At 38.7% G+C, this 116,605-nt stretch overlaps 6 protein-coding genes and 1 non-coding gene across 23 annotated transcripts; 5 read left to right on the top strand and 2 right to left on the bottom strand.

The window, feature by feature from the left end:
• The first annotated feature begins 12,526 nt into the window (after window positions 1-12,526).
• LOC148853410 (uncharacterized) lies at window positions 12,527-19,767 on the top strand. 5 transcript variants are annotated; one of them, XM_088983050.1, is made up of 5 exons: window positions 12,663-13,821; window positions 13,954-14,004; window positions 14,160-14,232; window positions 18,726-18,867; window positions 19,548-19,767. In XM_088983050.1, the coding sequence occupies exons 1-5, from the start codon at window positions 13,040-13,042 to the stop codon at window positions 19,637-19,639; spliced, it is 1,140 nt and encodes a 379-aa protein (XP_088839176.1). In that variant the 5' UTR covers window positions 12,663-13,039; the 3' UTR covers window positions 19,640-19,767. The 5 variants fall into 5 exon arrangements, with proteins under 5 accessions (XP_088839180.1, XP_088839176.1, XP_088839175.1 ...); XM_088983049.1 differs by having other exon boundaries at window positions 18,723-18,867; XM_088983052.1 differs by having other exon boundaries at window positions 18,723-18,867; window positions 19,541-19,767.
• A 6,556-nt stretch (window positions 19,768-26,323) lies between these two features.
• On the bottom strand, window positions 26,324-59,492 carry LOC148853408 (Sterile alpha motif (SAM) domain-containing protein). 3 transcript variants are annotated; one of them, XR_016094854.1, is made up of 3 exons: window positions 58,035-59,491; window positions 47,859-48,159; window positions 26,342-26,838 (listed from the first exon to the last, which is right to left on the bottom strand). XR_016094854.1 is itself a non-coding variant. In XM_088941116.1 (2 exons), exon 1 carries the CDS (start codon window positions 59,085-59,087, stop codon window positions 58,068-58,070), a length of 1,020 nt encoding a protein of 339 aa, XP_088797242.1. In that variant the 5' UTR covers window positions 59,088-59,492; the 3' UTR covers window positions 26,324-26,838; window positions 58,035-58,067. The 3 variants fall into 3 exon arrangements, 1 of the variants encoding a protein (XP_088797242.1); XR_016094853.1 differs by lacking the exon at window positions 47,859-48,159 and having other exon boundaries at window positions 26,324-26,838; window positions 57,979-59,484; XM_088941116.1 differs by lacking the exon at window positions 47,859-48,159 and having other exon boundaries at window positions 26,324-26,838; window positions 58,035-59,492.
• LOC148853409 (uncharacterized) lies at window positions 48,857-51,334 on the top strand. The gene is made up of 3 exons (XM_088983239.1): window positions 48,857-49,885; window positions 50,397-50,510; window positions 50,600-51,334. Exons 1-3 carry the CDS (start codon window positions 48,857-48,859, stop codon window positions 51,332-51,334), a joined length of 1,878 nt encoding a protein of 625 aa, XP_088839365.1.
• A 12,766-nt stretch (window positions 59,493-72,258) lies between the features above and the next one.
• On the top strand, window positions 72,259-80,144 carry LOC148853407 (B3 domain-containing transcription factor FUS3-like). Of its 10 annotated transcripts, none has more exons than XM_088941590.1 (6): window positions 72,259-73,504; window positions 78,468-78,557; window positions 78,843-78,943; window positions 79,354-79,400; window positions 79,508-79,584; window positions 79,700-80,144. In XM_088941590.1, exons 1-6 carry the CDS (start codon window positions 73,220-73,222, stop codon window positions 80,000-80,002), a joined length of 903 nt encoding a protein of 300 aa, XP_088797716.1. In that variant the 5' UTR covers window positions 72,259-73,219; the 3' UTR covers window positions 80,003-80,144. The 10 variants fall into 10 exon arrangements, with proteins under 10 accessions (XP_088797716.1, XP_088797714.1, XP_088797713.1 ...); XM_088941588.1 differs by having other exon boundaries at window positions 72,425-73,504; window positions 78,468-78,524; XM_088941587.1 differs by having other exon boundaries at window positions 72,425-73,504; window positions 78,468-78,524; window positions 78,819-78,943.
• A 1,647-nt stretch (window positions 80,145-81,791) lies between these two features.
• On the bottom strand, window positions 81,792-89,275 carry LOC148853406 (Glycosyltransferase family 29 (sialyltransferase) family protein). 2 transcript variants are annotated; one of them, XM_088941584.1, is made up of 12 exons: window positions 88,676-89,275; window positions 88,462-88,535; window positions 87,477-87,566; window positions 87,101-87,178; window positions 86,331-86,431; window positions 85,519-85,711; window positions 85,331-85,421; window positions 85,193-85,257; window positions 84,403-84,557; window positions 84,203-84,284; window positions 83,652-83,761; window positions 81,792-82,637 (listed from the first exon to the last, which is right to left on the bottom strand). In XM_088941584.1, the coding sequence occupies exons 1-12, from the start codon at window positions 88,761-88,763 to the stop codon at window positions 82,442-82,444; spliced, it is 1,323 nt and encodes a 440-aa protein (XP_088797710.1). In that variant the 5' UTR covers window positions 88,764-89,275; the 3' UTR covers window positions 81,792-82,441. The 2 variants fall into 2 exon arrangements, with proteins under 2 accessions (XP_088797710.1, XP_088797711.1); XM_088941585.1 differs by lacking the exon at window positions 83,652-83,761.
• Window positions 89,276-92,954: 3,679 nt separating this feature from the next.
• On the top strand, window positions 92,955-93,027 carry TRNAK-CUU (transfer RNA lysine (anticodon CUU)). Its single transcript has one exon. It is a non-coding gene; the product is annotated as a tRNA-Lys (tRNA).
• Window positions 92,977-108,339, top strand: LOC148853404 (V-type proton ATPase subunit C-like). The gene is made up of 11 exons (XM_088941583.1): window positions 92,977-93,341; window positions 93,456-93,524; window positions 93,621-93,748; window positions 93,901-94,000; window positions 101,575-101,642; window positions 101,822-101,963; window positions 102,148-102,264; window positions 102,498-102,623; window positions 105,102-105,185; window positions 105,278-105,357; window positions 107,966-108,339. The coding sequence occupies exons 1-11, from the start codon at window positions 93,222-93,224 to the stop codon at window positions 108,057-108,059; spliced, it is 1,128 nt and encodes a 375-aa protein (XP_088797709.1). The 5' UTR covers window positions 92,977-93,221; the 3' UTR covers window positions 108,060-108,339.
• Window positions 108,340-116,605: the final 8,266 nt, after the last annotated feature.

Below are 116,605 nucleotides of genomic sequence, written 5' to 3'. Positions count from 1 at the left end.
GGTGTCTTTGTCGGCCCAGCATGACATTTGGTCTCTTTGCTAAATAGGCCCGGTTTCTTCCTCTGCAACTGGAACTGGAACCAGACCGTTTGTATTCTTTTTGCTTTTCCTTATAAAAATAATAGTACATTATCATTTTCGAAAAAGAAAGACTTGGTCGGTTCAAACTGACATATGAATCGTTAAACCGTTTAACATCTGGGTCAGTGATTTCTTGACCGAGTCAACTGCAACTGGTATTTCATATTTACTGGGTTTGGGGTAAGTGGACAGGACACATCATTGTTTCCAGGAAATGGGTCAAGGGGTTGCAATTTGCAAATATTAAATGCATGTAATATAATTTATGAGTTTGATTATGATACCGGAAAATTTTACAGTCAATTAACTGGTATACAGATGACCAATCAGGTGATACTCATAAATTTTTATGGGGTACTTTGATTGGTCAAAATTCTTTGGGTATCATGTATTTCTGGTATCATAGATTTTTCCATAACTAATAAATGGCATATGTGTTAACTTTTATATTATGCAATACATAATATAAAATCTGAACTATAAGTGGATGGTGCCAACTGGCTGAGGCCCCGGTTATACTGGAGACTTGAAATCAAATCCCGTTGTCTCCAGGGTTGGTGGAGTTATGGATTGGGAGTGGGATCAACCCCAACCGAGTGTACTTAATTGACTGAAACTAGTTCTAAGAACTAAAGATCCCTTCCTTGTTACTTTTGGGATGATATGGAGATTAGTGTTAGTAATGTTGTGATGACAATGTGAACCAAGATATCTATCAATATGATAATCACTTATTTAGGCTGCATTTGTTTGGTAGGGTGTTTCCATTCAAAAAAGTTTTTATATTGATCTGCAATGTACACTCTCAATAAACTATCCTCACTCTAATCCATCGGTGTAAAAATATATTTATATACCAACCAAACACAGCCTTAGGTGTTGTTCTCCAACTCTAATCCCCAACAAAGTTATGAAAAAAAAAGGTCTTTCATGTGCGTTTTATCAAAGGTTAAAAAAATTGACATTACATAGATATGCGTGACCCACCAACGAATGGAGGAGCTTAATTACTCAACTGGTTCGGAGGAGGGACCTAATTAAGCAAAAGATGGCCAAGAAGATCGATGTGACTCAACGATACGTTAAAAGCCTGATGTTTTGATGATGAACAAGCACCCAACAAACTAAATCAAAATATAGAGAATAGTTATATTAGAAAAGCGAAGAAGAAGAAAAATAAGAAAAAAAAAAGAACAGAAGAGAAAACTGTGCCTAAGGGAGAACAAGATCAACAGAATAGAAACTAAAACGACATTATTCCAGTCGGTTACAGAAGTAGGGAGACTGAGACTGGGAGAGGGTCATATTTCTTGTTGTTGAGAAATGAGAAATGAGAACGCATATCTTTTTTCTGCTACCAAAATTATTAGATTTCTACTCATGTTTTTGTTTTCGGTAAAAAAAAAAAAAAACTATTCATGTTTAAAAATTAAAACAAAAGCAAAAGGAAAAAAATGTTAAATATATAGTATTTATTTATATTATTATAGAATAAGAAAGAAACTAAAAAGAAAGGATGGGAGGGGGGTGGAGGAGAATAATGATGGTGGCAATAGAAAACAGTGGAAATTACGTGTGAAGTGAAGAGAAAGGAGGGAGGGGTGGGGGAGGTAGGGTCCACCATAGAAAACCCCCCATGAACCCCGGCTTTGCACGCGCAGTCAGGGAGGTGGGCCCCACCAAAAAATTTCCACGAATGCCCATGCAAGCGTGGAATTTCATGGTCAGGTTTGTCGGAAAATTTACGGCCGTACGCCGTTATCGTGAACGGACCCCCCCCCCCCCCTGTTTTCTATCCTACGCGTGGGGAGCGCTGCCTGTTGCTGTTTCCAGTTTTCCACTCAAAATTATCCTCCTCCTCCACCACTGTCCGATGTCCCGTCCCATATTCTATTTTCCGGAGACTCTCTCTCTCTCCCCCCAATTTGGAGCGCTTTTGGGTCCTAGGAAAAAGTGTAATTCATTTTAGTTTGGAATCAAGTAAACATAACACAACATTCTCAGTCCCAGATCAAGTAATTTTTAGCATTTATATTACAACAAAGTACTTTTGTATTCTCTCCGGGGGCTCTGAAAATCATAAAAGGACGTGAATGATTAATCCAAAAGTATAATTAATTCTAAACCATCATGGTTTTATCATGAAATCCTCAAGGTTAATTGTACTATAATCCCAATGTATTCCATCTAAATCATCATCATACATGCATGCCTCTCATTTAATGGGGCCCTACAGCCTGTTTAACTGTTCAACTGGTAATCAACACCAAGGGAATACCACATGATCAATGGTTGCAGTTTTATCCGAGTTCGGATCAGCTACCAACACTCAGCCCCATAAATGTCCCAACCAATATGTGTTGAGAGCGTTTCGTTGGTAGCAAATCCCTAACCTTCTTATATTAGAGCATCTCGTAGATTAGCTTTACTAGGACCATCCAACGGTGGAAAACATAGCCACACCACTTATGTTATCATCTACAATTATGATATTGGGCGACTCCTCCTTGTACCCTACCCATGCATATAGTCTTTACACTACAACTACAGCTCAAGTTATCATTTATCACCTTAAGAACCCGTTTGGTAGGGTTTTGCGCTTCAGAGAAGTGGAGATGGTTGAGTGTCGTAGTATTCAGAATAACTTATTTATTCAACAATCTTGAAAATGGTTTATTGAAATGAAATGTTTACTTGGAGCATTGTAAGCTTAAGTGGAAGATAGCTTTATGGGGTGTTACTTGAAACGCCCAACCAAACAACAAAAAACATTAAACATTTAAAGTAGCATTTTTCAATTAAACATTTATCTAAGAAAGACATAGACGCCCATAAAACCAAACAAGACAACTAAATAAAGATGAAGAAAAGGTGATTTGGGAGACAATTTGAGTGTAATTGCAAGTATCCTTGAGATTAAAAATCAAATAATTAAAATGTGAATGATGATACGGGTAGAAAAGCAAAGGAAGATGGTGTACAAAAGAAGCATTTCTTAGAAGCCAACGAGACAGCCAAAAAGAAAACCCTAGTAAAAAACAAAATTAAATGTAAAGTTAGAAATGAGCAAGTTGGGTTGATGGGGTTGGGGAGGTAGCTAGAGGACAGTTCCAAAAAGAATAAAAGAGGAGAATGGAACACAGATACTTATTAGGGGCAAGGACATTAGTTTAAGGCTTGTGATTATTGTTTCTAAATTCATTTTCCTTTATATTGTTTTTGTTGTCTTTATTTATTTATTTTAATATGATATTCAATGTTTTAAGTTTTAACCTTTTATCCTTTTAGCTTTACCTCATTACCTGGCAGCTAATCTACACTTTTACCTTGACTTACTTTTGGAATGTTTGTCTTAATTTGAAATTTCGCCTTTCCCTCCAAAACTGCTTTTTGTTTCCAACTTTTTAACCCTTTTCTCTTTGTGGGGTTGAACTACATAAGGATTAAGGAGGTTAGGGGTTTGATAAAAAGATAAAGTCATAAAGGTTTTAGGTATATATACATCAAGGCTGGATTTGGGGTCTCTTTTCACACACCCGTACCAAGTCAAGGTGCAGCATGACATGGCCCAAGGCAGGGGCCATGTCATCACCTCATATATATATATATATATATATATATATATATATATATATATTTCTCAGCATGACTCCTCAGCCTATTTGATACATTGACATATGTGCTGTTCATTTGTCTTCCTCCACAGATCAGAAACTGGTTGTTCTCATCATTATCTCCTTTCAAAGTGGTATAGTGGTTATGCTTTGGGCGCCATTGGTTAGCAGAGAAAGTTTTGTGAGTCGTTAGGCACGCCTTGATATATGCTAGTTTATATGGAGAGTTGTACGACTACTGAAATTTCAATTCTGCCCACCCGAACCTTTGTTGTAATGGTTGTGTATCATAGAGGGAGAGATCCAATTTAACAATAGTTTGGTCTGGTTTTACACTGCTCTTCAGCCGAGTGGAAAATTGACACTTTTCTTGTTCATTAGTCTTCCTCCACCAGTCAGAAACCGATTATTCTCAATTCTCATTACAGAAGTCGACACAAGAAGTTGGTTTAAATTCTTCTGAATTATAACATTATTTGTTAGTAGGAGGAAAGACATGATACTGTAAGAGAGGAGAGGTTAATGTTTCTGTATGGTTCCTCCTTCTCTGTGTTCTCTTTGCATGTAGGAGGAGAGAGAGAGAGAGAGAGAGAGAGAGAGAGAGAGAGAGAGAGAGAGAGAGATGGGGCGTAATGGAGGTGATATCATCATCAAAGTAGCTAGAGAGGCCTTTTGTGAATCACGGAACATGCAATGCAAAGCCGAAAGGGAGAGATGGAGCGTAATGGAAAAGTAGGATCCCTTTTCACTTTGGAATGATCACAACATCCCCACACCCCACACCCCACTAAGCCCAAAGCCATTCCAAAACTATACAACAAACCTACAAAACGAATCTCTTCCTACTTTTAATTATCCACTATCCTCTTACATTAAAGTTGAGGGAACCTACCTTTCTCTCAAAGACTAGTCTCTATCAAAAAGATTTCAAAGCAAACACCATGTTCTGTTTGTGTATATATATTTCAAATGTGTTAACGTGTGTGAGACAGACAGTCAGACAGAGAGAGAGAGAGAGAAGATTGAAAATTTAAAGCCATTCCACATTTTTCCCTTATCGTATTAAAGCCTACGTTAGCAAGATTGAATGGGTAAAATGAAGGGCTGATGCGTTATGTCGTAATCCTGAGGTCATGACTCTAGAATTTCTTTCAAAAGTATTTCTTAGCTAGTTGTATCTTGTCCTTAAATTTTCGCTTCTATCCTTCCAATACCATCAATCAAACTAGAGAGAAAAGTATGGAATATGAAAAGGAGAAGAAGATAGAAGGAGAAAGAAGAATAGAGAGAAGAGGTAAGTAAATAACAACAACAACAACTCCGATCCTACAACTAGTTTCAAAATATTTATGGAATTTGGTAACTGAATATCATTAATTAATTTTCAAACTCTACCTGAGATATTCCGAGAGTAGCTCTTACTTCTTACTTCACTTGTAAAGCAAGATCAATGATTGAAAGTTGAAACTACTCCACATGATCATCTAAATAAAACTATTGAATGTTGAACTATCATGCATGCTAATTACCTTCAAGATTAATGGTTCTAAATCGCAACCAACGACAATTTGAAGCAATTAATCAAAGCTTACCCTCGATCACTATGTTTTAATTTTCCCATCCATTCATTACTTAATTAGCTACTTGTGGCCTTTGATTTATTGGGTAGTATTTCAGATGAGCAAAATCAAATCTGAACCAGTTTTTGCTTACAAAGATCAAAGCTAGCTAAGAGGGAAAAGAGACACTAATGGACCATGTGTGATTACAATAATAATATGTTATTCTTATATATATAGTAATAGTACTTTTCAAGGAATTAAGAGTACTCATAATATTTTTAAATATGTTCCATAAATTATCTTCTCTAAGTCCAATCTTACAGTTTAATTAGGAATACTATATTGACCCAATTACTCTTAATATATCTCTGGGACCTGGGCTGCTACTACTCTTAAAAGGACAAATCAACTATATTATTTTAAGTGGTGAAGCCCAAAGTCCTGAGTACTCCTTACTGATCATATTTCCAACACATGTTCTTCCCTTTAGCTTTTCCATTTTGTACCCTTAAATTAACAATTTCCGGTTTATGCACTTCTATATAGGAAGGCAGCTTAGGCAGGAAATTGAATGGAAACACCCTCTCCCCCTTGTATGTAGGATGGGAATTGAACTGACACCGACCAGCAGGTTGTATTATCTTCACTTAATGAGCATCAGGACTGATTTGATGAGGAAGAACACAGCGAGTTCACAGTTGTTTTCATGCATGCCAAGGAGCATTGAAAAGATTTTGCCTGCTTAAAAAAGTGTATGAACATGATTAATTGCTCAAAGCAACCAAGTTAATAACGACAAAGGCAAGGCAGTTAACTTTTTTGCTTATATTAGGGTTTGGGATTTTTTGCTTTTCGCTTTCTCAAGCTAGCTACATGCATGGACTGGACTGATAGGACAAGATACAAGCAGGAGAGTCAATTCTTCACTGGATCTTAGCAAAGCTTTTCCCCTTCTTTTTTTTTCCTTCTTTGGGGTGGCCTTCATATACGGCTTTTGAGTTGCAGTTGGATTGCTTTCTTCTCCCATATCCAAAATCTATTTTTGGTAGGTTACTACTTTCTGAGGTTCTCAGTATCAAAGATACAACCAACCAAGGAAATCAATTCAAAGGATCGGAAAAAAAATTAAGGGGTGAGAAAGTGAGAGTACTGAGTATTAATCTTTGAATGAATTCAGTTTCCCTGAGCTTCACCCGATCGTTTCGCTGCTTTGTGTTATTCAAAAATAGAGAGTACTGATGAGGGCTAGCTCCTTGTCTAGCTAGATACTATATATGCTAGTCATAGAGTAGATTTCCATTTAAGTTAATATCTTTACAACCATATAACTACCTGTTCTGATCCCTTTGAATCATTCGTTCGACCATTGCTCGAATATATATGGTCTTTGTTTAACTGGAAGAAATGGACTTGTGTATGGAATAATTAAATAACTACAACAACGAAAACGAAAGCGGAAACATGGTATATAAATTAAATCAAAAACAAAACACACAGACAGACACAAGCTGATGTTTCTATTTTCCTGTGCTATACTATGCGTTACCCATTTAGGGGGTGTTAATGTAGATTGCTTTCCTTGTTTTTATGAGTTCCAAAAACAAACTAAAGCCATCCAGTTCCAAAAACAAACTAAAACAACTTGTTACTTAAACAAAAAGTTGGGAAACATGTTCTTAATTGTAATTCTGTTTTTTTTTTTTCAAAAAGTGAAACCATAAATATAATAGACACACAATCCTTTGGCTTTCTTGAACTTCTAATTTGAAAAACATGTTTTCTTGTTTTAAATCTTAATTTATTCCACCATTTGTTTTTTTTTTTTGCTTGTTTAAAAAACCATCGTTTTGATTATTTCAAAAACATGAATCGGTTTAATTTAAAGCAAACAAAAGCACAGTTCTGTTTTCATTGTTTTTTTTTTCTTGATATGACAACTTGAAGATAAATGAAAACATGAGCATTCAAATTGTAGACCACCTCAAATCTCAATAATAATAATAATTAAATATTTAAAATGGTGGGTGAGATGTGATAGTAGTAACCAGGTGTGTCAAACAGGCCGGCCCTAATTAAACATGTAATCGTTTAGCTTTGGATTTTTGTACAAAATCAATGTAAAAGAGTTCTGTTGCTGTGGCAGATGTTCATGCTCTTGTATAGCTACTCCCCATGAAATTAACACAGTTTTCAGGTGGAACTGATCGACATTAATTCCGGCTAATGAAATTAATGCTTATATATCATTCATATCATCTCGATCGATCTGCAGTGTAGCATAAAATTTGCAGAGTATGGCTGCAAATTATTGCAAAATGTAGCGTAGCAAACGGACTCAGCTATGTTGTACTTTGCTGCACCTAAATCCAAACCTAGCAAACGGACCTAATGAAGGTGAGTGTTGAGGAATGTGCTGCGCAATCAACCTGTATTAGGTTGTAGGATAGATCATAGATGGGCATACATGCATGCGTCCAGGTGCCAATAGCACAAATATCAGAACGATCACCATCATGTCTATCAGCTTTTTCTTTTCTTGTCTTTCCCTTTTATTTACTAATTACTTGTATCGTTCATTTACTTCAAATTAGCTTATTTGATAACTATGAATGAAAAAGAAGGGGGGGGGGGATTGGTTACATCCTTAGAGAAGATAGTACGTCCATCAGATATGACTGATCACGTCTTATCAACGTATTGCGATAGGTCCAAGTATATTACGACAAGTAGAACTGTTGGTGATTGGGATTCCCAACCCTATACCACCAGCCTTTGTACCGCAACCCTTCCCAGTCGCAGGATAATCTGCAGCCACGAATTTTATTGAATTTTGATAAATCAAATAGAAAACTGGATTAGCTTAGAATCACAAAAGAAACAATTAATAAATTCATCAATAGAAAAATTAGAAAAAAAAAAAAAGAATGGTCAGTGGAGACTGTCTCACTCGCAACTAGCTGCTTTTTGAAGTCAAGGAGACTCACTCACAGTGGTAAGAATCGTTGAAGGAAGGGTCCATGCATGCATGGAATTGCAAGTTAAATTATTAAATTAAGCATATTATAGTATTAGTGGCCGACTCTGCAGATCAAATACAAATATAAGGTTTTGCACTGTGCAAAACCCTGTATTTTGCACAGTACATATCTGGATTTGATCTGTTGTGCAATATAAGGTTTTGCATTCTACAAATACATTATATTTAGGGAAAGAGTACAAATGCAAATATATACCGTACAACATACAAAATAAAGGTTTTGCACTTTTATAAATTTGTATTTATATTCCTTCTAAACTGAGTGTTAAATACACATATGGAAAATGTAAAACCTTATATTTTGTATTATTTTATATATATTTATATTGTTAATATTTGTATATTTGTACTCTTTCCAAAACTGAACCTTAATAATTTAAATGTGCCTCCACTTTTTGTATATATTCATCAAAGTATGGAGTGTGGACGATGATCTTCATGTCTCGCATTCGCATTTGTAATCCGATCTTTGAAGTTGAATGAATTTAGCCTAGCCTACCTAATTAAGGGCTTTTCTTCTAACATATAAAATTATAAATCAACTCAGCAGGAACACTTCAGCCGTTTAATCCCTAAATAAATCCAAATTGTTCTTGTAGAAGACCCTCTCTGGATTGGCTACATGTTCACTGTTAATACCCCTCCCCCTTCGCATTAGTTTTTTTTTTTTTTTTTTTTTTTTTCTGTGATCATAATAGCCGTTCTGACCTTCAGAATTTTAATATAGATAGGAAAAGAGAAGTCATAAAGGAGGAGGGGTGTTAACGAGGGAAAAGTTGTTGAGACTGAAATTTAGGAAACATTTGTTTTGATGAAAGGTGGAGTGAGCATTAGGACACCAAAAGAAGTGTGTTGCCTCCTGGAACTAAAAGATTCAGATTTGGTTTAAAAGTAGTATTTATGGAATCCGTGTTTGTATTGTATTTGTATACTCAAATAAATATTAGCAGAGCAGAGAGAGAGAGATTGAAAGGGTGGAAGTGGAAGGGGAAGGGGAAGTACAAAAATGCATTCAAAACTCAAGTAGCGTGCATATAAACCTGACACATTCCTTCACACGCACCATGCATGCATTCAACACAAAAACCCCACACTCACATGCATGGACTGACACATCCACTCATTAGATCACATGCTCATGCAAATACACTACGGTATAGCCAGTACCCCCCTCCACTACTACGTCTCTCTCTCTCTCTCTAGTAGTCTACAGACTCTACACTCCACACCAGGAGGAGGAAGAGGAGTGAAGAGAGGGGCGAATGGAGTTAAATGTTTGATCACACAACAGTGTTATTTATGGAGGGTGATGATGATGTAATTGATGATGGGATGATGACGACCCAGTTTGAGAGGACAACTTCTTTATATATCCTCTACTTAGTTGTTGCTTTCGGTGTAATAGCATATATATGGTGGGTGGGGACTGGGAGAGGGAGAGGCCAACACCACACTAAAACCAAAACCATTTTTGTGTGTAATGGGGAGTGGGGACATGACATTAGAAATTTAAAGCACAGACACATATATATAAATGGGTCCCCTTTAATCTGTACGGTCCTATTTATATTGCGTGGACTGTGATACATCCAATCAATGCCCCCCTCTCTCTCTCCCTTATTTGACCCATGCCATGCATTACGTGTGTACATGCTCCCATCTTCTTCCTTCCTTTTTTCCAGGGTGACTGGTTGTTGGCTTTTACTCGCTATTGCAGTGCCATTGACAAGTGACCTCCCAATAAGTAGTATTACCTTTAAATAATTATCACCGATCGGCTAGGCTTAATTAGCTGCTTCCCCTTTTTCTACTCCAAAATGGCAAAATCAAAGGGGTATTGTCATCTGGGCGGATACAGGATAGAAGAGTAGTTATTTCAGCAAATCCAAGGCACCCCGCCCGCCCTCGGCTATCTGTGGAGTGTGCGATCGACTGTGCACAGAATTAAACGATATACTCGTAGATGCAGTAGACCTCACCTAGCTGCTAGCACGCATAGTCTACATACATAAAAGGCCCATCCATCTCAATTTAAATGGGTTATTTCCTGTCAGATCACACGTACTGGGTCTGGACTCATCAATTTAGATGTTGATTGTTTCATATAAATTAATTTGCCTATAGTTATTAATTTGTAAATTAAATAACAAAAGTGAAAATTAAAAAAGGGGAAACTGTTGAAGAATTAAATAAACCAGTCCCTCTCCTTGTGTGCAAACAGGACACATGCATATAACATGGATGATGGGTCCATTTTTAGTTAGTGAAGTTGTGTCCTAGCTAGTTACCCTACAAGTTTTTTATTGCCCTCCAGCGTTTTCTCTGCTTTCTGAAGATTTGAATGAATGCGCAGATCAATAGGCGTACGTCCGATACAATTTTTTTTTTCTTTTCAGCCAAAAAGCTAAATTCTGCACCGCAGCTGGTACAATACAACCACGAAACAACATCCCGCCTTGCGCGGCCACTCTCTTTATTATATACCCAGCTGAGATGCCAGTTGGGGTTTGTTGGAATGCTTACATTAACAATTACAATTACAGAGTTAAGGACTTAAGAGGGAGGGAAGAGATATCTACAACTACAATCTTGAGCTTGATATATCCTTCCTTCGGGGTTCGGGGTGACTTTTTCTTTTGTTTTAAACCGGCGGCCTTTTTGATTTCCTTTATTTGTTTATTTCTTCGGCCGGGAGGGGGCGGGCAGCAAACATATCTCCGTCAAACCTCGCTTCTTCCTTCCTCCCATGCCCATGCAGAGACCTCTCCACGACGCTCTGCAGTCTGCACCGCCAATGTCTGTGGCTCTGTGCTCCTTCCTTTTAATTATTTTTCTCTCTTCGACACTCAACTGAAAAGGAAGAGGGGGACGAGGAAGGATGAATTTTTTTAATTAAACTATCATTTTCATTCATTCCAAAGTTTCCAGTTAAAGCATGATCGACGATAGACGAATTAATAAATGGATAAAGACCCCTCGTTTCTTGAAAAACTACGCATTGCAGAGAGAGAGAGAGAGAGAGAGAGCAACTAGCAAGCACGTTTGATGGGCTGGAAAGAAGGCAATCAGCTTTTCAGGGAGAAGATGCAGCGCTTCGCCATTAAATATGATTCCTTTGAACACTGTTATACAATAGTCCCTTTCTTGTTTACAATAACAATTTTATAAAATTAATTAAAAAGCTCAGTCACGGCACGACTGCTCGAAAACTCAACAGAGAAACAGAGCGAGAGAGTTTTGACAATTCCGAAGCCGTACAGTTTTTCAGGAATGGGTGGGAGAGAGCACATGCCTTACAAAACACGGCCACGTCGGTGTGTTTCGATTCCCCGGTCTGGGCTTAGAAGCTAGAACTAACACCCATCATAGCATATTCCTAATCCTAACTGTAATTTATTTGTTTATAACTACCAAAGGCGGATATGTGTGTTAGTTGTTTAAAATTTTGAATTGGTGTAGGTCTACAATTGAATTCAGAATTCTGATGGAGTGCAATCTATTTATCCCTATATATTATTACTATTTCGCTCGCTTCCTATGATATCCTACGTATTTTTAGACGATTCCAATACGACTGAATTCAATTCATTCAAGAGTTGAAGTCTGATTTGTACCCAAAAATAGAGTATTAGCACGGTAGGAGGAGTGGAGGACGGAACAAAGATGCTTTGTAGTTAGTTATAGCCAAGCCATGAATGAAGCCAACCTGTGTTGCGTTGTGCATCGAATTCTAGCTTGTATATCTGAGAAAAGCAGAAAACAAGCACTCCAAATATATGCGGTATTTGATTGATTCTGATCAAACACAAATAGTTCCCACTTCCTACTGTCCACAAAACGGCAGACTTTGACTTTCTTCCATCTTTATTAATTGATGGGACCTTATGGTCATTACCACGCCTAGCCAGTTACGTTGAAATTCCAAAATTAAAAGAAAACGGGATCCCTACTCTCCCCCAAAGGCCAAAACCAGACAGACACGCACAGAGAGAGAGAGCTCAGACGTGCTTCTGCTCTAACTTCTAAGCGTTTGCTTCGTTTTTCTGCCTTTACATAATCGAGCTTTATTCTGTCTTTCCGGGTTTATATAAGTTGTTCGTCCAGCTTCAGCCCTTTTCAACTTTTAAAAGGACCTTTTGGTGAAATTCTTAAAAGTAAGAGCTTTTACAGTAATTTTGTCCTTGACACCTGGACCTGGTTATATATATGCCTCGTTTTCTTTAACAACAAGTGTATTTTCTTTTGTATATTCCTATTTACTATTTTATTAATTAAATAAAAAGGAACAAAATAGCAGGCAGTAGGAGTACTATTGAACAGAACACCCTTAGTAATATTAATAATTAATTGTATTAAAATGAACATAGCAGATGACCACTCTCTCTCTCTCTCTCTCTGTGAATACTGAATAGAACTATTTCATCTCTCCTACAGAGTTTCCAAACAAACAGAATTAATTGAAAGCTGAGAATTGCACGGTTTTTTCTTCTTCTCGTCTGTTATCTTCATCAGATAAATGAGAGATGAAATAACGATGCCCGATGCATGTTTCGTTCATGGATACCTACTTCTCTGTAGCCCTTGTTCCCAGTTCAAATTATTCGCGACGTGATAATCACCATGGCAACGAGAAATCCCCTTTCCTCGTCTGAAAAATCCTTCCTGAAAGTTCCCATCGATGGGATTGAAGACAAAACACAAGAGAGAAATCGACGCCGGCTATTTTGTTTGCTCGGTACTCCGAAATGACCATGATTCCTTCTCAAACCCTTTTTAATCATCAACACTACGACGGTTATGGTGGTGGGGGTGGTTGCAGGGAAAATTGTTATACGGGGAGTTGCGTTGGTCTTATGAGCCGAATATCAGGGTATGACACTTGTAACCAAGCGTGCTTAGGATCCGAATCCGATCTGGTGGTCGGTCAAATGGCCGAAGACGACTCCAGAACCAGTAGCCTCAACGAAGCCGGCTCCAGCTCCAAGGATTTCCAACAAGATCAGAGAGACGAAGGTTGGCTTCAGCTGGGAATCGGTGATTACGTGACGGGACGAACCGAGTTTAAGCATAATCAGATGGAACCAACCACTCCAACAGTCAGATTGGTGGAGCTCGATCTATTACCACCCAGCGGCAGCGGCGGCGGCAGTAGTATTAGCAGCAGCACACAACAAGTTAAACCATTATTAAATCCTTTCTTCCATATGAACGAGTTTAGAGGTCATTGTCCAAGCAGTTCTAGTGGTGGTACCAGTATCATCGGTACGCCTTTGTTCTTGCCGCACCCGAGGACCAGTTTGAGTTTTCCTCAACCTGAGGTCCCATGGGGATATAGGCCTAACCGATGGAATCCAACAGCTTCATCCTCTTCTTGTTCTCCGATGCTGTTGCCTGCAACTTATTACGCCCGACAGCTTCAACAACCGGCTTTAGACGTTGCCGGTCCGAGCTCAGATGTTAGAGTCGTCGAGGCTCCTCCGAGAACGCAATCCGGTGTTTGGTTTATTCTCCAAGCATCACAAAATCAGTAAGTACTAAGTAGATGGAAGAATCAGATCATGAAGAAATAATGGAAGAAACCCAAGACCCTATTCTCTCTTTCGTTTTTTTATTTAGTGTTGTTTCTAATTAATCTATTGCACCTTGCTACTCAATGCAGAGCAAGAGAACCCTTCTTGCCTCAAATACCCAAGAGCTACCTAAGAATCAAGTAAGTCTGTTACTTTTTCTTTCTTTTCCCTCCTTTCTGTATGTCTGTGCTTTATGTTAATTTCCTGAAAGGAAAACCGTGGTTATTGGTTAAAACAACTCCTCGTCTAATCAACAGCATTTATCCTTCCCCCCCCTAAATCTTGTCTTCTACAGAGATGGGAGAATGACAGTTCGGTTGTTGATGAAATATCTGGTTAACAAGCTCAAACTAGAAAACGAATCAGAGGTACTTAAAACCTTCTTTGCATCTGTTTTACTTCTAAATGCCTATAGAATTAATGGTTGGTTTGGTACCATGTCGCCATATTTTTTTATTTACTTCTAGCTATTTGCATATTAAAATCACAACTCACGAATGCAAAATTGACAAAACATTAGTTACCCTTACAGGAGAGGAGAGCACAAAAGTAGTGACAAAACAAACCATCACTTCAACTAATAGTTACATGTTCCTTGCATATTGAATTAATCTAACATGGTGGCCGGACATGAAAGAAACTTCATAACTAAAAGGAGGTTTTCTCCGGTGGCAATATTACTGATTATTTGTTCCGAAAACATCAATTTTAGGTGGCATGTAAATTTCTAAGTGAGCTTCAGTCTGTTTTATTCGGCCTTGAAGTAGGTGATGATTGAGTAATGAAATGAAGAAAACTGATTTTCCTTCGATATACCGATATTGTTTAGGTATAAGGGGTTCAGTGGGAGAAGTAGTGTGAGCTTTTACTGTTTTCATCAGTCCACTATATACAGGAAAGTAATTTTTTTCTTATTAACTGGAAGAAGAGCGAGGACTAAGGAGGAATTAATACTACAGAATTATTTTTATCAACAATGTTTCGTTGATTAGTAGACAGAATACATCAAAGAACACTTCCACAATATATTTGGAAATTGAATACACAAAGAAAGTAGATAAAGCAAAAAGTAGGGAAAACAAAGAACACAATTAATTAAGCATTGGGTATCTAGTAGTAGAGCTCCTAAGAAATCCAGTTAAATCATGGCACTTACGTACATTGGCAGGCCATAGCCATATTTATGGCTAATAAGTAACCCCCAGACCAACACCAACCTCATAAATAGAAGTTTAAAATTCATGAGAATATTAAAAAAAAAAATCGTTTACCTGTGAATTCTTGGAAATTACAAAACCTGTATTACATGACAAGCCTCATATCAAGATGGCTGTTGGTTGAAAGATAAGAAGATTTAACTCAACTGTGCTGTGATATATAGGATTGGGGTTTCTTTTACCTAGTGGCAACTTTACAGTTTTAGGGGTATATGGACACTGTGAATCAATTAGTTTGTGTAGTTCATCACAGCCAGGTACGTACTACATGTTCTAGCTCTACACTGCGACCACATTAAGGAGCTTAACTTTTCCTTCTTACTATTTAGTAGAAATTCTACTACATTTCTATGTCCTTAGCTTAGCCTACCCCTCTTCTTTTATTTTCCTACTATTGGTATCATTTCTCTAACAGTCCAGATGGGAAAAGATCAACCTTAGCAAGTCCTGTATTATTTGTTGGTTTATGAGTACTCTTCAGCAGTTCACGCTCAGTGGAAACTGCACAAATGCAACATTTAAGTGAAGATTGATGCATGTTCGGATAAGGAAATTAGAAGAGAAGAAAAAAAAAATGAGAAGAAGTTAAAAGCCGAATCTAAGAATGGATATATGATGTGAAATCTCCATTCATTCAAATGTATCTAGAGTTTTTTTTTTTTTTTGATATACAAACGTATTTAGAGTAGAGTATTTAAACAATAGTAATCAAGCAGTAAAACCTAAAACATGTAAACAAGGTTTAGATGATTAGTTACAATCTTGTGTAGAATTTCTTTATTTTTTTATTTCTGGCTTCACCAAACCACCCCTTACAAGGAGAAATTTGAATAGAAGGTAGCATCCATCCGTGTACTAGTTACATATTGAAGGGAATTGAAATGAGTTAGAAAGAGTTTGATTGGCCCTTTAGGAATCTTCTTGCTGTTAGGTATTGTTTCCATCACAAACACGTGAGCCAGGACTCACGTTAACTTCCTTTTCCTCAACACAAGGAACTTTCCTTGTGAAACAGATAGATAAACATCTCTCTCTCTCTCAGAGCTACATATCCAACCCCATAAGTTACATTAATATACCTAGGAATAAGCAAGGGAAATTAAAGAATAGAATGAAAATGGGCATATTCAGGAAGCATTCCTCTCGCACCTAAATTATTATAAATGTATATTTTATTTACGAGTGATAGGGTTGCAATTTTTCAATAGTTGATGAGAATAAAAGTTGTTTAACTGCAGGTTAGGATGTAATGTTGTGCACATACACTCAACATTCCAGTTTTGTCTTTCTGTTTATTTTATTACATATAATATCATCTTAAAGCATGAATTTGATACAATTTGTTATTAAGGTCAACTCTTCCTTAAGCAATGAATATGGTGATCTCTTCTCTCTCCCTCTCCCTCCCCTTCTCTCGACATGAATCATGACTCATGAATGCATGGGGACATGAATTTTGAACATAGTAGGTTGTATATGTTGCCATGTTTGTAGGGCCGCTAAAAAATAAATAAGTTTGTACCTTTCACATCTGGCATGCAACTAAGTGCCCGATCATTAGATTTATAAGTGCATTTCAAACATGACATCCATCCATGAAACCAACCAATTTTAGTCTCCTAATTTGCTTGTCCATCTCCCCCTCTCTCTTTCTATGATCTCTTCTAGTTGTAGTTGGGACAATCTTTGTGGCTAATTTCTGTCATTCTAGTTTTACAACTTCAGGGTTTAGTAAATGAAATTTGATCATTCATAGTAGCTAGTCATTAGTCTCCCAAAAAACAATCTTCTATGGACATTAAGAGCAGTACATATGAAAATAAATCAATACTAATTAACCCAAAATAAACAAAGGGATTAGTGTTCAATACATTAATTTGGTTGTGAATTATTTTTCCCGACTATGAAATCATTCTTTATTTTTATAATTTATTTATTGGTATTTTATATATATACATATACATGGAATGCATTGACTTTGGGCTCTAGAAAACACAGACACGCAGTGCCTTTGATTAGGGTGGCCCAGTTGTGAGTTGACAACACATTAACGTTCATATAGAAGAAAGCAAAAGTTTGGTATTATTGACAAACACTTTTTTTTTTTGTTTTATTTTTACGGAAATGTGATTATCCTACGGACAAGAATGTCACACGTGGAGCTTGTATTCTTGTTAACATACCATCTGCTTGCCTTAATACTTACAGCACCTTCCTTCCGTCACGCTTGCGCCCAATTCAACTTTAGCTACCTTTCGGGACAGCCAACGTTGTCCCTAGCTACTACCAACCCTCCCAAAGACCAAGAAGATATTGTGCTTCTTAAAATACAAGGCCCCATCCAAACCCTAAGTGCTGCACTTTGTTCGAATATTAATTAAAGACCCCCATCATCTCATCCCCACCACTCACAACTCAACACCCCCGCCCAAGAATAATTAATTAAAGAGGAAATTAAATATGTACATATATATAAAACAAGTGAAAATTTTACGTTGGAAGAAAGCAATGCATGAATGAAGGATACAACACATCAGAATCATTCCAAGTTGGTAAGGAAGATGACTGGAGATGGAGGAGACATATGGTGTTTGTTCTTTAGTGTGAAAAATAAAACAACCGATAAAGCAAAGTTGTTTTCCCAAGCTTCTATCTTTCTTCTGGGGGGTGTTTTTATAGTTGAAAATATAAGAAAAGACAGGTTGATTCAAGCAGGATTATTGACCTCCTTTCTATCTTCATTAACAAATTTAGAAAAAAAAAAAGAATACACCAGACGCGTCTCTCTCTCTCTTTCTCCGAGAGAGCAACGTGAAGGAGACGTGCATGAGAGAGGTGTATGAAATGAAAACACATCACAACAAGATAAACCGTGCCGATTCCACGCCGTGCTTTTTGGATCCGTCATTTATTTTTTTTATTTTAATTTTAGAACCGCTAGATTAAGCACAATAAAAAATAAGAAAAGAAGGCATGGGCATTATTATTATTATATAATATTAAAAAAGAAAAGTGTAGGGGAGGGGGGCGTTGTTCATAAATCATAATTCTGGCTTACGAGCAAAGTCTGGGTGGGTCCTATAATGATTACACCCGGGCAGTTTGAGATCGTGGAACGGGCAGGCCTCGAATGGTCGGTTTCCATCCATCGCTGACCGCCTGACCAAAAGATTACGACTGGGGAAAGAATCTCCTTGGATTGGAGTAAACACAGATATAAAAAGTTGGAGAGAGAGAGATGAGTCCCATTTGTCCATTTCCATTTTGATAACGGGGTAAAGCACACGCCACGTACCAAACTGGACTACGTAAGATTGTCACAACCCATGACCTCATTAATATTTTTAGGTTAAGGCAAAATTTGTGTTTAATTATTTCGACGACACTGACACTCCACGCTGCTGACTTTATCCCTACACCTCCATCTTCTCCGTGATGTATGTCTTCTGTATCTAAAGCTCTCAAATCGTTGTTTGATCACTTAGGCTTTCGCTACCGTCCGATTTATTTATGATGAAAATGGCTATTAATTAAATTTTCCTTTCTTTCTTGATACATCATAATTGTATGTTGCTTTAAGTTAATTCTTTATGTGGCCTTATTTATTTATTTATTTGATAATTCTGAAATATGAACTGAAGCAGGTAGAGATAACATGTAGAGGGCAACAGCTTCTACCTTCCTTGACATTGCAACATGTACGAGATAACATATGGAGTTCCAGGGATGCCTTCACTTTGCTTTCAGATTCCTCAACTACAGATCATGTCATGATCCTACACTACGGTAGGACTAGCAGTGCTTAAATTCCTATATTTTATTTCTTTTTTATCCCAACTGCTCCCCAACACATGTTGTATTAAAAAAAAAAAAAAATTGTAGAGCCCTCTTCTTCTCTATTTATTTTCTTTCTTTTTTTTCTCTCTTTTTTTTTTGGTGTTTTCGTTTGTATTTTATTTTTTTTTCATTGGCTTCTCTAATTTATTGAGGAGGAATTTGCTTGGAAATACACCAAGATTATATCAGGGAGGGTCTTAGCTAGACGTAAATTAATTTATAAGACAAAACCACCTCAAAATGTATTTCCAAGTCATCACGGCTTGATATTTCGTTTATTTTTTATCTACTAATTCCAATTTCGGTTACTGTGCTCATACTACGTATTCTGTTCTCTCTTTTTCAGTGTTATTTATCATGAAAACAGGATCTGCTATTAAATAGAAATATGCCAAAAAATAAGGAAGGAAACACGATGATCTGTATAAAGAAATTGATGAAACGAAAATATATCATGTAAAAGTAGTGTTCTGAGTTCTCAGCGATAACTCGTATCAATAGAGTTAGAATCTACAATTTTTGCCTTTGCTATTTCATAATTTTCTATGTTGTATTTAAAAGGACTTTTGCTTTCATTAATTACTTTAAAGGCTCGATTTGGATCAGTTTATACATGCCGTAGATTGCAGGTTTAGAGGATGATCAATGGACATTTTCATCCACAGTAACGGGCACACGTGGATTGGGATTTGGATTTGGATTTGGATTTTGGACCAGGTAATTTTTTTATATTATATGCGATATGATTCATGGCAGAATATGGATAATAACCATATGGGATCCTAGTGCCTTTTATCTGTAAACTAGATTGTCTCAATGAGTTAAAATGATGAAATGCTTGCAGTTGTGCTCATCAGATATCAATATATACCACCAAATTAAATGGAAAATCAGTGCTATTGACCTAAATGGCAATTTGACCAGGGACAAGTCGGGAGTATGTATGTATGTATGACAGAGCGGGGCAAGGCAAAGTTGAGGATCCCCATTCCTTGCGGGGACGGTGATGGGTTAAGATTTTTAGCCCCACCGGGGTTTTGGGCAAGAGTCGAGGTGAGAAATTTTAATTTGGGTCGGGTACGGGACAGGAAAAATCCGGCCCTACCCCACTCTATTGCCATTCGTAATTTGCAAGTAGGAATGAATGATCAAGGTAGAGTGGGAGAAATTCAGAAATCCCATTTCCTTGCAGGAAAAAGGATGGGGTTGGGATTTGTAGCCCCAGTGAAATTCGAGACAAGAATGAGATGGGGTATTTAAGTTCGGGGTCAGGGATGGATCATGCAAAACCTAATCCCACCCTGCTTCGTTTCCTGATGACCTACACTTAACTGCTCATCTGAAGATCAATCCCCATTTCTTTACACTTTTCATGGGAATCACAGAAATCCTAAAGCAATTCTAAGAAAATTGTTCTCTTGTTTGCTTTACAAATGCACCCATTGTATCACTCAAGTGGCTCCTACACACTATCATTCATGGTGTGCAGTACTGTAGAATGGTGGCTTAACATTGATTATTACAATAATTTTATTTCTAGTATTAATTGAAAGCATTTCGAATTTTTACCTTGGCACATCATCCTACTTTGACAATCTTCAGATGCTCATTGGAAAAATTAGCCCAATGAATTAAATCAAGAAAAGGGTTATGAAAAATAAGCAACTAACAATTAGCAACACGCTCGATTTTCAGAATTAATATCTATGGAATTCTCAAGTCTGAACCCGTTTTCACCCTTAGGCCCCGTTCATTTTTTGGTAAGTTATTTATCTGGGTAAATATAGTCACCTGGGTAAGTCTTTCCTGGGAAACATTTACCCGGATAAGTGCATTTACCCATGTTCTTTTATTTCTCATGTAAATAAGGCAATGACCATTTTAGCCATAAAAAACCATTGGGCATTTTTGTCCCATTCAAGTGTTGACAACTTTCCCCCTAGGTGGGAAAGTTATTTACCCACCTAAGAGATGGGTATCACTTACCCGGGTAAGTAATACCCAAGAAAATAAACTTTTCCTGATCCCTACATATTTGAAAAAGAACATGGGATTCTTGTCATGGGAACCAAAATCCCATTGACCAACTTTCCCCCCTCTCAGAATCCCAAAAAAGAACGCCCCCCTTAAGTTTAACTACCTATTTTATAATAATCTTAATTAAAAAACAAGCATGGGATAATTAGTTGGGTCTGGATGTAGTAGGCACGTTAGGAAAGAACATTAAGTAAATAAAAAAGAAAAACCTATCTTAGTTAATGCGCCTTTCTCTCCATCTCCAACCTTCTACTGTTTAGGACTCTCCCACCTTGGGACCTTCAGCCGTTGCAACTAGTTGGTTGGGGCACCAGTTCTTGAAGCCCCCACTTGCAATTTCATCTCAAGAAATCCATTCATCCAATCTCTAGTCATCACATTCCTCATTCGCAGGTTCTGAACTTCTACTACAAGCATTGCTTTTTTAGGGTGCAAAAGGGCAAGAGAACTACACGATTATCATAAATTTTTATTTTTGGTGAATGCTCTAAAATAAATAACCGATGCCCCAACCAACCAGTTACAACGACTGAAGGTCCAAAGGTGGGAGAAGTTCAGAACCCGCAAATGAGGAATACAATGGCTAGAGATTGAATGAATGGGTTTCTTGAGATGAAATCACAGGTGAGAGCTTCAAGAACTGTTGCCCCAACCAATCAGTTGCAACGGTTGAAGATCCAGAGGTGGAAGAACCCTAAACGACAGAAGGTTGGAAATGGAGAGAAATACGCATTAACTGGGATAGGTTTTCTTTTTTATTTTATTTTTATATAAATAATAAAATAATAGATAAACACCTAACGGAACAAAACGTTTAGACGTAAAACACCTAATAGCTGGAACAAGTGTCACACAGCTATTAGGTGCTTACTTTATGTGCTTTCCTAACGTGCCTACTACATCTGGACCCTAATTAGTTGTGTCCTAGACCTCCTGGTTTCTCAAGGGACAGTTTCTCCTATTCAATTCAAGAGTAGTCTAATTTTATCATTCCAACTAAATAGAACCCCATCTTATTTATCTTATTAGTATAACAAATAAAAGTTGAATATTGTTTTTCATAACTAATTTTATGAAATAGATCCCCAAACCTCATCTTTAAAAAATAAAAATAAAAAAAATAAAAAAAAAAACGTATTCTTAAAACAAAATCATGTAAGACTTGCTTGGGCAGTGTATTTCTTGTTTTTCAAAGTGAAATCAGCTGTGACACACAATCACGAGTGGTTGTATATGTTATAATAATACAACCTTATGCTTGAGAAAAACGGAATAAATTTACCTGAAACCAGAGACCTTGAAGAAGCCATAACAAGTTGTTGTTCTGGGAGATCTCTTCAACCCCGTTTCTCCCTATCTGCTGGATGGGAGAGCCTGAGCTTCTCTGCCAATTAGGAAAGATAGCATGGGATTAAGAACCCTCCCTTTTATAGTCATCTTAAAGAACAGTTACCTTCCCATCAAGATGGCTTTGATTGATCGGTGAATGGAGCTAGCCGTTACTAAACAGTCCTTTGCAAGGCCATTAAAACAAAAAGAAACGTTCTGAGCGTTTCTTCTTTCTTTCTTTAATTCTAACGGTATATGGGCGCAGGAATGTTACTAATTAAGTCGTAATGCCTATGCAACTACAAGCATGAGTGGTTGAAAGATGTCAGAATACTTGAGAGAGAGAGAGTTAACAATTTAACAAAAGTGAAAAGGTATTCATGGAAATGATTGGCACGTGTGAATTGGATCTGAAATCATGTAATTAAATGGCCTTGTCCTTGTTATGGGTGGTTGTTTTGTTAGGACTTAGGAAGAGGTCATAGATAGGATCTAGGAGTGTAATTAAGTCGAGCCAAGTCAAATATCAAGCTGCTCGAGCAGTTTGAGCCTTAGACAGCGCTAGCTCGAATTTCAATTTGACTTAATTATAGTCGAGAGTTTTTCGAACTCGATCAGCTCGATTCGAGCCTATTATACCTAAATTAGTACGAAGCTGTATTTGACATCTTATGAACATCAAATTTTTAAAGAAATTAGTTTTTAATGCAGCCTTAGACACAGGCGGCGACATGGTGGAAATGGTAACAAGGGTCCAAAGTGAAAGAACATTTATGGGAAAACCACGCGCGCGGAGTGCTGGAGCGCTCATAATCCTGATCATAAATTCTATCCACCCATGCATCCTCCATGTTTCAGACATATTGAGTAAATTGAATTTTAACAGATCGAGTGCTCTTTGTAGTTGCTGTACAAACAACTTTAATTTTGTATTTTTAAATTTTAATACTGGAAAGGGGTAGTGTGCAAATCTGCAATCTAAATCTAAATCTAATTCAGTAGCTGGTCAAGATTTCCAAATGCCTGGGCCTGACTGCCTGCAAATCTGTTGGACGGGTCACAGGTGTCACTTGTCAGCGAAAAATGATTATATGCTTACTCAATGAGTCGGATCCTCTCTTGTGCCAATTATCAAACATCAGCACATGCTGCCAATGTGTTCAAGATGATCCAAACATCCCCTGCGTTGCGTGCTTATTCAATGAGTCGGATCTGCTCACAACAAAAACTTGTACCAACTTCACTGAACAATTTTTTTGTTATGAGCAGATCCTGCCTCTTGGTTCCTACCTAGCTGCAAAAGTCGTTAGTTGTAGAACATTTTCTCAGGAGTGGGAGGTGGGCCCCGGGAAGAAGGAATGCAAATAGAGGTGTAAAGTGGGTCATGTTGCGGGTTGTGTTGGGTTGGGCTGGTCTATGGGTTGTGAGTGGCACGTGGCCTGCTCCATCGTACTGGCTCATGGATCTAAAACCCTGGGCCTAGCATGGCCCTCATGATCATGTCGGATTTGGCACAGCCCATGGACCATTGTATAGAGCCATATCGGGCTGATCCAAATTCATACCCGCCCATGAATGGCACGACCCGATATACACCTCTAATTTAAATAAAAAAAAAAAAACAATTTTACACTGCACCGGGCATGAGTTTCTGGGCCGGGACCCATTCAAAATTTTGACAAAAATCTCAACCCAAGCTTGCATTAAGTCGCGCCTACACCTACTTTACCCAAACATCGAAGATGGGGATAAAGAAAAGCAGCTATTAGCACAAGGTGGCTGATAGTTAGTAGTTCGTAATCGGTACCAGCTGGTGTCTCCAATTGACTGTCACACAGAAGTGGAAATCAATATTATCATTCTTTTCTATGATTAAACTGAGGTTTAAGGTATCAACCGATATGTATCGGTTTTTTAAGCTATCAGCCGATACGTCCCCATTTTTAGGACTATTAAATTCAAAGTTGTTTACCTAATTCGCTCGTATTCTCTCTCATTAACCCCAATTCTTTCCTATTACATCCTTTCTCATTATCTCTCTTCTCAACTATTCTTACAGTTTCTCAAACTAGATTTGAAGAAGCTACTAAAGCCAATAGCTTCACCAGGAAGTCCATTTGATGATTAAACCAAAGTAGGAGTGTAAACAGATCAAGTTCAAATCAAATCAGGTAATATTTGAATTCGAATCCGATTAAAAATTTTTAATACCCAAATTCGATTTAACATCCGACGGATATTAAAAATTAATATTCAAATATGCAATCTGATTCAAATTAAACCAATTAATTATTTTAAGTAATTAATAAATATATAAAATAAATATTTTATTTATATAAAGTATATAAATATATAAATTAGTTATATAATTTAATTATTACATAAATAAATTATATAAAACATTAAAATATTTCATATGTTATATATAAGAATTAAATGATAGGTGGAATTTGAATATTTGTCAAATCAAATTAGGTTATTCAACCGGTTACATATTCAGATTATCCGAATTCGATTCGATTATATCAAATCTTGAATTCGAAATTGGATTTCCGGATACCGTTGACACCCCTAAACCAAAGCATATTGGAGTTTTCAAGGTTTTTCACCGAACATAAGTTCTAGGCTCTCTATGAGGCCCACCTTGCAATGCCAAAAGCCACTGCATGAAAGCCCTCCCAAATGGGCACTTAAATTCCTTATTCAATTCTTATATTATATCCAATAATCTCAGCAGAAGGGAGATTTGAACTTTGATATATATAAGTTGAGAAACAACAAATTTAGCACCATGCACACTTCACTACTACCATAAAGACTGTAACAATATTAGTTCGAGATTTTAATTTAAATTTTTTTTCTTCTTAATGCATGCCTATAAACAAATTTTAAGAAACAATTAATTATTAAAATTTATATAATTAGAAATGTTAATAATAATTATATTAATTTTCAAAGGATCAACTCAATCCGGTTTACATGCATATCTTAGTTTCTATCATGATTCAACATTTCCCAATTATTTCTTGGTAATTCATACTAACAAAAATTATTTAAGTATATACATTCTGTTATAAATTCATATACCTCATTCATAGTTATCTAAAGCCTAAATTCCATGTCATCGATGCAACTTTTGGGACTTTATAAAAGTTTTCTCATTATATCTATGTATCATATCCTTTTTTTTTTCTCACTATCCATGCATATCCAAAGCTTACCCTGATACATTTCTTAAAATTACATTTTTGTCCGTTGAACCTACTTTGACGAACACTTCACCAAAAGATTGGCATCACTAACAGCGACCTTGCATGTCTTTTTCTTTTCTTTAGTCTCAGTTTGGGAAAGAGTACAAATACATGCAAAATAATAGAAAATACAGTGTTTCTCATTCTGCATATTTGTATTTGTACTCCTTCCAAACTGAGTTTTAGGGTCAATTGATTGGCATCACCAGCGTAACTTTGCACGTCTTTTTTTTTTATTCTTTAGGTAATGGTTGAAGTAGGATTTCTGTAGAGGTGATGATGGGCCAGGCCGAACCCAGTCTGAAATTGAATAGGATCACACCTAGTCTGGGTCTGATACATCATATTTGTAGCGTACAGATAGTTGCAACCAAGGTTCAAAGTATCGATACATATCAACCCGTATCGGCTTTTAAGTACCACTCCGGAAGCTCTCCGATACAATCCTACAGAGGGTGTATCAGAATTCTTACCGGTTCAGGGGATGAAAGAACCTTAAACCGGCCCCTCTGAACAAGTTTTGAAAAAAAAAAAAAAAGTATAAATATTGCCCAATACATCCCTGCTGGCATATTGGACGTATCGATATTTGGAACCTTGGTTGCAACAGAATTCTGTTGCCATGTATACTTGTGATCAGGTAGCTTGACCTGTTATGTGCGCAATTTGTGCTACAGATCTCGTAGCCCATAAAAAAATAAATCTTTAATTAAGAAAATAAAAAATTAATTAGCGGTTAGGGCTGCAATTTGGGCGGGTTCAGCCGTTCAGGTTGAGCATCTGTGAGATACTTACGAAAAAAAAGTAGGTAGTATAGATTTCAGTTTTATTAATGTGTGCATACATACATAGCTTTCAGGTTTATATATATAGGCATGTGTGCATAAACACCTATATATATTTTTTATAGATAGATAGAACTTCATATTAACTAGGTTACCAGTCAGAAATATTACATAATTTGTCCATTAACCAGGGTGAAGGATTGATTACCTTGCCACAACTGTTTAACAGTAAAAGATTTTGCCTTCTGAGCAACAAAATGAACTACTTAGTTAGACAATCTGGATATATGCACAAAACTAACTATATCCAAAAATTGTGCTAAAAAAACTTGATACCATCAACAATATCTAAACATCCCCATGGAATGCAACCAGTTTCTCCAGCAATTGCTTTAATAGGTAACAGGGAGTCTGATTGAGTCTCGAGCCTTTCCCATTCCTGCTTTGAAAAAGAAGGCATTAACCATAGCCAACAGCTCCAACTGAATTATACCTTGAGAAATACGAAACAAATTCCCCTGCAGCCACAGTGAAGACACCAGAATTAGTAAATCAAATAAAACCATGTGATCCTGAAGTATGATTACATATACCTGCATTATATTGAAATTTTATATATTCCTTACTATTGTCATATTCTAACTAAGCAAAAAAAAATATTTTTGAGGAATAGAAGACTTGCTAATATTCTCATTAACTGTAACATTTAGTCTTCCTAACTCCTGAGAAGCCCTTAAAAACAGAGTGTGACGACGAAGAATCCAGTCTGGATTTCTTTTAGTACCCTGAAAAATAATAACATTGCGAGCTTCCCAAATGTATTATAAGACAAGTTAACCATGCAAGAAGCTCCTCTTTATCCAATCCATTGGCTTGCAAATCTAGACTAATCTTAACAAAACCAGTTACCAAATAAAACATTGGTGAACTCTAATTCCCCAAGAAAAAGCAAACAGGACGGCTCTAATAAAATGACAGTCACATAAAATATGATCCAAAAGTTTCCCTTGCTTCTTGACACAGGTCCTATCTACCCTGATGTCCACACCATTAAGCACATCCCCAGTTCCCACTAAGCTTCTGCCAACTCTCCACAAGAAAAATTTAAACCTAGGAGGTATTTTCAATCTCTAACCCTTGATAATACAATGTATTGAAGCCCTTCTACATCACCACTGATTAAAAATAAAACACTTAAGAGAAAATTTCCCATTAGGACTCCCTAACCAAGCAAATCTGTCCATCACTTTTTCTCTCTTTTTTGATAAATAACATCAATTCCATTAAAATAATGAATAGATACAAGAAGATCCCCTTAGAGGCACGAGGAGCAGCCTCTCCAAACAGCAAATACACAAACTACAACAGAGAAAACATGAATGTTGAAATTAAAACAAAAGTTACAATTGTGCCCAGAACAATGTTTCCCTATTTATCCCTTGTTTTGCCAAGACATCAGCAAAAGCATTAGCTGATCTCCCAACCCATTGTACTGTTATAGACATATTTCTTGTCAGCCATTTGAATTTCTTGAACTCTTTTTTGTAGCCCCAAGTGACATCCTCCGGATTATTTAACCAGTCCACCACTGTCTTAGAGTTTCCTTCAATCAGAAGCTGCTCCATGCCCACTTCTTTTGCAAGAAGTATTCCTTGTATTGCAGCTAGCAGTTCTACCCGGATAGAGTTCCCAACTCCTAAAGGGCCAGAGTAGATTAAGACAACCTCTCCAGCCTCATTCCTCAGTACACCTCCTAATGTGGCACGATCCGGGCACTCCTAGCTGGCTGCTGACTGGCTCCTAGTTGGCAACGGACGGCACCTGAGAGGAAGAAGATGAAGGATTCCCGGGGGATTTGCCCGGTGGGAATACTCCGAAGCTTAAGTTAGAATGCTGGGGGAGAAAGCAAAGAATGTAAAGAGGCTAAGAGCGTAGGTCGCGCCGAATCACTAAGTTATCAAGATTAGCTCGAGAACAAGTAAGTTTTTAGATAAGATCTCTGATGTTCGAGAGAGAGCTTCCTTTTAACTAGGGAGCTCTTATATAGGCGTTCTTGTCAAATCGGGCGTAACCGCCACTAGGCTTCTGTCGCAGTCGTTACCTGCCAAGGCTGCGCAGGTGATTGCTACAGGGTACTACCCAATCGGGTGAGCGACACATCCCAAGAGGACAGGCACGCCACCATCTGTCGAGAGACATGGGTGCAGTCTGTTGAACTGGCAGGGACTGCGCCGTCAATCAGGAGACGTGGCGCAGTCTGACAGGTACGGTCTTGTTAGATAAAAGCTTCCTGAAAGCATCACATCGCTTAGCCGCGAGCTACCTTGTAGCAAGCTATCATGTCGCGTAGCGAGCTATCCTGTCACGAGCTATTTTGTAGCGAGCTCCTATGAGTACTTCGAGGTGACCCTTCTCAAGGTTGTCTTTGGGGCAATTTTCCTGCCCAAGTGTTGGAGCGAGCTGGTTATCCTAGCTCGCGAGCTGGGATAAACTTGTCTTGGAGTATTCCCTTTCAGTAGCTTGGGGGACCTCGAGCTCGCGTTGTAGCGAGCTTCCCTTATAGCGAGCTATGGTGTAGCGAGCTGCCCCTACAGCGAGCTATGACGTAGCAAGCTGTCCTGCAGGCTCGTTACCTAGTCGCGGTCAGGTTACGGTGCTGAGTCGTTTGCTCGTGCCGAGTCAGGTCCACGTGTCATTGTCTCAAGCGGTCGGGTCAAATCATCCTCCATCAATTGCCCCCCACTCCTCGGGCTAAGAGTGCTACCTTAGCGTGAGGAGTTCATGAAGTGGGACAGGTGGATTTGACCGAAGTTCAAACTTGATTGACTGATCGCATTAAATGCGTGCGCAGAAGTCAAGAGATTTATGATGCTTCGAATGCCGAGAAACGCGCCAAAGCGGCTCTTAACTCTGGATGTCGTGCAGCCGTCATTACCTCAATCATGGGAGACGTGCAACCAGTCACATCTTGGTTTTAGAAGACACGCGGTCAACTTGACTATGAACCGTTAGATCTGCCTCAATCTGGGCCGTTGGTCTAGGGGCACAATGGATATAAATAGGAGGGACCTCAGGCCTCATTTTCTTTCACGCTAACTTGCTGTCTTCGGATTCTGGGGTCAAGCATCCATCTAGTCTGCCCGAGCTCTTCTGTTCACACCGTTTCATCTTTTCGGTGAGTCATTCATTCTGTCAATCATGTCTGGGTATCCGTACCACGTTTATCCCCGAGACGGTGACCAGGACGACGACACCCCCTCGAGCTCGAAGAGAGCTTGGGAGCAGGCTCCGGAGGCTTGGGAGACCTTCGACGATGTGGCTTCTACCTCTCGAGGCAGAGAACCCGACACCTTCGGTCCCTCCTCTATGACGATGGGGAGGCTCGGATCTCTAGTCCGCCATTTTCACCTTCCCGGGGACCTTATCAACGGTCTCCCCTCTGGTAAATTTCCTTGGGAGCATGGTCCCAATGATATAGTGATTTTCCAGGAACAACTCGAGGCTGGCCTGCGTCTTCCCCTGCACCCCCTAATAGTGGAGGTGTTGAATCATTTTAACGTCACCATTGACCAGCTCCATCCCAACGCCATCCGAAATGTGGTTGGGACCATTTCCTTGTGCTATGAGTATTGCCCCCCCCCCCTTGACCTCGACATTTTTTCTTCCATTCTCTGTATTAAGAATGCCACTCCCGGAGCACCTCCGAAAAGGCGTTCTTATTACTTTTCTCCCCGCCACGGCTTTAAGCTTCTGCACGGCCTGCCGAACAGGGTTCCCGCCCGGAAGTAAGACTATTTTGTGGTCTGTAACCCCGAGGGGTGGCCCTTCCCAACTTCTTGGAGGGGCGTCATCCAGAACCCCGGGGCTGAGTTGGACTCTGAAACTCGGAAAACACTGTTGTCCTGGGCAGCTGTAGGCCTTCTCTATTCAGATTACTTGACCGAGGAGAAGCCCGCGCAAGCTGGCCTGAGTCCGGGTAGGTTGCCTTTTAGGTCGCGTAGTGCCATGTAAATATATCATGTGTATACATACATTTCCTTTTTTACTGGACTAATACCTTGTGGTTTTTTTGGCAGCCATCATGTCTAGTGTTGACGTGCGGTGCCTTCTCTCCAGCAACCAAAAGCGTAAGGCGAAGAGGTCTCATCCCGACCAAACTCCCACTTCTAGGGGCACTGAGTTCGAGTCTGCTGAGCCAGACCTTGTTTCTCCACCGCTTGAAGTTCCACCGGCCCCATCTGAAGGAGGCACCGGAGAGGGTTGCCTCAAGGAGGGCGAGCTCCCGAGGCAAGGGGTAATTCCTGCCCATTCCTCTACCCGCAGTTCCCAGTAGAGAACTGGAAGGGGGTCAATGACTACATCGTGGTTGGGCGGAAGATCCGAAGAGCAATCTGACACGAGGAGGTCGCTAGATGGGGGGAGATGGAGCCCAAGTCGCCTGCCGCGTTTGTCGCCTCCCACTGTGTGCTGGTTAGTCTTTTCCTTTTCTTTTCGTTCCTTCCCTTCTTTTGCCCTTCTCTGACCTTAGTCTCTTGTTGGCAAGTGAACACTGCCATCCACGCCATGGCCCTCCAGACGAATATCCACTCCGGCGACTCTCACAATCAGAGAGTCATCGTTCAGAAGCTCCAGGGCGAGCTCGACCAGGCCCGGGGCGAGCTCCTTCACACTCGCAAGGGGAGCGAGGCCCAGGAGCTGCTCGTTCGTGACCAGGAGACGCAGATCGCCAAGATTTCCGAGAGCGCGCGCTACAAGGAGTCGTCGAGGGTGGCAGCGGAGAGGGAGCTCCTTCGCCAACAGATTCAGGACTTGGAGCCTACACTTCTGGACCGAACTCGAAACTTCGACACCATGGTGGAGGCCGTGCAGGAGAAGGCAGTCTGGGACTTCAAGGACTCCCAGGAGTATCACGACCTCCAAGTGGAGTATGGCTCGAGCTCATACCGCTCCAAATTCAAGCTCTGTCATTGGTTGGTCCGAAAGAAGTTCTCTGGACTCAACCTTGATGGCATCACCAAGAAAGGCTTGGCTCCCGAGACGGTGGACCAGGCGGAGGAGGAAGAGTTTGACTCCCCAGAGGACGAGGACGAGGTGGAGGTGAACTCTGAGGCTGGCGGCTCTGTTTTTTCTGTTCTTCTGACTAATCACTAGTGGATCCCGGGTGCCAGAACCCGGTCTTCAAAGAACTTGGGTGGTTGTGCCCTTTTTTATCCCTTGTTGAACTTTCTCGAGTTGTTTAGCTCGGTTTTTTTTTTTGGAATGGCAATGAAATTTCTCTTTTTCTTCTAAGTATGGTGTGCTCTTTTATTTTTTGCCAAAGCGATCTCATCACTCGAGCTATTAGAGTTGCATACCCGAAGTAGGATTTTTCGGTAATCGTTATCCTGGACTATCCCTTAGCGTTTAAGGCATCTCTATGGTATATTGCGAAGCGATTACCATGTATGCTCGAACTATATGTTTATAGGTTGTACCTTACTTGGTCCAACCAATGTATTGAGACGAGTTATGCTTCGTAGGGTTCAGACCCGAGCTGCTTACGTCTCTGATACTTCATACTTTACCTTCACCACTGAAGTGGCTAAATCTTTCTTGATGCCGAGGTCTTAGTTAGCTCGATGTTTTAGCCCTTAGGTTGAGGGGGTGACTTATAGTCTGCCCTTGAAGTTTGCCCATGCCATAGATGCGACTGGGTCTTATTGCGTCGAGGTCGTGCTAGCTTGGCGTTTTGGCCCTTAATCTCTTGGAGTGACTCATGGTCTACTCAGTAGTTACAGGTAATACTGCCTTAGGTTGACAATATTCCATGCCCGAGGTATTTGTTTCCCTTCAAGGGTTTCGAGCTCGTATGTTCCTTCCCCAAGTACCCGTTTCACTCGGTAGGGTCCTTCCCAATTCGGTCCGAGCTTGCCAACGCTGGGCTCAGGTACCATAACTTTTCGAAGAACCAGGTCGCCGACGCGGAGGTTCGGCTTCTTGACCCTGGCGTTATAGTACCGAGCTACTCTTTGCTGATAAGTTGCGGTCTTGATATATGCGAGGTCCCTTACCTCGTCGAGTAGGTCGAGGTTGGTGCGTAGCTCGTCTTCATTTGCCTTGTCGTCAAATGCTTCCAATCGTAGTGAGGGAACCTCGATTTCAGCTGGGATGACTGCCTTAGTGCTGCAGGTGAGGTTGAAGGGAGTCTCTCCTATGGCAGTCTTCTCTATGGTTCGGTAAGCCCATAGAACACTGGGTAGTTCGTCCGCCCATAGTCCTTTAGCTCAGTCTAACCGTGCCTTCAGTTCGCAGAGGATAGCTCTATTCGTGACTTCTACTTGACCATTTGCTTGAGGGTGTGCGACCGAAGTGAAGTTCTGTCGGATCCCCATGTCTTGGCACCAGTTCTGGAATTTGATGTCCTCGAACTGCTTACCGTTATCAAAAATCAATACCCGAGGTAACCCGAAGCAGCACACTATGTTCTTCCAAAAGAAGTTCTGAACGTTTCGGGTTGTGATCGTTACAAGAGGTTCGGCTTCTACCCACTTGGTGAAATAATCCACTGCTACCACAAGAAACTTCCTCTGGCCTGTTGCTGGTGGAAACGGTCCAAGTATATCGATGCCCCATTGCACGAAAGGCCACGGGCTGGTGAGATACTTGAGATCAGCAGCGGGCTGATGGTGGATATTGGCATGCTTCTGGCACTTGTCACACTTTCTGACGAGCTCAATAGCGTCTGCTTTCATTGTTGGCCAATAGTATCCCTGTCGTAGTGCTTTTTGGGCGAGGGCCCTGCCCCCAAGTTTCCGCTGCACAGGCCCTCATGAGTGTCGCGGAGTACGAGCTCGGCTTCGAAAGGTCGCAAGCAGCGCAAGTAGGGGAGCGTGTAGGATCTTCGGTACAACCGTTCATCTATCATGACGCATTTGGCCACCTGACGCTCTACCCTTCTGGCGGCATTGCGATCTACAGGGAGGGTCCCATGTAGCAGGAAGCTCGCAAGCGAGTCAATCCAGCTCGGCTCTGCTTGAACGACAGAAGCGACCTCCTCTGCACGCCCTGAGAATGCTAGGTCAAGGCAGGTTCTCTATGTACACGGTTCTCATGGTGTTATCACCGGTGCTAACTAACCGGGACAGGGCGTCGGCCTCAGCGTTCTCAGACCTCGGGACTTTCCAAATGAAGTGTGACTGGAAGTTGGGCAGAGCCTCTCTTACATTGGTTAAGTAGGCAATCATAGTCGATTCACGAGCTTCGTATTCTCCTGTGACCTGATTGACCACGAGCTGGGAATCGCTGCAAATGATAATGTGCTTGGCTTTCATTTCTTTGGCTAAAGCTAGCCCGGCTATCAACACTTCGTACTCTGCTTCATTGTTGGATGTCGCGAACTCGAAGCGTAGTGCGTACTCCAGTTTCATGCCACTTGGGTCATGCAGAACTATTTCGGCTCCGCTGCCCTACTGGTTCGAGGAGCCATCTACGTGAAGGATTCAGGGCTCCTCATCCCAGTTCGCGCTTGGCCTAACTAGGAGAGATGTCGCACTGGCTGCTACCTCACGGTGCTCAGACTCACCCGACCTAGGATCTCCGGGCTTGCCCGAACTGGGGGCCTCATGCTCAACCAGCCTGGGGACTTCGGAGCTGAAAGTGCACTCTGCAACGAAGTCTGCTAAGGCTTGGGCCTTGATAGCAGTTTGTGGCTTGTATTGGAGGTCGTACTCGCAAAGCTCAATGGCCCACTTTGTCAGTCAACCAGAGACTTCGGGCTTGAGTAGGACTTGCCTCAGAGGTTTGTTGGTGAGGATGATAACAGTATGAGCTTGAAAGTATGGACGGAGCTTTCGGGCTGCAATAACCAGTGCATACGCCAGTTTTTTTATCTCTGGATATCTTGTTTCTACTCCCTGCAACACTTCACTAACATAGTAGATAGGTCATTGGACCCGATCTACTTCTTTTATTAGTACCGAGCTGACCACTTCGTCACTTGCCGAGAGGTACAGCTATAAAACATCGCCCTCTTCGGGCCGGGTTAAGACCGGTATGCCAGCGAGGTACTTTTTGAGCTCGTCAAACGCAAGCTGACAATCTTGGGTCCATTCAAACCCTTGGCTTTTAATTGCTTTAAAGAAAGGTAGGTAGCGGTCTGCTGACTTGGACATGAAGCGGCTCAGGGCGGCTATTCGGCCATTCAACCTCTGAACCTCCTTCATTTTTCAGGGTGGTCTCATATCTAAGATGGCCTTTATTTTGTCCGAGTTGGCTTCAATGTCGCGCCAGTTTACGATGTATACCAGAAATTTACCCGATGTGACACCAAAGACACTTATTCGGGTTTAGCTTCATATTGAATCTACGCAGGATTTCAAAAACTAAATTCAAGTCTTGTATTAAATCACATGAGAACTGGGTTTTGACGACCATGTCGTCTACATAACATTCTACTTTTTGGCCAATCGATGGCTCGAACAGTTTGTTTACAATTACAAGTCTTTGAAAGGTCCCCGGCATTTTTTAGCCCAAAGGGCATGACCTTGTAGCAGTACAGGTCAAGCTCAGTTATAAAGACAGTCTTTTCTTCATCTGTCGGGTCCATCCTTATCTAGTTGTAGCCCGAATAAGCGTCTAGAAAGCTCAGCAACTCGTGCCCCGAGGTCGTGTCCACTAGACGGTCGATTCTGGGGAGTGGGTCAGTGTATTCGACGCACATGTGCCATTTACCGTTAGCCTTTTTCATCAGAACGGGGTTGGCCACCCAGCTCGGGTAGTGGACTTTCCTGATTAATCGGCTACAAGGAGCTTCCCGACCTCCTCGTCGACTGCCCTCCATCGCTCTGGGGCTAGGTTGCGTTTCTTCTGTCTAACGGGCCTAACTACAGGATCAGTATTAAGTTTATGAGTTATGATGCTAGGGTCTATGTCGGGCATTTCTGCCGCAGACCATGCAAAAACATCAAAATTTTCAAGTAAAAAACGTACTAGTTTAGATCGCAGAGGCTCCTCAATGGAAGCACCGATCTGAAGAGTTCGGGTTGGGTCTTCCGTCGAGGCCGGGATGGAAATGGTCTCTTCTGTGGGCGCAGCTCGCTCCTCGCTCTGCTTCGTAGGTCGCTCCAGCTTGAGGTCATCAGCCACCTTGGCTTTCCCTTTAAAGGTGGCGACGTAGCACTTGCAAGACTCAAGATGGTCACCATGCGCTATCCCGATTCCGTCTGTGGGGAACTTCATGGCCAAGTAGTAGGTGGACACCACAGCCCGTAAGGCATGGGTAATCGGCCGACCTACTATGGCGTTATACGGGGAGGGGGTTGCGACCACTAAGAAATCGTGGTTGAGCCTCACTATGCTAGGCCAAGCGCCAACCTCCACGGGTACTGTAATCCTTCCCAAGGGCCTGACTTCCTCTCTGCTGAAGCCTACCAGGGGAGTGTTCGCGGGCTTTAGGTAGCTCTCCTGGAGTTGTAGTTGGTCGAAGGCTGCTTTGAAGAGAATGTCCGTCGAGCTGCCTGAGTCGACAAGGATGCGCCTGATTTTGAAGTCGTTGATCTTCACCTTTATGACGAGCGCGTCATCATGGGGGTAGTGGACCCTGCGCGCGTCATCTTCTGTGAAGAAGATGGGGTCTTCCAACCTTGGCCGCTTTCGGGGTTCTGCTCTTCCCTGGCAGCTTCGTGAGCTGATGCGCGAGCTACAGCTAAGGTACAACCCGCCACAATCGAGCCTCCAACTATGACGTGGATGGTCCCCCGAACTGGTCTCTCTTCAGGGGGTTGCTTCTGTGGCTGTTCCGCTTGTCTGCTGGACTCAGGAGCATCTCTACTCTGCTCCCCTTGCCGACCTACTTTATTATTATTATTATTACTTTGTACAAAATTTCGCAAATATCCGCGACGGATGAGTTCTATCTCATCGCGGAGATTTTTACAACTTTCAATGTTGATTGTGATCTTTATGAAAGCTACAGTATAGATTTTTATTTCTAACATTAGGGTCCGCTTTCAGTCGAGATGGCCACTTCATGAACGGAGCATCCTTGATCGCCATGAGGATCTCGGCCCGTTTCGCGTTGAAGGGTGTATAGTCCCTTTCTGCTGCTGGAGCTCGGAAAGGCTGATTTGGCTTTGCCCCCCGAGCTTGGTCCTTCTTCTTCCTACTGTCTCCCTGAGATGGGGGCTCTGGTTCCCTCTTCCTTTTTTCAAGGGCCTGCTCGCCCTTCTGGTAGATTTCCTCCTCCATCCCTATGAACCGGTCTGCGAGCTTGAGGAACTCGGTCACGGTCTTGGGTTGATTGACAACTACGTGCCACTTGAACTCTTTGTGGGTGATACCTCGCTTGGCTGCGGTGAGGTGAACTACGGGATCCATGTCGGGTATCTGTAAACAAGCGTCATTGAACCGCATGATGTAACTCCGAATGGACTCCGCTTCCTTTTGAACTATGCCGATGAGGCTTTCCTGAGTTCTCGGGCACCTTTTGCCGGTGACGAAGTGGGAGGTGAAAATTTGCACGAACTGCGCCCAGCTTCTTATCGAACCAGGCGCGAGGTTACGGTACCATGTGCAGGCTACCCCTTTAAAGGTGGTGGAAAAGGCCACGCACATGCAGGATTCACTAGCTCTTGCCAGGTGCATCTGTGACTGGAAGGCGTCCACGTGATCATTTGGATCGAAGGATCCGTTATACTTGTCTAGTGGAGGGAGCTTGAAGTCCCTTAGCAAGGGGACAGCAAGGACTTCTGTAGATAATGGGGAAGAAACTGAGAGGAGAGGGGTAGCTTTCACTTCACCTGAGCATACCTCCTCTTTTCCTTTGAGCTCGGGAGAGACTCGGGTAGCAAATCAACGAGCTCGCCGGCATCTTCATTACTGCTTTGCTGGCTCGGCATTGGTGCTTGATGCTTCAGTGTCGCCGAGCTCGACGGGCTCAGACTGCTGGTGGCGGCTCTGAACCGAAGGGCCCTGCCTACAATCTGCGGCCAGAACCTCGAACGGATTCTCTGAGAGCGGGAGCTCGAACCGCAAAGGCCGAGGCGATACGGGCTTGGTTGGCTGGGAGGCCCCCAACTTACCCTCAAGCTGTGAGGCGGGGGTGGCTGGCCTCTCCTTCTGGCTATGGGAAGAAGCTTGACTCTTGGCGGGATCCTAGGCCTGGGAGGCCTCTCCCCGGCGAGGTCGTTCGCTTCGGCGGGAGGGCTTGATCTGCTTCGTGGTCGGATGCCGAGGGGGAAGCGATGGTTGGGCTTGAGGCAAAGAAGGAAACTGCTATTGATACTGGTACTGGGAAACTTGGCGTAGCACTTGTTGTTGATAGAGTTGGAATTGTTGAAATTGTTGCATTTGAGCTTGCATGGCCCGCATGCACTGCATTAAGTCCTCCAACTGGTTCGGATTGGCCGTTGGGGGCACAATCGAGGGTTCAGCAAAGGTTGCTCCAACTGTGGAAGGGAGTGGAGAGACCACGGGTGCCACAATGAGGGGCACGTTCAAACTGGGGACTCCGTCCACGGAGAGGGGGACGATGAACTGCCCAATACAGGCAGTAGGAAGTTGGGACTGCTCCCCAGAAGCGTTCTGGCTGGCACCACGTCCGGCGTTGCTAGAGGAAGCCATGAATGCTGAGTTTTCAGAAAAGGAAACTGTAAAAGCTTAGAGGAAGGCTTTTTGAAGTGTTTCCCACAGACGGCGCCAAATGATGCAGCACGATCCGAGCACTCCTAGCTGGCTGCTGACTGGCTCCTAGCTAGCAACGGACGGCACCTAAGAAGAAGAAGATGAAGGATTCCTGGGGGATTTGCCCGGCGGGAATACTCCGAAGCTTAAGTTAGAATGCTGGGGGAGAAAGCAAAGAGTGTAAAAAGGCTAAGAGTGTAGGTTGCGCTGGATCACCAAGTTCTCAAGATTAGCTCGCGAGCAAGTAAGTTTTCAGATAGGATCTCTGATGTTCGAGAGAGAGCTTCCCTTTAACTAGGGAGCTCTTATATAGGCGTTGTTGTCAAATCGGGCATAACCGCCATTGGGCTTCTGTCGCAGCCGTTACCTGCCAGGGCTGCGCAGGTGACCGTTGTAGGGTACTACCCAATCGGGTGAGTGACACGTCCCGGAAGGACAGGCACGCCACCATCTGTCAAGAGACGTGGGTGCAGTCTGTTGAACTGGCAGAATTGCGCGGTCGATCAGGAGACATGGCGCAATCTGACAGGTACGGTCTTGTCAGATAGAAGCTTCCTGAAAGCTTCGGGTCGCTTAGCCGCGAGCTATCCTATCACGAGCTACTTTGTAGCGAGCTCCTAGGAGTACTTCGAGGTGACCCTTCTCAAGGTTGGTCTTTGGGGCAGTTTTCCTGCCCAAGTGTTGGAGCGAGCTGGTTATCCTAGCTCGCGAGATGGGATAGACTTGTCTTTGAGTATTCCCTTTCAGTAGCTCGGGGGACCTCGAGCTCGCGTTGTAGCGAGCTCCCCTTATAGCGAGCTATGGTGTAGCGAGCTGCCCCTTTAGCGAGCTGTCTTGCAGGCTCGTTACTTAGCCGCAGTCAAGCTACGGTGCTGAGTCGTTTGCTCGTGCCGAGTCAAGTCCAGGAGTCATTGTCTCAAGAGGTCGGGTCAAATCATCCTCCATCACCTCCCATCCCAAAGGGATCTGGGTTACCCTGGCTACTCCCATCAAAATTCAGCTTCAAAGAACCAAGAGGAGGGGGGCCCCAGCTAGTCACTGCCCTTCCCTTGTAGAAGGAACAGCTTTTGCTACCAACTTCCAATCTTTCCAACAATCAGTAAAAGTAAAATGGTTAAAAATAATTCTAGAGTCTTTAACCAATGTAAAGACCTGGACAAAATGCAGTCCTTTAAGGTTTGACTACTTCTTCACTTTTCTTGGAAGATTCTGGCATTCCTTTCTTCCCATACTGTCCATAACAATGTTGCTCGTGAGCATCTCCACATTTTCCTTCCTCTTTTATGGGGCCAAGAGAAGAAAGAAGGGTTAAAGATTGTGCTTACTTCTACTGGCATATCCCAACTAGACCCAAACAAAGATAGAAGCCAAGCCCAGAGCTCTGCAGTGACACTACAAGATAAAAATAGATGATTACAATCCTCACCATGAGATCTGCAAAGAATGCACCAGTTTGGTGAAATACAACGGACGGGTCTTTTCTTTTGTAGGTTGTCCATCATGTTTACTTTACCATGCCACACTTCCCAACACAAATCCATAATCTTGGGGGGGACCGGCCTACACCAGACTTCTTTGAAAGGGAAACTCTGATGAGAGGGAGATTGGCAAAGGAACTTGAAAAAGGAACCACAAGAAAAAGACCCTTTGGAACTGTGGAAGAACTTTGTGAATTGCTTTCTAAGGTGTGGCTAGGTTAGCCCTCCTTGATGCACCAGCATCCCAACCACTCTATGAACATCCATGAATACTCTTCACTACTTCGTGCCAGAGTCAATCCTGTTCCAAAGGCCATCTCCACAACCACTTCCCTAACAGAGCTGAGTTCTTTTTAAGCACATTCCCGAGCCCTAATCCTCCCTCCTCTTTGCTTCTACCCACAACCCCCCCCCACTTAATTAAATGGTCTTTTTTACCTTCTCTCGGTTCTCACAGAAAATCTCTCATCAATTTTTCCAACTTCTTCGCTTCCCTAGACGGTATCCTAAAGATAGAGAGAGATAATAGGTAGGTAGATTCATGAGGGTAGCTTTTATCAAAGTGATCCTCCCACCCAAAGAGATATAATTTTTCTTCCAAACAGCTAGTCTCTTTTCTAACTTCTCCAAGACTGGGGTCCAGAACCTACTCTCCCTAGGGTTTGCTCCCAACGGAAGCCCTAAGTAAGACAAAGGCCAGGAGGGAATGGAGCACTCAAGAAAGCCCACAATCACCTCAACCTCCTCAAAAACTAAATTTACTCCGGCTATGCAACTTTTTCCTAGATTGATTTTCAAATTAGAGACTCCTTCAAAAACTGTAATCAATTCTTTCAAATTTTCCACCTTCTCACTGAAACCTCCCTCACAGAAGATCATCAAGTCATCTGCAAACTGAAGGTGAGTGACTAGAGTTCGGTTTGTGCCTACTCTCCAACCCCTTATCACATTTTCCCTATCAGCCCTAGTGATAATTCGACTAAACACATCAGCTACCATAGTACAGAGGAAGGGTGAAAGTGGGTCCCCTTGTTTGATTCCCTACTAGCTGGAAAAAAATCCCTCACCACCCAGTTTACTAGGATGGAATAGTGACAAGAGCTAACACAACCAGTCATCCAACTACACTATCTTTCCCCAAACCCACACTTCCTCAAAACCTCTAGTAGGAACTGCCAGTCCACCAAATCATAGGCTTTCTCCATATCAAGCTTACAAACAAAGCCTCTCTACTTGGACCTCTTCATCTCTTCCACACATTCATTGGCAATCAAAATCTGATCAATTATTTGACGCCCTTGGATAAAAGTCCCTTGAGCCTGACTAATAATGGAGGGGAGGATTTCTTTAATCCTTGAAGACAAGACCTTGGCCAGGATTTTATAAATACTAGTCACTAAACTAATTGGCCTAAAATCTTTAGGATGGAGAGCATCAGCTTTCTTTGGAACTAGGGCCAAGAATGTGGAATTAATTCCTCGATTGACTATATGCTTCTCTGCGAACTCATTAAAAACCCCACAAATATCATCTTTTATCACCTCCCAACAATCCTGGTAAAAAGCCATTGTAAAACCATCTGGTCCTAGAGCTTTGGACCTATCCATCAAAAACACCGCCTTCCTAATCTCTTCTTCCTCAAAGTTTCTTTCCAACCACCTAACCTGATCTTCCTCCAACCTTGACCAATCAATCCCTTCAATTTCCCTCCTCTCTTCCAAGGGTCTTCTGTAAATCGATTTGAAATGTTCCACAAAGTTTCTAGCAATATCATCCTGGTTAGTGAATTCCTCCCCCCTACCTCCTAACTTAGACACAAAATTTGTTTCTCCTCCTCCCATTTGCTACATCATGAAAAAACTTAGTATTCCCATCACCTTCCTTAACCCATCTATGCCCCGATTTCTGCCTCCAGCTTATTTCTTTCCTCAGTAGAACCTCTTCTAGGTCCTTCTTCAATTGTCCCCTCAGAACACTCTCCCCCTCCTCCATTCTAGATTGAGCCTCTCTTTCATCCAACTCTTCTATCCTAGAGATTAGATTCACTTTTTGCTCCTCAAGTCTTCCAAAATGTTCCTTATTCCAAACCTTTATTTTGGCTCTTATCCTCTGTAGTTTCTTGTGAAATCTTACCCCTTTCCAATTTGTCCCCCTCAATTCCTCATTCCACCAAAATTTTACTTTATTCACAAAATCCGGGTGGGTTAGCCACATGTTTTCAAACCTAAAGGGTCTAGGTCAACTGATAAAATCTTCCACACCTACTCTTATAGGACGATGATCCAAGGTCACCCTAGGCAAAGCTCTAGACACCAAGTTTCCCCAATAGTTCCCCCAATCAACATTAAAGATAAATCTATCCAACTTCGACCACAAGGGCACTTCCTGTAAGTTAGACCAAGTAAATCGAGCTTGCACTAGTGGGATCTCCTTTAACTCACAATCAGCAATAAAGCTATTAAACTTTCTCATGCTAGTTGTGATGGTTTGTTGGGAGTTATTAGTTTCTTCAAAAAATCTTGTCACATTAAAATCCCCTCCCAAACACCATGGACCTTCCCATAAACCTTGAATTGCATACAGTTCCTCCCACATGTCATTCCTTTCTCTATAATTATTGGGACCATAGACATTAGTTAACACCCAAGTGAAGTCATCCTCTACATTCTTAAATTTGATGGAAACTGAGAATCTCCCTATTAACTCCTCCACTACTTCTACTACATCATCTTTCCAAAGTGTGACAATCCCCCCTGAGGCTCCCCAAGATGGGGCTGAAATCCATCCTACTCCTCTAGACCTCCACACACTCCTCACACATCTTCTATCCAGCCCTGACAACTTTGTTTCTAGCAACATAACAATGTCAGGCCTTTCCCTTTAAAGTAAATCCTTAATCACCCTCCTTTTCCTTGCACTCCCTAAACCCCTAACATTCCAGCTAACTATCCTCATAGGCACAAACCAATAGAACACCCTCAACCTTAAACCACAACTCCTTATTTCAATCCCTTTCTCCGATCTCCTCTACCACTAAACTCTAAATTCCCTTCTATGTCACAAATTAATCTTTCCACCTCTAACCTTTTTTTCTTTTCTTTTTTCATTTTTTCTTCCCTCCTCTTATTGAATGTTTCCACATGTTCACTCCTTTCAGCCCTTGCATCAGCCTGACCCCCCTCACCAAAAACCTCCACTAATGAGGTCTGAAGTTCTCCTCTAACAGGGTCATCCCCTTCCTTTCCCCTACCCATGACCACTTCATTGAACCCATCCATATATTCTTCATTTTGCTTAACTCAAACTCTGTGCAAATCAGTCTCCAAGCTTCATCCAATTCTTTACTCTTTTCTTCAATATTGCCTTCCCCAACTCTCCCTTCTTCCATCTCTAAGCATACTTTTGTCGTACATTCTGGATGGGATGCTGGTACATCTGTTTCAAGCATATTGCACTGGTTAGTATCCACAAATAAACTGACAATCATACCTGATTGGTTAGGGAGAGCATTCGAGAAGCTAGGACTGGATTGTTTGCCAAAGACGACCAAGTCTGGCGTCATTTCCTTACAGAGGAACTTTTGTAAAGTGTCCATGGTAAAGTTAACAGCAACATCTAACTTACTCCCTTGAAGACCCGACTCCAGTACTCCCCTTTCTGGTTCATCCTTATCCAAGTTCAATAGAGAGGGTTGAGTTTTTCCATTTAAATCCCGAGAGCCCTAAGAGATTACATTGACTTCCTTAGTAGAGATGGACGGAGTTGTCCAGCATTTGCAGCGCCTCCTATACTTCTTTCTTCCTTGGAATAGTCTGCAACAGCCACCTCTTCTTCTAAGAACAAAACCTCTGTATGCAAGCTTCCTGTTTCTATCAAGTTTTGTCTTGTGCATGGATCGAGACTACCTAGACTCGAGGATCCATCTGACTCAAAGTCCTCATCACTACTACTTTCTTCTCCAGACCAAACGCCAGATTCTAGCCTTTCTAACACAGACCGCTTGATGCTTCTTGGAAGCCGCCTCTCAAGCGATAGCCGATTCAAGTTCTTCGCTAGAATCCATTGCAGGGAGCAGCTTGAGTGTTGACTCTACCCTCCCTTTCGAGAACGAGCAAAAGAACTCGAGGATGAAAATGATAGACGGCTAACATCGTCTATCAGAGGTTCCCTCCCACTGTTCATGTGTTGCATTAAGTGATCATGTGACCTCCATGTCACATGTGGACTTAAGTAACCATGTGACCTGCCTGTGGTCACGTGTGGACTTAAGTGACCATGTGACCTCCCTATGGTCACGTGTGGACTTAAGTGATCATGTGACCTTGGCTTCTTAGAAATGGGCTCAAAATTGGGCCCAACTGAATAAGATTTTCTCTCCCTTGGCCTAGGAGAAATATGAGGGTCCACAAGCTCAGAATTCTTGTCCGACCCCACCTGAATATTAGGCCCACCATTTCGACTCACCCCTACTTCACCCAGTTTCTTTGTTGGCCCAAAAGCTGGCTTCTTAAAACTTGCCTCTTCTTTACTCCCCTCCCCAACCTTAAAACTTTTCATGGCATTGTTCCCAATCACCTGTGAAAAAGACCCGCTGCATGTCAGAGGGGTTACTTGTGTTTTAAGGCTCTAACTTTCCAAAAAAACCTTGTTTTTATGACTCCCCAAAAGTTGTTGGCCCGTTTTAGTGTAAGACCCAGATTTTTTTTAGACTTCCAATATGCTTCCTCCACGTACAATTGCTTCCTCCACCTATTCTCCTCCCTCCATTCTTGCTTCCTTCCACAAGCTTGCTTCAATGGAGGAAGCCAACCAAACTGACACGAAAACTCCCTCCACTCTAATCTTTTTTTTTTTATCAATAACATAATGTTTTATTAGATTATAAAAATTGAGAAACTTTGAGTACAAGAAAGGGGAGGTAAAATATCTTAACTCCTCCACAACAAGGAACAAGAAGGAAAGCTAAAAAGTGGCCCAAAACAAAGAATCCTTAAGCACCCCTTGCTTGGCTAACCCATCAGCCATGGAATTAGCACTTCTCTTCATCCAACTGTACTTCACCTCTATTCATCACAAAAATTGTACTTCACCTCAATATCCCTACTCAGCCATTTAAATTTTTTCTTTTCATTTTTGTAGCTCCACAAACCATCGTTGTCTTCCTTCAACCACCTAATTACCACCTCCGAGTCCCCTTCAATGATCAAGCACCGAATGTTTAATTCTCTTGCTCTTTTGATTCCTTCCAAAGCTGCTAAAATCTCTGCCCTAAGAGAGTCACCCTCACCAATAGGGCCAAAGAACATAGCAAAAATAATCCCAGCCTCATTTCCGAAAACTCCCCCAATCCTAGAAGGCCAGGATTCCTTAATCTCCACCTTTCTTGGTATATCTTCAAGCCTCACTCCACTGAGAATAATAGCCGTAGAGTGGAGGTCCCCCCAGTAAGCACCATCCAATCTCCCTTCACACATCACTGCAATAGCCTCTACAACTTCTTGCCTCCACAGATGGAATGGCAGCCCTATTATCCTTATCAGAACCCCATCTTCAATCGAGAAGTTCTTGGCATTAGAGAGGGGATTCCATTTGAATGTTGTGACAGTCCCTAGATCAGTCTGGAAATTGACAGCCGAGAGGTCTACTCTGTTCTCCCCAAAATCAACTATAGTTTTACATTTATCAAAGTGAGTCACAATAAACTCATGCTTCAGTTTCAGGTTCAATATTAAATAATCTGCAACTCTCCTCCATTCAACATTCTTCGTCCCTGCCTCAACTATAAATTTGTTCTCCCACTCTTCCTTCTTCGAGTAATAGAAATTTCTTCCCTTCTGTTCTTTATAAATTGTTCAATTACCTGAGGGTCCATCACTTTTCCTTTAAAAATATGATTTGATTGATATCTTTTAAATTACAGAATATAAAAAATTACCTCTGAAGCCTGCCAATTCCATTTCTTTTCCTGCACATCTATTAAACCAGAGACTTCCAATGAAATTTGGTCTGTAGTTGGTGGGCCATTAGGGCATTGCAATACATACCTATAAGTCTTTTATGATTTCAAATTTTAATAATAAAAACAATGGTTAATCAAGCTTTGACCAATTGACCAAGTGAACAATTCGAATGAATTTGCAATTTGACAGTTTGATAGGCCAATTTGTGTTCTCTAAGTGATCAATTGAATGATCGGACAATCCATATCCAAGTCAATAGCACATAGTAAACACTAGATAGGCCTCGTATAGTTGTGCTATGAGATCCTTTCAAGTACATACAGATTATGGCATGAAATGAGTCCAATCTAGGATGAAGTCAACCATAAAATCATATTATTCATGTCAACATGAGAAACAGAAATGAATATGGATCTGCTCTCAGCAGGATTTTTCTCTTTTTTTTTTACTTCATTAGGCTATATGACAGGGGTATCCAGTCACCCATATAGTCATACCCAGAACCATCCAACCCTAGTGAACACAGGATTCAACCCCAAAGTCTCCGTTAAACTAGCCACAGAACTTACCAACTGAGCCTCTTGGCGCACCTTCAAGCTGTATCTTAATATTGGTTTAAGTGTAATGGATCCATAATGCATTCAGAATGGATCCTACATATAAGGGATACAAGATGGAATTCATACCCGGCCTAAATTTTAATGGATTCACTGGTGCGGTTCAGGGCAGGTATCAAGCAGGTCTGGATCTCATAACAACCTGCTCCATTTCATGACCCAGTTGGCCAGTTCAAAAGGCATCACATTTGTAATTGCTACAATACCGGTCACATTTCAATGATGCAGTCATGTAGACTTAAAGACCAATCCATCAATTATGGTAATTCAATCCTTATTCCTGCATTTTTAGGTTCTATACTCCAGGGCTAAACCTATAACTTCGTTAGAAAAATACCATTACTTGCACTGCAGAACAAAATAATTTATTCAGCAATTCTTATAATCTTATTGGGTCCTTACCTCAATCCAAATGGTTTCAGTTATTCAATACAGTAAATACCTTCAGTTACATTATTTGAACAAGAAAGGAGAAAAAATGTCATGAATAGGAACATAAAGATCAAGTAAGAAGGTATAGGAACATGTCATGAAAAAGGGCAGAATGTCACCAGGAAAACAAGTTAAATAAAATAAATTTCTTATTTTTGGAATTCTGTGCATATCTGGAAAGAAATAATTAATAAATTAAATGCAAAATTCAGAGAGGACAGAATCCACAAGAACAGGAATAAATCCAAGATATTTTGCATAGAACCAACAAATTGAGATAGAAACACCAAAATCCTACAAGAAAACACAATGATGAAAAGATCTTGCAAGAAACCCAGAGATTTGTGGGCAAAAGGAAATCATGAACAGTCGTTCAGAAGCACTTATCCCACTTCCAAAATGGTTGTCTTCCAACCAAAGATCAAAGTATCAGTATCGGGTATCATATCAAACAACTTGGATACGAAAACGGATGCACTTTGCAAACACATGGATACAAACAAAAAAATGGAAATGCTTGGATACGCTAGGAAAATGCATACAAATTCCATAAATATATTAATAACACTAAATTTAATGTCAAAATAGCCACAAACAATGTATAAACACGTAGGAAATGTATACTTTAATGATATATATGAAGACATATGTTACAATTAAGATAGTGTGATGCATAGATATCATACAATTTTATTGATGATAATCAATCAAGAGTCCAAAACACATTATATAGATTTTTACAAATTAATGCATGCACAAAGCCGTTGTTATTTTATTTTCTACTAAAGTCCTAGGCACAAAACACATGCAACTATTATATCTGAACTATTATATCAATAATTTTATATTTCGCTATTTTTTATTTTTAACATCGACAAAAAGGTCAACTAACAATTTAGTTCTCAAAGGTTTGGTAAACAATATTTTTTGTTTTTGTATCAATTAATAATTTACAAAAAATATATAATCTTAACTTAAAATCTATCAAAACTTCAAAGATACATACCATATGAAAATTCATAATTTTTAATTACTAAAATCATTATCCCATTATTAATATATCTTTATTTCTTTAATTTTCTAAAATATAAAATCAATTTTTTGATATAATAAATGTAGATTAGTAGATTTGATAGATTCAATTTATATTATATTCTCAAATATTTTGTAAATAATAAATATTTTTAATTAATGCAAATTAAAATATTAATAAATAATTTATAAAACTTTTAAGGTACATATCATGTGCAAATTTGAAAAAATTTTAGTAAAATAATTATTAACATTTTTTCATTAAATTTCTTGAGATTAAAAATCATTTCTTGAAGCCCATGAAAAAAGATTGTATCTTATAACTGATTTAGTCTTTTGAGAACTGGATTTTTTATCAAACCTTCTTGAAAGTGAATGATAGTTCGCAACTTTTTGGGTTGGGCTTCTTTGGCACCATCAAAGTTCTACTTAGGAGTGGCTGGCTGGCAGCCACTTGACCAAATTTTCTTCTCCTTTTCTGCTAAAAGGCAAGGGGTTAATCAGGAACAGTGATACATCATCCCTAAAATCTATTATCTTGACCCCCCCATCATCTATACATATTTATTCTTTTTCAGATATCCATCAAAAAAAGCAAGGCTGATAGAGGATTTCCGATAAGAGCTGTGGCAAACCAAGACCTGTGCATGGGAATAGCCAGCCTGCATACCAAGTTTACAAGAAAAGGGAGAAGCCACATCAGCAAGAAGTAGTCCAAGTGGCTGACTGTTAGAACAGAATAACAGTCCTACAACAAGCAGTAATCATCTTGTAACAAACTGCAACTATAAATAGCTTACCTGTCTATAAAAACCAGAAGAAAAAATGAAGAGGCAGGAATTCCATTCGAACAACTCCCTCTCTCTCTCTGAATCCTTTTCTCTCTCTCTCTCTCTCTCTCTCTCTCTCTCTCTCTCTCTCTCTCTCTCTCTCTCTCTGTTTCCCTTCAGTTTTCCTCTCTCCTCAAGAACAAGTTCACTTACAAACCCTGAGTTAGGCAGCACCTAACAGATTGGTAACAGAGCATGACCAATACGCGATCTACAGCCATGGAGGCCCGAGTTGATCAGGTGGAAGTCGAGCTCCATACAGTTTCAGGCAAGATGTGAGGTATCAAGGATACCTTAACGGAAATCTTGCAAAGATTGGAGCAGAGCCCGCCGGCTGAAGATAGAGAAGTCGACCAGGATCAAGTTAGCCAAGGAAGCAACCAAAGAAGTAGCTCCACCCTGGAAAGAAACACCAAACTGAGCTTCCCAGTTTTCTCAGGTGGAGACCCCATCCCATGGACATACAGGGCGAAAAGATTTTTTGAAATACAACAAAACGTCCAGACCAGACAGGGTTGCATTGGCAGCAATGCATGTCCGATTTGGGGCTTCCGGTTGTGAAGATTTTGACAAGAGTCTTGTGAAGATAAAACAAGTAGGAAGTGTTTGTGACTACCAATTGAAGTTTGAACGTCTATCGTTAAGAGTCCAAGGGTGGCCAGAGAAGGCTCTGGTCGGAGCTTTTGTGGTAGGACTCAAGGAAGAAATTTGGTTGGAAGTCAAGGCGATGCACCCAGCAAATGTAATGGCCGCAGCAGCCCTAGCCTGCACCCAAGAAGAAAAGATAGCTCGAGCTCGATGTCTAAACAGGCCATGGCAGCAGACGAACAAATCGTTTACTGCACCAAGACCGGAAGGGACGAGGTCCAGTAAAGACAGCATCATATTAGGCAAACCACCAGGTAACTTAGGTCCGAGTCCCGTTATTCCATTCAAGAAATTAATGTGGGCAGAAATGCAAAATCGCCGAAACAAAGGCCTCTGCTACAACTGTGAAGAAAAGTTTGTTCCCGGTCATAGATGCAAAACTCAACAAGCCTTCCTATTACAGACTGAGGAGGAAGAAGAGGATCAGCAACCAGAAGAAAGATCGTCAACCAACAAACACTGGGTTGAGACCATACAACCAGAAATATCACTACAGGCCTTAGCAGGATTTTCATCACCCCAAACCATGAGGGTGACGGGTCTAGTTCAGGGTCGCCAGGTGTCCATCCTGATCGACAGTGGTAGCACTCTAAACTTTGTAACCACTGTGCTAGTCAGACAATTGGGATTGCCAGTTCAGCCCACAGCCTCATTTAAGGTCCACGTGGCAAATGGGACCTCACTCCAATGCAATGGAATTTGCATGGACATTGGGTTACACATCCAAGATCAACAATTTCTAGTTGATCTTTACCCACTGGAGCTAAGTGGGGCCGACATTGTATTGGGAATTCAATGGTTGCAGCAACTTGGACCTGTTCTATGCGACTGGGCCCATTTGTCTATGGATTTCATGATAGAAGGAACAAGTGTACATTTGCAAGGCCACTCAGCTAGCCGAGCCAGCCCAGTAAGCTTGGCATCCATGTTGAAAGAAGCACGAGACCCAAATCAGCTCATCATCTGGGGATCAAATCATACAGGCCCAACATTATCTCAAGCCTAGGATACAGCAACTCAAGCCGAATACAAACAACAGCTCCGCAACACCCTCCAACAATATGCTGCAGTTTTCAAGGAACCAACGAACCAACCTCCAACAAGGAATCATGACCACAGAATCCCACTATTGCCGGATGCGTCTCCTACCAATGTAAGGCCCTACCGTTACCCCTATTTTCAAAAACAAGAAATTGAAAGGCAGGTTCAAGACTTATTGAATAAAAATTTTATTCAACCCAGCCACAGCCCATTTTCTTCACCCGTTCTTGTCAAAAAGAAAGACGGGACATGGCGATTTTGCGTGGATTATAGGGCACTTAATAATATTACGGTTAAGGACCGCTTCCCAATTCCGGTTAATAGATGAGCTACTGGATGAACTCAAGACTGCAAGAATTTTTTCAAAGTTGGATTTACAGGCTGGATACCATCAGATTAGAGTCCATGAAGGTGACATTCCAAAAACGGCCTTCCGGACTCATGATGGCCACTATGAGTTCCGGGTTATGCCATTTGGTCTCACCAATGCCCTGGCAACCTTCCAAGCCTTAATGAACGACTTGTTTAGGCCACATTTACGTTGTTTCATATTAGTCTTTTTTTATGACATTTTGGTGTACAGCCCTACATGAGCCCAACATTTAGTGGATTTGCATATTACTCTAGACAATTCTCTTACAAAATCAATTGTATGCCAAAGAACCGAAGTGCACCTTTGGGCAGGATAGCTGCCATCCAACAATGGCCAACGCCACGTAACGCCAAGGAACTCCGGGCATTTCTAGGACTCACAGGGTACTACCGACACTTCATTAAAAGCTATGGGATAATTGCAGCACCACTGAGAGCCCTTCTAAAGAAGGACTCTTTCAGCTGGAACAATAAAGCCCAAGTAGCATTTGAAGCCTTAAGAGCAGCGGTGTCATCCCCACCGGCTCTGGTCTTACCAGATTTCAACAAACCGTTTGTGGTTGAGTGCGATGCATCAGGACTGGGCGTGGGAGCAGTGCTGATGCAAGATGATCAGCCCCTTGCCTTCTTCAGTAAGGCATCATCCACCACAGAAAACCACTCTTCAGTCTACAACCGGGAATTGATGGCAGCTGTATTGGCAGTTCAGCATTGGCGCTCCTACCTGCTAGGCCGTAAGTTTGTAATTAAGACTGATCACCAAAGTCTCAAATTCTTATTGGAACAACGGGTCCTTTCTCCAGATCAGCAGTGGTGGGCCTCAAAGTTAATGGGCTTTGATTATACTATTGAATACAAACCGGGAGCAACAAATAGGGTTGATGATGCACCGTCACACCAACCCAAACATGTAGTGGAGAGCATACTCCAATTGCATGTGTTCTAACAACCCACGACAGCACTATGGGACCAATTAAGGGTAGAGGAGTAAATCGGGCCATGCCGCCCACGGCCCGGCACGACGGTCTACGGGCAGTGCTAGGCCCGGCACGACCATGCGGGTCGTGCTGGGCCTAGGATTTTAGATCCACGGGCCGACACGGCACGAAACGATCGAGCGGGTTGTGTCCCCCGTAGCCCAGCCCAGCACGGCCCATATATATTTTATATAGATTTATATATTTTATATATATTATAATTATATAATATATAATATATTAATAAAATAGATATTTCTAAAATTTGATTATACTAATTTATTTAATTATTGCATATATAAGCAATTTCATACACAAAATTCATATAAAATTAAAATTTTAAGTTTTTTTGTCAATTTTTTAAATAAATAGCTTTAGCCCGATGCACGGCTCGGCCCATGGGCCAGCCTGGCCCGTGGCACGGCACGGCATGGCATGGGCCCACATGGGCCCGGGCGGTGGGCCGTGCCAGGCTGACCCCCAAATTTTTCACCAGGGAGGGCGGCATGACCCGTGATGGCCTGCAGGCCAGCACAACACGGTGCGGGCCACCCACGGGCCATGCCGTGCCAGCCCCCACTTTACACCTCTAATTAAGGGAGGAAGCCGACAGTAATAAGGAACTCCAAGCAATAAAGGCATAGTTGTTGCAGCAAACAGCGGACAAACTGAGGTATTCTATCCAAGGGTCAATGCTGTACTATAAAGGTAGAATGGTGTTACCAAAAGACTCAGCATTTTTGGACCAACAATAAATTACTTCCATGCGACACCGGTGGGTGGACACTCAGGAGTCCTATGCACATATAAGAGAGTGTCGTCCCAATTTTATTGGAAGGGTATGCTAAAATCCATAAGGAAATACATATCTACATGTCAGGTATGTCAACAATGCAAGTATGAGGCCCAATCCCCAGCTGGCCTGCTAAAACCATTACCCATACCCACCCAAGTTTGGGAAGATATTTCTATGGATTTTATAACAGACCTACCAACCTCTGCCGGTAAACCAGTCATATTAGTGGTGGTTGATCGCCTTACAAAATACAGCCACTGCTGAGCACTGTCACATCCATTTACTACAACTACAGTAGCTGACACTTTTGTGCAGGAAATAGCTTGGCTTCACGGGTTCCCAAAATCTATTGTTTCTGACAAAGATCCAATCTTCATCGGCCTCTTTTGGAAAGAACTTTTTTGCCTCCAAGGTGTACAGCTCAGCAAATCCACAAGCTACCATCCACAGTCAGAGGCAAACAGAGGTGGTCAATCGCCGCTTAGAAGCATATTTTCGACGTTTCACCGGAACAAAGTCGAAACAATGGTTCAGCTGGCTGCATTGGGCTGAATGGTGGTACAACACTACCTATCAAATATCGGTAAGAATGACCCCTTTTAGGGCATTATATGGTCGTGATCCACCCACACTGATTCCCTATGAAAAGGGTTCGACAGCAATAGCTTCACTAGAAGAACACCTGCTAAATCGAGACAACATTCTACAGGGACTTAAACAGAACCTACTCCAGGCCCAAAAATGGATGAAACGATCATATGATAAACATCATAGAAAGTACACTATCAAGTTGCTGATGTGGTTTAGTTGAAATTGCTTCCCTACAAGTTGCTTTCTGTACAAAAACAGAAATGGAACAAGCTGGCACCTCGCTCCTTTGGACCCTTCAACATCTTGGAGAAAATTGGACCTCTTGCATACAGATTGGAGGCACCCAATCTTCCAGATTCAAGAGTGCACCCAATCTTCCATGTCTCAGTTCTTAAAGCATGCTTGAAACTAGAGGCTATAACTCAACCACATCTTCCAAAATTCTCAAGTGATATGAACCTAGAAACAGAGCCGGTGCGTATCACTAATTTCAGATGGGTCAAGAAAGGCTCCCACATTGTTCCAGCTTAACCAGGGGGGTATTGATAAGAGTTGTGGCAAACCAAGACCTGTGCATGTGTTTTAGGAGAACTCACCCCTAAAAGCTAGCTGTTAGAGGGAGGGAACCCAAATACATATATACCCCATAACAGCATCCCATACTACCAACATGGAACAAATGGATCGTAACATTCCACCACGCTCTACAGTCCCAACGCTCACGCAGGCTGGCTTTGCACTAGTCCACATAGTCCTGGCCAAACACTGCAATACCGACGTCACCACCTGCGCCGCACAATTGCAACTGGGAGGCATAGTATAGGCTCTGATACCATTTGTTATGTGCTTTAGGAGAACTCACCCCTGAAAGCTAGCTATTAGAGGGAGGGAACCCAAACACATATATACCCCACAACAGCATCCCATACTACCAACATGGGACAAATGGATCGTAACAGTTTCCAACTGGAAGGTGAGGAGCCAATAATCACACATTTACGATATGTAGATGACACACTGATCTTTTTGAAAGTCACAGTGGAATGGGTGCTTCAATTAAGATCCATATGGAGAAACTTTGCTATGTTATCCAGGGATGAAAGTAAATTTGTCCAAAAGTGTAATGATTGTGGTTGGGGTCATTTGACAAGATGTTAGAAGAATGTGCGGTAGCAATAGATTGCAAGATTGGCCAGTTCCATTTCACATACTTGCAAATTAGGGCAAAAGCATCAGCAGCATCTACATGGAAACCGGTGAAAGAATTGAATTGGCTGGCAGGTTGGAAGGGTAAGAATCCATATCTAGGAGGCCAAATTACTTTTATTAAGAGTGCATTATATTAGCAAATCCGCCCATATATTATTTCTCTCTGATGAAGATTCCTGTTAAATGTAACAGAAATCATTGAAAAACTCCTAAAGGACTTCTTATGGAATGATAGACTGGAAGAGAAAATCAAGGTGCAGGCCTAAGAAGTTTGGAGGAATGGGGCTTAGAGAAATTAGAGAAATGAATAAAACATAGTTTGGGGAATTGCTATGGAGGATTGATATTTAAAAGGAAGCATCATGGAGAAGGGTTATAGCATGCAGTTACAGATTGCCAGATTTGATTGGGATACTAGAAAGGTAACTTCCACATATGGAGTGCGTGTGTGTGTGTTTGGAATACCATATTGTGCATTGAGAAAGTATTTCTAAATTTAACAAAGTTTAAGGTAGGACTTGGGAGAGGGGTCCAAAATCCGCTTTTGGGAAGATGACTAGAGTTAGAAGACAGTACAAGTTATGTCCTGGATTATACAGGCTGAGAAAGACATTACAATAAATTAATGTATTCAAATCAGAAAAGAGAGTGGCTTTTTTTTTTTTTTTGAGAAAAGGTAAAGTATGATTGTATCAAAGTGAAAGGTCCTTTGTACAATGAGAATCTGAACAAATAGCTGACAAGTTGGACCTCAAAAAAAGACCATCCTCAACAAAATACCATCTGACATGTCATATTTAAACACAGTATCATAGTTGTCAAGGCAATGCCTAGGTGACACCTAGGCGACAAGGCGCCCTTGGAGGCTCGGCTCACCTAATCGCCAAGCAGTTTTGTACTATGTATTGTTAAATACTTTTTTATTCTTTATCTTTTGACATTATAATTATAAAATAGGCACTATTAAAATAAAATATTTATTTTGTGTGTTTATATACTAATTTATTTTTATTATTTTCTTATTTGTTAGAATTTAATCAATACAAACATTGCTAAATGCTGTACTGAACCCTCAATGACTTCAAAACCTGAACCAATAAGTAAGGAAGAACTTAAAATTGTCTAATCAATACATTTTCTATACTTTAACATGAACTCTATACTTTTCTTATGAAAATTATGAATAAAATTATTAAGGAAATATGGCTATGGTACCTAGGGAACTACCCTAGGATCTATGTTTTCTATATAAAAAAATCCATCGCCTAGGCAACAAGGCGCCCCCCTAACGCCCAGCCTCGCCTTGGTGCCTTGAAAACTATGCACAGTATGAATAGACAACCAACTCCTAATAAACCCTATAGCCATATTGATGACCTCAGCTTCAGAAGAAGCTTTGTGTTCAAATGTTCTGTTATTTCTTTCCATACCGCCCACAGAATTTCCAAAGGGATGGAAGACCAGCAGACTTTCCCTTTCTTAGTCAACCCGGATATGTGCCATTCCTCCAGAAAATAGCTCCAAATTTCTGAAGCAAACTTGCAATGCAGAAACAAGTGTCTATCTGATTCCTGTTCCACATTACAACGACAGCATCTCAAGTCATTGCAGATGAAACCTTTCTTCAGCAACATTTCTTTGGAGAGGCACTTTTCTAAAGCTGTTACCCAAAGAAAAAACTTGAGTTTTGAGGGTGCCACTGTCCCCCAAATAGCCTGACTCGGAAAAACTTCACCTTCTCCCACCAGAAAGTTGTAAAAAGATTTGACTGAGAACTCTCCTGCCTTATTCCACGTCCATACTCTTGAGTCTTGAGTTTGAAGGTTTAAAGCCTGGTTTTGGAGAGTAGTGAGCAGATTTTCAGCCATCTGGATCTCCCAGTCATTGAAATCCATTCTAAAGGATGGAATCCAGCAAATGTTGTTTTTCTTCGCTCACATAAGAATCAGCTACCAGTGCCTCCTTAACAGTAGCCATATTGAACAGATCAGGAAACAGCTCTTTAAGTGTGCTTTCACCAATCCAGGGGTCTAACCAGAATCTAATCCTTCTGCCATCTCCAATTTTATATCTGATACATCTTCTGAAAAGTGTAGCAGCTTTACATATTCCTTTCCATAAACCACAGCCATATGTCGAATGTGGTGAGCCAGTATCCCACCCATTCCTATTCAGCCCATATTTTTGTGCTATTATCTTTCTCCATAGGTTATCCTGCTCAGTAGAAAACCTCCAAAGCCAGCTACCCAGTAATGCTAAATTGAAGGTCTTTGTATGTCTTATCCCCAAACCACCTTGGGAATGGGGTTTATAAACCTGGTTCCAATTCACAAGGTGATATTTGTGAGAATCTTTCCAACCCATCCACAAAAAGACCCTCATCTTCTTTTCCAATTTCTCTGCCACCTCTGATAGGATCGGGAAGAGGGCCATGAAGTAGGTCGGAAGGCTGGCTAACACACTCTTTATTAGTGTTACCTTCCCACCTTTAGAGAGATATCTTGCTTTCCAAGTGGCCAGCTTTTGATCCATCCTTTCTAAAATTGGATTCCAGATGGCTTTGGATGTACATTTGACACAGAAAGGCAACCCCAAATATTTTGTGGGGAGAGAGCCAACTTTGCAAAGTGGTTTTTTGAGAAGAGGTGAAGTATAAACTTTCACTATAAGGGGGGATATAACCCCAAAGTATACATCACCAAAGCTTTACAGTGAGGGACTGTCCAACCAGAAACCAAAAATAGAAGCAAAAAAAAGAAAACAAAAAGCATTCTATTGGGCCCCAATACAAGCTCACATAGAATGCACATTCAAGATATCCCCAAAAGCAGTGCTTTTGAAGTCCTTGTGCACTCTTAACCATGAGTGCGATTCCAGCACCCTCGTTATCTCATACATTTGCAAGTTTTTTATTGAGAACTCTTTGATTTCCCTCATTCCAAATGTTTCAAAAAAAAAAAAAAACAGCTGTTGGCACCAAATCTAAAATTTAGAAGATCTTTATTGGACAATGAAACTAAGGAGTATTTGGCTTTGCTTAATAAGCTTGAGAAAGGGGTTATATCTCCAAGAGAAGTAGATGCAAGATGGTAGGAGTATGTAAATGGACAATTTGCAATGGACCCCTTTTACAATGTACTTATTAGTAATCAGGTGGCAAGATCCGATATCAAATGCACTTGGGGTAATCCTATCCCACCTAGGGTGGAAGCTTTCTTGTGGTTATTGGCTATGGACAGTGTCATCATCATCATCTTGTCTCAATTCTATGGGGTCGGCTACATGAATCCCATTTCACCATTCTGTTCTGTTCAGTGTCATATCCATCATTAACTCTATTCTCAACCCCCCCCCCTCTTGCTACAAAATCAGCCAAATGGTTTGCAGATTGGGTACTCTTTTTTTTATCAGCAGAAAAGGAATTTTATTAATGAAAGATTAGAAGTTACAAGGTCTGGGTGTGATTTCCACCCAAAATCGACAAAGATTACAGATTTTCCCAAAACATTTGCCTTCTCACAGCCCCTTGTTTGGCCAGAGAATCTGCCATTTCGTTTGCTATTCTTCTTACCCACTTAAAGGAAGCATTTAGTTCCCTTGTTAGGCTTACAACCTCCCTGAATTTATGCCTGAATACCCAAGGAATCTGGGAGCTATTTCTGGTCCATGAGATGACTACTTGGGAATCCCCTTCCACCTCTAGGTTGTGGAAGCCCAGTTGTTTCACAAGTCTTAATCCCTACAGTAGACTAACCAGTGATTTAAAAGCCACGCCTCAGGATCTCACCCTTCCACCTCTAGGTTGTGCAATCCAAAATCTATTTTGCGGGTGCTGATTGTAAACTGACTATCATCAATTACTAGATGAAAAACATTTGAGCAACGCTACAATATGGATATATTTCTAACACATAATTGCACCCAATAAAATGTACAGAAGGCAATGTAGAGAGAGAGAGAGAGCATATGATTCCAAATTACTAAGTAAAATTTAGAAGAGAAAGAAAGAGTTTGAACCATATCGGACATGGCATATATTTTCACTTATGCGATGACTGAAGGTTTGCACTTACATCCGCCATACTCCAATACTGAAACTCACGAACTCACGAGAAGCCCTTGGCAAGCTTTTGTATTGCACAATACATTTTCCGCCTTGAACCGACGGCATTTATCCCCATGTCCTTGAGATCTTCCAAAGTCAGCAGCGGCAACACTTCGTCATCCACCTCATGTATCTCGAAAACCGGTGCATAACGACCTAGTCCTAAGCCATTAAGCCACATCCGCACCCCATCTTCAAGAGACCGGCACCTCCCCCTCTCACTAATGCCATTCCTATCTGCACTCGTTCCGCATTTCCAATCCCTGGCATCAGTGTCCGAAGGCCCATCCAATTCGACTGCATCATGATCTCTACTGTCCGAAACCCTAGCCCTATGTGGTCTTCTTTGCACGGGAAAAAGTCCCTCTCTCTCATTTCCATGTCCCCTGTCCGAGGTCTGGCGCAAATCAACAGCGGTGTTTTCAAGAGAGTGAATGGGACTCTGTTCCCTCAAAGGGCTTTCTGAACCCTCGGGATCGAAATCCCTGTACCCTTCATCCACGTCTTCTCCACCACTAAACTTCTCATCTCCTTCCGCCCCTTCATCTACTTTGGAAACCCAATTCGATCTCACCCTTTTTGCCCCTCCTCCTCCTCCTCCACCACCACCTCCCCCTCCTCTCTTCGTCTTGGAATCCTTGCCCTTTCGGTTGCCTACTGCTATCGTGTCCAAATTGGCATCGCCGGATAGGTTCTTATCCTCGGTTTCTAGGGTTTCATGACAATCGCCGCCGTTCCCCAAATTCATTAAAGGTCGGGTCTTTGAAGCTTTACCAGCTGCGCCTGTGTCCTTTTGAGATGGATGTCGATACTTGGAGTCGTTGTCGATGGGGAGTTTCCATTGCTTGCTTCGCCTGACATGTGAATCGTAAGAGAGCGTGGCTGGTTGATCTCCTATGTCGCCTAATCTGACGCTTGGTCGACGTTGTCGCTTCGAACCCAAGCATGGGACGAGATTCTCAGATGAAGCTCCGACTGTTCCGCCGTTAATCGGTCCTTCCGGCGGCTGTAGCTCTGCCATCCCGGTGGAGAGTCGTAGCAAGTGAAGGTCGAGTAGGACAGTGGAGTGATGATAATGGGCAAATGACAGTGGCTATGGAAAGTAACTTTGGCCTTTGGAATCTGTTCGAATGTGGAAGAACGTCGTCGAACCGATTTTCTATCTTCTTCAATTACTCTCTGTGGCCTGTCGGGATGATAATACTTGATAGTGCGTTGAGACACTGGGCTCTTTTATTTCCCTTCTGAACTAAAATACTGGACCTTTACCCATTTGCTATCCTCAATTTCCATCAATCCAGTTAATTATCTGATCTGATCATTTACAAAAAAAAAAGGGTTGCATCAAGCTCCAGTTACTATACGTCTATACCCAAATAAAAAGCTCCACCCAGTTTGGGAAAGAAGAACAATAAGAGTACAAACGAAGTGACAAATGAGAACGGATGGTCATTTGTAGGGACGGGCCGGGCCGGGCCGCGCTGGACTACACTGGGCTACAAATATTTATTTCGAATTTATATAATTATATATTTTTATGACAAATTTTTGTATGCACATAAAAAAAGGAAATTTTAAGTTAGTTAGTTGCACGTGAAAGGTGAGCGACGAATGGGAAGAGAAATATTGGAATAAATTTTTAGTAGGCCGTATGCAATCATAAAAATCTCATATACTTTTATTTTAACAAATACGTCCTTTCAACTTTTCAAAAAACTTAATAAAAACCTCCCTAGTTTTTTTTTAATTCTTATTTTACCCTTTTATAAATTATTTTACATACAAAATTACTGAAATAATCTTATTTTTAATTCAACAAAAACCTCTTTTAACAATCATCTCAATAATTTTACATACAAAATTAATGAAACATGTATTTTTGTTGAGTTAAAATAGAATTGCTTTAGTAATTTTGTATGTAAAATAATTTATAAAAGGGTAGTATAGGTATTTATAAAAAATGGGTGCATTAGTCTAACGTTTTTTGTCTAGGACAGTGACGGAAGAGAGGCTTTTGTCGAAATTTAATAAAATTCAAGAGAGGTATTTATTAAAATAAAACTATAGTGAAGGTTTTTATGATTGTCAGAAAATTGAGGGGAAGTTTTTGTATTTTACCCTATATAAAAAGCACACACACAAAAGACTTGTAAATAAAATGGGCTTCTTTGTATTTTTCTTTTATTATTAATGTCCCATGAGATGCATGCGCCTTTTGTGATTTTTTTTATGAAACATATTATGCAGATACTTGCCTTGGATTCATGTCCGGACCAATTTTTTTATCCATGTACTTCTTTTTCCTCAGCATTCTCTTTTTTTTTTTCATTTATATCCTCCATAGGGATAACAATTTTCCCCATCCCGACTGGGACCTAACTTCCCTGACCTGATGGGACCAAGGATGGGGATTGTTTTGGCGGGGTGGGGATGGGGGACAAGGATTAATAGTAATCCCCAATCAGGATTGGGGTTGGGGATGGGGCTTGAGGTCCCTGCTTCACCCCGACCCCGACTATATATATATATATATATATTAAATATACTATTATATTATTTATATTATATATATCAAAATATATTTAAAATTTTTTTATTTTTAAGTAAATTTATTTAAAAAACTATTGTTATTTGAAAACATTTCGGGGATTTTGGTCCCCGTGAGGAACCCATCCCCGTTAGGGATCGGGATGGAGGACAAATTTTATCACTGACAGAAATCGGGGACGGGGATGGGGATTAATTTCAAAATTGGGGTTAGGGGACGGGGAATATGATCCCTGCCCCGTTGCCATTCCTAATCCTCCATGACCTCCACTCATTAGTCTTTACATTTTATTCATCCTAGAGGTGAAAAACGAGGTTGTCTCGGGCCGTGCCTCCCTCCCCTAGGATCTTTTGGGGTCGACCCGACATGGCCCACGTGGGCCTGCATCAGGCCACAGGCCAAGTTGGTCTGTGGGCTAGGCCGAGCCATGGAGCGGGCCAAAATCATTTATTTAAATTTTGATGTATACAATTGCTTATATATACAATAATTAAATAAAATTGAAAATTTTGTTTATTTTGTTAATATATTATTACATAATTATAATTTAGATAATATATTATATATATTTATATATAATATGTTGTGCCACTAGCAGCACGGAGCCCAACCCGTTGACCTGAAACCCCAAACCCGACATGGCCCATCAGCATACAAATCGTGTCGGGCCGTGGCACAGCCAAATTTATACCTCTAATTCATCTCTCTTCTTTTCTCTCATTATGTGCATACATTTACGCGTGTCACTGAACTAGTATGTGTTACATTGATATTCAAATGCATTACATTCCACCAAGTGATGGGTGATTCGGCAAATTTTATGTTTAGTTGTAGCGGAGACTTTAGATAAGTACTAGGGTTGGGGGTTTTGATGCGGGGACTAACTCCCGAGACCGAATCTGCTCCTCACACAGGGCACTTCACATCAACCTCACACGCACATCCTATCATGCATTGGGAACATGTCCCGTACTTATAAGTTATTATTCACAAGAGATGTCCCTCAATGCAGGTAGATGTGCCTATGAGGCACCCATGTGTGAGGAGCATATCCCATTCCCTAACGGGACCAGATCTACTCACATATGGCACTTTAGACCAATCTCACAAGCACATCCCACCGTGCCTTGGGATAATCTCCTGTAAATAATAACACATAAGTACGAGAGATATTCCCTATACATGGTGGGATACACATGTGAAGTTGTTGTGAGGCACTCTGTGTGAGGAGCATATCCTAATTCGTCATCAAGCATCAAAGTTATATGTTTGCTTGGTATAGCTTTCACACATAGGCTCTAGCTATGCAAATGGGCTCCATACAAAATAGGTATGAAGTTATGTTTGGTGAAAACCCCGAAAAACCCAAATACAATTTCATTGAGCTAAGAAATAAACTTTCCAACAAAGCCAGTTTAGTAGCTTCTTCAAACTTCAAAGCGGACTCACAAGTTGTGAGACTAGGGGTGTGACACTTAAACCCTCCCCCTCCCCATTTTGTGTGTGTGGCACTTAACTTCTTTTTACCTTAGTCCATGTCAAACTTGCTCTCTAGCTAGTCTCTACCCATGTCCATGTCATCATGTGCATTGTCTTATATTTCTAAAACCCTAAAATCCCACTGTCTCACTTTATAAGACAAACTTGCTCTCTGCCCATATAACGTCACCATAACATAAGTTTTCAATAATGATTTTGTAACTAAATATCTAGACCATTGAACTCATGCCTTAAGATCAGTTAACCAATCTTAAAAATTCAAAGTAATGTATAATGGTTTCAAGTAATCTAAGCCATGACAGTGGTATAGTAAATGGTGCATAAATTAACCCAAATATACGGGCAGCATTAATCTTAACCACCCAAACGAAATGCTAGATTCAATTAATATATACTATTATCTAAAAATTGTACCAATTTCACACATCAATCTAAGCTATAAAGATGGTCTTCTAAGAGCAAAACGTTGACATTAAATGTCTGAGTGCCGCATTATAATTTCAATTAGGGGGTGTTCTTTTTTTGGATTTTGAGAGGGGAAAAGTTGGTCAATGGGATTTTGATTCCCATTGACCAAGAATCCCATGTTATTTTTTTGAGATTTATGTGGGAATAAGGGGAAGCTTATTTTCTTAAGTGATACCCATTTCCTAGGTGGGTAAATAACTTTTCCACTTGGGGGGGAAATTGCTAACACTTGAATGGGACAAAAATGCCCCTTTAATAATAGGTTTTTATGGCTAAAATGGTCATTGCCTTATTTACATGGGAAATAAAAGAACATGGGTAAATGCACTTACCTAGGTAAGTCTTTCCTATGATACACTTATCTGGGTAAGTACATTAATCCGGGTAAGTAACTTACCGAAAAGCAAACGGGGCCTTAATATCAGTCATTTAACTAAAACATCGATCACGTCTATACTATCTATAAAAGAGCGAATATCCTTTCTTTCTGGAATTTTCATTAGAGGGGCATTCTTTTTATGGATTTTGAGAGGGGGGAAAGTTGGCCAATGGGATTTTGATTCCCATTGACCAAAAATCCCATGTTCTTCTTTTAGATTTATGTAGGGACAAGGAAAAGTTTATTTTCCTAGGTATCACCCATCTCTTAGGTGGATAAATAACTTTTCCACCTGGGGAGAAAATTGCCAGCACTTGAATGGGACAAAAATTCTCATTTTAATAATGGACTTTTATGGTTAAAATGGTTATTGCCTTATTTATATGGGAAATAAAAGAACATCAGTAAATGCACTTACCTGGGTAAGTCTTTTATAGGAAACACTTACCTGTGTAAGTACATTTACTTGAGTAAATAATTTACCGAAAAGCAAACAGGGCCTAGATGTTTTCTATATTCCTTATCTAAACATACAATGGGCATAAAGAGGGCATATGTGTCATTTACTCTCATTTTAGAAACTGTCCATAAACTATTCACTTATAATGGTCCATAAATTATAAGTAGTTTTGTCTTAAAGATACTGTTTTGCAAGGTTCAAAGTATCGATACGAAATGAGTTTTGGTCGTATCATATCGTCACTTAGAAACAGCCGAAATTCTTTTTTTTTTTGTAGTTTTTTTTTTATCAAAGTTTGTTTTTTTTGAAAAGCTTATAACTTATTTTTTATTATTAAAAAAAGTTAGGGGTCCGAAACTCCTAGAAACAAGCATTTTAGATTGTATCATTTTCAAAAGATACGATACGATACACCCAATATAGGGCGTATCATATCGCTACTTTGAACCATGCTATAATGTGAAAATGCATGTACATGTTTGCTAGTATTTTATAAAAAATAAAAATTCAAACCAAATAAAAATGAAGTACCAAGTTTTCGTTTGATCCATAGATCTTAGGTGACAACTCTACTGACTTGGATATGTTGATTTGTAATATCATTTGGATGAACTACATTAGTTGAGACCTTATACATAATTTGAATGGCCAAGATTAATTATCTAAACTCAAGAGGACATTTTGATGATTAAGATCTTTTGCATATTTTCTAACACAAAATCTTGACTCTTGAGTGACCAATATTAGTTGAAATCTTAGTACATTGTTAGTAACTTTGTTTGAATCGCTGAGATTAACAAATCTAAGCTATTATAAAGTGATATGTTGAGATGAATTGACTGATCTTCCTTGTTGTTGGGTGTCAAGTAGTCAAACCCTCTCAAGATGGGCCCCCATCCACTTGTAAGTGTTCTTGTTATTAGTTTATTACTATTCTTGTATCATAGAACGACGCAGGGTGTGTTACGAAACATGCTTGAAAGCAAGGTTTTTAAACCAGACCAAGAACCTTTTTAGTCTGGTTCCTGTGTTGAAATGGTCCGACCGTTCAGTCCAAACGGATGGCCTGTTCTGACATACAAAAATAAAAATAATGGCCCAAAACCATTTTCTGGGTCGACGGTTCACTGACCAAATCAATATTTTTTTGCCAAAAAACGGTTTTGGGGTAAATTAAAACCGGCAAGGTGACCAATTCCCTATTTTTCCGATCCAATCAGGTTTTGAGGAGCATATCCAGACTCAATCAGTAGGGCTATATATCCTGAACAACCTCCCCCACTATCCCCAACTTTCTCTTAAGTTATCTCTAATTTAGTAAAGAGTTTCTCTCATAAATCATCTAAAATTCTTATTTATCTTCTCCCCCACTTTTTATCTACATTTATCTAAATAAAGTATGAATTAAAAAATTTAATATTTATTTAAGTATTCTAACAAAATTCTGTAATAACATTACAATATTTGTTAAAAATACAAAAACTAATTATAATCAATTTAATAATATTTATATTATTAATAATTATATATTTTTACAAAATTCATCATGAAATTATATACAAACAATATAAATTATGTTTTTTCTAGATTATTTAATCTAAAATTTATTCAAATAAATAAAAGATGACATTAAAAAATTAAATAATATTTAAATATTTCAATAACTAAATATCTTAAATAACAAAATATTAAAATTAACATTTTAAATCAATTAATAATATATTTTAACTAGTCACTAAATAAATTTCAATAATAATAAATATATTAAGATTTTAAATATTTAGTTAAATAACTAAATATTTTAAACAATGAAATATTTAACATAACTAGATTTTAAATAGCTAAAATAAAAAAAAAATATGTATTAATAATAATATAATTTTGTGGATTATTAAATTCAACAAGTAATTAATATTCTAAAATTTAAATAAATAATCGTATTGTAAATAACTAATTTCAATTATACCAATTAATAATTGTAGAAAATAACTTAAAAAAAATAATGTTTATTAATAATGATTTTAAAAATTAATCTATATTTATTATATACTTATATATACTAAAAGTAATATTTATTGTATTTCAATAATTATTTGTTATTTTTGTGATAAATATATTTTCAATAATTATGTATAAATCTTTTTTTTGTTTTGTTATTTAATATAATTTTTTCAATAACTATTGGAGTTTAAACTACTGTATTTAGCTTTTAAAGTTTAATTTATTGTGTATTTTTGCAATAAATTTTTAATAATTATTGGAGATTAAACTATTATTCATGGGTTGGTTCGGTTCAGTTGTAGATTGTTTGGCTAACCAAATCGATCTAGTTAGGGTGGAGATTTGGTCACTTAGGTTATATCAATTTAGATCAATTTTTTGCTTGGTCAGTTAGTTCAAAAGATTTAAACTTAAAAATTTAAATTTAAAAATTAAGTTTGAATTTTAAAAAATTACAATGGCATTATTTATAGAATAAGTTTATGATATAAAATATTTTAGCCTAAGAAATATTGGAATTTTTCCACTATCCCGTATTAAAAAATATAAAATATCGATATATATCTATGGTTGGGACATTTGATTTTAGTCAATTTACAAATGGTCAAAGTGAAACTAATCCAACCAAGTCGGGTTGGAAATTTGTTGAACCAAAGCTAAGTGGAAATACTAGAAATCGGGTTGGGCAATTTCATTAGTTTGATTAGGAATGGCAATGGGGCGAGGCGAGGACGATGAGCCTCTCCGCATCCCCGTCCCCGCTAATGGGGATAAAGTTATCCCCATCCCCCATGATTCTTTATAATGTCAACCATTGTTTTTTTATTTTATTTAAAAAATAAAAATAAAATAATTAAAAATTACTATCGTATTAGAAAATATTCAAATGTATTCAACCATATTTTTTTAAATATGAACATTTGTATGTGTACAAGTATACATATACAAATGTATACGCATATATATGAGCGAGGATCCCATGGGATGGGGATCGGGGTCCCCATGGGGCAATGAATGCTCTCCCTGTCCCTGTACCGTCCTTGCCAATGGGATGGAAATTTCCCCATTTCCGTCCCTACGGGGAAAATCATTCCTATCACCACCCCATTTAGGGCGTATCCCCATCACCACCCCATCGGGGAAATGGGGAAAATTGCCGTCCCTAAGTTTGATAAACAACCATATTTAAAATAATTATTGTTATTTGTGTTTTGTAAAAAAATTATTAAAAGTAGTATATAAAATATAAATGATTATTAATTATTATAAAAACAATTGTATACTCTTACATGTTTCTATTGTCTATCTTTAACTTAACAAATCTCGTGCATTGCAGAGTCTCCACTACTATATATATATATTAAAACAATGAAGTCTAGAAAATTTCTCTTTATTTGAAATTTTTATCCATATCATTTTCGAAACTACCAATTATAAACTCTACTCTCCCAAAAAAAATCTTCCTAAAATCTCTTTCTCTCTCTCTCCCACACATTCTAATAAACTAAATAATCTAATATCCTAAACAACCTCCTCCACTATCCCCAACTTTCTCTTAAGTTGTCTGTAATTTAGTAGAGAGTTTCTCTCCTAAATTATCTCGAATTCTTATTTATCTTCTCCCCCACTTTTTATCTACATCTATCTTAAAAAAAGTTTGAATTAAAAAAATTAAAGAACTAATTAAATATTCTAATAAAATTATATAAAAACTTTAAAATGTGTATTAAAAAGACAAAAATAATTATAGTTCATTTAATAATATTCATATTATTAATAATTATATATTTTTATGAATTTTATCATGAAATGATGTACAAACAATATAAACTATGATTTTATGGATTGTTCAATCTAAATGTTATTCAAATGATACAAATCTAACATTAAAAATGAAATATTATTTAAATATTTCAATAAACAAACATCTTAAATAAAAAATATTAAAATTAATATTTTAAATCAATTAATAATATATTTTAAATAGTTATTGAATAACTTTAAATTATAATAAATGGATTAAGATGTTAAATATTTAGTTAAATAACTAAATATTTAATATAACTAGATTTTAAATAGTTAAAATAACAAAACTATGTATTGATAGTACTATAATTGTATGGATTATTAAAATTCAACAAGTAATATTATTTTAAAATCTAAATAATGATATTATTTCAATAAATAAATAACTACTTTTCATTTATACCAATTAATAATTATAGAAAATAAAATTCAAAAAAAATATTTTTTATTAATAGTAGTTTTAAAAACTTAATCTTTATTTATTATATATTTATCTATTCTAAAATTAACATTTATTGTATTTTAGTAATTATTTGTTATTTTTTGTGATAAATATATTTTCAATAATTATGTATAAATCTATTTTTCTTTTGTTATTTAATAGAAAATATTCAATGACTATTGGAGTTTAAACTACTATTATTTATCTTTGTAAATTTAATTTATTATGTATTTTTTCTATAAAGTTTTATTAACTATTGGGGATTAAACTATTTTTCTTAGGTTGGTTTGATTTAGTTGTAGATTGTTTGGACAACCAAATCGACATGGTCAAGTTGGGGGATTGGTCACTAGGTTATATTACTTCAGGTCAATTTTTGTTTTGGTTAATCGGTTAAAAAAAATTAAACTTAATCGGTTAATCGTTTTGGTCAAATTTCGTTTAGGTCACTGAGGTTATATTGTTAGCATAGTTGCATATTTTTATCAGTCTATGTGAGAGAGGCATGCATGGGTGTGGGTCAAGTTTTAGTAAGTTTCCTTAAATGATCTAAGAATCATCTTCCATGTGGCAATTCAGTTGGAAGTCCAAATGGCCACATAGGTTTGGCTTGCTGTCCTATGTTTATAGGGGAAATGTTAATGCCTAAGTACTTGCCATGTGCCTATAAACCATTAATTTATGGTTTATAGGAAAGTTTTCCAATGAATTTGTATGATTTTAAATGGCTTATCCATGGGAGTATAGAACTAATATTGAGTTATGGACTGAAACATTTTAAATTGGGAAATTGTCAAAAACTGATCATGAGTTTTTGTCATTTATGTTAAACTCACCACAACTTTTCAAAACATCTAAAACTCACCATGTTAGTAAATTTTTATTTATCAAAACTCACCTTCCGTTAGTGCACTGTTAATGTTTCTTAACAAAGGTGTCCATGTCAACGTAAATAATAATTTTTATGACCAAATCACCCTTGAATGGCGAGTTAGAGGAAAAAGGGTATTTTTCATTTTTCATTTTATTTGTTTTTTTACATTTTTAGTGTTTTGTTATAATTTATACTTTTTTTTAATTTCCGTTTTTTTTATATTTTTCTATTTTCTACCATATATAAAATTTCCTGTATTTTTTGTTATTTATTTTCAATTTCTGTGTTTTTCTATAATTTTTCTTTTTTTTTTCTATAAAATTTATTTCTGGTTTTGTTTTTCATTTTCTATAGTTTCTATACTTTGAAAATATTTTTTTATATTTTTTGTAATTTATGTGTTTTTATGTATTTTATATTTAAAAATATTTTTTGAACTTTTTTTCATGTCTAAATATTCAAGTATATCTATATATTTTATATTTTTCTATGAAGGTTAAAATGGTAATATATTAACAGCCGTTAGTCTCTTTAACGTCAAATTAATGACATGGTGAGTTTTATACATTTTGAAAAGTTGTGATGAGTTTAAACGAAATGCTGAAAAATCATGGTGATTTTTTGACAAATTTCCTTTTAAATTTGGATTTTTGGTTGTAATAACCATTGAACAAACTATGATAAAAAATTCGTTTTAAAACAAATCTGTTAGACAATAAATGAAATATTAAAAGCATGCTTATGTTGTACTGTCCAAGTTTGAAAAGACTATTTTACACTAACGAGTTTGAAAAAATCACTTTAATAAAGTCAACGGCAGTTGAATAAGTAAATTAAATTAATTAAGAAAAACTAAATTAATTTAGCAAATTAAATGATATAGAGCTAATTGATCTAAATAAGTAAATCAAGCCAGTTGAGCAATAGTTTAAAAATCGACCTAAATTTGGCCACCGATTTCAAAGTCAACAGTTCAATCACCTGGTCCATATGGATCACTTGGCGGCATTTTGAAAATTAAAAAGTAAAAAATAACAATTGACCCCAAAACCATTCACCGGGTTAAACAAATTAGCAGTTCAATTGTCCGTGTTAGCAGTTTTACTCATTTACTGGCCAAGTGAACGTGGCTTTTGAAAAATTATGAGATAAGTATAAACTGGAATCAAATAGTTGACTGGTTTATAAGTCGAACAGTTTCACTACCCATGTCAATGACGATTTAAAACCATGCAATTGAGTGAATTAACTAATTGATTAAGTAAACTAAATTAAGTAAATAGAGCAACTAAATAAATTAAACTAAATAAGTAAATTAAGTAAATTAAGCTAATTAGATAGATTAATTAAATTAAATGAACTACATTAACTAAGATAATTAAGTAAATTAAGTCAACCATATAAGTTAAGCAATTGAATAAGTAAATTAAACTAATTAAGGAAGTTAAGTTAATTAAATAAACAAAGTTAATCGACCTAAATAAGTAAATTAAGCCAAGTATATATAGAAAATAAAAAAAATTAAGCTAATTAAACTATATAAATAAACCGAGTCCACTAAATGAAATACATAATTGATTAATTCAATTAAGTAAATTAAGCTAAGTGAATAGAGCAATTAAATAATCAAAGCTAATTAAGGTAAAAAAGTAAATTAAGTTACTTGTTAATTAATTAAATTAAGATAAGTAAATAAAGCAATTAAAGGATCTCTGTAAATTAGTTTAAGCAAATTGAGTTATCAAGTTAACTTAGTTAATAAAGTAAATTAAGTAATTAGGGATTAAGGATAATTTGGCCCGACCAATGATGTGATGACACGTGGAGTGACGGTATGATGTGGTGACACTTTAACGATCTCGAATACCTTAGCGATTCCAATCACCTTGGGCACCTCAAGTAACCCAACTAGACAAGGGCTCGAGTAGTTTAGCTACATGCACTGACCTACTGAGGTGCCATGCAACTTCCCTCTAGAAGCAAGTCAATTGTCTCCGATATCATCGAGATCACGACATACATCAACAGATCTTATCTTCCCTCGTCCGATTCAAATGGACCTAGATAAGCTTGATTAGTTTACACGGAGTCCATCTTCGTGTGCAAAACTAACTTCGGACTCGACGGGCCAACGATATCGAACACACATCGTGAGGCCCACAACAACTTGCTTAAATAAAGGCCTTGCCTCTAGCCTCACAAGGTACACGTGATTTAGCTCTCGAATTCTATTGCAATTAAGCTATTAGCTCTCTCAAATCTCCACATCACTAACTTAAGCATTGGAATGTCCACACCGAATAAAGCACCTCGGACATTCTGACAGTCTTACTTTGTAGCTTGACTAGGCGACATCACTAGCCCAAGTCCAAACTGTTCTCCGATAGGGAGCTACCAGATCACATTATATCAATTAATAATTTACTATTAGTTTAACCAATTAATAAGTTATTGTTTATGTAATAATTTAATCATAAATAATATTAATTTGAAAGCAAAAAATGATCATTCTATTTCTTTAGGGTTTAAAGTGGCTTATTTTTTTTGCAATTTTCAAGGGTTGCTAGAGCCAAAAATCATACCTTTTGTTTCTCTCTTATTTCCCTTCAAAATGAACACAACCTAAAACCTCTTCCCAAACTTTCTATTTCGCTATTATTTTTCTATTAAGCCAAACATAACGTTCATTTTCTTGGACTTAAAAATATTAAGGCAGAACCCTAGGTGGAGCCTTGATTGTTGTTTTGGTTTTTGAGGGTACTACCACATTACGAAACATCTCATAGAGTGTGGTGTGGACCGTTTGGTTCATATTATTTGGGTTGAACTAAGGGTGGCAATTTGCCAGGTTTGGGTGGGTTGGATTGGGTTTGGTTTAAGCTTCAACCTAAACCATCTAACCCACTAACCCATTAAGGCTACATGGGTTGGGTTCAACCCAGACCTGCTTGACCCAATCCAATTGATGGATTGACCCATTCAATTTGATGGTCAAATTGGTCCAATTAGGGGATAGGAATGGCAACGGGGCAGTGGGAGTCTCTCTCCATCCCTGTCCCCATCCCCCACTAACGGGGACAAGGTTATCCCCATCTCTATTCCTGTGGGATCCCTATTTCCCATGATTTTTTATAATGTTAATAATTTTGTTATTATTTTTGTTTTATTTAAAAGAATAAAAAAAAATTAAAATTTACTATTAGAACTGATTCAAGCATGTTTAATCATATTTTTTTAAAATATTAATATATAGATGTATGTATACATATATACATATATAAAAAAAGCATACTATACATACATACATACGAGACAAGGATCGAAATTTCCGTGAAGTGGAGAGTGCTTGCCCCATCCCCGCTAACAGAATGAAAAATTTCCCATCTTCATCCCATTCAGGACATATCCCCACGATAGGGAAATGAAAAAAATTGCCAAATCATCACATGCCTTCTAACCTCCACGCGCACACACACCAAACCCCCCCCCCCCCCCCCCCCCAAAAAAAAAAAAAAAAAAAAAAAGTGTTTCAAAACATTGATAAAAAGGTAACCTAAATTTTGGTTTGCTTATTGTTTATCTGTTTGCAGCACGGAGCATCTGCTGGTAATACAAACTAGAATGAAAGGACACGCTACGAAGCAATTCGCGTGGGTGTCAAGTGTCTCATTCGGCAAGTAAACAGTATATTTTAAACCAAAGCTGAATGGCCCCATGCGTTGCAGACTTGCAGTGTTGCACCAAATGTTTTCAGGACAAAATTGTCCCGTTAAAAATGCACTGAACGTCTGAACCAGCAGTAGCGCTACGACCATTTGGAATGCTTGCATCCATAAGCGGACAAAGCTAAATAGTACATAACCAAATTCCATAGCAAATTAGCAACAGGTTTTACGTAGATTCGGATCTAACAAAACAAAATGCCTGGCTGGTGCATAATTATATAGTAGAGCCGTCGTCCAAACTAATCAAACTAGCTGTAGAGAGCCGGAGGGAGAACCCCTGCTGAATCCCTGCTGCAGTAATCTGATTTTCGGTTCGAACTTCAAATTCAAAAAGCACTGCACACTATTCCAACCTCCAACCTTTACACAGAGAGAAAGAGAAAGAGAGTCCTATTTGCGGAAAGACTCCGAAACCCTGCCATTCATTTCCGTTGCAGAAATCAGAACTTTTTCTACACTTGGAGCTTCAAAGCAGAATAATTCAGATATTTCTCTTCCATCCGTCGCTCATTCCTTGGCGATACCTCCTATTCCCTGATCTTCCATCTACAAACCCAAGAAAAATACATAAAAAAACCGAGAGCCTAAACCTTCCTAATTTTCCTCATCGCCGTCTCAGAGTGATTTATAATCATTATCAGAACCGAAAGACAATTTCTTCTGAATAAAAACAAGGGTAGAATAACCTAAAAAGCAAATCAGAAAAGAAAAAAAAAATGAACACAGATTGCACAAATGTCGTCCAAATCGGAGTCCTTGGTCACCAAAGTCATTCTAAAAATAGAAAGCTTCCACTAAATCCGAAAACCCTTCTCTTTTTCACTCTCATTTCGTATTCGCCGAGCGTCTATCGTCAGTCAGTTCCATCACATACACGCACACTCACACAAACTTAGAAGAAGAAAAAGAAAAAAAAGGGGAAAAATCGTACACAAAGCTTATCTAACCCTATGTTAGAAATAAAACAGTCGTTTCAGGAAACCGAGGCGTTTGTTTTAATGTCAGGTGCTCCCGGAAAACCTAACACTGTCACGATGCGAGGAGACAGGACCGACGATGAGTTGGATCGGAACGAAGCTACTCGCGACCTTGTCGCTGAGACAAGTTTCCGAACGAATAGGAAGAAACGTATGGCGCGGCAGAGGCGAGTCAGCATCAACCCTTTGCCTTTTGCCTCATCCATCTCGCACGTGCAAACTTTGCCCGTCGATGGCAGTTCTGCTCTCGCTGCACGTGTAAGCCTTCCTTATTTCCCTTTCGTGGTTCCGTTTTTCTTTTTGATTATGCTCCTCCATGACTACTCTTTCTTTCTTCCTCTGACCTAATGACGATAACTTTTGCTGAAGTCTGATTGTTGTGTTGAGCCGATCTCTGACATATCATATTATGATGAACACATGTTTCATATTTTCCGAAATCCCTTTCTAATCGCCTCAACTGGGGACGCAGAATAGAATACATGTTTGCCTGTATTTATTTTATTTTATTTTTGGGGCTTATGTGATTTCGTCTTTTATTTTTTCTTGCCCATGGAATAATGGAATGTCCTTATGACGTGAACTTCTTCTTCTGTAATTCTATTTTTTTATATCTAAACCCTTCTATGTATTTTTAAATGTAGTGACCTGAAATTTATATTATATTAAACAAAACCTGAATTTCATTTTTTTTTCAATATTTACCTAGTCGAAGAAAGTGGAAGCAAATTCCAGAGATTGAGGGTTGGAGTCTGATTATTATAATCTGAAATTTTCTGTTACTGAGATTTCATGCTTATTCAACTCTGTTTCCTGTCATTGTTTTTTTTTCTGCCATTCTCAATATGATTAGACCTTCTTGCTTTAAAAAGTATTGCCGTGGGCGACATACATTTTATTATATAGACGGCCTTTTAATTTTTCATAGGTAAGATAGAATAAAAAACCTAGACTGCATCCTATTTTTGTCATTTTTAAAGCATGCGAGAGTAGGCGTCAACTGAGGAGAAGCCTTTCAATCATAATCAAAGGTTGGACTGGTTGACCCATGGTGGACTTCTCTATGCTGTTGGTTGAAAATCCCATAACTATAACTATGTTTACCAAATCATTGTTCTCGTCTTCTGAACAAATTGTTCCAGTGGAATGTCAGCTATGCAGTTTACCACTGCCTAGTTTTCTGGTTAAATGCCATATAGTAGCAATGAAGAAATGCATATTTGGTGAATGTTCTACTTATAATTGGGTATATGCTCTGTCTCTTCCTTAAGCTTACCTACCTAGACCGTTTTTGCAATTTTGGTGCTATAGAAGAGATGTCTTTTTCCCTGTATGAGTTGCTTGTGGATGTGTCTGAACATTAAAAAATATTAGTTCTTCTCACAAGGAGGAATCAAAGACTTGTATTCAGGAATGGACTTATCCATGAATATCTGTCCAAAAGAAAAAGGATTATCTTCCATGCTTTAGTTTGCTGAACTTGAACTGAATACAACCTGAGTTCCCCTGCAAGCCTATTTCTTGTTAATGTACCAAGGCAGTCTCCCCATTACATGTTTCAAGTTTCTTTCAGAAATGAAGTAGTTTTGCCAATGGAATATTTGTTTAATATACTTATTTAGTAAACCGTAGTAGTACATAAAATTAATGATAAAACCATATTCTGTGGAAACCATCCAATGCTACTATCATTTTCTTAACTTTCTTTACAGCCTTGACAAATAATACAATTATAGGAGGTTTAAGATATGGAAATTCCTATGCCTCAAATAATTATATTTGAACTTTATTGAGCATATGGCCACTACCTGAAAAAATTGAAGAAAAGTCCACTGGTAGTTATTGACTTATTATTAGCCAACCTCTGAAAGAAGCTTTTCCTTGATTGTAACTGATTAGGTAGTTCAAAAGGACAGCTTATGTTAGTAAAGCTTTCTGAACCTTGTTATGACCATTTCTGTACATTGTTGGCCCTGCATAGTTAATACGTCTATTCACTTCTATTGATCTAATTGCTAGAGTTTTTGAGTTTCTAATACTATCTTTTTCTCTTCTGGTGAGTATGAACCTCTAAAGAGGTTAAAAGGTCGCCAAAGAAATATTTCCTGACACTAAGACATCTGTTTTGTTGTCAATCATTTATTTATTTATTTATAGATAACGGGACCCACGAAAGTAAGTTGAAAAAAGAACGAAGATACAGATTTCATCAGACATCAACACACACACACACACACACAACTCAAGCTTTACATTAACCTATGGAAAGCCATAAAGCATTACCTTCATATACTTAATACAAGTATCACAAAAAAAAAATGAAGTACGAAAGGTACTTAAACTTGGAAACCTTCTCCCGTGGCCACCCCATGGTGACCCCCAATGAAGGGATACCTTATCACATAACCACAGCTTGTTATATATTTTTGTTAGCCTTCAAAATCAGTTTTCACCCACTGCCCGTATTTGTTCTTCATCTTTTCATCTAATTCCTTTGCACGAACCTCTGCAATCTTGGCTGCATTTGCCATCGACTCCTCCTGCACTCGAGCCATCCCCCTGCTTATTTTCCTTGCTGTCGCCTCCCTCTCAGCTTCCAACCCCTCATACTCCTTCACCCAACAGCTGTGAACCGCACAAGCCAAGACCAGAGCACCCAGGTCCGTAAGGAGCATAGCCATTAGAGTCCCACACTCCACCCTGACCAAAAACTGAGCTTCTTTCGGGTCGCTTGGAGAGCTTAGCAATTGGAGGCTTGAATTCTCATGGGTAAACAAGGCCAGGATGCCGAGCACTTGGCCGATAGATGAAGCGAGGAGAAGGGAAATATGGGTTATGAAACAGAAACGAGTGAGCTGAGAGTAGAAGCCCACAAGAGATGAAAGAAGAGAGAGGCAGGAGACCACGAGGAGTGCCCAACCGAGTGAAGTAGGGGGATTCTTGAGCAGAAAAATGGGAGGAAAAGAGGCCGATGGTAGGATGAATAGAATGAAACTGAGGGAAGACAGGAGGAGATTAGGAAAGGAGAAAGAACTTCTAAGCTTGGAGGAGGCCATTTCGGTGGATGGGGTATTCTCTGGTGAATGGTGATGATGTACTAGACGACTGTCAATCAATCAATCATTTAAATTTACAGGTTGTAATATGATTGGTGATTAAAATTGTGAATCTTAAAGTTTCAATTCAAATCTTATGGTTGAATCCTCATCTAAAAATATTTATAACTATTATTTGCATCTTACAGTTGACTTTGTTATTTTTTATCAGTAAGAAAAGATTTTATTAAAGACAAACTTGAAGGTTATATCAAGGTGGGATTATTATCCACCTCACACAAACAAAGGATTACAATTTTGCCCAAAACATTTGTTGTCTGAAAGCCCCTTCCACCATCCCATTTTCTGTTCTTCTTACCCATTTAAAAGTAACCGTTAGTTCCCTTGTTATACTTTCAGTTTCCTGAAAAGTATGTCTATAGATCCATGGGATTTGGGTACTGCATCGTGTCCAAGAAATGACCAGCTGAGATCGCCTTCCACCTCCAATTGATAAAATGCAATTTGCTTAGCAAACTTTAAATATTTGTATGATTTACTCTATTCATATGAATCAATTTTTTCTGGGACCTGGTTTTGCACTTGGTAAGGGGCTTTTGTTTTTAAACTCTAACTGTAATACGAGTTATTGGTTTACTTAAACCTATTTACAGGCATTTTTGAGCTTACTTTCCACCATATGTAGGTTAAAGAGTCATAATTGGTGGATAAACTGATCCAACATTGAACTTGATTATATCATCTTACAATTGTAGTGTATTGAAAAAAAGAACAGTTATAGTGTATGAGTGGTGAACTTTGTTTTATTTATTACTTATAGGGTGGATGAGGGTTGAAAATGTGTATGGTACATTGGTAGTGGAAGTTCAATTGATGCATTCTTTTGAGAACAAAGAAGAAACGATATCTTGTTTTAAACTCAAATTTGGTCATATGGCCCTTAATTTCTGCCGGAATTGGTTGATTGCTTTATATGCTAGTGGGGCCTATGATAATCATTATGTTTTCCTTTTTCTCTTTTCTATTTTCATCATTATGTTTTTCTTATCCTTCTTTTCACTCTTTTTTGAGGTATCGTAGATGGTTGGACTGGTTTATTGTTGCTGATAATTCCATATCGAAGGAGGTTTTGTTGATAACCTTTTTTGAGAAGAAAGTTGTTTTTTTCTGAATAGAATATATATGTGTCTGTGTGTGTGTGTGTGTGTGTGTGTGTTCCAATTTTGGCTTATAATATAGAAGTAATACACTACTTCTTGTGGAAGGTTCAGGATCAAAACAATGTGGAATTATCTTGTGAGGCCACCTTTGTGTTTAAAAAAAGGTGGTAAAATCTTGGGCTGACAAGCGTGAGAATGCAGATTTGAGTCCGACAATCACCTCTTTGTGTTTAAAAAAAGGGTTAGGTCCGTATCCAGTCCATGCCTCTGAAGAGATCAGATAGCTGGAACCAACATTGGGTAATGACCTTATTAACTGATAAAATGGGGAACTAACAACGTGGAGACACAATGAATGACAAGAATTATCTTTATGGATGAGGATTCTGTTAAGAACCAAATCTACAATTGAAGGATCTGATGATCTGTTTCTTTAATATGATCTGTTTACAGCTGTTTTTGACTATAAATTAGGGCCCTCTTTGTCAAAATTGACATGCGCCCAATCACCACTGTTAATCATAAATTTACTAGGGTTTGCCTACTGGAGAAATACCTACTTAGCAATCCTTCTAAAGATTTTGATATTTGCTCCTGGGTTAAAATCATAATGAATCAGAGACAGAGCTCTCTTTCTATTACTTTGTGAAGGAAATACATGGTAGACTAGTTGCTGCTGAAGTTAGTATAACAATTCATTAGATTTCAATAACAAAAGTAACTAAATGAATGTGGTACATAATAAAGGCAAATAAAGAGCTATTATCTTTTGATACAAAGAATAGTTTTAAAGAAATTAAACAGCATGGACTTGCGATTATTTACTTCTTTAAAATACATTATGAATTTTGTTTCATAATGTTGAAGTTGGATTTTGGGTTCAATAGATATTTACCCATTTGTTCCAACAACTTAAGATGTATTTGTTTGGATCACTTGAAGTTCTACATTTGTTCTTTTCTTAGGTCTTTGTTTTGATGGTTACTTGTATATATCATGTTGTAGGACATTGAAGTTGAGAAGTTGAGATTTCTTCTCCAGAAGGAACTTAGGAACAGTGATGTAAGCTCCCTCGGGAGAATGGTACTCCCAAAGGTTTGCATTAAGCATTTCTACTTTGAAAGTGATCATTTGACCCATGAACATCAAGGGTGTGATGATTGGTATTCCACAAAATCTCTGTATTTCTGTTTTTACATGACATCATCAGACTCATCTTTGCAGTTTCTTTTTCTTTATTTTTTGGTTGTAATTTATCAAACATACCTCACTTGATGCGTTGTCTTAGAAATATATCAGCACCTTGTATACACATGTTCCATGACTAGATTTCATCATGTTGAAATTTTACAAAAGGTATCATGGGAAATTGGATTGCAGAGAGCAGCTGAAGCTCACCTCCCCATCCTTGACACTAAAGAAGGAATGTTTATCGACATGGATGACATGGATGGTCTACGAGTGTGGAACTTCAAATACAGGTCTGTTTTCATATTCTACTATTTATGCCACATGTATGCAATGACATCGCCAATCCAAGATAGTTGGCGTTCAAGTGACCAAATGGGCCACCAATAACATTGTTGACTATATAGATGAAATATATGACATAGATGTCCAAATATTTGACCATATATATGCTGACCTATTCCTTACTGTGATGGATACTGCATCGTGGATAAATTTCTGGTTATCCTATGCAGCCAAAATATCCTTAAAATCCCGTTCCTCTCAACTTATTTTAAATGAGTCAACAGGTGTAGGTTTTCTTTTGAGAGGTGAAAAGATACTTTTGTAGTGTTTGGAGGAATCATAGTTTGGAGATCCGTAATAAGTTTTTACCCCCTCATAGATGCATGGTTTATCTGTGTCTCTCTCATTTTATGCTCAGGTTTTGGCCTAATAACAACAGCCGGATGTATATTCTTGAGAATATTGGTGAGATCAGTATTCCTTCCTAACTTGCAAGCAATTGCAATAGTCTTTTATGGAGTAATATCTACCAGATACATTGGAATGATCCATATGGCACTAAATTTTCTCAGGGGAGTTTGTTAAGATGCATGGCTTACAACTCGGAGACTTCATTATGCTTTACAGAGACGATCAAAATCAGAAATATGTAATCTTTGCTATCTTAGATACATCAGTTTTCCTTTCCACAAAATCTTCATGTCCATCAGGTTAGCTAAGTTATCTTGACTATAGATTATGCTTTATACTGCTACTGTATACAGGTCATTCGGGCTAGGAAGGCTTCGGATCAAGACATATTTTCTGAGTCCACAAGAAACAGCTTCTTTGGTATCAGCACCATAAAGGATTGCTATGTTCCTGAAGTTGAGGTAAATAAACCTAGTTACCTCCATGTAAATTTCCCTACAGTGGATGATATAGGCCTGCCATTCCCATGCGACAATGACTTCTCAGATGCCTTTCCAATAGCCCTTTCGGGTGGGTCAATGGTTGACTTTCCAGGGCTTGAACCAATTGCTAACTTTGGGTCAGTTGAGAACTTATCTCTAGATGACTTTTTGTAGGTTCAGCACTTACATGGAACTGCTCAATAGGAAACCCAATGTTGTATGTAACTTTTTTTGCGGAACTGTAACTGTGTATTTTCATTTTGTTGGCACATGTGCAATAACGGACTTTTCATGGTTGCCATGATGGTTGTTCAAATATTTTAATCTTTGACTTTGAGTGGGGACGTTTAAAAAAAGTATAATAAAAAATATAATCTAAATATCTAATTGGTTTTTCATATATTTTTTAATTTATTTAAAACCATAGGCCCAAAACCAAGCCCGCATTGGCCCAGGCATGGGCTTCTATGTCAGACGCGGGCCTGGACTCTTACTTCCTAGAATAGGTGCTAAGCCTCGCCAGGGCCCAGCCCATTATCACCCCTAGCGCAGCTATGTGCTCAATCCTTTGAGTTTTCCATGAACCAATGGTGAACGGAAGCTAAGTTGTTTGCTATCATTTCACTTCCAAACAAAATAGTGAATTTGGGGGTATGCCACATCAGACGATTGGGCCGAAGGAATTGCCACGCAAGGTGAAGTGAAAGTTCCAGGCTGCAGCCTGTAAGATCCCATTCTTCTTAAGCGATAGGAAAAAGGAAAAGCAAAGATCGAGTGGTTAAACCATGTTCCCATTTTGAACATATTGGGAAATCTTCTGAATGGGTGGTAGTAGGAAAAATGTCAGTAGCTTCTAACCATTGGTTTGGTGGATAGATTTTGCATTGTAGCATTCTGGCACCACGGGGAAGATGCTGGAAAACTAGAGTCGCTCCTCACACTGACCTCACTGCATGCCCTGGCCACATATCGTGAACATCTCCTGTACTTGTATTTATTATTCATAGGGAGATGTTTCCAACACAGTGGGATGTGGCTGTGAGGAGAAAAGTATAGTATTGTGCCAAATCTAAACTAGAATAGATACTAAGCCCTAGACAAAAATGACAGAAGGCCTCAACATTGAAGACTGAAGCCAAGCACAAGCCGGAAAAATGGACCAAAAATTGGTAGGATTGGACCTTAACAGAGTTTGTTCACTAATTCGTCATTGCCTGTTAGTAGCATACTAGCACCATAAGAGCAGAGTGGTTGAGGTTGATTTGAGGCATTGAGCCTAATGTGGAATGTGGCGGAATGGTGAAAAGCTCCACGATAGTCATAGAAAAAAAAAAGCTCAACTCCATGCCCACGAAATCATTCTCCTGCACGTAAAACCATACCTGAATGAAATCATGAATATAATTCTATCATGTTCATGCAGATAAGCCTTTCCCATAGCCCATGTGTCTATCGTTTTGTCTCATTGACCTTACGTTTCGAGTGAAACTGTAAAATGTTTGTTATTCTGCCGACAAATTTCCAATCGCACGAATACGAGGCATTCTGAACTCATCAAATCAATACAAGCTGCAGCATGCAGGAGCCTTGTTTCTGGCACCTACCGCTAGTAAATAGCACCCTGCTTTTTTAAGCATTCTAAACATCACAGATCACACCACGTAACTAATAGGACATCCAAATGAATCGGGATCTGCTGCATTTATGGTGCACTTCCATTCTGTGACAGTAACATATAACAGCTGTCTAATGTACGGTGGATGTGCCTGTGAGGCGCCCATTTTTGAGGAGCAGATCCCGCTTCGGAAACGGAGGCGTTTACATAGAACAGCTGTCTGATCCGGTGGTTTAGTCAATTAGTGTTATCAATTATGTGGACACAATAAAGGCGAATCCAACAACATTTGAACAAGAATCACGTTAAAAAAGGCCTAACAAATAGACACAGTTCTACAGTATTCAGTTGGCATAAATCAGTGAATTCCAATCCTCAATTTTCGCTCGGCGAATGGCATCATAATAATTCAAATAACAGTTCAAATAAATAAATAAATACGACCAAAATACAAATGTCAGGCACAAATGCGCTAGTAAAAATTTTTGGACCTATTATTTTCTCTCCGAAGGCCAAGGCACAAAACTTACATCTAATAATAATTGATCTGCTAAATAAAATTACTGCTAACAGGCTATAAAAGATTGACGCAGATGCTATAGGACAATCCGATGCGGCAAAACCAAGTCAGATGCTGGCCAAGTGGCCAGTGATCATACCTCCAACACTTTACTACTGGATATGGAACTTTTTGACGGATCGAGATGGCTAATCAAAGAACAATTACGATAAATTGGGTGTGCATCACTGCTCTGGACATTTTGGCTCAAGCAGCACCTGGTGTATGCTTAAATATGGAAAATATTCCATCTCTCATCCAGATATCCACTTTAATGAAGTTCAGAGTAATGGCCACATAGATATGGATAATTGGAAAGAATGAAGAATTTGAATGGGTTTAGACGATGTGTTGGGAAGAATTCAGATGCAATTCACTGGTCAAATCTAGCCTCTCCTTATGTTTGGTGCATTCTGACTCGTATAATTGTTTCTAAAATTCAGAATTTGGGCATTATGCAAAGCATTCCATGTCCAAGACTATGCTCCAGAGGGTACATGGTTGTGCCTTTTACATTATTCTGATGCTCTATAGCAGCCCTTCTGACAATGGAAAGCTTTATACTCTTTTGATCCCGCCGCTTCTTCGAAATGTAACACACACCCAGTGGGTCTCCTGTCCCTGCTCCATCCCTCCTTCTCAACATCAAAATGGGGAGGCATCATGATATGGTCAATAGGTGTTTTGTCAACTAAAAGTAAAATAAGAAAGTTTTAAACAATTCACATTTGCCAGCTGATTAAGAAGCATAAATGATTAAAGACCATTAACGATACAAAATGGCAAATGGTAAGATGATTTAGTAACATGGCACAGAGAAGGCTTGGAGCATAAGTTACCTCTGGCGGTCTGGCTAGTGAAATACAGAGGATCAACATATTTACTTCTTAGCTTTTTTCTTGGGGTACCAGGGTAGCTAGTTTACAAAATACTACTCACTGTGAGGCTGTGAGCATGCTACAACATGAAAACAGCTTCCGTGCATTCAAAGAAATGAGTAAATCCAGGTACCTTATTAGGTTTAAGTAGAATGTAAGGACAGTACAAATTTCTATCAGTAAAAATGTCCAACTTGTGAGAGGGGAGAAAAGGATTTCATCTCCCAGATATCTAGCAATAGAAGCCAGATTAGTCTTAATGACTAAACTACAATATCAACTATTCTGTTCTCTTTGTAGACCATTCAACTTATCTTTCTTTTCTTTTCTTTTTTTTAATCAGTACCATTCACCTTATCTTTTCCCTCCCCCTATTGCTTTCATGTCACCTTACAAGAAGTAGTCAAATGGATGGTTAATATTTTCACGTCAGCTTACTCCTAGGTAATAAGAGATTCCTTGCAGGGACCATCAAATGGAGAAAGCAACATCCTATATGAATGCCACAATTACCAATAAGATGTAGGGAAAACTGTAACATTGATCCTCCTAATGGTTGCCCTAGATTTCTCATCATCATGTGCAATGTACCAGTAAGTGGACTTGAACTGTGAAATAGATGGCTATGTATGTTAGATAAGAGATAAAGAACTAATCCATGGCTACTGAACTTCTAGCCTATCTTAAATATTTCTTTTTGCTTAATTGAATGCTTGAATAATGGAAGGGTGGGGTGGGGAGGGGGGAGGTTGAAAAATGAGCATCAGTTACCTCAATAATTTCTCTGATGCAATTCTTGCAGCTGTCAGTGAATCACGACTGGGAACCCACTTCACCATGCGGTTAGGATCAGCTCGCATTGGGGAATGGATTTTGATAAGCTTAAGAAAACCACAAATGAACGATCATATGTTAAAAATTAGAAACTAATAAATAAAATGAGGAATCTATCCAAGTCAGGAAGAATAGGTTGAAGCCTACATGCCAAGGGATGGGATCAGTGTCTAGCGGGTTAAAACTAGGGAATCTACCAGTTAATTACTAGAAATGATTAGAAAATTTGGTAGTCTTTTCTTGGAAAATTTGAAAAAAAAAGTGGACAACAAATAATTGGTGTAAAAGTCAAGGGCTAATAACTGAACTATATGGACTTAATTCTCATAAAAGATCTCCTGGCTAGGATCCATAATTGGTGCCTCCTGCCCAGCATATGAAACATGTGTACAGCATACACAAGGAAGAAAGTTTTGGTATATACTAATAAAGAAAATGGGATAGTTTTTCTAATCAGTAAAGAAAATGAAATACTTAATAGCACTTACTCCCAAACACTCCATCATCTGATAGTATGCTCTACCATGTAATGGGGTATGACCCTGCCTTGACTCTGAGAAATATCTGGTCCTGAAAGTAAAAACAAGATCACATGAAACACATGTGATCATGAAGCACATGATGACACGCAGTTAAAATTACAAGAGAATTTACGGCACACGATGTAAAGGTCAAAATGATTCCTCACCATTCTTTATAACCTGGATCCACAGTGAAGCCATACATATCTACAGAATCACAAACAGAGAGAGCTAATTCAAGAGCCTTGAGCCCTGTTCCTTTTGCAGCTGAACCAAAAGATGCACCTAACATGAGATATACTGGATTGTGTATTGGGACTTCCTACAGAAGACAGGAAATTAAGTATGTAAACTAGAAAGATAGTACGTAGGTGTCAAAAGCAATATGGAAAAAACAATTTATGACAACTAAAAATCTTCCAATGCAATTGCTTTATTATTATTGCGATTTCTCAGCAAAAAAAAAAAAACTACTACAAAAATATAAAAGAAGTGTGTAATAACGCAAAATGAAGAACTAGATGAACAAGATTTTTAAGATTTAGCTTAGATCTGCTAATGGAAGAACCAAGACCAATAACAACTGGGTGGTAAGGCACTACCTGAACTATTATAGATTTACTCAAAAAGCCCTTGCTTTGTAGTAAGTAGCACTCCCCAAGTCCAGTGACTTGGGGGGGGGGGGACTAATAAGACCTTAACAAATACTTAAACCATGATGCAAACTAAAAGGATGTTGGAAAATATAAAATTTAGCTAATAGTGTACGAAAATATGTATTAGATTATTCTGAGTAATAGAAGCATGCTCTGTGAACTAGAAATTAGATGCACATTAGAGTTTTGAAATAGATGAAAGAAGATAATTTTCACAATTTAACACATGTAGTTTGACTAAAGCCCTCTCCTGTAGAAAATATTAACTGTATATTGAGATGCTATAAGAAAAAGTACAAACCCGGATCATTTTGCTCATGGTGTCATGAATTGTTGTCTTAATAATCAAGACCTCCTTCCCAGTTTCTGCAGAATGCATATTTTTAGTGTGCTTCTACTATTGTTAGAGGACAATAAAAGAAGTGGAGCAGTGTCATACCATCCAGCTCAGCAACTTTATCAAGTGCCTTGGCGGATCCTCTATTTAAAAGGCGAAATGTACTTTTCCTACCTACATACTCTGTGTAGTTCTGAAATATAACAAAAGAAAGGAGGGTAAGGACTATATATGGTTATCAGAGAGAAGGTAATATGGAACAAAATGTCCAAGACAATGGGCTAGGGAACCTGGATTGGTGCACCATTTTCTCTGACAACAGCATCATAATGATCTATTTCATGCCCAAATCTTGTCTTGAGAAGATCTCCCGAGTTTCCAATAACAGCACACCGATCAAATTGCCGAGGAAAGAATGGAGGAGTCTCAGGCAGTATTAATGCAAGTTTCTCCATGCAAAGTGTCTTATTCTCACAGTGGTTACTGCAGTATCATAAAAAATAATGTCAGGCGAGATAGGGCTGTCAATTCTTTTGGTATTTTCTAGGGGTAAAACTCGGGTTGGCCCATGTTAGCATTTTACAGTGCTTTGGGCTTTGCCCTTCAGGCTGGGCCCATTCAAATTTTGAGAAAAGCCCAACCTGATCCCACCCAAGTTGCACCCCTAGTATTTTCTTGACGAAAAAATATCTAGTTGTCACCTCAGATAGTCCTTAGATTTTTTTTTTGTTATTAGTATTCTTTTACAAGTTCATCCCTTTCGGGTATAGGCATCAAACTTTTTCTGAGGTTCTTTTCCACTAAGCAAATAAGCAAGGAAAACTGGGGGTCAAAGAAAAATCAGAAGCACTACTTTTGTTTAGCACACATAGTAGACAATAGACACGAAAGCATAGTACAGTATCTCCCCCCCTTTCATTTTGAATACTTATCATCTATATCCATTTTGTGGTAGATTACCTATATCCATGGGTTATTTTCTTTATCATGGTACTAAAGCTGTTTTTAGTATGATAGAAAATAAGAGAGAAACAGAGAGTCGAGGAAATTCTTAAGGAATTTCACACTATCAAGCTAAATGCAGCTTAATAGTCGTACTTACAGAAGCATTCCCTTATTGATTCTGCGCCATGCATATTCCTCCCATCCATTTGGTAGAGCATCAATGAATTCCCTGGTCAGTATTGTGGTACTATTCCGCACCTAAACAATTTAGATCAGACAAATAACAAAACTCAAACAAACAACATGAAAAAAAGAAAAAAAAAACTCAAGACCAGCAGACTTTGCTACTCTTAGCGGATCATTAATTAACATGAGAGCAGTCAAGCAAAGAACAAAAGAAAGAAAAAGTTTTGTTCATTTGAGTTTAACAGTATGCAAGAATGGTGTCATTCAAGTCACTGGTGAATCTTATTATATTAGCATGAAGTCAATTGGATAGCATGAGCTTATATGCATTTAATGATTTTGGTAGTATTTAATAAAATCCCTCAGATAAGGGCTTATCCTCTAAACATGTAGCCAGACTCCTACTCAGAAAAACAGAGTAAATAATTTTTATATTAAAAAGTTACCTCATATCTATCTGTAATAAGTCAAATCTAATTCGTAACTCAAATAAAAGACTCAAGACAAAGGCATTCAATACATTAAATTGGTGTAGGTACCATTCTTTTAGATAAAGTCGGTTGTTAATTATGAATTAAACCTAAATTAAACTCCTAAATCAAATAAAAAAACTGACCAATTTTACCAGGTGGATAATGGGTGGTCTCGAACAAAAAACACAGGTATAGTTTCTTCCTAGTACAGTGTGGTCATTAACTATTATATTAATAAGTTGCAGAAAAATGAAAACAACAAACTCACCTGTTCCCATATAGAAATAGCCTCACAGAGATTAAAATCAAATGACAAGCCTTCAAGTTCTCCTGTTTTGGGATCCCTCTGTGAAAATAATTGCATTTCAATCAAAACAAAGGCATTAGAAATAAGATGGGCTCTTTCCAATGATAAAAGTGAAAGAATCCGTTGCAAGAAGAATGATTTGTTCCCTAAAAATTGATGAATAGTAGTGAAATTGTGTTAGTTGGGTGTAGTTCTGAACTCATCAGTTTTGACACCCTGTTGCTTGTTTAACACAGTGCTACATATTTACTATCCAAATTGCACGGATGAAAATACATGTATAAGGGAAAGTAGAAAAGTGCAATAAGGTATCTAAACAAATAAAAAAAATACCCACCCATTTGGGGACAGTGTCACTAGGAAACTGTATTGTGACTTGGCAATAGTCTCTGCCACTCACAGCATGTAAACCTAACCCATTTGCACTCTGCATCATTATATAAAGCAGTAAATCATCCAGGCATCAATAGAGGAGAGACCATGTTTCACCACAGTAAGAATCTTCAACGATCACAAGTTTATGTGCAAGATAAAAATGAGTTGCTCTGGAATGTACTATCATGTTAAACTACAGAATTAGGGATAGCAGGTTAACTGTCTAATAGTGTCATACAAATTAAGTTATAATGCAAAACAGCACTTCTCCTGAGCAAACCACATAAAAGAGTTTTTGCTGGACAAGCAGCGAACAAAATCTTTTATTGTAGCCACAGACATGTATAAATTATGAAACATTGTTTCAAGTTCATCTTGAGGTGTCTATGTCTCCCAGAAGGGAGTGAGATGATAGAATGTAATTTGTCACTAGGAAGGTTTTGTTGATTTATTGATTACTTGGTATCAGAGTCTAAATGCTACTTTCATTTTTCCATTTTTGTTCAGATTCGTTGAGAGTTTGAGTAGTAAAACATGCAAGCACCATTAAAGTAGCCAGAAACAAGAAAATTTATAGTGAATCAAAAGGCTCGCAAGCTAAGTTCCAATTTTCCTACATCTCGCACCTAATGCTAGATTTGTATCAAAATGTGTCTTACATAAATGCTTAATGTACATGTTTCTCATGTGAGCACTTCAAATGGCTGGTTATATTACTATTTGGGAATACACGTTTACTAGAAAGCCCATTAATTATAATTAGCATCATAGGCACTGGGTTAACACGAATCAGAGGTTAAAAGATAAAGAAATACATAAAACAACATAATATTATTAATAATCTAAAAATCTCGATGAGCACTCAAATTCGACCTAGGAAACATACAGACTGATAAAAATGAACAGCATTATCAATAGATAATGCTTTAAACAAAATAAAAACTTACCACGCACTTCTTGAAATTGCTCTGCAGGGAAAGCAATGCACTTAGATCTTCATCAGTAAGACTATATTTGTCATCTATAGATCAAATAGAAAGTCAAACAGAATAAACGGAATGACAAAATAAAGAAAGAAAATCAGATCGTAAACGTGTACTTCGAAACAAGTACGGAAATTTAACACAGTATAGCTGTGCACATAAAAAGACGATAGCTTACAGAGGGTCGAGACTCCAGTAATGTAGATAAAGATCGCTGCGAAGCCTGATGTCAAAGAAATTGCTAGACACAGCTGCAAGAGCCTCATCAAAGAAATTTTGAAAATTTCTGAACGATGGTGACAGCTTCCGGCACTGGGGTCGCTCGATAGAGGGGCTTTCAGAGACAAACCCTAATTACTCTCGAGGATTTGAAGAGACGACGGAGCAGATGAGAAATGAAGCGATGTCCAGCCACAAAAAGAAACAAAAAATGTAGTTCCACTCTGTTACTCCACCTTGGGCTTTCGCACCGGACAGTGACGAGATTTGTTTGCCTTTCATTCCGTAAAGCTCCCGAGTAATAACAGTGAAACAGGTAATGAAGAGGTGCGGCTCGGAAACAGCTGAATTTATTTAACTGAACCGCTTATTAGTTTTCTTTTTCTTTTTCTTGCAATGAATAATGTATATTTCATTTAAAGACATGCCAATAAGGAATTCAGTTCAATCAATTAAGCAGTCGTCAAACGGCCGCCGCAAAAGGCTTGCGTTTGCGTCCCAGGCCCCAAGTAGGATCTGTAGAGTAATGGGCGCCTCAAACGTCTCACAGCACATCTCCGCCGTGGACGAAGCATCTCCTGAGGATATCATCACTTCTGATACAATTACTGGAAGATGCTCTCAATACACGGTAGGTATGTGTTGTAAGACGTTGTGGGGCGCAGATGTATATATCGCGTCTGCCGGACTAACAGAGCCGTACACGATTCTACGTGAAGATGATGGCGGAATGGACCAAGGATTACTGAACGCAATAGCTTTTCAGCGGGCTGTACAACCAATGATATCTTTCCACGAAATCTAACCAAATGGACGAGATCAAATCGATTGGTGCGATATTTGGTTTAGTATTTTCAAAAAACCAAAGATATCGGCTCAGTTTCGATTAACTGAACCGATATATATATATATATATATATATATATATATATATATATATATTTATATTATCAATGAATATATGCATTACATATAAATATATATTTATAATATATAATATATTATTTATTATTTATAATATAATATTTTATATGTATTTTTAGTTTTTATTATATATTTATAATGTATTCTAAAAATATAAAACCAAAAAAATGATGAACCAAACTGGTGGTTAATTGATCAGTTTTGGTTGAGTTTTGGTTTCTGGTTTTCCAAAAACCAATATTATCGATTCAGTTTGAAAAATATGCCACTGAACCATAAGCGCCCCCCACCCCCCCTGGAACTTTTGTATGTTTTATGATCAACTTAGTGGCATTCTCCATTTAGATTCCAATTGTTTAGTTGGGCAGAATTGAAATCACATTCCCATTTCTAATGGAATGACATTCCCCATTTGAGAGAATTCCTATCTGAACCAAACAGACTATGGAAATAGACCATTCAGATTCTGAGTTCTATGAATTTCAATTATGATCTCAACTGTTAACCAAACCGATCCTGAATTCTAACCAGCAAAAATGTGAAATAACCTATGGCCTTTTATTTTAGGCAATATATTTAATATATTTATCTATCATCCATTTTAAATGACTATACTATTGAAAACAAACGAATTGGTATGATACAATTAATTCATACAAAAAAATGTACAATTAGAATGTTTAAAAAATATCCATGATAATATTAATATTATGCGTTATTTTAAAATTCAACTATGATGTATTCATTACCATTGGTTGTTGAATCCATATCTCAAATTCTCAACCAGTCACACTTAAATTTTATTCGTTTTTCATAAAATGCATTTTCACGTTTAATAATGTGCACTTACCATCACGTTTTTTTTGTTGCATGGTGAAGTGGGTGCACAATATATATATATATTGTCTTATTAGTATGTGTGCAAGTTAGGCTGGATTATGGCGTCAAAAAAAAAAAAGTTAGGCAGGATTAAGTCCAGTTAAGGCAAACCCTTACCCAAACCAAATTGTTGAATCCTTGACCCTAACCTAACTCGATTAGCATCAGATTGGGTTTCAATTGGGCTCAGATTGACCCGATTTCTCTACTTCTCTTTCTCATCTGTATTTTTTTTTTCATAAATTTTAGGGATTTATTGTAAAACAATACACATTATATTTTAGTAAAAAGGCCTTTAAACTCAATTTTGTTTACATATAATATACACATATAGATAAATATATAAATACACAATACTTGTACTGAAAAATAAATACATATATATATATATATATATATATATATATATTAATATATAGATATGTACATTTATGAATGCATAATTGCATGTATACATAAATACATATTTATTAACCTCGGGTTAGGCTAAATTTGGGAATGCTTATTTGGAAAATAGATGATTAAAAAACACTTATGAACGTTTGGTGAAAAAACACTTATTTAAAATAGGGGTAGTATAGGTATTTTAAAAATGACATGATTGGCCAAGATTTTTTTTTTACACCTAAAGGCAATTCCATTCATAATTGCTCACGTTACAAGGTAGAAAATGTAATAGTAAGAAAGAGAAACCAACAACTATAAAAGCAGTCTAAACAAGATACGACTAAAACAGGTAATCAAGATCACAATCTCTTCAAATGGTACAAACTCAAGAAATGCTAAAAGGTCGGCAATATGCCCAATGCCTCCAACAGAGATAACTCCAGCAAGTGTAGCCCCCTACTATGTGGGACCTGACCAACAATGCATAGCCCACAGAAAGGGGGTAGAGAAAACGAGAGCCATGGCACCCCTAATCCATGGCCAAAAATACAAGAAATCAACGTAAATGTGGATGCCGAGAGGCCAAATAGCTTCTCCTACAAACACGTTTGTTATGCCCAAGTAGCTTGGAATCCACATAACAAACTGTAACCCGCCAAACAACCGAATGGGCCTCACAACAAAAGCAAGAAATCCACATACTACCCAAGTCATACAACTGAAACAGTTGGAGCATGGACATTGACAGAGATAACTCAAAGGTCGCTTGAAATGGTGGCCGGGAAACGCGGCATCATGTGTAGAGAACAACTCAAAAAATGTCTTATTCCAACACATTGAAAGCAAAAATACTGGAGAGAAAGCAACATCAACCTCAATGTTCAACAGCAAGAGTAAAGAACCACACAATAAGCCCAAGAGCCGGTCGGAAGTGGCACCATTGTCGGCAAATGAGAAGCAAACAAAACTCACTTGAAATAAACTTGATTAAAAGGGCAAAACCAATCTTGAAAGAAAATCATACCTAGACCATCCCCAAATTAGCGACTGAAGTGTTCAAAGGAAAAACAAATGAAGTCCCATGGTAGACCCCAAAAAGTGTGCCTCACACAAGCAACCAATACCGAACAGATAGGGAAAAATGAAAAAAGATTGAATAAAGTTGGCGAGGAGCAGAACCAGAGACCTGAAATCTTCTCCATGGGCCTGGATCAAAACAGTCACAAGAATCTCTATAATCAATGCCGATAACAATAGAATTGCAAATAATCTCGCATCCACAGATGAGAGAGAAACATTCACATGAGAGTGTGAGAGAGAAACTCACATCTATAGATGTGAGAGAGAAACCCCCTGCTGAGAGAGACCATAGGGGAAGAGTCCCCATGAATTTTGTGATGGGCCAAGATAGGCCACAAAGGAAATAAACACTTAAAATAAGTCCAAAATTTTGATTTTTCAAATAAGTGCTTATTTTAGATTTATTTTTCAAACACAAATAAGTGCTTATTATGTGATCCTCAAATAAGCACTCCAAAACTTAGTCTTAGAATTGGCCAAGAACCTTAACCAAAACCCAAAATTAAATTGGATTCATAGTTTTCAACACCAACCCTTACTCAATATTCATGGCAAGGCGATCTACCTTTTCTGATTGGATTTGGATTAACCCAGCCAAAGTTGCAGCCATAATAATAAAAAATACAAGTTGAACGGGCTAGGCCACATTTATGGTCAATTCGATGACAACCAACATTAAAAATTCAATGCACTTAGTTTGGCTTGGATTGGCTGTGTGCATGCATATATACATACATGTAGTCGTGTATCTATGTATATATACATGTTTATAGTTGAATTGGACTTAAAAAACCTAGGTCTAATTGAAAAAATAAAAGAAAAACCCAAAGTCTTGGGCTTAAGCCTACGCCTATGCCGAGGACAAGCCCAGTCTGTGTAAATTGCAGGCTGCATTGGTCTGTGACTGTGCTCGAGTCAAGGATTCCTAAGTAATATAAATATATATTATTAATTTACATTTACAACAAGCCCGTCTAGCTCAGTCGGTAGAGCGCAAGGCTCTTAACCTTGTGGTCGTGGGTTCGAGCCCCACGGTGGGCGGTATTTTTATCATGTTTTCTTTTGCATTCGCATGCTTACTTATCGTACAAATTTTTGTTTTTCGTTCTTAACGCTTCCTTTCTCAATCCGATCAGCCAGAGGGTGGGAAATTTCCAGGCTCTACAACACGTTCTCTTCCCTTCTGCACCAAGCCTCCAACTTCCAGAATTCTTAGCTCCAAATATCCAACTTCAATGGCGGCAGTGGCTAGATATTGGGTGGTTTCTCTTCCCGTTCAAACCTCCGCTTCATCCCTATGGGGTCGTTTACAGGAAGCGATCTCTAAGAACTCCTTTGACACCCCACTTTACAGGGTAATCTAAACAGATTTTTTTTTTTAATCGTTTACAAATCAAATTCGTTTATCAGATGATATTATCTGTTAATTTGATTGAATCCCAGCATGGTTTTTTCCTTTAACGTTGCAGTTCAATACGCCTGATCTCCGTGTAGGAACTCTAGATTCTCTTCTGTCGCTCAGTGATGATATTTTGAAGGTAGCCTTTTCAAGATTCAAAATCGAATTCCACATATTCTTTCATTCTAATTTTATATTGAAGTGATCCTTTTTCTTTGATTTGTGGAATATGCAGTCTAATAGTTTCATTGAAGGAGTATCTCAGAAGATTAGGCGTCAGATCGAGGATTTGGAGAGGACTTCTGGTGTTGATAGCAGTGCATTGACGGTCGATGGGGTTCCTGTTGATTCATACCTCACGAGGTAATGATGTTTGAGTGAATATATCTTTTTGACCACTAAACTGCTATCCATCGCCAAAAGAAGAAGAAGAAGAATGAACTAGAAAGAAAGAAAAGTTGAGATCTTACCAGAAGTCTGTTTCTTACGAGGCTCAATTTGTTTCTGCTATGCAGATTTGTTTGGGATGAAGCAAAATACCCTACCATGTCACCTCTGAGGGAAATTGTGGATAGCATACATGTTCAAGTATCTAAAATTGAAGATGATTTCAAGGTAATGGTTCTTCCCTGCTTATTGGATTTTTTTAATAATCTATCATCATCCAAGCCTTATCCCAATTATATGGTGTCGGTTACAGGAAATCCGTTTTCCAAGTCATTCTGTTCTGTCTAATGCCATATCTATTGTTGGTAAATAAAACCCAAAAACCTAATAAAAATCCCTGAGGTGGACTGAACTCTAAATTCCCCCTTTTTGCTATCCCTACCCCTTTTAGCCCCTTCAACTTGCAAGACATCACTCCACCGGTGCTGTCAAAGGTCTTCTATGCACTTAAGCGAACCATCTTTCTACTTTCTCTCATTTTATCACCTACTTCTAGTTTCCTTTGAATGCCTTCATTTGTTTCCCTATCTTTTCTATTTTTTACACTCACCCATTTCAGAAAATGTGTTTCTGCGACACTCTTTTTTTTTAGGACATAATGTTTCACCAATCAAATAAGATTCTGGATGCATCCCTCCATTTTGCCAATTCTGTTCTGATTCTATGGGCAACATCCTTCTCGATCTTTCCCTTTGTTATGAATTGTTGAACCAAGGCATTGGAAAAGTTCACAGTGAGTTATTTTTTGGTCTCCAATCCTAAGTGTTCCCTGATTTTCATTCTTATTATTAAATTTACATATCACATATTCTTTTTTAGTCCTACTTATTTTAAAACTTCTTATTTCTAAGGTATTTGTTCTTAAACTTAATTTTGCATTCATTTCATCAATTAAAACATTGGCATCATCAAATTTTGCCAAACTCTGATGATCATTGGATTTAGTTAACCACTTTATCCATTTCTTTGTCTGCTCTTATTTAAGATTATATTTATACATCAAAACATCAGAGGACATAATGACAACTTTACAATTAATGACCTCATCCTTTCAGTAATTAATGCACCTATATAATGAAGTACAAGGGTACTCCAACCCAAAATACATTTGAAGAAGCAAACTTTGCATCACTTAGAGTCCAGCATTTGATGAGGATGTGGCAAAACAGGATTCTTGTAGCTTTCTTGAGAGTTAAGGTCCGTAACGCTGTAATAATGAAGTACTATCGGCAGAACTAATGGAAAAGTTTATTACTATGCCGTTTGATAATGAAATACAATATTTTAATATGTTTCAAAAAAAAAATCCAAGATTACTCTATATCAGAAAGGATGATAAATGTTATCACATTATATACAATATATTGTGGACACTTTACGACTCAACTGTAAATGTTTACAACCTTGAAATCATAAAAAGTTGCATGGTAATAGAATCATGGTAATTATTGAAAGAACACAAGAATTTGCATGTTTGATTGTGGAATAGTTGTTAGACAGTTTTGTATGCCCTTAGTTTCAATCAAAATGATGTACTTTATGAGTTTATTGTAAATGAATAAAAGTGCATATTTGATTCATGTTCCCTTGGTATGTTTCTGTATAATACCCTTAAACTGGACACTTAATGAGACTCGTGTTAGTTTAGAATGTTCACAGCCAGTGGGTCGGTCTAGGGAGACACATCCTGACAAGGCTGACACTGTGGTGCCACCAAGTTGGTTGGGGTGGTCTGTCTCAGTTGCCAGGGTGAGACCCTAGGCACATACAGTGTAGGATTAATTGAATCTTTGAACTGTACCAGATTTCCAGTATTGCCCTGAACCTTGGAGATTGATGGGCAAAACTGGAAAGTTGCACCCGACCCCTAGACTCGATTATGATACTGCACTAGGTGTCAGATTGGGTTGTCTTTGATATACCAATCAGTGAAATCCTTAGTGGGGGTCAAAACCTGGGTATGTTGGGACAGTCTGAGAATTCATCTGAGTGGGTGATCATAGTGACATGATCATCCCCTTTGTCGGACAAAGGTAATGATCGGGGATGCACTCTCTCTGATGGAAACCATGACTGCCGGTAGCCGATTTCAATCGTTGAGATTTGTTTTGCAAAATATATCTTACATGAGATATAAAAGTATATATATTATGGTTTCTAAAAGGTTTGCAAAATGTTTTAATTCCCGGGATCCATATAAGCAGAGAGTGCAACACTGTTCCTTGCAGCCGAGGGAGATGTCCTCTTTTGTCGGGCAGTGTATGATCATTATGGGCTAATCTTGCATCTGCCCACAGTCCCTAGGTGTTACAAGGTGGCTTGGCCCAGGGACCACTTAGGGTAAATGTCGGGCAGTGTATGATCATTATGGGTTAATCTTGCATCTGCCCACAGTCCCTAGGTGTTACAAGGTGGCTTGGCCCAAGGACCACTTAGGGTAAATGTTGGGCCCATAGAGACCATGAGATGGTTTTCAGGGGGTGCACTATCCATAACAGTGTATTTGGCCAGGCCTTGTAACAAAGGCTGGGCCGAACCCATGTGGCTGATGTGTAGATCAATGTTTGGGTCCCACACCATACAAGGAAGCCCAACTGGGTAACAGTTTGGAAGGCTAAGTGAATACATAACCTTAAATGGGCCTTAAGCCCATTTCGAACTGGGCTAATTTGATTAGTCACTTAAAGGGGCGAATTCTGAGATGGATCAGCTGATAGGATTGGGCCTATACCCTATCCACCTAGAGAGTCCAAGATCTAAATAAGATTTAGATTTGGAAGCCTCCTAATTAGATTAGGAGATGGCTGATCTGATCTGCAGATAAGATAAGGGTTATCCCTTATCACTTAAAGGGACTTCTTATCCAAATATGATTTGGATCAGCCTTTAGACATGCAACCAACATGCTCTTGTCTTCAGAGCTGAAATCACAAGAAGAGAGAATTCTGCACCTTGCAAATACTCTCTTGCCGCCTCCAGCAGTTCGATCTCCTACTCTCTACAGGAGTAATCAAGATTTGATCTTGATACCAATCTTTTGGGGAAAAGATTGATTGGAGCTGTATTCACAAGCCATATTGTTGATTTTTGCGAAGGGTCAAGTTCTTTTTGAAGAACATTGCTTATTCTGCTCCATCCTACACTGCGCCATCTTCAGCGGAGCAGATTTTGGATCATTCATTGGGCGTGAACACCTCCATTGGGAGATACTATTTCTCTGTATCAGGTACATCCTCCCTTTTACTCCTTTTGGTTCAGATCTGGTTTGGTTAATGGTTCAAGATTGATCATTGAAAAATATGTTTTTCAAAATAGGGAATTCGATTCCCTGCAAAGATGGGAGAAATTTTTGAAATTCGCCCAGTCCATTCCGCAGGTTTTGGGTGTCCATGTGATGGATATTCTATCCCTTCAATAGTCTCCTGCATCTGTGTTCTCATTCACTCAAGGACAAGGAAAACCATTTTGCAAAAATTTTTCCTTACGAATTACCACCATTACTGGTATAGCTCCAAAAATAATGGTCTTAACTTGGTGATACTCTAATCTGAAGTCAGAAAAATATTTTGGCACTTGAAACTCCTAAACAATGTTTATAAGAACGGACACAACCAATAAACTGTCAAAACATTGATTTTTCAAAATTTTCTTTCTTTCCTTTTTTTCGAAAAAGCCCATAGGCATATTCATTCATCCGACTTGGTTATCAAATCTGATAGAATTACATGACTTGAAAAGTCAGGAATTATGGACCAAGTGCAAGATCGACTAAGAGTTAAGCCATGATGAGCTATACAATGTGCAGCATTATTAACAACTCTTGGAACATGTTGAACTGAGTAAGATGTAAGGTGAGAAAGAAAGCTTCTCCAGTGGACTATCACAGTGTGTAGTCTCCATGGTGGATCAACTTCATCCACCAACAGTAGATTAACAATATTAAGCACATCACACTCTATAATAGCATCTTGGAGCTGCATAGACTTGGCAAATGATAAGCCCTCTAGAAAAGCATACGCTTCGGCAAGCTCAGGTTCACAAGTAGGGATTTTGCAAGCACAAGCAAAAAGGAAATCTTCCCTGTGGTTTCTAGCAATTATTCCAAGGGATGCATAGTCCTGACCAACTGTGACATCAACATTAACTTTAATTGTTCCCCATGGAGGTTTTGCCAATGTACAACTGAAGGCTACTCGGAGGGAGGATTAAGATTAGTATGAGTATCACTATGCCACAAACCCAACACAAGATTCAGCTGGATGTGAGCCCTTAAAATGATCTTCATGGGCTCAAATTGTACTCCTTGGAAGATGTACTATTTCTTGCAAGCCGGGTTTGTCTCATATTGATGCCTCCTTGCAATAACCATCCATCTTCTCCTTTATTACCTTCCTTATCCATCCTCCATCACAATGCAATAAACTCTGTTAAATTCATATACTGATGATGAAGGGGTCAAAATTGCATGCAAGCCAAGACCCAAACCTGATAGAGAAGGTGTAGTTAAAGGGTGGAGAGTTGGTAGAAATGAGACCCCAGTTACCCATCTCTAGTTCATGGATGACATTTTAATCTTTTGTGAAGGGACTGAGATTGAGAGGGTGAGAAGATTAAAGATGCTGATTAGGAACTTTAAAAGTATGTCTAACTTGAAAATCAATTTTGAAAAGAGTTGCATTGCAGGGGTTAATTTGGAGTCAAGAGAAGTGGAGGCTATTGCTGAGTGCTTAGAGTGTTCTATCTCTACTTGTCCTTTGACCTATTTGGGGCTTTCTTTAGGAGCAAATCCTCAGGAGAGTAGGTTCTGGTGCCCAATTGTAGAGAAGTTTGAGAAGAGATTGGCTTCATGGAAAAAACAACATCTCTTTGGGGGGAGGAATCACCTTAATAAGAGCTACACTTGCAAGCCTTCCAACTTACTATCTCTTTGTCTTTAGGATCCCAACTAGGGAAGTTAAGAAGCTGGAAAAATTAATGAGAGACTTTCTTTGGGAACCAGGGGAAAATAGAAAAGACCATTTAATTAAGTGGGAGGTGGTGTGTAGGAGTAAAGAGGAAGGGGCTTGGGACTAGGGAACTTAATTCAGAAAAATACAGCCTTACTGGGGAAGTGGCTGTGGAGGTGGCCGTTAGAGAGAGTCAGGTTGTGGCATGAGGTGATTGGAAGGATACATGGATGCTCAGGGAGTAGATGAGATGGTGGTGTATCAAGGCAGACAATTTCGACAACCCCTTGGAAGGCAGTGCACAATATTCTTACTCAGTTCCTCAGTCATATCAGGTATGATGTGTGTGATGGCAACTCCGCCCTCTTTTGGGAGGACAGTTGGGTTGGAGATGTTCCCCTGAAAACCCTTTTCCCTTCCTTGTTCTCAGTTTCTCGATACAAAAAAGAGGTTGTTTCCAAATTTTGCTCCTCATCGGAAACCCCTTGGGCTCTTACTTGGGATTTTGGGTTCCATAGAGGCTTAAGGGATGAGGAGATTGAGTGCTTAGTTAGTTTACTCTGCCTTCTTGAACAAGTTTGTTTGAACCCCTTTGAACCTGACAAAAGAATTTGGACACCTAGATCGGAAGGATCTTTCTCTTGTGCTTCTTTTTTCAAATCCTTTTGCTGTTCTAACCCTCAGCAGGCTTTCCGATCTTGGCATTCTGTTGGCACTATGGGAAAAAAATACCTTGGATAATCTACAAAAGAGAAGACATTTTCTCTGTATTTCCCCCAGCTGGTGCATCCTATGCAGATCTCAGAGTGAGGACTGTTATCATTTGTTAATTTCTTGTTCCTTTACTGCAGAGTTATGGGATTGGCTTCTCTCTTTGTTTGGGAACAGTTGGAACTTGCCAGCAGATTTAAGAATGCTTTTTGATCCCTCTACTTTTGTTTGGCAACAGAAAAGGGGTAAAATCATGTGGAGGTGTGCAAGAGCTGCATTGATATGGACAATCTGGGAAGAAAGGAATGCTAGAACCTTTTTGGAAAAGGAAAGGAACCTTCAAGAGATAAAGGACTGCATCCTGGTTAGGGTGATTCATTGGCTGAAATCTTTGAACTTGTTTCACCAATTCTTTTTTAATGACATTTGGAGGAATTGGGCAGCAGTAGCAAGTTGATCCTCTTCCAAGACTAAAGTGAGAACAAGCTGGTCATCACCTCCTGCAGGCTTCTTGAAGTTGAATTTTGATGGAAGTAATCTAGGAAACCCAGGTCCTTCTGGGTTAGGTGGGGTGTTGAGGAATGAAGTCGGGAATGTGATATTTATCTTCTCAGGTTCGTTAGGAGTGGGAGACTCTACTAGAGCAGAAATATTTGCTTTCCTGCAAGGTGTACAGTTTGCAGCTCAATTAGGGGTGAACCAGCTAATAGTTGAAGGTGACTCAAATGTTGTAATAAGCTGGTTGCAGGACCGAGAGTCAGTAAGTTGGTGCTTCAGGAATGAAATTAAAATGTTTAAGGTGCTGACAAGAAACATGGATCTAAGAATACAATGGGTGGGGAGATCAGCAAATGCTATGGCGGACTGTCTAGCCGAGCAAGGGGCAGTTAGGGAAGTTTTGTATTGGGCAGAACTGTAACTTATTACTTTTGTTTTCTTCTTTAGTGGAGAGATTGCAGCTCGCACCTCTCCAAGGGCTGCTTGTATGTGCTAATTTTTCCAAATTAATAAAAAGTTCCTTTATTTATAAAAAAAAAAAACAGTTTCAACATCTTCCCCACAGACTGGACATGCAATATCATTGAAATGAGAGTGCCTGGAAAGTCTTTTCTTTGAAGGCAAAACATTATATACACATTTCCACACAAACAGCTTGACTGTGGGGGGTAAGAGCTTCATCTAACGTAGGTGTCTTCTTTTCATATCATTGTGAAGGAAGCTAGATGTGGACCCACTCGGGGAATCAGTGGTAAGCAACTTAATGCACGATGAGGTTGTAACTTTCCCATGAAGGGTGTATGTCCACACAAGCCCATCAATGGCCTCCACATTTAGTTGAGATAGGGGCTCTGGCTTATATATAGCTTTGTTTCCATGTAACAACTCACAATATCTAAAGCTGTTTTTGGTTTGAAAGAAAAGGTAGGGAAGCCTATACAAACCTACCTTTGCCTTCCTCTCCCTACCTTTTCTTTCAAACCAAACATAGCCTAAAGTTCTGCATTCTAAGTGCCTGTGGAGACCTGTGACACATACCATGGTAGCATTGTGAACTACCATGCATTGCAAAACTTCCAAACGTCATTCATTCTGCTAGAGTCGTAGTCCCTGAGTTTACCCTTTTCAGTCATCAAAAGGGTTTCTACTAGAAATTAAAAGGCAGAGAAAAAATCAGTGCACGTGATGAACACTAAGCAAAAGATAAATCAATAGATAAAAAAAAAACAAAGAGGACCACTTGTAAGATCCATATCATCATTAATTAGCTTTATCTCATCTACCTGGGGACAGATACATAAAGCATGTTCTGTCATTCCATCCTCGTTGATCGTAATTCTATTAAAGCAAGGTAGCCATGGTTTTCTACTTGCTAATCCTTTCTAGATGTGGAAAACATCTCCTATGGGATCTAAAATCTAAACCAAGATTTAATTATTTGAGTCAACAATTTGCTGTTTTTCTTCATTTTCTGTCTTATTTTGAACTTTGATCTCTTAGTGCAATAACTGTGAAAATTCCTTTGTAGCAGTTTCACCTGTAACTTAATCTTTGTAAATTAACATATTCTCATATCGACTTTGCCAGGTTCGTGTTGCTGAGTATAACAATGTCCGTAGCCAACTTAATGCAATAAACCGAAAGCAAAGTGGAAGGTATAACTGTGGTAACAGACTCTTTTAGAATGGAATCTGAGAGTGGACCTTTCTGTTTGTATGATGTTATACATTGAACCATTTTTGAGTTTTTCTTCTATCTTCTTTTTAAGTGCTGCTAATCTGCATATGAGATTTCTATTAGGAGTTATGTGCCTGATGTCTTTATGTTATTGCAGCTTAGCTGTCCGTGATCTTTCAAATTTGGTGAAGCCAGAGGATATAATTACATCAGAACATTTAGTGACACTCCTTGCAATTGTTCCCAAGTATTCACAGAAAGACTGGTTGTCGAGCTATGAAACACTGACCAGTTATGTGGTAAGATTTAGTATCAATTCTTTACACTTTGTGGTGGATATGTTTGGCGGAAAGGCTTGTTAGGCTATGGAAACTGACCAGTTATATTGGTTTCTATGTATTGTGGATGGTGCCTTAGGGCTGTAATGCTAGAATATGGTTTGGGTGATTATCGCTGTGTATTAATTAAGCTGAACTATTTTAGGTTCCCAGGTCCTCTAAGAAATTACACGAGGACAACGAGTATGCTCTTTACACTGTTACTCTCTTTGGACGTGTTGCTGATAATTTCAAAACAAGTGCACGTGAAAGAGGATTTCAGGTGAGTCATTTTGCATACAAGGATGCTTGAGAAATAGCTATACCTTATGGATAAAAAACTTATTGCAATTTCATTCATCAAAATATATATATATATTGCAGTTCTCAAATGCAATGGTTTCAAATTATGCTAATTGTTACCTAATCCTTTTTCTTTGTAGCCCTTGTTTGACATTTAGTTTAAATGGAAATCTCTTCATAATGAGTCTTGCATTGGTGCTTCTTGTGATTCAGATTCGTGAATTTGAATATAGCCCAGAAACACAAGAAAGTCGGAAGAGAGAGTTGGAAAAGCTTATGCAGGATCAGGAAACTTTGAGAGGCTCCCTTCTGCTGTGGTGCTATACTAGTTATGGGGAGGTAAAGTTTATACTTGCAACTATTCTTATCCTTGGATATTCAGTAGTTGATAAGTGGGAAAGTTTCCTTCTTTTCCTAGATTATGCTATGAGTTTTTCTTCTGTATAGTACCACTATGTGTCTACCCAAGAAACCAATGTCTAATTTCAGAACCTTGTGTGCTCTTTTATATATTCTATTATATTGATGTAAATAGTCTGATTCCATGAACTTCACATGATGTGCCATTTTTCTTAAATATTTAAGATGTGAAATAAGGTTGAATATAAGGCTCAAATCAGTTTCATATTCTATAGTGAGTGCAAAGTTGGATAGACTGCCATTTGATTGCTGTCTTCTTTGGTAGTCTTCCCCCCTCCATTTCTCTAGTGACACAATATTCTTTTTTAAACTCAAAATACTGTTTCAGAAAATTTCATCTGAAAATGTTGTGCAGGTTACTGATGTCCAGTAGTCTAGTAAATAACTACAATTCAGTTCTCTTGTTGATTGGAGTTGTGTCTTTTTGTTTATTTAGTATATAGTGTCTCACTTTACATGAACTTGTACCTGTATGTATCTGCCTGAGTTAGGCTGATAATACAATACTTCACTTATCATTCTAAAAAGGGTAAAAAAAAAGAGAATGTTTCCCAAAAGAAAAAAAAAGAGAAAAATCTAGTATGGATTTGCGACTGGATTTGTAGTGAACAAAATGCGTTAAATATTGTAATTTGTTATTGGTTTTGTTGATATAGAGTGGACAAATTTTTAGTTTTCGAATCAAGTTATTTAGTGAAGAACTCTAAACGATCCAGGAATGTTGCTTGTTGCGATATTGTTTGGGACCCAAAAGGTGAGTCTCAATCTACTGGAAATGATATCTGCAATAGTTACTGGTACATCACAGGATCTGGACTCCCAGAAGGCCTCCATGTCTTTGTCTCTTTAATCTTTACCCTCTATTTATGAGACAAATTTTAGCTCAAAAAATCTTAGAGATGTCTAAATAAGTCCATTTTATGAGGAGACTCTTTAAAATAAAAAAAAAAATTAACACTGAACAACCAATGTTACTTGGTGAAGATATCAATACAAGGTGTCATATAGGCTAATGTGGACAGTAGGATTGACAGGTAGACAATTGAGATCTCCCATGCTATCCCTCTATGTGGCAGAAATATGCTACTTTGTGTAGGGAATCTCTGAATTTGACCTGATCAGGGAACCTTTTTCCATATACACAATCATAAAATGCTTTTTTTTTTTTTTTTGATGAGTCACAATCATAAAATGCTTTCATAACATATTTGTTGTTTTGAAATTTGTTATGGTTAATATGCATGTACATACAAATGCCTATATGTTGGGAAGGCGAGGTGAGATTTGTATTAATTATGAGGGTATCAAAATACAAGTATAGCTCATATGAAGTGAGCAGCTATACATAGGAGAGGTCTCTGAAAATAATAAAATAACTAAAGCAGAAAAGATATTGATTATGCACAAATAGGGAACCAAATTTAAGCACAGGAATATCAGCACCAAATGGTCCATCCACACTTCAATTATTTTACGTAATAATTTTTTTTTAAGGAAAGAAAACTTGCATTTTATATAAATATTGGTAAACCAACATTTTTACTGCATTCATATTGAATCATCTATTGCATTAGAGGTAAGATTGCCACAATTTCAGGAAGTGGGAGTTGGTGTTTATCCACTAGTTTTGCATAGGTTAGACTTATTTTAAATGAACCATTTCAGATGGGACTTGATTACCGATTTACTAAGGGCAAAAACACATGGATGAGAGGTTGTAACTAAGCCATTCTCGCTTTGGCTTTCGGAAGTGTTTGGAGTTTGGGCCCAGCATTTAGTTGGTAGTTTGGTACTATCTAGGAGCTCACCTAGGCCAAAATTTGTATTGTTTCTCATGACTCATGAGGACCATCTGATTGCTTGAAGTTTTAGAAAATTCTAGAAATAATGGTTTTAATAACTGTCCAAAAGAGTCCATATTGGAAAATCAGGTTAATCTGATTGTTGAATTTAGTTGAACTTTTAGGTGTGTCCCTGCGAATGATGCTTGCAACTTTTCCTTTGTTCATACCCTATTCTACCTTTCTACCTTATAGATCAAGATTTTTTTTTGGATCGTTATGATAGATAGAGAGGATCCTGATGAAGTATGTCTAACTTGCCAAGTTCATTATTGATTTTGGGGTTGTTCCTTGATGTCCAAGTTGTAATGTGCCTATATTTGGTGGAATACAGCATACTAAAAGAACTTAAAACCTGTCATTGAGTCCCTTCTCTTTCTAGTTATCTTGTGCTCCTATAGAGAGGTAATTCTTGCTGCCTTGGAATAGTTCTGTCATGTGGTAATTTTTACTACTATTTTCTTTTGTATTATACCTATCTTGGGTGGTCTTTTTGTGTGTTTATTTCAGTAAGTCCACATATTTCAGTTTTTTTTTGGAATGTTTTAACTTGCAGGTTTTCAGCTCCTGGATGCACTTCTGTGCTGTACGTGTTTTTGCTGAGAGCATTCTGCGATATGGCCTGCCACCATCTTTCTTGGTAATCCTTCTCATAAGACCTCAAATATATTGCTGGGTTTTTAACCCTAGGTTTTATTTTTGACGAAGCATTGGTCCTTGATCTGATTTCAGGCAACAGTGTTAGCGCCATCTACTAAAAATGAAAAGAAAGTTCGCTCTATCCTGGAAGGGCTGTGTGACAGCACTCATAGGTGAGCCATTAAGCTATGTACATTCACAGCTTTATTTTTTCCCTAATTATTGTCTTAGCTATTTTGTAACGTTTGTGACATATGTCAAGTGAACTTCAATAATTAGAGCAAGAGAAAAATTAGGACTTGGGAATGGGTGATGCATATGGTAACATAGCAAAGAATTCAACTATAAAAAAAAAACATACCAAAAAGTTTAACATCCTCCATTTTGTCAGTTCCTGTTGGCCTAGGAGATGCTATAGGGAATATTCTCCCTATTGCTGCATTGCATCATCCTAATGACCAATTACCCACCATTTTGGATAACCAGAGTACTTGAGATGAATTATTCCGCAATTGAATTCTCCTGTTAGCCAACAGAGAGCTTTTAGTGGACTGGTTACTTCAGTAAGGCATGGATGATGGTGATGATGATGGGGTCAAACTTTACAATGTTTACATATCATTTGTTCTATTCTCCTCGTAAGGAAAAGATCTATTTGAAGTGTTCATCATTGTGTTTACGATTGCCATATCATATGCAAAATCTAATATTGTACATCCTGATTCATTTCTCTCCCCAAACCCAAATCCTTCATGCGTCATATTATATCCTACACTTCATTTCATTACATATTCATTTTAAGTCTCCTATAAAAAATCTTCCAAGTTTTCCCAAAATTGTATTCGAATGTTTTCTTCTGAATCCACTTAAGGTGCATAAGCACTAATTATGTTAATGATTTCCTCACATAAAACAAGTCTAATTATAATTGTTCTATTCCCAAATCTTTTAACATTTACAATTTTTTTTAAATCCTTATCTACTATTATCGCTACACTATTTCTATTATTTACCTCTCAATTATACCATAATTTGTAACAATCAATTTCTTTGACTTTTTACCCTTCCATTTAGTTTCTTGTAGGCATGGAATATTAACCCTTCTCCTTTTCATAGTGTCTACTAATTTCATAGTTTTTCTTGTTAATGTTTCTACATTCCAAGTGGTTAAACGAAGTCATGTTTCTTGGACTAGCTTCTTTACCCATCTCCATCCAGAAAGGATGTAGGAACGCTTGCCTATTTGACACAACCGAGCGTTGTTGTGGCAGGTCATTTACGGGGACTATCATGCAAACCCTTGCTCTCTTAACACTACACTCGGGTTAGGGTACAACATGTTGTTTTCGGAGAATGCCCTAGTATGATCACAGAAAGACAAATCAGGATCCATATCATGAGTTTGGCAAAAATTTTAGTACTGGCTGCCAACCTGGTGCGCCATCCTCCTTTATCTGGGCTTGGGACTGGCAGTGTAAGAGAAGCTCACACTGTTGGAGTTAACTACTATTACTGTCACTGTTAAAATTATAAAATCTTTTAACATTTTTACTGGTATTCAATTTGTGATCCATATAACCCCATGGAATAAATTAATCAACTACAAGATTGAATCTTCTTTGAAGATAGCACTACTACAAGGAATGAATATAGCTAAACAACTTGGGTTTCAACATGTGGAGGTGGAGGGTGCTTCAAAATTGGTAATTCTTTGGGTGAGTGACAGCAACCTAGGAATTTGGACCTACAGACAAAATATTAGGGAGATAGAAGTATAGCACAGGAATTTGGAGCCACTTTCAGATGGGTTAAGAGAATTACAAATGGGATGGCTGATTCATTGGCCAAGCAAGAGGTGTCTAGGGAACAATTTTTTGGACAACATTATAATCGGGTTTAAATTTAGATTGTAATGGGGAGCTGGGTTCATAAGCACCAGCTTCAATTTGTACTTGTTTAACCTAAATTAATGAAATCTCATGCTTACTGAACAAAATAAAAGATTCAATCTTTCTTGTTTAGCAGACTCGTTGGCTAAACAAGGGAGCATAATTCAATTTTTAGTGTAAATTCTGTAGCTGACACTTTGTCCAGCTGTTTCCTAGCCATACTTGGGTATCATAGCTTAGAGGTGTCCAATCAAGCTGGTATTTTGTCTAATAGCTAAATGGGATCTTCAATGTGAGTCCGGATGAGCTGGAGACAAAAATGTGCACACCGGGCTGAGTTACCTATCACGGTTGGAAATGCCAGTGTTCAGTACAGATGGGGTCAACAGTGAGCACTGGTGTGTTCACACGTGATAGGTGCCCAGCCCAGTGTTCAGTAAGGTTAGGTTTAGTTTGGGAAGATATCTACCAAGTAATCTAAAACTAGGAACTAGATTCTATCGCACTTATGTTAGCACAAGAGCTACTGAGTGTTTCTCTCTAAGTCGCTTAGAAAACCATTCTTTCCGCTGAATAATGGTTCATAGAGAAGTTTTTGAACAGGTCATTTCTTCATCAAAACATTTCCTGTTTCACAATACTGTTTTTACTGTTTTAGCGCTGTTGGTGATGATTTACAGTCTGACTATGCAGTCTTTTCTGTATCTTATGACATTACCCAAGTTGTCCTTAATTTGATAGTTTAGCTATCGTAATAGGCATCATACATGCATATGTACATATGTATATTTGTATTTTCATTCATTTAATTATATTCAGCGGATATTTATATTTAAGGTCCTTGAATTGGTATATGGTAGGCTAATAGATTATTAAATGTATGTTGTTGCAGCACCTACTGGAAATCTGAAGATGAAGGAGTGGTTGGTTTAGGGGGCGATGCTGATTCTCATCCATATGTATCCTTCACTATCAATATCATTTGAAGTCAGTCGGCTTTTAATGTTGCCGCCCATCCAAATCCCAGTTTAGAGGGTTACTTTTTGCCTAAATAACAATGGATGGGGAGTAGTACAGACTGTATATTAGAGTAAGTTACCCACAATTCATTGGTTGTTTATTTATATATAGCTTCCTCGATCTCATTAGAGGGCCTTTTGGGTGTGGGGTGGGATGAAATTTAAGTTTTGTATTCTAGATGCTTGGAGATTTAAACCAAAATGTTGTCATAATTCAGAAAACTTGATGCAAATGTCTGTTCTCCAATGAGACGATTTTTACTTGTTCCAATGCATTTCATGATCCTTCTGCAAACAGCAGGTAGAGGGTAAATACATTTGGTTCCCAAAGCAGATATGTTCTAAGGTAAAAATCAACGTGAGCATGGCAAATGCCTTCTCTCTCTCTCTCTCTCTCTCTAGAAAAAAAATAAAGAAAAATATTCTAATTTTTAAATTCCAAGGCTAGGTTTGTAGTCTGTACAAAACTTCACTTCCCATTGTTAGGCAAAAACATGCGCCAGAAATTTCTCACCTGATTGGTGATTTGAACTCTTAATGTGTTTTTTTTTTTTTTTTTGTGATCAACGAGTGCAAACTGCAAAAGGAATGGTCAAAAGGGATGGTTGGGTAGGTCCAACCTGGGCCCAACCAACCTGAGCTTTTGCATGGGTTGGGCTTGGGTTTTTAGGCTTTAGGCTAGACCTGAGCCTGAGATTCAGGCCTGTCCTGTATATATACTTGGGCTGTGATTGGGTTAAGGTCTTGGGTAGCGTGAACCCAAGCCTGGGCCTAGTTTTGTGGAGTTAAGCTTAGGTTGGGCCAGGCTCAAGCCCAATGTTTAAATCTTTGGGTTGGCCTAGGTCGATCATAAAACTGCAACTGAGTTACTTATCTGCCTGTTGTAGATTTCCTAGTTGTGTTTTGATCGTCAATTCGTCATAGCGCATATATAGAAGTCTTGTGGATTCCATGTATCACCATTTGCCGCTGTCTCTCCCCTTGAATTGATGGCATTTGTTATCCTCAACTTGATTGCCACCCGAGGCTGTACAACTTTTTAGGCTAAGGCATGCCTGATGACACACATTACATTGAGTCATTGACACCGATATCCCGGATAGTGAGGGGTGAAGCCTTCTTATCAACGTTTTCAAAACCAGACCGGATCGGACACAGTCAGACTGGAAAAACCAGGAACTGGACCCCTGACCGGTTCTGTTTAACTCCAAAACCGCTTTTTGGCCAAAAATCATTGATTTGGTCAGTGAACTGTTGACTCGGGTGGTCGGATCGTTGAACCGTTTGACCTGGGAATGGGTTTTGGCCATTTTTTGGGTTTTTTTAATTTTTTTTTATTTTTCTGTGGGAGCGGGCTGTCCATTTGGACCAAATAACGGGACCATTTGACCCGAGAATTGGACCCCAGAACGTTTCCCTGTCCGGTCCGATTTTAAAAACCCTTATTCAAATTGTTCTTTGCAGTCATTACGCCCCGAGAGAGAACCAGTGGACGCTTGAACCACAAATTGGGTAACTTGTTCAGTCACCAATATTATTGGTTCAAGTGTCACAAAAACATCTGCTCGGTGAGAACTTAGAAGCTTGAAACTTGAAAGACTATCATTTCATGTATCATTGGCTTCGCTTTAGTCATTTCGATGTAAAACATTATTTTCTGAGGGTACACAAGGTTCTGCGGTAGAAATATTAGTGTTTTTTATCTTCTGTATGAGATTGTTGACTTACGCCTTTGGCCCACTGAGATACAAGGCACTAGAATCATGATTCTTGCGTTTGGATTGTGGGAGCGGAAGGGATTTAAATTTCCGGTCTGCCTTCATTTCACAGAAATGAGATGGACTAGCCCTTGGGAGTAAATCAAATTATGCAAACACAGAAAAAAAAAAAAAAACTAACATATTCAAATGATGGAATCTAGAGATTCGTAGAATTGAAAATCAAGTTCTGTTTCTAATTCCAATTTTTTTCAAGATGCAATGTAAAAGAACCCAGCATTTCCCGCCATGTTTCAAGAATCAGAACCCACTACCCAGACCCATAAACGGGCCCTGTCCTGTGTGATGCTGATAGAATTACCGAACCGTGCTAGTAACCAGTAAGCATCACATAGGTTTTACCCACCCTATCCTCAGGTTGAACCGCATTTAAAAGCATGGCACTGAATATTAACATGCTCATATAGTGACTCCATGTGTGATGTGTGCTGGTGGAGGACATTCAACAAGAGCATGTGGCTTTGCTTACCGTCCCCAACTGACGAACTCAGTAATGGATTTGGTCCAACCTCAGCCAAAGAAGCCCTTTGCCCCGGTAAGGTAAGGTCCCAGTTGCAGACCTAGTGCTCCCCCAACTCTCCAACCCTCCAACGTAGGTACAACAACCCTACTACGCCTTTTACTAGGCAGTCCAGTGATTACTGATTACTGATTAGCGTCCCCGACTGTCCGTCTTCTTGTTTGGCTTTTGCTTGAGAGAGTGCGATTTTATTTTCTCAATCTGGAGACGGGAGGTCGAGTCCACTTTCGGCACCGGTGCCAATATCTCCGACACCCCTACTAAGTAGTAAACCTTTGAAATTTTAATTATTGATACTGACAAATATCAATCCGAAATTATGTCTTTCTGTGCAGACATGTTGTTAGCTTTATTTGTTTTGGGTCTCCCCTTCTTAGTATTTGCTTCAACTCTCGAACACTCAAACTCAAGCCGAACCAAGGGAAAAACTCCCCATTTCTTTGACCCGACTCTGATGATGACCTGAGCTTCGGGTAAGGGATTTTAATATCAGGCCACGCCAGTCGCCAGTACTATTAACTTAACTAACTATTAACCTAACGCCGGCTTTTTCAAGGTACCGACCAACTGGACTTGGTCGGGTTTGGGTTCATAAATTTTTTGATTATTCATTACCCCTTACCTTTTGATGTGTTCCCCCCACAAAGTTGTAATTATCTGGGGATAACAGTAACAAATCCACAACAATCCATGATATTCATTGAACAGGTCAAAGATGAAAGATACAGCACAAGAGAAGGAAACAAGTGGGGATCAGGTTTAGTCTCAATTTCTGGACAACCCATGCCTTAGCTACAGTATATGTGGTACAACCCCATTAAATCAATTAATGTCACCTTCATCCTCTTCCTCTTTCGTCTGTGTGACCTTTGTATTCTTCTTATTAAGTTAGACGACCTGAAGAAGACAAGGCAATTCAATGATCACCCACGCCATGCCATGCCTGCATGCTCCTCACTGAGCCCAGTGGACCCTCGACCCCGTGGGCCGCAACCATGACCTGCACCGCCCTACACCCCCCTCCCAGAACTACAGTCATGTCTGCTCTTGGCCCCTCCTGATCCATCTTTATTATGAGAAGATAATTAACTTGATGGTCTTTCGTCCTTATCCCCTAACCACCCAAAATATACAAACAAATTAGAACACAATCAGGAAGCAGAGAGAGAGAGAGAATGTGTGAGTGAATTCTGATCTCTTCTTGGAGACTTGACTTCTCCATTGTCTGCTAGTGCCAGCTGGACGGAAATAGCCGGAAAGACAGGGCCCCGACCCTCGACGTCGAGCGTCTTCATCAGTCGTGTTGTTGATCAGTGATGCTACCCGTAGGGAGAAGGAGGTGATTTCTTTCTACTTTTCTAGGTAAGTCTAAAAGGAGAAGAAACCGATGAGCACTGCAGACATTGATTATACATGTATGTAATGAGCAATTAATGCGGCAGAAGAAAGTCGATCTACTTCATACTTGATGGGTATATATACTGTAAATTGTAAAAATGAAATCGATCTAAAGCAAAATACTTGAGGTCTTACCGTCTTATATAAAGGACATAGCATATGTCCGTGGACCCAGGATATTTCAACCGCTTTCGTTATTACGGTACGAGTAAATTATGATTTGAATATATGCGAGGTAGTTAAGTAAAAGAGATAGTGGCTGTTCCCTCTCCCCTCTCAGACTGACTACTAGTCACGACTCACGACCGAGTCTGATCTGTGGGCATGTGAGAACGATCTAGGTCGGATACGGGTCTCCCAATCCCAGTTAAATCTTTGAAACAGGAGAGTGTACTGCATATTCATCGAGTCATAACTCGTCAGTCTGGATGTTGGATTTGTTTTGTCTCTTCTCTTCTCCTGCGAATATGCTGTCGCGACAATTTCTGGGACTCCTTTTAGCCTTGTAACCCACTACACGTGGCAAATTAAGTCTGGATGTGGTCCACCCTGAGTTGATGAGCCGGCCAATGTCCAAGTAGTCCAAGTAGTCCAATCTAGGTCAAGTATCTTTATTAGCCGGCCTGAGAAGCCCATTCTGGGATATTGCAAATTAATTGAATTGACCAAACACATAAGCCTGTCGCCTAGCCAACAAATTAACACATAAGACAGAACAGATCTAAGTAACCTAACAAGTTATGGCACGTTTGCTTTGTTGACAAACCGCCCCAGCAGTAGCTTTAATTTTAGATACAGGAATTGGGAAGGAAGAGGACGTCTCAACTCTGAATTCCATGAAGAGAGCACAGAGGGTCGACGCTTCTCGGTCGGTCTTTTCCGCGTTAATGGTGGGGATCCTGAATCCTGATAGAAAATGACCTACATTACATGAATGGGCACGACGTCCAAGTCCCCCACTCCACCTCCACGTGGTAGAATCCAGTCAGCGGCAACGATGATGTACCTGAATGGGCGGCATGTAGAAGCAACATCCAAGCCCCAGGCCGAGTGAGACCGCTCAGGCTCAGCTATTATCTATCTCATGGGCCACAACACAACATACAAGTGTACAACCCAACCCAACCCAGTTTGTTCTCTTCTAAACTTCTACTCCGGGTTTGTTCCCTGCTTTATGGATCATGGCCTCTCGTTTAACGTAACACTGCCTCAAAACGTGGCAGGCTTAGGGATCTTTGTTTCCCCCATGTCCTGAATTAATCAAACAAGAGAATCACAGAGTTGCTTTAGCGAGGCAGATTATTGATTTTGTAACTTCATTGATTCTTAATTTTCTTTGAAGTCACTACGCCGGCTAACCTATGATAGGACCTATCAAACTCTAGACCCATTAATCCGAACATCTCGTTAATTCCGAAATCCAAACAATTATGAATGAACTGTTAAAGAAAGAAACTAATTCAGGAACCGCTCACCTAACAATTAATTAAAGCTTTTAGGTTAAACTGTTTTTTTAGATGGTATTAGACTTTATATGACCAAGTGGCCCAGTGTTCAATTTTCTTTGTTATTAATTAAAATTTAATATAAAATATAGATCCACCTGTGCTTCAAAGACTTCTCATGAAGGGGTGTATCAGAGAATAAAAATCTATTTAGAGACAACCCCTGAATGAAAATTTAGCTGCATGCCCCTTTTCATGGAAACAAACGCAGCATTAGCAGTTGGGCTAGGATTAATTAATAGACTGGATTTAAATTTCATTTGGTTTGTGAATAAAGTTGTATTGCTGAAACTTTAATTTACACGAGCACAAACATTAAAAATCCCGCCAACCTGTTTTTCTATCATGGAGTTTTAAGCCTTCTCCAGGAAATATGTTTACAGGTTATATAACCTGTTGGCAGGACTTCTCTTTAGGTAGGTTACGGTTATATCCATGTTTTTCAAAACCGGATCAGACTGGACGATCGGACTAGGAAAACTGGGAACCGGTCACATCCATTTTTTCAAAAAAATGGATTTGTTCCCAAAATTGTTGATTTTGGTCAGCAAATCATTGAACTGGACAGTTAATCGTTCCAACAGTTTTGATTATTTTTTATTTTTTTGAATTTTTATTTTTCTGTCAAAACAGGTTAAACATTCGGACTTTTCAAACTGATAACCGGACTCCTAACCGATTCGGTCACTGGGTCAGTTTTAAAAACCATGGTTATATCTTGCCTTAAAAAATAATCAAGTGCAAACTAAGATGCAAGGCAATGTAAGTAATAACACCATAGAGTTAGGCATGAATTGAAAGTCCATTCAAGAACCTAACCTAACATCTTAAGCTTTCAGACTGAATGATTTCTTAAGATGTGCTTTAGATTAATGGTCATATATAAATAGCTGTATTTGAAGGGTACTTTCCCGACTTCAAACTGTAGTAGGGTTGGCAAGACAAAGGAAAAGGAGCTAAGACTTCCACTTAATTTGATCTACCAACAACTTTTATTCACCTATATGGATTACATTAAAACTTATATTTACCAAATATATTTGCACATTTATCTTTTCTTTTGCCTAAGGGGAAAAAAAAGCCATTTGGGGAGGGTGTCCCAAACATTGCATTTTGGCTTTAATGAATAAAAGGCATAAAAGCCGATCAAAGTTTTTTTTTTTTTCCTTTTTTCCTTTTACAACTTTTAGAAATATTATCTGCTTTTCTCCTCTTTTCATTCATTGGTCCTCTCTCTCTTTGTGTTATGCATTTTTGCCATTCTTATTGCAATATTACATGCCTATCATTGGGTCAAAAACTTATATATATATAACTTTGAATGATCACAAAAGGCAACGGTAGTAAAGTAGAGGAGAGTGGAAGGACAGCAGCTATAGCAAAGAAATCTCAGAAAATTGTGAGTTGGAAAATAGGAAATAGGGTTTGTCAAGGACAGTCCTCTGATTTGCTTAAAAATATCAATTAAGACCAAAACTAAGATTTGTGTATAGACCATAATTCCTATCAATTTTAATAGATATTCTTAAGTTGCATTTGACATTCCTTATTTTAAGGATTTATCTTCTTTTACAGTTAAAAACTCGGATATTTTAACTGTAAAAAGAAAATAAATCCTGAATGTCAAATACAGCCTTAATCTTACTCCAAAACTACAGTATTTAATGATAGCTTCATGTAAACTTTTACTCATAGTTAATAGTTGGAAACTACTCTGGACCAAAACCTTTAGCCCTATTTAGTTGAAATTTAAAAGCTAAGTTGTTAGGGTGTAGACAACACATACTATGCGGCCCACTTGGTCAAAATTAATTTTGACCATCGACCAATCTAATAATTTCTAGGTTTCAACAACTAAACTTTACTTGATAAAGTCCTTTCCCTGATCTAACACATCAAAATTTCAGTTCAGTTTAATGGCTGGATTAAGAGAAACTAAGTTAGCAAAATTTGCCCAAATTTTGAACTGTTATGTAAAATTGCTTTCTCTTGCATTCTCTTCTTTAAAATATAGGCTGAGGCTGCACATTCTAGAAAATAGCTCCTCTTCATTACAATCAAAAATAATTTCAACTTAATGGTTTTTGTCAAATGTTTTCAAGCTAAATTATGAAACCATAGTCTATGATAATATACTTTCAACATCTTCCTGTGTCTGTGTAAAAGGCCTTTTTAATGCAATGGGTTTAATTTTAAATCAAATGAGCATACCCCCATAATCCCGTTTTTTTTTTATGGTTCTCTTTGAAGAGCTCCATCATAATCTAATCTATTTATTAACTAGTTTGTATTTCTAGCAATTTGTTGCTTGATACAAGTTGTAGGCTTAGTTAGACTGAATTCGTATAGAGGCATATCCAAATCAAATTCTATAATTAAGAATTTGAAAGATCTAAATTCGATTCAATATGTGATAGATATATTAAACTTATATTGGAATTTTATTGTTTACATATTTGGATATCCGGTTCAAATCTAATATTATAGAATATCATCCAATTTGCATAAATTAAAAAAAAATGTAAAATTAAGGTAAAACTAAGAAACATATACTATAAAAATATGATATTATCAGATATGCCCCTTGTACAAAAACTCGTTGGACTTAAGCTGGACAACCACAGATCCAAACATATACTAGGTGAGCTCCTCAAATAGAAAACGATGCTGCAGTATGCCAAACATATACTATGTGAGCTCCTCAAATAGATTTTTATTCTAGCATGCCCCTTATACAAAAACTCGTTGGACTTAAGCTGGATAACCACAGATCCAATCATACCAATGGACTTTTGCTTAAAGGAATGCATAGGGACGTCAATAGATCGGGTTAAATAGTAAGTCTGACTTGACCCGACCCTATAGGGTTAGGTTTTGATTATTCAACCAAAGTTGAGTTTCGGTTTTGACTGATTGGTCTTATCGGTTTATGATACCTTGCATATATACAAAGTATTCTTATAACTTTTTGACTTCTAACTCTATAGTCTTAAAGTTTAAAACTTATTTACAAGTTGATTTTGATTTTCTTTTTTTTTTTTAAATGGAAAAGTGACACTTTATAATCTATAAAATAATTTCCTAATTTAAATTAATGGGTTTTAGATCTTCAAAATGTATTAGAAAAATACAATTGAAATGATTCCTTGAGAGAACCAAACAATATATGAATTCGATTGGATCAATAAATGAATCATATTTTCAATTCCAAATTTCCAATTGATTTTGTAATTAATGCCTAAGCATATCCAAATCCAACTTAAAAGAATTAGATTTTAATTCCAATTTATTAGTGACCTTAGCCTTTAACCT

The sequence above is a fragment of the Nelumbo lutea genome, chromosome 4 (assembly GCF_056320005.1).
Source record: "Nelumbo lutea isolate HS-2025 chromosome 4, American lotus-T2T, whole genome shotgun sequence".
Lineage (NCBI taxonomy): Eukaryota > Viridiplantae > Streptophyta > Magnoliopsida > Proteales > Nelumbonaceae > Nelumbo > Nelumbo lutea.
The sequence above is the reverse complement of the archived record's forward strand: the minus strand, read 5'-3'. Positions and strand labels throughout refer to the sequence as shown.

What these genes read in the sequence shown, in the direction of transcription:
- LOC148853408 (XM_088941116.1), bottom strand. Translation starts at nt 59,087, where the DNA reads ATGGCAGAGCTACAGCCGCCGGAAGGACCGATTAACGGCGGAACAGTC.
- LOC148853410 (XM_088983049.1), top strand. Translation starts at nt 13,040, where the DNA reads ATGACCATGATTCCTTCTCAAACCCTTTTTAATCATCAACACTACGAC. An exon ending in CTCCAAGCATCACAAAATCA is followed by an intron (nt 13,822 to 13,953) that starts GTAAGTACTAAG and finishes TACTCAATGCAG; the next exon opens with AGCAAGAGAACCCTTCTTGC. An exon ending in AACTAGAAAACGAATCAGAG is followed by an intron (nt 14,233 to 18,722) that starts GTACTTAAAACC and finishes TATGAACTGAAG; the next exon opens with CAGGTAGAGATAACATGTAG.
- LOC148853407 (XM_088941586.1), top strand. Translation starts at nt 73,220, where the DNA reads ATGTTAGAAATAAAACAGTCGTTTCAGGAAACCGAGGCGTTTGTTTTA. An exon ending in GGAGAATGGTACTCCCAAAG is followed by an intron (nt 78,558 to 78,818) that starts GTTTGCATTAAG and finishes ATTTTACAAAAG; the next exon opens with GTATCATGGGAAATTGGATT. An exon ending in GTATATTCTTGAGAATATTG is followed by an intron (nt 79,401 to 79,507) that starts GTGAGATCAGTA and finishes AAATTTTCTCAG; the next exon opens with GGGAGTTTGTTAAGATGCAT.
- LOC148853404 (XM_088941583.1), top strand. Translation starts at nt 93,222, where the DNA reads ATGGCGGCAGTGGCTAGATATTGGGTGGTTTCTCTTCCCGTTCAAACC. An exon ending in AAATTGAAGATGATTTCAAG is followed by an intron (nt 94,001 to 101,574) that starts GTAATGGTTCTT and finishes CGACTTTGCCAG; the next exon opens with GTTCGTGTTGCTGAGTATAA. An exon ending in AACCGAAAGCAAAGTGGAAG is followed by an intron (nt 101,643 to 101,821) that starts GTATAACTGTGG and finishes ATGTTATTGCAG; the next exon opens with CTTAGCTGTCCGTGATCTTT.
- LOC148853406 (XM_088941584.1), bottom strand. Translation starts at nt 88,763, where the DNA reads ATGAGGCTCTTGCAGCTGTGTCTAGCAATTTCTTTGACATCAGGCTTC. An exon ending in ATCAATAAGGGAATGCTTCT is followed by an intron (nt 85,712 to 86,330) that starts GTAAGTACGACT and finishes ATGATACTGCAG; the next exon opens with TAACCACTGTGAGAATAAGA. An exon ending in GATCCAGGTTATAAAGAATG is followed by an intron (nt 84,285 to 84,402) that starts GTGAGGAATCAT and finishes TTTTACTTTCAG; the next exon opens with GACCAGATATTTCTCAGAGT.
- LOC148853409 (XM_088983239.1), top strand. Translation starts at nt 48,857, where the DNA reads ATGCATGTCCGATTTGGGGCTTCCGGTTGTGAAGATTTTGACAAGAGT. An exon ending in CAGCTAGCCGAGCCAGCCCA is followed by an intron (nt 49,886 to 50,396) that starts GTAAGCTTGGCA and finishes TTGGATTTACAG; the next exon opens with GCTGGATACCATCAGATTAG. An exon ending in TTGGTCTCACCAATGCCCTG is followed by an intron (nt 50,511 to 50,599) that starts GCAACCTTCCAA and finishes TTTGGTGTACAG; the next exon opens with CCCTACATGAGCCCAACATT.